Consider the following 144,179-nt stretch of genomic DNA (forward strand, 5'->3'; position numbering starts at 1 on the left):
CTGTTTTCTTTGTATTTTAAGTTGCAAAAGCTTTTTTGAATGATAGGTAGAGGGGTAAGGGAAAAGGAAAATAGTCCTACAAATACCCAGCTGTCAGTCCTACTTACTTCCCAAGGTGATTTTTTTTTTTTCTTCCAAATAATCCTTTGGTTCTACAAGATCAACATCAATCTCCCTTTTCAGTTTATCAAGGAAAAACTTGTATACTGATACTACCTGGAAAGCCTAGACATCTCTTTATGACATGAAAGATTAAATTTAAAATGATTATCCAGATTATTGATTCACTAAGAGGATCAATGGATTTAATAATATTCTTAAAGCAGAACACTAAGATATATAAGGATACACATAAGGATAATTGCTTGAACTTCCTGAAACTAGTGGGAAGAACAGGTACTGCTTTATCACCTTTTGCAAACCCAGGATATTTAAATTGATACCCAAGTTGTTTTTCTTTACTGGCCCTTCAGCAGAGACAGTCTAAATCTAATTAACTGCAGATAGCAGCTTCCTATTTGATTAAGAAATCTCACATGGAAAATCAAGGATTTCAAGATACAGGTTCTAAATCTTTAAGCTTCTTAACATGTTTATGATTTTTTTAATGTAGCATGTCAAACTCAGCAATACACTGACTGATTTTTGCTGTGAAATTCTACAGAGTTCTGTTGTGCAAGAATAGGAAGTGGGTGACCTTGTCAGACATAACCTTCCTTTTGCACTTATTATTAATGATAAAAGATAAATTTAAAAGCATCCCTTGAGTACCAAATTGGGTAGAGTAACTGCCTCTTCAAAGAAATCTCAAAATGTTTATAAAAAGGATTATAAATATATACAATAATTTTTTAATATTTTCTACTTAATCTAATAATCCTTTGGGTTTTCTTAATTAATGGTTAATGCTATTGACTCAAAAACTTTATAAGGCACTCATAGAAGGCATCTTACCATATAATTATATGAGAAACTACCAGGATAAATTAAAATTAAAAGTGAAAATGTTTATTAAATTCTTTTTATAAAAATTTTCTACTTTTTACTTGACACAAATGTATTTCATAGGAAAATTTGTTCAAATACCTTCACAGAACAATACACTGGTGCAAAAAAACTTGATTCCACTTCCTATAATTTGTGTTACACACAGAACACTTTGAAATCACTCCATATTGGGGTGAATAGCTCATTTTGTTAAAGAAACTCACTGTTGGCTGCCTTCCCAAAGGAAGCAGAGTTTTCTGACAAGGAGCATACCTTTGTGCTCACCAACAGGAAGAGATGAAACCAAGATCCCTCCTCTTTCATCAGTCATTTCCCTCCGTTGCAATGGCAGAATTTGAGCAGCTTGATTCCCTCTTGCATACCTAGAACCACAGCAGGCTGTGCAGAAGGGCATTTAGAACTGCAACCTACCCCAAGCAGCAAAATACAAAGAAAAAATAGTGATTTGCACTTCTAAGTACCTAGACTGTATATCACTCTACTAAATCTGAATTCACTGGTATTTTTCATCTTTGACAAAAGAGGAGGTTGTTGCATAGAGCACTCATTCTGAAGGAAATTAATCTTCATTAATCACAAAGGTAGCATTTTTGACACAATGCCCATATTAATTCAATTAGACACCTTATTTCTCTATTCCACATTAGCAATGTACTTGCTTCAAATTGAGAAATTATTTGTGCTTTTGGATGAAACCTGTTGTCTGAGTATACATTGAAAAATTGTTAGGAGACACAAGATCCTATTTAGGGGCAGAAAAAGAAAAAAAGACATTTGAAAATACCATTAGATGTATCAGAACTATTGTGGTCTTGTTTTTAAAGTCCTCCTTCTAAACATGTGATCAGTTACAGAGTTTCACACTTATGCACCTTTTAAAAATAGAAGCAACTACTTTTTCAGTTTGTGAGAGAAGTTGCCACTACAGAGAAATAGGGAAAAAAACCCCAAGAAACAGAGCCCTATGGTTCCCTCCCCTTCTCACACAGTGAACACAACCAGAATTTTCCAGAGGCTGCTCAGCTCATCTGAAAGTCACTCCTGTAATAAATGCATGAACACAGACAGACACAACACATCAGAGCTGCACTGACACTGATCTGGGCTCCATCTTTTGACTTATTCAAGAGTAAACCAGAATGAATTAGGTAGAATGAAACACAAGTTCCTAGGTATTAAACTACTCCAGTAATCTTTTAAATGCAATTATTGATGCAATTATACCCACTGATAAGACAGACATTCAACAATTTCATTGATAATTTCTTTGAACTAAGATTTTGGATATAAGGCACAGGACACTTGTTTTAAATAAAGGTATATTTAGACTGTCAATCTGAACAAGCTGGACATACTAAAAGGAAAACAAGATAACAAGATTAAATAATGAAGATAATGTAGCACAAAAATAATGGGAGGTGATAAATTTGCAGATAAGAGACCAAAGAACATAGTATCTATTTTTTTATACCCAGGCCACTCTAAGTGTTCAAGCATACCCCAGAGGTCTTATAAGAAAACAAAAAAAAAAAAGAGCATCAGAAGAGGGAAAGGAGAGACTGGCTTCAGACTGATTGCTGCTGAACTGCAGAATGTGAGAGGAAAAAGAAATTTAATCTGCTCAGGACACTTACTCCTTATCATAGTAGTGTCTTCAAAAAAAGATTTAATTACTTAAGCTTGGATATATTTGTCAGTATATGGCAAGTTACTATATTGGGATTAATGCTCTGAAGCATCTTCCTTTGTCACCTGAGATTTTCCCTGAGTGTGTCTCATGTATAACTAAACACCATGTTTAGCAATGAGGCTTATGTAAGAGTCCTTCTGCTTCTGTTTCCACAGAGCTTATGCTAAAAACAAGTGACTGATTTAAGTGACATTGGGAGGCCCTTTGAGTGTAATTCGCCTTATTATCTTATCAGTGGTGAAGTCAGGAAGTGTGAATCTTATCTAAGGATTACAACTGGCAAGGATCATGATTAGAAAGATAGTATCTCATAATCTATCTCAAATTGTTTACTGTATTCATACTATTTATACCCAGCATATCATTAAAAGCCACACCCCTGGCATGCAGGTATGAAGTTTTGACTGCATGCTTATATAAACAGTGTTATGGAACTCAGATCATGTTCCCCTCAAGAATATAACAAAGAGCAAATAAGTGAGCTCAGGAGGGAAAACAACAAAAAAGCCCCACAACTTGTCTGAGCACACACAAAAAAAAAAAAAAATTAAAAGAAAAAATCAAAATAATCCAGAATGGCATGAAGCCCAGTATCAGTACACAGGGAGAGAAAGAGGCAGGAATGAATTCCTTCTGTTACCTAAGAATTTCATCAAGGAAGTAAAGTTAAGGGTTAGTCATATGCAGCACTCCTGTTCTCTTGAAAAACTTGAAGTTCAGGGTAGCATTGAAGAGTAGTCTTAGAAATGAAAATATAAATGTCTGTATTTCTCTAGCACTTGAAAATCTGCATTATCTATGAACTATTTCAGCTGTATCAGGCACGTGTTTTGTTCAGTCTGTTTGGAATCTACTGTTTAACAGAGATCCCTGCAGGTGGTACACCACATCCCTGCACAGCCCCAGCAACTTATTTAGGGACTCTGCCTGGGCCCAGGGCACCAACAGTGTAAATCATGTGCACAGACACTATCTGAGGAATTAAATTAATATATAAACTACATCTCTTACTTAGAGTATATTCTGAATTGCAGACCAATACAAGCTACCTGCAAAGTGCACTGAGGTAAACTCCATTTCTCTAACACTTACAAAATTACAACTACAGCTGCAATCTCAGGGCTCTGTGGACTGCCTTGGTGGCACACATACCCACCAATTTTCCGGCAATCCTGTAATGAAAACAGACATTATTAACAAAGAGCAAAAACCATTGAGCTGATAGCCAAGCAAGAGCTGAAGTCCTTATGAAATACTCTACATATTTGCTATATTTAACCATATAATCAACCCTTGTACTAATCAGAACTGACCTTTAGATTATGTGCTCCTGTCTTTAATCCAGACAAGGAACAACCTCTACCCGAGCTATTGGCTCCTTTTTAGGACAATTACTTCCTCTTCATTTCAATGGCATATGATTATTGTCTTATCACAGAACCATCTACATGCAGAGACAGTAGAGCACACACTTCACACACTTCTCAAAACTGCTGCTGCCATTCTTTGGACACAGACACAGGTAAAAACCCCAACCAACCAACCCACCAACCAACACACTGATAGTGCAGACATGACAGTGCAGCACATGCTCCAGGACTAAGGAAGAGGCAAAGCATAGTTCTGAGGGAATTCCTATCTGATAGCTTCAGTCATCTTCCCATTCTTCACTGAACTCCCAGGTGAAAAGCTCATTCTTTAGCTTTGGAAGGGGAAGCAGACTTGGATTTTGTTTACAGCAAGAGCAAATGGCACATTAATTCTCAAGTGTCCTTTGGCCACCCAACTGCCACTTCATCTAGTTGTGTGGTAATTAAACTTTTCCTAGTATGCAAACCTCATTTATGCTTTCTTTACCACAGAAATAAAGTATTCATAAACTACAACCAAAGCACCTTCCAACACCATCCAGCTTGTAAAATAACTCCCTGTAAAGAAGAAATCTAACATAGTAAACTGTCCAATGGCTGTCCAGCTTTAAAGGGCTAATAGACAGCCAGCTGTTTGCCATGCCATTAACACACTCTGATAAACTCCTTATGGCAGGTGAGAGTTAGAACATGATTTAATAACTACCAGATGAATCATTTATGAGCAAATCTTATTTTAACTGGAATATTTTACTTCATAATGCAAATCTTCCAACTGCACTGAAGACTAGAACTACAAATTATAACTACACTTTTCAGAGCAAATTAAGAAATAAATTGTGCTCTTCAAACAGTGATGGTCATTTTTATTGAAGCAGTTGAGCACCATTTCCTGAATGGCAACAAGTTTCTACATCATACAATTGACAGCTCATCTTCAGCTGGCATAGTACAACCACAGCTTACAGAGAGCAGTTTTCCAATGCACAACACAAACTGTGCAGGGTGGGCTGAAGAAGTATTTTAAAAGCAAAATTAACTGCTCCACACATGGTCTCAATACTTTGTCTCCAGCAAGCTTTAATCAGGATTACATTTTTGCATTCAATATATACTTATGTTTTATCTCCTGTAAGGTTGTTAGCTGGCCAGACCCTGAAGCTGTTTTACTACAAAAATATCTCACCAATGAGCACCCACAGCTTCCTATAATCAGTTCTCTTTAACCTAAGCATATTAAAGAATCAATATTAAGAGGGGTAAAGAAGTGTCATCCTGCAACATTGTCTCTGGTTACAAGAGTGAGGTGAGCTCACTGTTTAACTCATGCTAGCTTATAATAAGAAAACCACAATTTACTAGCAGAAAGCAATGAGAAAGAACTATTAAAGAGTAAGACATCTATCTATAAATTAAGGTCTTAGAGATGGGAGTGTTCAATTACAACACTACTCTAGTAAATCTGCATAATTTTAAATATAAACCTGATTCACAGAATCCCCCTACATAATTGCTTCTTTCATAAATTCTGCACAAATCATACATATGTTGTCATGACTCACCTGCTAAAGGTAAAGCCTCCCACTGCTTGCAACTAGAGCCATTTCCATCATTTATTTTGCAGGCAGATTAAATTTGTGAGAGCACAAGCAAAACATGAATGCATGAAAGGTTATGCAGTGCTTCTTTCTAATCCTCTGTTGGACAAAACCTTGCTGAACATTAGAAATGGGGCACAGAGTTTCTTAGTGTGTCTTTAGAATCGGAAGACCTATTTCCCTTGATATAGTTTCTGTAGGAAATTGCATGTCCAAAAGTTAACCAGTGTATGAAGACTATTTCTTATTCTTGCAGTGTGAAACTTGTGAAACCCAAGCACAGGAGAAAAGAAAAAATAATTGAGAAACAGAGGTGTCATGGGGAGCAATGACAAAGGTGTCCTGAAGGACAGGTACTAAAGAAACACTAGACTTGCTGCTGTGACATAGACCAGAGAGATCACTGTGACAGAATCTACTAAAGCTACAGTTGGTTATTAAACTACAGTTTTGAGGTCAGGCCTCAGAGCTGAGAAATATTTACCCATCTGCAGTTCAAACAGAGGGAATTCTTATGCTAAGAAAGACTTTCCTGCTTTTCTCTACATACCTGCTTGTCTTTCAGTGAAGCAAAAGTAACTCAAAAGCCCTGATCATAAGCTAAAGGATGCAGGTTTTATTTGTGTTTCCATTCAAACAAATCAACTACCACATAGAAACTGACCTGCTCCCCCCCAAAACAATGATCAATCCTTCCTGCAACAGTAACCAGAAGAAAATAGGATTGTCCCTTGGAAAGCATAAAATGATACATTTTTCAATCTCCAATAACCTTCAAAATCAGCTTTATTTCATCAGCATTCCTTGATAAGGGAGTGTGGTTTTTTTCTCCAGATTTATCTATCTGCCTTTTGACTTTTTTAAGCACCCACATCAACACCACAGTAAGGAAGTCCTCAATTATATTTCAGCTTCTCTAAAAGTTTTAGACTGTCACTTATTTTTAATAGTGCAGAGAAATAACAAAGCTTCATTTGGCTAAGGCATCAAGTAGTTGATAATTCATAAGAACCAGTTCATTTCTGCACCATGCCCTTCAGATCACTTCAGCTGGGGTGTTAAGCTCTAGCTTGCTGTTTGAAAATCAAATTTATCATACATCTACAGCACTTAGAGCTGTAATGAACCCCACTTTAAAGTAATGTTAATGACACAGAATGAAAAGGAAAATATTTTAGACAGTTTAGAACATTAACAAAACCTTACTGTTGCCTGCCAATTCCAGAAGCAAACCTGATATCTTCTCCTGGTTAGAGTATGGAGCATGTGTTTTGACATGAATGGCATTAAAGGTTAAGGCTCTCAGTGAGGATGGTCTGTGTATCCTAAATAAATGGAATATTGGTTTGAAATGCTCTAAGGGTTTCTAGTGCTACAGAGATGTAATAGATTTCTTCAATGATAGAGTAAAGCTAAAAGTATGACTTTTCCATAACTAACAAACATAAATTTCTTTGCTAGTTCACATGCATATTTTATAAAAAACCAAAAGCAGTTGTAATAGTTTCCTAAAACTATTATACTATCCAATTAATTTTACTTAAAAATATATGAACTAGTCATGATAACTAATATTATTTAAGCACCTGAGTTTAAAGTTGACATTTAGACAGCTCTATTTCACATGTATAATTCATATACGTAGGCTAAGAAAAAGTGTTGCTATTCAGCAGAAGCATGACTTCATTTAGCCTTAAAGAAGTGCTCCATTTAAACCCAATGTTTATATGTGACAGAACTGAAAAGCATATCTTTGAAGAAAAACAGGAACTGAATTTGCAGACATGGCACTACCCAATCCTGGTTTTGCAGAGCTGCTGACCTAAACCTCCACCTGAATTAATGAGGACTGTGCCTGTGTAAATCCAACCTGTGTTGTCCTCTCTGGTAAAATTCAGCAATTTCAGTTTCAAGAACAAAACCAACAAGTGAGCATTCCTAACAGGCAGACCTTGAGCACACTCCTGGTTTACTGTGATCCTTGAATAGGAATTAAGTTGCCAAGAGATATCTGTTATACATTGCTTTCACCCTTTAGTTTATTCGAATAAAACCACATTTTATGTCCACTCTTTCTAGTCAGTTTTATTTCTTGCCAGTACACCTCTTAACTGAAATTATGCTTCCAATTACAATCTTTAAAATCAACAGTGTTCAGGATAATATAGCTGTATAAAGCTCCCTTACTAAATGTGATGAAAAATTGATATGGATGAAGAGGGGGAAGAGACAAAAGAAAATTTCTGGGAAATATCTTCAAAGGGTGAATTTTACTATAAGCTATCTAAAAGCATGAAATTTAGAATAACTCTAGTTCATTTCAAGATTAAATCAGAGGAAGATTTTCTCTCAATCTACATTTCACAGCAACATCAGAAAATATCTATAAAGCATTTGTCACCTTTCAATTGTTTGTAGGCAACTGTAATCAAGATCATTTAATATGTTCTCTGTTACAAAAAATAATCATACAATTCAAATCAGTTGCTTTGCATGGAATTCTGGAAAATATTTTAAGGTATTCAGAAATACAACCCTTCCAGCTCTCCATCATCGTACACTTTCATTTGCAATGTTCCTTCCCCTACGTTGCCTTACAGGGTTGCAGCATCCAGCAGCCATGCTCAGTGCACACATCTCTAATTCTCTATGTAGGCAAACAATAAAGGTGTTAAAGGTGGTTTCTAGAATGGACAGACTTTTTTTTTTTTTTAAGTCTTTTTCTTATACAGGATACTGACTAGGATAGGATCAACCTGATCAACTTCTAATTCTCAGTATTTTTTTCATCACTTACAGCGATAACCTTTAGCTTCTTTTTAAGCAATTCCACAGTGCAGAATTTTATTCTCAATGACTGCAAGAATCCACAGAACATAAGAACATATACAGAAATATCAATTTTTCACTAAGGGAATACTTGGTGTTTTAAAAAGCTTTCTGAAAAATAAGCCATATGATATTTAATAGCAAGAAGATCTTAAACACACTCTGCAGGACTGCACAGATTTGGGGCAGGATGGGGGGAGAGTTAATGCTCAAATGCTGTAGTGCACTCTACACACAAACAGTAATAAAAATCTATCACTTAATCATTTACATGTTGTGTAAAACAGCAGTCTCCTTTTAGTTAAGAGCTGCTTTATGTCGTTTTCATCGATACAAATGTTGCCCAAGTGATTGTGTGGGAGAATACAAGAACAGACTGTAATAAAATTAAAAATAACTTTCCAAGGAAATAGTATTTGGAAGGATTAATTACAGAAGTTCAAACAGGAGGCCATATGCTTTCCCCTCTCTTTACTATTGAGCATACAGTATGCCTGTAATAAAACAGGAAGGGGAAAAAGCTGGTCAAAGCAAACTGTTTCAAGTACCAGGTAATGATTCAAGATATCTTTACAATTTTGTGTGCCTGAATATAGTTTATCTATTCATTTGACTTCTATGCTAAAATTTTTATCAGCTGCATTCATTTGTGAAATAAAATAGTTAACCCTTTGCCACTACTCCCATATAGCAGGTATTTCTTGAGTGCTAAATACATGAGAGAAGTTGGTAGTGTGGGTATATTTCCTGCTAACATCAAATTCTCTACTCCAAATGTAAGATTTACTTGTGAGAACACAGAAGCTGTCAAAGATCACCCCTGCAACTGGTGCAAGGGAAAGAATTTTTGGGTGCTTTTATATGCTTTCCATTGAAGTAGTACATAGTAAAGAAAGTCACTGTGACTTGACAAAACTTCAGTCAAAGCTCACACTAACATGTTAAAAGAAAAAAGTGGATGTTCAAGTGTTTTTCTGATTTGGGGTCCAAAGGCTTAGCTCAGAATATGGGTTATTTTTTCATTTACATGTGAAAACCTTCCATTAATTTAATCAGTTTAATATTTTCAAAACTATAACTTTGATTTTGTAAGCAACTTAATGGAAGTTAAATAAAGCTTTCTAATAGAAAAAGCAGAGAAGAGGTACAAAAACAATCACAGAGATTTTTATCACAACTAAGGCATACACAATGTGACTGAGAAGTTAAAATTATACAGACAACCAGTATTATGGGTGCTGCCTTTTTATTCAACTCAATCTATAGGGTTTTTAAAGTGCTAACTTACCTGAATGTTTCCAATTAATTCCTTAAAAGTAGGTAAACACATGAAAATTCTGTTTAAGGGTATGATGAAAACCCCAATGATATAAGTTAACATTATTAGATATCACAGAGGTGTATGGCCCCAGAATACAATATTAGAAGATAAACTAGGTTCTAATTCTCATTCCATGACCTCCAAGAGAGAAAAAAAAAAAAAATCTAAACAAAAAACCCAAAGCAAAAAAACCTCACCAACACCAAAAGCCAAAGTCTCCTCTTTTCACTTCCATAAATTAGTGGAGAAAAGTTGGGGGAAAAGTGTCTGAAATGCCCTGTGCTCTGCAAGAAATCATTGTTTCCTTGGAAAATAGTTTATTAAGAAATGTTAAACTGTTCTAGACAAAAAAAAAACAAAACCAAAAACAAAAAACAAAAACAAACAAAAAAAAAAAACAAAACAAAACAAAAAAAAAAAAAAAAAAAAAAAAACAAAAAACCCCAAACCAAACCAAAAAACCAACCAACCAAACAAAAACTGACTGAACAACAACATATTATTCAAGTATATAGTGCCATGGAAACAACCTATAGAATTATTAACAGTTATTAGATGATTAGATGACAGGAAAATCTGGAATTACTTTCCTTGTATTCTCCATTTCAGTCTGTTTGAAACTCTATTTTATGTAATAACATAATGATACACTGAGAGTTTTTTACAAATGTAAATCCATCACATCTCAAGTGAAAAATCCACTAAGAGTAAAGCTGGTTTCTGTACTGTTTAAACGTAATGCAGTGCTCTGTCTAAATCATAAGGGAATAAGGCACTTAAAATAGGGTGTCACATTTCGAGGTAATAAATAGCAGATTGATTCAACCTCCCAGTTGATCCTGCAGTTTACTTACATACAAGATGGAAAATAAAGTACTAAAGCCACTGTGATTTACTTCTCAGAAATGAGACACTCTATATTAGTGTAAATGAATGCAAAAGTCCTGCATTGACAATTTATTACATTCTCAGGCCAAGCCCTGATTAGATCAGATTGCATCTTTCTGAGCACAGCGAGTGCACCTCGCTGCAGATCCCAGTCAACACCACCAGCCATATATAAAATAATCAACCCAAACAAAACCAAAACAACCCCACCCCAAAACTCTAAGCCAAGTTTTTCCAGTCCATTCTTTTTCAAAGCATACTTGTCTCTCCATTTGTAAATATTTAGGGAAAGGAGTTCTGTCCCAAGAGAAAATCCATTACTTAGTGAGCTTGCATATACAATAAATAGTATTTTATTGGTTTTTAGTAGTTATCTAAAGTAGATATCCAGTAGCTATCTATGATTTTGTGGTTTTTCTTATCTCATAATAATATATTTTCCTGTGATTTTGCCAAAAAATATTCATAGCAATACTTTCAACAAAATAATGTATTTATCCCCAAAAGATAACCCAGTATTAAGAGGAAACAGTGAGCAATTCCACTGTAGTTTCTAGTTTGTGTAAACGAATGCTATTCAAATGTTTCAAAGAATCCTGCTCTGCTTATTCCAGCAGGCACATTGATATTACTCATTGTTTCCACAATAGCTCAAACACTGCCATGGATGTCCATTTTTAACAGAAAGCACAGGAGATTCTGAAACAGCAACATTCCTTAAAGTCCTATAGTGTCAAAACCAGGGAAAACTCAAGGACAGAGGACAGCAGGTGTCTGTGCACTTGGGCTACACGAGCTCAGCATCAAGGGCTTCAAGGCCACACAAATTCATAGCCTTTGGTTCAGACTCTGTTCAGGAAGACCAAAACTGCATCTCAATTTATGGGCATTTTCACTAACAAACTCAAGAGAGCATTTCAGAATTCCTGTAGCTAGGGCAAATCTCTCATTCATGTAACCTGAAAAGGTTTCTCATTTCACACCACAGGAACCACTTCCCTCAGCTTCTTTTCCTTTTAGGATATTTTGGATAAAAATATGATTATTTCCCTTTTTACCACCCAGTGGCTAAAAAATATGCAGATTTTGTACTAGTAAGATCTTTGCTTATATAAATATATATGAATATATGACTTTTAATAGTAGGAAAAATCAGTTTTTTTCAAGTGATCTATATGATATTTTCTCAGTCCCTAGGCATGCCAACAGCTGCTTAGACAGCATCTACTTTACACAGACATTTTATATTCAAAATTACACAAAATCCACCTTCCAAGGGTGTTTGTTAAATACAGTGCTTCTGCAAACAAAAAAAACCCCGAGTGTCTGGATGAAAAATGGTCATGTACATTTTCAAGAAAATTCAATGCTACTGTAGAGTACTAGAATCAGCAATATTTCAATACTGTTCTAGTTAAAAGTGGATTTCTATAACTATATACTACATTTTGCAAATTGTCTGATATCTGCCAGTGTACAACCACACATGAAAGGCCCTTGTCTTCAAAACCCAAACTGGCAGAATTTTTTGTAAAATTAAGGACCTTGAACCAGAAGAAGGGAGTAATTCAGTACTTTAATCTACTAAATATTTTAAAGGTTTGTCATCTGCGCTTTAATGTCTATCTTTCTACCAGGTGCATAATTGCTTTAACACTATAAAAGAAGGAACTATACATATCTCTAATGCCATAAAACACTACATATCTCTTATGCCATAAAACACTAATCAGTGTAAACTTCAAAGGTTTCACTTGAGAGTGTAAACTTCTAAGAAAGATTAGATAACTACTGAGCAGGTGCAATCCAGGAACAAAAATAGATGGAAACATAATAAAGGAAGCCAGACAAAGCTGTTGCTAAATAAAAATTCCCTTCTTATTAAAGAGGAATTACCATAGCAAAAAAGAAATTTAGATGTAATTACCATCTATTTTAAGGCTAGCCAAGCATTTTGCAGATATTTCCTGAAAATATGACTCCACCATCTGCACAGATGCTGATATTCTCTTCTCTTGCAGTCATAGTCTATAAAAAAATTTAAAAAGTGATATTCACATTAAAGAGCAAAACACACAGTCCTAAGTTGCATAATACTTAACAATAGTTTAAAAAAATACTATTTTGTTTAAAGCAGTCAATCCTTGAACTCCAATCTTGCAATGCTTACTGAATCCAAAAGTTTCATAACCTCCTCCCACACATTCAAGCAATAGTCACATACTGAAGCACACACAGACACCCTGGTGAATTACAGAACTAACTTAATGGGATTAAGTTCACACTTAAGTATTTCAAAATAAGTACTGCTCACTTCTTACTTTCCACTGTGGGCCAGACTAACCACAAAGAGACAAACCTAAGATATATATAGATTATTTTTGCCTTATGACTATGCATTTTATTGTCACACATCCAAAGTTCTAGGAATTTGGTGGAATAGAAAAGCTTTGTATTTCATTTTATAGTTTTCAAACAAAATTTTTGATTGTTCTATGTGTGGAGAAGATGGTCAAATAGTAATAAAGTGAGCGCTTAGTGTGAAGAAACAAAAGCATGAGCCCACTGCCAGAGCTCTCACCAAGATCTATAGAGCTAACCAGCATTAGAAGAGGGTTCTTTACAAAAGCTATCTGTACTCATGACTTTTGCTTTTTCAAGTGGACATGCTAATTTTTCTCTTTTCCTGAAATACCACATCCCTTTCCATTACATGTAAGCCCATTTTTGCATGTTTGGTTTGAGGTTTCTTCTTGCAATTCCTTTCCTTTCTCCTCCAGAACCTCAGAAAGTTTGGCTCCATCAATCAGTCAGACCAATTAGATGTTTTTTGTCACCATATTCAATATCACAAAAACATTAGGTATTTATAATGGAATAGCTCTCTTTCTTTCAGAGTAAATGGCCTGTTTTCCTGAGAAATGGAGTTGTTCTACCCTCATTACTCCCATTAACCTGTGAATTTAAATCAGCTAACACAAAAATAAAAGTTGCAGAAGCAGCTTGATCAGAAGAATGCTTTCATTATTTCTCTAAAACAAAAGTACAGGGACTTTAGATGAAAACTGAGGAAGCTAACATCTATAAAATCATTAAACTGTCCTGTTAATCCTGTTCAAAAATTGGTTTTTGGCAGAAGACACAGCAGAAACATATTCTTCACTGAAATTCCCACAGAACATTCAATACAATGTCCTACCTCTCAGAAATTATATTTACTGTATAGGAGACAGATTTTTGCTAAATTTGATCTGTGCAAAGAAAACAACCAGCATCCATAATACCATCACATTCAAATAGAGATTTCTTTAGGTACTGTTTGAAATGTCCCCCATGTCATGAACTGCTCAGTGCAGCATCCTCAAAGTGCGTTTACAGGATAAGGCTCTGAACAGAGCTGCTAATAAGCCAGCCAGTGATGGGGATCCAACAACAAAAAATCACATGTAAAATCCTAGGCATGCTCCCATTCACTGGAGAATTTATAGTGGTTAGTAGGCAGTAACCTTGCTCAAGTAGCTCTTCTCCTGGTGCATATAAACTAATTTAATACATTCACATCAACATCCTGCATACCACATCCTTATCACACTGCTGCCACTTCATCTTTTCTATTGGAATACTGTCACATTTCACTCCCAGAGAGTTCTGAGCATTAAACCAGAGAGAACCTGAACCATTATATAATAAAAAGTGCCTGATCTTTCAGTTAAAAAATGCTGAAGTATATGTGCAACAACTTAGTGGGACTAATAGATATTTTCTGTATTTTGCTCAAATAAAGCTACTATTCCTATCTTTGCTTATGAAATATACTAACACAGCATCTGTAAACAGAGAATCTGGGTCTGTCTACTCATAGTATACCTAACATTTTAGATAAAACAAATACATACCTAACTGGAAAACTGTCCAGTCAAACCTTTTCAAAAGATGTCATCTCAGTTTAGCACAAAAATCTTTGAATGTTCTTTTCATTTTTATTCTCAAGATGACATGAAGTATAGCATAGCAAAGAAAATGACATCATTATGTCATTTTCCAACATACCTGCTATGCAACAAACACCTGTAATTACATCTGAACTTCCAAGTAAACTGAAAATCAAGGAAACTTTTATTCCCTTTAAAATATCAAAGTAGTGGTTTTCTTCTATTTCACTCAGTTTAAAATGATATATAGAAAAGTTTAGACTGTTTTTTAGCTACCATTGTAACATTTACACATAAACCCGGTTCATTTGGAAGTGAGCTGCCAGTAAAGCATTCAATTATACCCAAGGTATACCTACAACCTGGTGCAGGAATGTCACATACACAAGAGGAAATAAGGGAAAGAGCCTCCAGCATGGGATTTTCCAGAGAGAGCCTTTTTTGGGCCACTGTGAGTGGCTCCAGCAGGGCCTTCTCTGCCAAGGGAAGGTGGGGGAGCTGCCCAGATTCTCAACTGGCAAGTGGCGAGAATGCCAAAAAAGGGTATTATTCCAAAATCTGAGCAAGCACCATTTCAGACTGGTGCCAGGCACTAATGGGCACAAAGGCCTGGGATGTATCAGAGAAACTGGCAAAGAGGTCAGGGCGAGAGGATTGTTTCAGTGGAAGAAATCCCTCTAGCTCAAAGGGATCAAGCATAGGCACACATGTACTGTTTATATCTCTACCATTCATTTTCCTGATTGTGGACAAAGAAACCTGCAGGATTACAATCAAGTCACTTTAATTCAGAAATGGTTTTAATTCCAAATTATATCATGGTGTACTTGTTCCAGCTTTATATTTCTTGTAGCTATAAATCAAAAAGGGAATTGTATTCCACACAGTACTTGATACTCTTCTTCCCTGGAGCCACCAGACAGATGAAACAACAGTTCTCACTTTCAAAATGCCAACAAATCCAACCACAGATACTGTGTAAAGCAACAGGCACAATGCAAATTGAGCAAGTAAGGACACAATACAAAAGACAACTTTGCATTAAGGTGGCAACCTATCTAAATTACAAATGTAGGAAACCCTCATTTCTGCATTAAAATAATAAGTGATATAATAATCACTTTGTCTCCTTCTTTCTAAAGGAATAAGCCATTAAAATGCTGTCTATAAAACTGTCACTTGGTGATGCTGCGTAGCTGCTGCTACTGAATAGCAAAACTCATCCAACTTTCATTTATTTTGAGTTGTGAAAAAAGGAAACTAATGAACTCTGAATAATTAAGACATTTATAATACAAAACTAATGTGTCTATATATGGCCTAAGATTCTTATCTGATATGGCTAAAATGACATACAAATAAACTATGATTTTTAAGCATGCGGTCCTTAATTTATTTTCATAGGTAGCTAAAATTTCATTTTTATATCAAATATTTAATATTCTATGAATTAATTTTACTGGCCAACTTCTCTAATTTAGCAGTGTAAAACAAAATGAAAAAACTGAAATACCTAAAACCAAAAAACTTTATTTAATGTACTACTTACAAAATAAACCCAATGATTGCTTTTTCTGTGGAATAGGTATACAAAAGAAAATCAAATAGAATTCATCGAGACAGAAAGTGATGCATGAGGCTATTAACTTCTGAGACATGTCAATAAAAACAGTAAAGCAAGATACTTGGAGTCTAGCTCTCCTCCATTTCAGCAACTAGTTTAACTAGGTTAGAAAAACTGCTTATTTGCTAGGCAGAAGCTTGGGAATATAAGAATACGTGCATTAGCTAGATATTTTTATTAAAGTAGAATGTGTAGAGATATAAATCAGAAAATAATCTCAAATAGAAAATATGATTTAAAAATATTTTTATATGAAAGCTTGTAGTTTCAAGCAAGCATCTGCAAATAAAAAATTTGGTTTTATTAAGCAACATCTAAACAGATTCTAACAAAGGACATTTGAACAATGAATCACAAACCCCCCTTGTAAATTGTGGGCTATTCCCACATACCTACCAACTCTAAATGTTTGTTCAGCAGATAATCAGAGACTAGCTTGGATCAAGAGTTCCCCTACAGTAGAAGGGCCTGCAGGTATAAAAGAAAGTGTTTAAACAAAACTATAACTAAAACACAGCATTTCACACAGTGAGGATCCACAAGTAGTTGTTACAGACTATTGTTAACAGAGCTACTCTTTCCTGAGTAAGTTTGCAATATTCTGTAGGTTTTCATCCTTGTTTCACCTTATTAATTAACACAGTAGAAACTGAATTTTCCCCTAATAACAGTTATTAGCTGATAGCCAAAAGGCTCGCCCTTCCTATGCGCTGACCAGGTCACACAAAGAAGGGGAAGGTGAGTAGCCATATTAAAATGCTTTCTCTTTCCCCAAATCCCTCAGGGAAGGTCCTTACCACTGTGCCAATAAATTTCTTATGGCTGCCTCCATCATAAATACTCTGATTAAAATGTAAATTCAACCAACCTATCAGCTTCCCATTAAGAGGACTCTTTAAAAACACCATTCATCAGCTGAGAGATATGTAGTGAAATACCACTTATCAATTCTAACTGCTTATGACAGTTAACAAAGCTTTATATTTGCCCCAAACATGTGCTGATCTATCAATTATGCCAGGGTTCACTCTCACGCTAATTGTACATTTTCTTCTCTAATGCATTTTTGCTGTTATCTCATAGGCTAATGAAAGCTGGGAAATCAATACATATAAATTATACATGCAAAGAAGGACTGCTGTGAACATAAAGTTTCTAATTAATTGCACTTGATTAATTTATATCCTTTAATTATCTTGCTAAGCCACAAACAACATAAATATTCTTGCAATCTGGTTATTGCTATGTCAGTCATAAAAAAAGCAGACACAGTAAATCTATGAAATCTAGCAAACTCCATTGCCAAAAAACATGGTATGGCATAACACATAAATATAACTGGACTTACTCAAGACACCTATGAATAATTTTACTGTGACAAATTACCACTAAATATGTTGTATAGTTATTTGATTAAGGTTATAATGATGTTATAACTTTACATGTAGCATACAGGGTAAGCAAAATGCAGGCTTATCATGCAGTCTCCTTCTTATTTGTATTTATAAAACCAATCTGCAATAGACATGTAAGTGATATTGATATCTGATTGGTTAGGGCAAGGGATCAAATTTTCCATATTCTAAATTAAGGCATTACTGCTTTTCTGCACTTAATTTGTTTGCAGAGTTATCTGAAAGCCAGAAATGCACACAATCAGAACCTAATAATGGTATACCCAAGTCTAAGCAGAGTTAAATAAGAGTTACCATACTGCCTTTTGTAAGAGGCAATTGGCCAAATATAAGTTCTTCCATTATGTGAGTAGCTGGAGCTGTAGATGCTTCTTTTTCCTTTCAAATTTTGTCCACTTTGGTAAACCAACCATATGTCACTGTTCTGAAATCTAATCCCATCAATCCACCAGACTTGCTCTTTGTCCTACACAACAGCATATTACTGAATATCTGTATCTACAACTTTCATAAACGTGTAAAAAGAAACTGTATCTGTCTACAGGGAGACTCAGACAGAGACCATCTGTCAGTGACTAAAGCTATTCTTTAAAAAAGAAAACATTCATCTGGGATTTGCCCTTTACAGAGTAAACCCACTTAACCTCCCAATAAGATTAACTGTTATTTGTTTCCATTAAACAAAAATGACCACGCTAATATGCATTTAATAGCATGAACAATGAGAGAAACATGAACTTTAACAATTTTTGAATTCATTAAAATCATGAAATATGTTATTTAACAACAGCTATTTTATTATTCATAAATAATTTTTCTTTTGCTTTACAAGCCTTCTTCCCTGAAGTTGAGACTAAAAATATATTAAAAAAAATTAGGGTAAATATTGAAACTAAGACAGCAGGCTATTGAGTCTGCCACATATTACAGATAACAACGACTGTATATAAATTAAGTCTGAATAATACATATAAAAACCCAATACCTTTGGAGCACTGATGATTTTCACCTGTGCCCTCAACATCCAGGCATTTACAAAGAAAGGTATTTAACTAGATTGATTATACGAGGCTGTCTGAGTGGAGTTAGTGCAATGTAATGGAGACTGCACTCTGTGCTTTTCCTTGCAGCAGCACAAATCACTGAACCAGCCTGAAGCTATACAGAAAAATACCTTAATGTCTCTTCTTGGGCTGACAAAACACAGCAGTACTGTCATGTGAGAGTCCCTCTTCTACTGGGGAAAAACACAGTAGGAGAAACCTTTAAATGTAGGCGACCCCTTCACTCCCAATATTGTCTTGTGCTTCTTTTGTCAGACCAAAGTGAGATGTACTATAGTATTAAATCGTATCCTGAAACATGAAATGGTGACATGCAAAATCTCTCATAAAATTAATTCCTGAGTTCTTGCTTTCCTGTTTTGCTCAAAACTCTACCTCTAAAGTAACCTAGATAAGAAGCACAAAAGGTGTCCTCGTCCCCTTAGGACAAGCTTGAGGAGAGTTCAATAAAGTCTGTTTCCACTGTAGGCATAATTCAAATCTTACTGGAGCCAGTGGGAATATATTCACCAGGTTCAGTTAGCTTTGCATTCAGCTTCCTTCATTAATGGTAGTGGCACTATGCAATCAATAAATGTTAAGACAAAGCAATCATACAATCATTTTCTCAGTGAGAAATTTGCATATGCTATAAATAAGAATAAATAAATTGATGAGGGGAATCATTATTACAATTCAGCACAGCTAAATAAATTGTTCCTAAAACAGAGAATCCAGGAAATACAGGCTTCCTCCCTGTCAAATACAAAGTATACTAAGAAACAGAAGTCGAATGCTTTAGGCATGTAAATCTCTTCTTATTCTGAGAATCAACTGATGCCTTACTTGAATATTTTCTATCTAATGACCCAACATCAGAGGAAAGAAACAGTATATAAGAGTTATACAGAAGCAGATATTTTAAACTCAGATTTAGTAGATACCAAATCTTGATGAGGATGCATCAGCAGTCATTTCAAATCTGCTAAAATCTCCTTGTATTGGACAGGTGGTGAGACCACAACTTTTCAAATAATGGAATCAATCCTTTGATACCATTTGTGTTGGCTTCTGCTCGTCCCCTGTAAGCGGGCAGCTTCAGACTGGCAGTGCCCAGTGTTTGTGTGCTGTCTGTAAGGCTGCAGCTGGACAATGAACTTGGTGTTTTCGTTACTTTACAGAAAAAACGGTGAAGAGTGAAATGGAGAAAGGCGTGAATTAACAAGGATCATGTTTAGCTACCGATAAAGTTGTGACATAAGACTTGCCACGTGCCAGACACTTCCAGCACAGAACGCTCAGCAGTCACTGAGAAGGAACTGAAGGCAGCAGGAAAAGCCTTTATCCACCCAAACCCCAGTAATTCATCGAAGGAAAAGCTTCGAAGGATGTAACTTCCACTAGAGTTCACTGGATTTGACACTTGAGATATAAAGCACCTAGATAGAAGCAGAGTACTGAGGTTTGACTGCAATTACCTTATCTTTCCTATTTTTAGTGACAGAACCAGATTATTTTAAGTGCATTTTATAGAAAACCCTTCTTTACTGAAATATAAAGACTGTAATAAAGACAATACAATGTTTTGAAACTGTTTTAAATCCTTCACTCAGCTTTGCCTCTACAGATTTAACATGTAGGGGTTCTAATCTTACTGCTACTAATTAGAGCTTTAGTGTAATTGTGCCAACAGGGTGCTTGGCATAATAATTACTATTGAGAGATTCTGGTGGAGCAGTAACATGCCCACATAATACAGATATGTCTAATATTATACAGCAGTCACCTTTGTATGTTGACTCTTAAGCTGGATTTTAACCAAGTAAGGGGTTATTTTGCCTTTATTATAAAGCTTGAAAGGCATATACATATGTATGATTTAGATATTCATTTTTTCTTCTTGATTGTTTTGAATATTAATTAGGGAGAAGAAAACTAGAAGGCACATTTTATTTCACATCATTCATAATTTAGTCTAATTTGGCATGGGAAAATTAACAAAAATGCTTATGTTGGCAGGTCATACTTCTAATGTAATATTACACTTTCTTAGGATCATGTCCTCAGCTGCAAAGTTTACCATAATATACAATAAACGGAACTAAAAACAGGGAATGAGTAAGACTCAAAAATGTGTATTTAGAAAGTGCCTGTGCTGCATTCCATTACAGTCCTACTGGTTTTGGAACAAAAATTTATGCAGCTACTTGAATAAATCTATTCAGTGAAATACACAAGACAAATTTAAGGGACAATGCAGGAACAGTAAGATAGATAAAGGAGAGCATTTTTGATCACTTAGTAACATTTACTATCTTACTGTCTAACAAGTTTCAGACAATCAAACTATGTTAAAAACGTAAATCTACAGTGAAAGAACACTTACCAGCATTGAGATGTTTTGTTTGGTTTGTGTTTTTTAACCTCACGAAATATCAGCTTAGACTATACAATCATTAATAAAATAAAATCTTAGTTATTGATATGACTACAGATATGAGAAGGACTTCAAGAGCAATTCAAATACATGAACCCTGCACAATATCATAAGTTAAAAAGTCATAAGCCTTTTCTGATTAATTGAAGTACCTTCTTTAAAAAAAAAAAGTGAACTCTTTAAAATAAGAAAATGTCCAGCATGGAGCCTGAACCAGAGCTTTGTCCAGAACAGACAGGCTTGTTTTTACTGCCCCTTAGTGCTTCCCTTTTAAAGTGACAGGAAACCAATTTCTGATTACAAATCAATAGGTTAGCACACTATCAGCAGAGAGTAAATTCAGTCGTTGATATTAGATCATAGAAGAGGGTATCAGGAAAGAGCAGCTGTTGCCATTTTGATGCATACAAAACCCAGTAAACAGCACTGCTTTTCTGCTACTCCATTTTTTCAAGGAACAAGTCTTGCAGAATAAGTCACATGTGGGTTATTTATCATTTGTGGGTCACCATCATGAAAAACAACTGTGACAAATGTACCACGTACATAAAGTGCCTAAGTTTAAGTCTCAAAAGTAAGAACCACTGAAATGTGCTGTATTAATTAATATAATGGAAACAAAAAGTATGTATGTGCCTGTCACACAAAATACCTTTTGATGAAGTCTCTTTTTTCTTTAAGCTTTTAAGATAATCTTAGAGAAATCATCAAACTATAAAAAGAAATCAATAAAACAGAAAAGGTTCCCATCACCCCTAAAAAAATCCATAACTTTTGCATTTTAATAGAGACACTACAAGACTATACCAGTCATTTTCTTTCTGATGTGTTCCTTTGATTTCACTCTTATCTCACAGGACTCTTGACTTTCCTGAGAAAGGGATTATTGAATTGTATGTCTCCCTCAGATGCTCTTGATCATTCAAGTAGTCTGTACTTAAGAACGTTACAGAGTCTGCTCAGCTGCTGGCTCCTTGGGAACTCATCAGGGACTGTCATCTTAATATTAATTGGGTTTTGTGCAGGAATCCAAGTCCCACAATGAGAGGGTTTCAAGAGAGAAGATTATGCCCAAAGCCAGATATAAAGACAAACATATTTAGCACAACAATTATGATAATTGCAGAAACACTCTGAGAAATAAGTAAATCTGATTAAGGGCACTTCTACATGATCAAATATTAATCTGATGTCTTCACTCTAACCTGGTTTGAACATAAGAGGCTTCTTATGGTTTTATGTATTAACAGATTTGCAGAAGCTGAACTCATAGTACCTAATAATATGGTACATCCAAGTCAATACAGTAAAAGGATCTTTACGGAATGTAATCCACTTAAATTAAAAATAGACACAGATTGAATCATAAAGCTTAAATTAAAATTGACATAGAGTCAATCAATAAAACATTTTATATAAAGTCTTGTATAAACTACTGTAACGCATTTCAGTCTCATAGCACAATAACTTGTGCATATTTATTTTTATTGAATAAAGACTGCATCACTTCAGAACAAAATTATCATAAATAGCACTCGGACAAAGACTTAAAAGTTTCCACACTGACATAACACCCAGCAAATTAAATACACTAATACTTGCAAATGTGAAATTCATGCATCTTTAAAATATATGGATTACTTGTAGAGATTTGAAGTATAGTTAGGTCATTTCATCTTTAAAATCACTCTGATTTATACAAACTGTGGGCAGAATTATATTTTCATGATGAGTAATAACACAGTGGCAGCAAAATAAGTTTTTTTGGCACTGATTTCTCTACATATACATGCATGCAAATACTTGCATACAAATATATACAAATACAGACCACTGAATTAAAATTCCATACAAAATCATGTTTAATATTCTGTACTCATTATATTTAATACTACCATGACAAGTGTTTTCAGTTTGCTATGCACAGACCACTTTGAATAAATCTGAAATTAATACATACAATATGCACTTGTTAATATAAATTTGCAGAGGTAGAAGCAATGCCTGAGAGCATCTACACTATATTTGCATAATCATTTAACTCAGATGAAAGCTTCCATGTCTAGCTAAGTTTTCAAAATTGAACATAAAGCATCTGAGAGCGATTACAGTAATATATTCAGGGATATAAAGGAGAAGGAAAAAAAAGGAGAATGTATCAAAAATTGTAATACAAGAATGAATTATGTTAACATAGGACAGAAACATGTAGAGAAATATGCCTATTTATCCATCTTTATTTGTAAATATTAACCACATATAGGCATTATGTGAAAGGTAAATCTTGCCAGCATGGCTTACCTCCCATAGTAATTAGGCTTGTGTTTCTGCTTTATTAACTCTGATACAACAGTGTCCTGCCCTCTGTCACCAGGGGTACTAATAGATGATAATCACGTAGATTTGGAAACCATACAAATTAAATGATGAAGTGAGATGAAGTGTAGTAATGCAATGAGTTCAAGGACAAGCAATTTAGTCATTTCAATATCCATTTCCGGGATATTAAATAGAAATACCTGAAGAAACTAGACTGCACTCTATCACAAAATTAATAATTTGCATTCACAAGCAAATGATACATATTCCTGAAATTTTAATGTTTCAAAGATCATACTAAAAAGTTTGCCTTATGTAAGGAAAAAAATAGCTTACTTCCCTAAAAGAAACATTAGAAATATATCTCTTATTTACAAATGTAAGAGAATCTTTACAAGATCTAACAGTCCCTATGGACAATTTTAATTTTTTGTGAGGAGTAAGTACATTTTCAAAACCCAGTGATAGCAGGTTCATATTAGTATACCGGAAGTTTATTTTGATCTGTATTACTACATTTTGATCTATATTACTACAATCTTGAAGATATAATACTGATTCTGAGCTCCTAACTACAATTTTTCACTCATTAATTTCAGAGCAATAATACTGCAAACCTACCATTAATTTTTAAAAATCATTAATTATACAGAAATTAGGCAAAAATATAGCTCACAAAAGTAATTTAGCTACAAATGGTTGTCAGCATTTTCTAAGTTTTGAAACTGATAAACTTGTGAAAAATATCATCATTTTAGAGTAATTTCAAAGAGGCTTCAAATTCTGAAATGTCTGTTTAAATATAAGATTTTCTTTAAAAAAAGTTAATTAGCTCGTGAGAGACAATTAAAGCCCTGAAATGAAGGTACTGAGTCTGAACAGTGTCACAGTGGTTAACTGTGTTTTCAAATCCATCCTCATCTTTTGTAATTTATCAATATTACATTTTTCTTATCGCATTTATCTTTTTTAATGCACAAGGTATTTAGTTTCAATATGTTGAAACTAAATACCTTGTGCAGTCTTATATGTTCAATGTAAATCTGACACGAACAGATTGTTAGAAGGTAGAGATATATTTAATTATGTTTCTTAAAAGCCAAATATACTTAAGCATAAACAAACATTCAGAAAAACAGGGAAAAAATTCTGTTAAAGAGGGAAAGAGGATGGTTTTGTTTTTTTGGGCTTTTTTTTAGTAAGTAAACAGGTGAATGCAGCTCCTTAAGTATATTGTCCCGTTGTCAAAAATAACAAACCCTGGCTCTTGGGAAAGCAATATGTGTAATTCAAATCAGTCACATTTTCCCAGTACTTTTCTAAGCCAAGATATTCACCTCAAACTTCTCATCCCAGCATTGATAGTTTTGAATTCTGTCAGAGGCAAGTTTAAATAACCAGGATGCTTGTTAGAAACAAAATTCTGCTGGGTCTATACTGTGCATTCTGAAAGCAAATGCTCTGCATTCTGTGTCAAACTAAACAACTACAGTACATTTTAAAACATCGCTTATAACCAAAAAAACATAGAATACTATTTGTATCTTGTTCATGCATACTGACAAAAATATCACTTCATTCTTTTAAGTGTTGAGATAAAAAGAAATATAATAGCTGAGCTTACATTGAGTTCTGTGTAAAAAAGCTATTTTAAATTATATCAAAACTTTTAGCAGTCTAACAATCTTTCAACCTACAAAGGATGCATTTTACTGCAGTGCCAGAAAATGTATATAAACCACATAATATAATTTCATCTCATATTTAAAAGGTTCAAATGCTAGGACTTTTAAAAGGTGTTTCAAAAAATATAGTTTCCATCTTTAAAGAGGAAAGGCTTAACAGACAAAAGAAATACTGCTATTTTGCTAATAATCATCCAACTAGCCAGTTTCTGTTCTGAGGAATTGTCTTCTGTGGCTAGCATGTTTACATCCATTCAATTCTAGATGCAGATTATGGCAATTAGATATTTATCCTCCTTAATGTACACTGTTTTTATTTATGTTGAACTTGAATCCATTATTAGAAACAAAGCTGCATACATCTAACCCGAACCAATTGCTGGAGATGCACACAGACTACTGCTTGTTTACTTTGGGTAGACTGATCTTATGGCATGCATTAAAAATGTTGTACTTGTCACTGACTAATACAACAAATTGAAACCTTGGAACAATCTTATTTACTATTCAAGTGCTCCATATTTGAGTCTTGCATCAGAATTTTCACTTAACCCTTTTGTTAAATAACTGAATCTTGCAGCAAGGCACAGCTACGCTGCAATTTGAAGCTAAATACAAGAAAATTTTGTTTGTTACAAGTAGTTTTCAATCTAAAAGATACATCAAGGTTGAATTACCTTACTATATGCTTTTAGCCCCTCAGTATGCAGTATATAAACCAGTTGAATATTTCAACTGGTTTATTCTATTCACACAGCAAGGGTTATTGTTGAAAGAAAAAAACCCCAAACTTTCCCTCATCTGTATTCCATAAATAAAATGCTAGCTGCTGTTTTTACTTACAGTTTCCAGAATTTTTCTCTTCTAAAATATTTTAGCTCTTAATATTAAAGTTTTATTAGTTATTCTGTCAGAAAATTCAAACCTTTACTAAGTGACATGAGCAGTTACAGTTGGTTTAAGTGTGCTTGGGTACCCCTGATTCCATCAGGAAAAAAACAAAAGAATATATGGCATATGTTAACATCTAATGACTGAAAACATACCCACTAAAATAGTGCCCCAGACTTAAAGGAAATCACTACTTAATTCCACAAACATTTGTTTCAGCTCAGGAATTGCACTAGAAACTTTTAAGTAGTTTTGTGCTTCAGCAGTGACTGCAGCGGGTGCGAGGAGCCATAAGATGCTGCACAGCACCATCTGCTGGCTCGCACACCGGGATTCGGGACAGAGAACATTCCTGAGGGATGGATGAGAGCTCCAAAAGATGCCCTGCCACTCACCTCAGCTCCACGGGACCCGAGAATTCTGCACGGATTCACGGCACAAACTGAAAGAGAGCGAGAGAGATACGGACAAGGAGTCAGATGGGTATGCAAGGACATCTGAAAATCATACACAGATGAAATCTGAGCAGATTTCTTGAAGAAAAAAAAAAAAAAAAAAAGATTGCTGAATTTCCTTTGTCCCAGTCCAGGAAAGTGCTCACTTTATACTACTCAATGGACATTATTTTCTTCTTCAATCTAGATACCTTCTCTTTAGGGAGGAAATTTAGATGATTGTTGGATGCATGAAGAATTTTTTTCTTAAGCGAGTATGTCATAACAGCTTCTATCCTAGATTAATCCTTACTTAATAAATGTTAAATAAAGAAACAGTTATTTTATTTTGGGTTATAATGAATAAAGACATTAAAAATTTATAACAGTACCTGATGTAGAGTGTATTTTTATTTTGTTCAGGCTATAGATATATACTTTAATTTGGAATGTTATCATTACAACTGTGAAATATAAAATGGCCTTAGGAATACTTTCTGAGAAATGACTGGTGAGCAAGTTTATTGTTTTAAATTTCTGTTGGTACTTAAAAGGAAACTACCACCAATCTCACTTTAACTGCAATTGTTTGTTATCACAATACAAAAAAATAACTTTTCCCCCCAAAATGGGATCATCCAGGCCTCTGAAATGGTAGCTTTTTAAATGCAGTTTACCTCTGAGCAGTGGCCATAGATTTAAAACTTAAAGACAAAGTGTGCAGCCTTAGCAGAGCTGTTTGTGCAAGCAGCACCCTCACACTGGGAGGGCACAGGCAATAAGGCTGTGTCTGACGGTCCTTCCCTGGTGACACCATTTAAACCATGGGGGCAGAGTTCTGTAGATGGGAAACCCAGATTCTGCTCACACCTCTGGCTGCTCCCTGTAAATTCATTTGTTTACTCGATGCCTGTTTCATGAGGTGCAGGGGCCTCAGCTGGTCCATGTGCATTCCAAACATGTCACACGTCCAGTACCCACCGTGGGGTCCTGGCCACAGCGGGCTCTGTGACAGCTGATGATGAACAGCTGCCCTGCTCGGGGAACAGGCACTGCACTCTGGGCAACACCAGCAAGCAACAGGTAAGCAGTGTTAGCAGAACTCATGTTTCAGGACAATAGGACAGGCTACTTTGGAAATCCTATTTCTGAGCTGTCTGAGCCCAGTGTGGTCAGAACTCAGTTTAATGCCTGGTGAAAGAAGCAGACTCTTACCAATTTCAGCAAAAGCCAGCTCACATCTTCAGGACAAAAATCCTGAAGAAGAATCCTTCTATTTCTTCCCCCCAAAAACTCACAGTCAGATGCCTTTGTTACATCTACAAGTGACTCCAATTATTATACACCTTACTCTATATTTAAGCTAGTGCAACATTTGAGGTTGAAAAAATAAGTTCAGAGCAATCTGCTTTCCCAACAGTAAAGCAGGAATCAAACCAGCTTGCCTTCCTCCTGCAGCCAGCAAAAAGCCTCCTGAGATCTGCAAATCCAAAGCACAGCACCTCATGTGTGTCTATACCACACGAAAAAAGGTATGGAGACAAAAGATTGGCTCTGGTGTACATAGGAAAAGATCAAAGTAAGAGATAAGAAAAAGTTTTGAACAGTCTTATCAGACTTTTTTGGCAGCAGTACCATTTGCCAGAACCTCAAAAATAAAAAATGCCCTTAGTTTAGAATACTCTCTATTCTACAAGTATTTTTATACAGTTGTATTTGGTATTGGCAATCCCACAATATGCTTCTATTTCAAATTACATCAGAGAACTGTTGCTCTATTTCCGTGATTCAGTAGATGGTTTGCACTAAGCATAATTTTATTTGTCACTGTAGTGATATGTAACCTCTTCAGTGTGATGACACATGAAAGTTTCTTGAGCTAGTTTTTAGCAAATAGTCATTAAACACAATCAACAACAATGAAACAAATAGATATCCCAACAACAATAATGAAAAAATATTTTTTTTTTTAAAAGTCATCCAAAGTGATATCTCGAGCTGCACTGCACTACCTGCCTGGCACAGCCAAAGATGAGCTCCTGTCAGCATCTTTATCATATTGACATCTAGCACAACCTTTAATTCCTTCATGCCTTTGTAAAGGAATAAGTTATTGTATCACAGAACTACAGAATAATTAATCATTGGTACCAAGAAATTTACAGCTGTTTCAAGCCTTACTTACAAACATTTGAATTTTATTCCACCAAAATGACAAAATTCTTGCTAATTCCTAGTATTACAGATGTTATAAGCTATGCAAAATACACTGGATTAAAGCTGTAAGTAGACACTCCTGCACACATACCATCTTGCAAATATATTAAATATCCATTTGCCAAGAATCCAGTAACCCAGATGAAACCTCTATGATCACAGATAACAGTACAGAGCTGGGCATTTTCTCCTGAGTTTAATAAAGGCATTATGTTGTAGAGACACAGACTTCATTTTCAATCAATTTAAAATAGAACATAAAATGAAAAAAAAAAAAAATTACCTCAACACCTGAAAACAACATGACAGCTGTCTTATAAATAATTAACCAGAAAAGACATTCATTTTCACAAATTTCAAGGGAATTAAGATTAGCCACTTGTTTTATAGTCTCTGTGGGACAGAAAACATTTCTTCCACATTTGTGTCAAGTGCCCCCAACAAACAGCACTTAAAAAAAAAAAATCTGTTGCAGCCAAAACAAATCCTGTAACAAACTGCATTTTAATTAAATACTATGCAGACTAAATCAGTAAGAAATCCCAGTTATTTAACAGCTTCACTGAGAACTGATATAGTGTTATGAAAGGGAATAAAACCTCAGCAAGGTATCACTTTTAAGGAACTGAATATTATTTAATTGCATGGAAATGAGATACATATGCTTTGAACTAACGTGGAAGTACTTATCCATAACATGGTATTTATCAAAGATTAACATCCTCCAATAGAAACATTTTCAAGCTACTGCCCATGGCCACAAGAAACTAAAGTTAAAACTGGAGATGGCAAAAGCAATTCAAAACTCTGTTTCAAGCATATTACTGTGCAAGAATGATTCAGGGACTACTGAATATTTGAATCCAGTACATCCTGATTTAGAATGATTGTGAATCATCACTTGCTTACGGACAACTACAAATGTAAATGTCTGACAAATAAATACAAACAGATCTTTGCTGTTTCAAAGTAGTGACATGCAATTTTTCCACTAACACAGTACTATAAATACTAACTTCTGCAACCAATTAAAGAATTTGCAAGAACAACCTCAAGTAATAACATATATTGTGCCTGTAGCTTTGCAAGTTTTGAGAATGTACAAATTTAGCATATGAAAATTAAGACAATCATTATAAATGCAAAGTTAGAGCCAGTACACAGTGCTGTTATTTGATAAAATGGTGTAGAAAAAGAAAATCTAGAATAAAAAGCCCAGAAGTAGTTCCACCACAGTGGGTTTTACAGCACTGAGCTCAGTTTCCAAAGCACTCAGTGCTGGTGACAGAAGTCAGAGGTAGGATGGATTTGTTTACCTTGAGCACAGAATCACAGAATGCTTTGGGTCAGTTACCCAGTCCCAAAGGCTGGGGACAGGGACACCTTCCACTAGACAGGTCTCACTCAACAGAACCCTAACCTTGGTTTGCACGGTATCTGTACTGTATTTTACTTTATTATTAATACTGTGACCTCTGTTGCTAGCCTGGCTATTCCTATTCTGTGCCCTTGAGTTTACAGACAGCTTGTCTGTCTGCAGAAGGAGCTGCCATTACAGGCTGCAGACCCAGCAAATTTGCTACAAAAGGATCCTGAAAGGATCAAGCCACGGGATTCAGTACATGCCTAGCTCCTTAAAAAACCTAAACAGAGAAAAAATCCATGCCCACTCCCAACCCCACACACTCACAAAACCGAACACCCTCAAACTGAAAAATAAAATGACACCCTCCAAAACAGAAAATAAATTTACACAGGGAGCTAGAGAAATTGTCCCAAATTTCTATCAGCATATATTACAGATTGAAAAAACTGGCAAGCAAAGTAACAAGGGTGGTACTGGGAGCCTTACTTAATGGTGTGCATCTAACTGTTAGAAAATCCTATTTTTCAATATCCTAGCCTAGTATATTGATTTTTTGTATAACCACTGCCACAGTTCTGTAAAGGTTATATATGAGCACTTGTTTAAGAATGTTAGCAGCCTGACAAAATCTATGCAAACAATCATAAACAGGCATAAACAACAATATCTTATTAGGCATTCTAATGACATTTTTAGGATAAATGCATTATTATGTTTAGCCATTTGATGGAATGGTATCCTAAAGCAGTCATTCCTTGCCCGTTTTAAGCTTTCACCAAATTTAAGATCATTACTACCAGAGCTCTGAGAACACTATTTCATAAAAATGAGAGACTTAACAGTTCCATTTGAGTTAGTGCTTCCAATGACATCCAGCAGGTGCCTTTTCAAAATATTTTCTTAAAAGAAAATTCTGACAGTGTATCAGAAAAAGGCATTGATACAAACACAGGAAGAATAGTATGGTTTAAAATCTTTATCTATTTTTAGATTTGCACACAAAATTAATTTTAGTACTAATAGTCCTCATATATTGAGTATATTCACCTATGAAGGCATAAGTGTGCTACTGTGTGAATTAACACAAAAAATCCCCTATTGTGATTGGGTATTTAAATCTGACCTGCATGAGAACATAAGAAAGAAGAAGGTAGTTCCTTGCAAGTAGTAGCAATGGACACTAGCAAATAATACACATCTCAAGGAATTTGTAAAAATGTTTAAAAAAAAACACAAAAAAGAAAGAAAGGAAAAAACTGAATTTTTTGGAAAATGTTTTGGGTTTTTTGATGTTAACATCTATGCTGTTGCATTTTCCTGAACAGATTTAAGTTACAGTACCCAAACAGTACACGAGAGTTAACAACAGAAAGCGAATTTATAACTTTTTTCTCTGAACATGTTTCACCTCTTCTTTGAGGGCTGGCCTGTTTAAACCCAAATCCTCTCCCTGGCTTTAATTAATGATGGAGAATATCATCAAATACACCCTTACAACATGTTGAAGTCTGTTGGTGCTACCTTCACCTCAAAAGCACACTTGTAGAGAATATTCTTGGATGCCCACAAAAGACTACTTTCCCTCCTGTTAAGGATGTGCATAGCAAGGGACAAGAAAAGAAGCCTTCAGGGGAAAAAATGGAGCCAGAAGATGTGTCTTTTGGACTACAAAAGGCCATATGGTTTAGAGGTAGCAAATGAGTCTGATTCAGATTCAAAGCTTTCTAGACTGTGTGTCAGCAGATGCAGAAACCTCAAAGACACAAAATACCCTCTTTGTCAAACTGCACATCCAAGTCCTAAATTGCAGTCAGTGATGGCCACAAGGAGATGATTCAGAGACAGACTTATGCCATCTCCCCAAAATTATTTTACAGGTTACATGAATAGAGATATTAACAGAAATCTATGGACAAACCATAATTCCAATTTAAGCCTTTACCAGGCTCCTTTACTAGAGATGCTTTTCCCACCATAGACAATTAGTAGATCCTAGTGACTGATGCAATATTTACTTAAATCAGACTAATTTTCTATATGTCTAAATGATAAATCTAAGTGGTATTTCACATGACCAAGTAGAAATACAACTTGGGTATTCTCCAGTTTGCAGATGATGCCAAATTGCTTGTGGATGGAAGAACTTTATATTCAAAGGGATCTCATCAAGCCAGAAAAATGGAACAACAGAATGCTCACAGAAAATAACCCCTTTTGGAATATCAGTTTCATGCAGCAATTCAGGTTAAGGCCAATTTAGTAGGTAGCAGTTCTGCAGAAAATCTTGCAGGCCTTAGAAGACACAGGTTTTTAATAATTAGAACAGACACTTAGAGAAATTATGTTATCTCCAGCTTCTGAGATTTACTGAATTTAGACAGATAAATCATTAGGAACTCTGTCCAACTGGGAAGTCACTCTTGCTCAGAGCAGGAGGATGGGCTAGGTGAACTTTCTCAGAAATAACCTGATGGTACCAGCACAGGATTTGAGACAGTAAACTACTTTCTGACAATATCAATGAGCAATTTACTCTCCAAAACTGCAGCTTGTTTGTGAACAAACAGTTGTGAACATACAAGAGGAGAAGGAAAGAATGAAAATATGTTGTCCAGCCTTTTTTCACGAGAGCATTCACATCTGACAGCATTGTTTATACCAGATTTTCTAATCTAGCCAGCCAGTTTCTGTGCTGCGTGTGTGATTTTCCCACAGTAACCGGTGTTTCTACTTCAGGTAAATGAAATGTGTTTCCAAACCAAACCAAGCAGATTCTGAAGGAACAAAACTAATAAATCCTCCTTTCCTGTAGAGTTTTGCCCCAAGGTGGATAGCTCATGTGGCTTCCCTGGCTTCTAATAAAGGCCAGGGTTACATTATACTTGTCCCTCTCAGGAGAGTAAGAACTTTCTTTCTAACCGCGGCTTATTTTCCTAGGGCTCACAGAACTAAATATCTTTCAGATTTCCAGCTCTCCACCACATTTATTCTGGAATGACAAAATCAAAAAGTTTTTAGCAATAGATACACAGACACCCCCACACTGTCAACACAACCACTCTAAGAAGTCACTTCTGTGTGACCACCCTGGAAAACACTGCGGAGCCATGAACTTGGAAGTTCTGGATGCATTCTCAGAGTTCTGTACCCATTCTGAGCAATTTTAAATCCAAAGTAGCAGCTGCTATTGGTCAATATATGTGCATCTGGATGTCTACAAAACTAAATTGACCTCCAAGGATGGCTTGCCATAATATTCTCATCATGAAGCAGAAAGAAGTCTTATTTTACAGAGAAAAAATAGGTCATTCCTATGCAACTGTTAGGTTTTAGGAAACCTCAGGAAAACAATCTTTTAATTTACTAAGCTGGTCCAGAAACTGATCTTCCCAGTGTTTTCACAAATACTCCCAAATCTGTAAAAAACCCTAAATTAAAAATAACTCAAAAAGAATATAGATAGAAATTCTTAGTTCTCAGATCTCATTTTTATCTCAACTTTTTGTACATATCTATCCAATCAAGCAAAATATCATGCTTCATATCAGGCTAGTCTCAGATTAAGAAAATTGCTAAAGGCTTATGAAATTAACCAGGTAAGAAAAAAATATTTTAAAAACCCCACACAGATAGTTCAAGTTACTGTAGAGGTACAGGATTTGACTAGTCCCTCTGGGAGGGTGGAAAATTTGACTGTTCATGGTGTTTAACTGCACCATCCACTTCCAGAGATCTTGAGTAAGAGGAGGGTGGGGTCCAAGAACCATAAGTCTGAATTCTCCTGGTGAAAACCCATCTTTCTCAATCCAGAGCAGAAAACACCATGTAGCCAGTCCAGGCCATTATTATAAGAAAATCAATATTCTTCACCAGCAGAAAACTCAAGACACATTTATAAGGAAACCATATTCCTGAGGTCAACCTTCTCCCCCACCACCAGCATAGGTATCAAGGCAAGAACTGGGCAGCTTCAAGAACTTTCAGAATTTATATGCACCTTTCCATGTCTAAGAGTAATATAGCAGAAGCTCCACATGAAAGGAATCCCTTATCAAAAAGGGAACATCAAGCAATGGACAAAGGCCAGTTCTACCCAAAGAGTGAATAAAGTGTCCTGACTAAACAGAACTGAAAGAGAAGGAACCTGGAAGGAACATGCTTTTTAAGATGTTATATTTTTTTCAATAAAGTTGTCATAAGCCAATGAATTCTTTAATTTCTACATCTTCAACACTTTCTTCCATCAGTTAGTACTCAGTATGTTGGATTGCACACACCAGTAGTAGTGAACACAGTGATGCCAAGGGTTGTGCTCACTGGTTTGTAGCTCCAGTGAACAGGTAGTGCTGCAGTTCTAATTTTATGTGCTCTTCAAAGGCAGTCACAAAATGAATATCAAAGCACGTAAGTAATCCACATTGGGAAATCTGTCAGAAATTGTTGGGAAAATAAAGTGAATCAATAGTATGTCAAGGGATTCAAATAAAAAAAAAAACTGAATATTCATTTTCTAGGTTTCAGAGGAGCAGGGATTTAGTAGAAGTGGAGCAGTTGTAGGATTTTTGACTTTCTTGAAAACATTCAAATAATTTTTGAAATGTGCTTTGAATTCAAAATGTAATTAGAGCCTCTAAAATTACACTTTGCATCTTCATGTTGTATCCTGATATGTATTCAGCATCATTAGGAGAAGGAATCTGAATGACATAGCAACTTTTAAGCATATCGTTGCAAGAAAAAAACTATAATAACAAGTATTCAAACTTTCTCCTTACCATGCAGAAATAGACTGAAAGAAGCCATACATTTGAAAGTACTGCTACAAATGTTGCTAAGTAGAAGAAAATATAAAAAAATACCTGGGTTCATTTCAGTGCTTTAATGAGATTTACAGCATATCAAATATTTTTTTTTAATGTGGTTTACATTCCATGAAATCTGATATGCTCACACAAGCAACTCTTAATGGAGGGCTGTGTCTGTGCAGTTTGCTACTTAGGCTGCAAACTTCCTTCATCCATTTGCCAAACAGCTGTAAATACAGTTTTACACTGACTGATTATGCAATTTCAATACTGAAATAAATAGAAGCCCACTTCTAATTTTTTATCACTGTTTTTTGTAAGAAAAAGATCAGGTCCCTTCAACCTATCCATAGTATAAAAGAAATTTTGAAATAGGTCCCACAGAGTGAACTGGGGCAGGAAGAGGGGGCAGTGCAATGCCAGAGCAATTTCCCTAGTGCTTATTTATTTTTGCATTTATGGAAATACTCTTATGGAAAGATTATTCCACTATGATCTAATTGCCAGCCAGCACACTTTTCAAGATCATTCTACTTAGAAAATTGAAAGTCTGAGGCCATTCAGGATAAGATTAATCATCTATCACCTGGGAAACCTTTGCAACTTTAGCAGCAAACACTGATCTGCCAATTTAATTTGCCCTCTTATTGTAAGAAACTCAGCTTTCATGATCTTATGTTTCCTGAAGTTAATACAAGGAGGAAAACCCACGAAGTTGTAAGACTTGTGAAGAAACCAGTAGAATTGGTAAAACAATGATGCTCAAACTAGCTGAATGCAGCAACCTTTATATGAGCTTTACAAGAGATCATATGAAAACCAGAATGTACTGAAGCAAATGAAATTCTAAAACAAAATAATTACTTAATTACAGATCCGTTTGATACAGACAAGCAAAAAAGAATACTCCTGTAAAAATGTCAAATTAACATCTATGGAAACCGCAGTCTAATGTTTCACAATTCTTCCAACACTCACATACCTCATTAAACAGAAACAGTCTTTGTGACCAGCTTCTAAGCAAACTTAACTCTGTATTAGCAGTGTAAAGCTCATAATAAATAAAAAGTGGAAAGCTGTTTTTTGGGTTTTTTTTGTTTTTTTTTTTCCTTGGGGGTGACGATTTTTGTGCAGCTTCATCTTAGTAGAAAAGATATAACTTCAAGACCTATAGAGTCATAGATGGATCATGTAATAAATAAAACTGTACTAATCTAATCTTGCCTTTTATTTCACTACACTTACTATGAAGACACGCAATGCATGTAAACAAAACATTTCTCTTTGACAAAAAAATAATTCCAGGAGAACACATATCACTAAAAATCAAAGGAACTTTAAAAAGTATATCAAGAATAACATTTAGAGTGATTTATTGGATGTGAACCTAAAGTAGGAACTACTCAATTCTTAATAACACCAACAAGGTATACTCATTGCCAAAACAAAGCATTCAAGATTCACAATGTAGTACTAAGTGAGATAGGTGGCCATGTTAAATACCTTATGCATTAAATGTTACCTGACAATATCATTAAAACTATATCTAGACTATATTAAGCATTACAGCTGTTTCAAAATTCTGCCTAAAACAAGGAAGTTACAGCAGTTGTAACATTGCCTCTTTTCACTTGAATCATTCAAACACAGGGCTGACTTGGTGCCAGTAATCCTGGTGCATAATATCTATTTGTTAATACTGCAAATAATAACAGCTCTGTCTTGTAGAAGTTTCCTATGCATGAAAATAGAAGTTTCTACTCCTGAAAATAATTTTTAAGAACAACAAGCAAACAAAAGTACAGTTCATGTTCATTCTGCTTCCCAATATCCAGTACTAAAAATGAAGTTTGATCTCTTAGATCCACATTCCCAGAAATTTTGGCCACGGCTTTGTGCACAAGCCCAGTGTGACAGTAAGTGCCCCAGCAGCTGGCAAGAGTGAAGCAGTTCCTGTGGTTCAGCCAGAGGAGCAGCAGTGCCACAGTAACACACAACAGGTCTGCCAACTGCAGAAACCTGGCAGACCTCCCAGATGGCATCTCACTGCATGAGTTATAACTGATGGAAACGTTTACCAAAAAATACTTGCAAACAAAATCATCATGTTTCATGCAGTTCCACCTTAATTCCAAATCCAGAAAGTAAATTGGCGTGTACATGTGATTAATTCCAGCAAAGACCACTGAATTTGAAGTACTTACCATGCAAACATAAACATAAATACAATTCTAACAAGTCACAATGACTACTTCAGTGAAATGGATCACAGTGTGAAAATTGTTATTGACTTAAACATGAAATCTATCTCCTCCAAAACACAATGCCCAGGCAACTTCATGTGAAATCCTGAACCAAAACAAGATCCTTATTTAACAGTCACATAATTGTTACCATTCAAGCAAAAGCAACACATCCATAACGAAACCCTGGTACCTCTAAATAGCTGTCATTTGAACTTTGTCCCTGAAGATGATCTCTCCTGTCAAGAAAGGCTGAGAGAGTTGTGGTTGTAGAGACTGCAGGATAGAAGGCTCCAGGGAAGCCTTAGAGCACCTTCCAGTACCTGAAGGGGACTTACAAGACAGGGACATTTTAGAAGGGTGTATAGGGATGAGATACAAGGGCTATATGGCTTCAAATTGAATAAAAGTTCAATCTAGATTACCTATAAGGAAAAAAAATTTCCTACTGAGGGTGGTGAGGCACTGGCAAAAGTTGCCCAGACAAGTTGTGGATGCTTTATCCCTATAAGTGTTCAAGGCAAGGCTGGATAAGGGTTTTGGGCTTGGAACTAAGGGCTCTTAAAGAACCACTCCAACCCAAACCATACTATGATTCTATAAGTGTAATTTTAAAGAAAGAATGTTTCTAAAAGAACCAAAAAGAGTTCTCTCAAAAAGAAAAAAAAATGAACCCACTTGAGAAACTACAGGAACGCTAGAAAAGAGGAATATTTAGTATTGTCTTCCCAAATCTTCTATAAACAAATAAATCTAATTTTTTGAGGCTCAGTAAGAAATGGTGAACTAAATGCTAGACTAAAGAAAGAATGAGGCAGGAAGCAGCAGTAATCTTTCTCTCCCCAAAACAGATTTGCTCTGGTTTTGTAATATGGCTTTAGAGTTGTCAGCCACCAACCTCCACAGCTCCTGCTAAAGGCAATAGAAGCTATAAATACTGAGACTTCCAAGAAACCAGATCCTTATGCACATCATGCTGGTTGACCTTGGAGGGCATTTTGCCTCAAGAGACACAACTGAGACTAAATTCATCAGCATTTCCATTTTGTGTTCAGTTGTAGATAGTAAATCTGGCTGCAGCTCTGTGTAACAATTCACCCTTGCCATCCTGTTCAACCAACGAATGTTACCCTTTCCCTGAGGTCACACCCAGCCTTCACCACAGCCTACAACAAAAATAGTGCTTGCATCAGTCTCTCACTTCTTCTTTTTATTTTTTTTTCAATGTCATATTTCACACAGGTCTAACGAGGTTGAGGAGATAATGAGCAAAAAAGAAACAAAAAAAGGCAAAAAAAAATAATCTTTATACAACTTTCTGCTGTAACTAATCTGTAAGAAACACAACCAATTATTTTTACAGTTCTTTCCATAATGATAGTTTGAACTGTCATCCAAGTAACTTAGTCTTCAGCAAGACATATCCAAAAGAAAAAAAGGCCTGTAGACAGTCAATAAATTGTGTATAAAGCTGGGCTGCACACTTTATACACTTTATGTCAAAACTCTTCTAAAAACAGAAAATCATCTGGAGGAGTTTGAGGTTGTCTAAAAAGATCAAGTTTTAATATAGGGTTATCTCCCTTAACGTGTGTTTGGCCTGAGGGAGAAGCACCAAGAGCAAGTTCTCAATTTTTATAGTTTCTAAAAACAATGTAATTTGTAAATGCATCTTAAGTAGTAGCTACTTTATACTACTACCACTTCATTAGGAACACTTAAAAAGGTATTTAAAAATTCATATTCATGTGCAATGTAATTGCCATTTAAGTCAGGAATTTACTTTTAATAAACACATTCTTGAGCTGGTAACAGTAAAAGCATCATTCAAACATCATTTCCTGTACTAAATTTTTACCCATATTAACAGACTTAGAAAAGCATCAACCACAAACATGTTGGTGATGGAAATTTCCTAACGCAAGCAGTCTTTATAGATTTCTGCTATTTCAGTGCAGGTCTCCAAGGACCATTTGAATCCATATTAATTTCCTTTCTGGCAGTTATGCGGCCATGTATGAACTGCACTATTTCACTTTTAATCTGTCAGTAATTTAGTAATGTGTAAACTAATTATGCACAGATATTAATGTAATCAGTTTGGGGAGCTATAAAATCAATGCATTTTTACAGACTGTGTTAAAGAGAATTGCATTATTATAGTCATAGGCCTGCTCCTGATAGTGTCATGGAATTAAAATAATTGAGATCCCTGCATCAATACACATTCCCAGAACCCATCCAACAATACAAGAGTATAATTTTCTGTAAAGGACAGATCAAAATTTTTTGGTAACATTAAAATTTAATTTGCCTGAAAATAATATGTGGCTTCCTATTAAGAAATACACATTTGATGACATCTCAGGTTTCCTCTAGTGAACTAGAAATGAACTGGCTAGCAACATTTCATCCATAATTCAACCCAAATACTCGGCTTTGCTCCAATGGAAAATGTACAGGAAAGACTGTAACTACAACTCAGCACTGGGGCACGTAAGTTAATCAAGAATCACATTTGCAGCATCATGTAACAAGTCATTAAAATTATCAAGCACCACTGTGTATTCAGGCATACAAGAAGAACACTATCACCATACAGAAGCCAAGGTGTGCTGCCACAGACCTCACTCTGCTCTCACATACCCAGCTGCACCTCATAACACAGAGCATTATGCCCCTTCCTCATCTCCACCTCCCTCATGATCAAAGACCTCTTCACTTTTCCATGCTTTCCTACACGTTATTTCCTCTGGTTTCTGTTATTCAGGTCATCCAAGACACACATTTCACTTGTGAAATTTAATAATGCCTTTCACCAACTGTACTTACCATCACACACACATGCATCGGGCCAAGTAGGACAACAAGAAGGCAGTTCTGAAGTTACCTCAAGAGTTATGACTCCATCTATTCTCTCACATAATGATTTCCAAGGTAAAAGGAACTTAATTATCTCAGAGAAGTACATTATTCCACTCAGATTTATTTGAAAATATCAATGAATTCAAAGCAAACACTGAGAGCACTACTCACAACATAACTACAGCAGTTGCCTGTGCACTTATAAACATACAATTAAATTATGTGTCAAAGTGTCATGATACAATTAATCCACCCAGATTTGATTAGCTGCCAAAAGGCCTAACCTTTTCCCCTCTCCCTGCCTGCCCCTACCTGGCTTCTGCCTGCACAGCCCTGCAGCCCCTCCTGCCTCTCGCAGCTCATAGGCAGCTCTGGGCTAGGGCAGCAGGGTACACACACTGCAGGCTATGGGACAAATAACATCACTATGCAGAGATAAACACAGCTTGCTTACAAGTAAATCAGTACTTGCTGCTGGTAAAATTAGCATTTTACACATGTGAAATATATTAAGACCTCAAAATTTTCATGATATCAGAATATTAATTTATAGTTATAAATTCTTTTATTCATGTGCATTAAGAGTACCTTTTAAAGATACAGCAATTTAGAACTGCAATGCACATCTATCTGTTCTTGTACCCTATTTTGGAAAGGGAAGTTCATTGAACTAACTTCAACTTCTAACTGGGCAGGCAGTACAAAAGCACCCGAAAAAAACCTTGTGAAAACCTGTCAGCACAGACCCCAAAAGCCCATTTACACAGTCACCCTGCTTTTTCTTTTCTCTTTTAAAAACAAAGACACTTTTTGGCATGGGCATAAACAGCAGGGCACACCTCACACAAAGTTTATGTACCCAACAAAATGCATACAAGAAAACCAGCAGTAAGCCAGCTATATTCACCTGGTGCTTGTCAAACTTCAACATGTGCTGCATCCCAGGGAGCCCCTGCACTGAATCACACCTGCTGCAGGGGATGGGCTCCAGGGGATGGTGGGCTCCAGGGGATGGTGGGCTGCAGGGGATGGTGTCTCCAGGGGATGGTGGGCTCCAGGGGATGGTGGGCTGCAGGGGATGGTGGGCTGCAGGGGATGGTGGGCTCCAGGGGATGGTGGGCTGCAGGGGATGGGCTCCAGGGGATGGTGGGCTGCAGGGGATGGTGTCTCCAGGGGATGGTGTCTCCAGGGGATGGTGGGCTCCAGGGGATGGTGGGCTGCAGGGGATGGTGGGCTCCAGGGGATGGTGGGCTCCAGGGGATGGTGGGCTCCAGGGGATGGTGGGCTGCAGGGGATGGTGGGCTGCAGGGGATGGTGGGCTCCAGGGGATGGTGTCTCCAGGGGATGGTGTCTCCAGGGGATGGTGGGCTCCAGGGGATGGGCTGCAGGGGATGGTGGGCTCCAGGGGATGGTGGGCTCCAGGGGATGGTGGGCTCCAGGGCATCCCCAGCGCTCCCCACGAACCCTGCTGAGGCCTGGTCCCCAGTGCCCACACGGACGGGCTGCCCAGAGGAACAAAGCACAAAAAGCACAAAGCATCACTTTCCCAAGGCTTTCCCCAGCCTCCAGCTGTGCCCTTGGCCCACAGCTGTGCCCCAGCCCGCTGGCTCCATGCCCTGCTGTGAGCACAGAGCCCAGCCCAGGGCCTCATGGCCACCCCGGAACACAGAGGGGTCAGCTCACCACCACAGCAGTGCCTCAGCCTCGGCAGGGCCAGCAGAGAGCCCCACATCAGTGCCAGGACATTCAGGCTGCCTCTGTTTGTCTGTAATTTACTGTGGGCCCTGGGGAAAGACAAAAGTGTTTGGGGCCTGTGAGGGAAGTCCATGAAAAGGAGGATTGGGTTGTTTGGGGTCGGTGCCACCAGTGTGTGGGGACACAGGTGCCAGGGCAGTGCCAGCCCCAAAGGACATCCCACAGCAGGACTGTCAGCCAGGGAAGGCCTCCCAGGCCTGCAGGGGATGGAGGGACAAGGATGAGGGGTCTGTGGATCACAGGGGGTCCCCACTGGGATCTTTACACCCCCCAGGGGCACCAATGCTGCTGGGTGGGAAAGCAGCAGGGAGAGATTCTACAAAGCCCTGGTGGGCAGAGGGGAGATTTGCTTTCAACCTCTTTAATCTTTTTGTATCATTAAAGAATTACATGCTCAAGTTTATTTTTCTTGGATGCTAATACAAGCTGGCTTTGTATCTGGAGCACTTGTGTGCTCATCTTCAAGGAAATGGAGAGCAGTGCAGGCTGCAGCCTCCCAGCACTTGGTTATACCAACTACTGACACACATGGGAACAGTTGTAATGCTACAATTTGTGGAGATATAATGAATAAATACTCATTTAAGGATCAGTCTAGATGAGACCTAAACCATAAGGCATGTCATATTCATAGTACCTATTGCATATACATTCAATTAATATCCAATTATGTTTCAATGTTAAAAAAAAGAAGCCTTATAAAGCAGCTATTCCTCACTGAAACAATTCTTTCAGCTCTCACCTAAATTTCAGTTTTGTAGCAGACAATTTTGTTGTAATTGAAAAAACTGAAATTAAATGAAAACAGAAAGCTTTGGCTAAGTCTCGTACTGGAAAACTTCATTTGCAAGAGGTTCAGTGGAATGTAACAAAGATAGAAACTATCATGGCATGCAGAAACATGCAAACTGAGAAAAAAAAAGGTTTATAGTTCAGACTAACATTTGTACCTGCCTTCATGCCAGGTTAGGCTGTCTTACACATACACATGAGCAAATGGATGAAAGCAAATATTTTAAGTCAGTATTAAAAGGATCAACTTCAACTCCCTGCCTCCCCTTTGAATTTAGAGCACTGTGTCAAAATTCCTATACTGTCAAAACGTGTTACCAACTACCTTTTATTTACATGGATGGGAAAATCTTTAACAAACTAGCACACATACTTTAAAATTATTTCTCAAAATTATTCTGACAAGTAAATTCTCCCTCCTGCACCAGGTACTAGCTCTTAAAATATGCTGAGTGGTCGGAACTAGTGTAGTTTAAACATACTTTTGTTTATAGTGCTTGCAGAGCAATGCTTGTACAGACAAGCTAATTAGGCTGGGATTTTGTCCCTTTATTTTTATAATTCCAGTTTTAGGAGCAGAGCATTTGATTTATTACATGAAGGTATTTTTATAGCCTCAAGTACTACTGCTCTTTAGGACATAGGGAACATCACAGCCCATTTAATTTACACAGGAGATGTTAGTACTATTTAATGGCATGTAAACATTTTATAAGGTAAGCTCAAATAACAGGAGATTTTTTTTTTTTAATATACTTCAGCAAAAAGGTTCACAAATAGATTTTCATTCTACTTTATTGGACCAATCTCTGTTATTGCATCAGAAGTGAATCGAGTTTTAAAAGGTGTTAAGAGTTTTCAATATATTTTGTGACACTGAACAGAATCACAAAGTATACATAAAACAACCAATGCATGAATTAATTCCAGAACTGGTGTAAATGCACACCCTCAAATCATATGTAATTGTCTGTGACTTCAAGCAATAATTGCAATGGACTTTAGATAATATTATAATTCTATTTCTTTTCAAACATCACAATTTTACACAATTCTAGATAAAAACATTTCAAAGATACTTTATCATCATTATTATATTATCAGTTCTTCATAATAGGATCTTTAAGAAGTGACAATATCTTTTTTTAGGCAATTCATAAAATTAAAAACTACAGTAGTCTAAAACAAAAGTGCCAAAAAAAATTTCTTCTTACTAGAAATATTCCCACACATATTTTTACACCATGATTACTTCAATAACACTCTTAGTCATTCTTTTAATCTAAACTAAATCATATGCTAGCATTTAATAAATATTAAGATATTCTCTTTTTTTCATTTTTTGCATCATAAAAAGACAATATAAAGATCAGAACTATTGTCTGTTTTTAAAAGGAAGTTTGGGGGGCGGGGGGGTTAAGTTTTACAGGGAAAATGATGAAGTGGATTGTGGCAGTACTCACTAAAACAAAATCTAGGAAACCTAGATATCACTTCATTGTCAAAATATTTTCATTTTGAGGAAGAAAGGTAAGACAGTAGCATATAACTTAGACTTTACTGGTGTGATGGTATTTTCTTGTCTTCTATGTACTGTATGGATAAATAAGAGAAGAACTGCAGCCTATTATCTGGTGTCTATTATGAAAATCATGGAAAATCTGTAAATCCCTTACATAGCTAAACATAAATTGAATAACTATTAAAAAAGGATTTTTTCCTCAGTCACATATTGCATTTTTTTGTAAAGCAGAAGAGAGAAATTATTTCTTGGAAGACTAAGGAAAAGGCCTGAAAGTTCTGGTTCTTTCATAAATGCCATGTGCTCCCCCATGGGAATGGTGTGTTTTCAGTTGTTGCTCTGTTGTGCTGTAACACGACTAAACACTCTGACTATGGGAAAACATTCAATAAAGAAAAATATTACTATCTCACACTGACACAAGGAAAAATGAAATAATTGTGTCATCACCAGTTTGGATTAAACAACATGCCTAAAACTGACTGAAGTGAAAGTGCTGAAAATGCAAGTGCTGAATATTAACTTTATGAGGCGCTTAACTGCACTGGATCCTAATGAATTATCTCATTCTAGTGATGCTTTGACACATTCCAAATGAGAACCATAAGGAGTTAACTTATAGTCCTTAGTGACTTTCAATATGTTCAGTGACAATATAAGATCCCATTCATTTCCCAAGGCATAGCCATTTTCAATACCATTTCATCATAAAATATATGAGCATGTCTCCACCTAAAAAGATTTCTATTAGGAAAAAATACTGGTACAACTTCTGTACGCAACAGTCATCTCATTTGTCAAGTGATTCATTATAAAAATCACACAGAAATGTACCTGTTCTGCTCTTGGATTCTTCTCAGCAATTAATATGTAATCTCATTTTAAGTTTCTTCCACCTGTAAGATTTGTCTGTCAAGGATACAAGGACTGTCAAAGCAGAACTTTTCTAGCTGTTCCGTTTTCACTGAATAATCAATGCCTATATATGACAATTTAAAGAGAAAGTACTGCATAGTTTTAATCTCTACACATACTGTGTGCACTTCTCTTGATAAGTAAGGAATAACTTGGTTTTTCCTTGGAATTCTTTAAAAAAAAAAAGATTTGAAATTTACAATAATATCCAACTCTTAGATTTTACAGTATGGAGTATTTTTATGTTGGTATAAGCTGTGCTTTCCTGTTCACCATTACAAATTCATAACCAAACAATATCCTCCCATCTGCCATCATGTGTGATCTTGCTGAAATACAACTTGTTCTATCATACAAAAATTCCGAATCATGCACTCAGAAAATTGTTACAAATATGGTCTGAAGGTCTACATTTGGCAGAAGTCACACATTTAAATTTCTTGGGTGCTCTTTGGCATGGAATCAGCACCCAAGACATTCATAACATGTCTGAATGGCCCAACAGGTTCAGCAGCAGAACCAACATGGTGGTGGGAGGCCGGGAACAGCCCCACCCTGTGCAGGATGTAGCACAGGGATCAGTCCCTCCTGGGAAGGCACTGGGGACGTGTGACACTCACCCCATCCCCTGGCTGGGCAGCTCCTCCTCAGCTCTGCTTCAGCCACTCAAAGATGAGGAGCAGACTCTGCATTCCTCGACACAAAGGTCTGCTCCAGGTGTATGGCACCAGAGGCCTTGTTCTGTTATCCCTGATCATAGAGTCGTTGCTCATCCTGCAAATAATCCTGCTGAAATCAAAACTAAGAGGTTTTCAATGACATTTAAGTGAGACTATTCTCATGTTTAAGTGCCTCATTGGATAAATGCCTTCATTTTCCTTTAGGACCCTATCCAATATCCATTGCATTCAGTGGAAGAGACTTCTATTGTATTCAGTGAGATCAGCTTTTATTATTGTATGGTCTTTATCCAGATTATGTCCTCAGTGTGCAAAACTAGCTGCCTTTTTATATATATACATATACAATGAGAGGATTTTTACAGTTGGACATAAAGATGAATGTCTCTTCTGCCAAAATTTTATTGCAAGTCTGGAACTCTATCTTACTTACTCCTTTATAAGGTTTTGAAACTATATGAATCTGGATAAAGACCAAAAAAACCACAAAGATTGCTCAGACACGATAAACAAAATTTTGGATCTCAGGCATGATTTTAGCTAATTATACCTTCTGGAGAGATTTGAAATTAAGACATTTATTAATTGTAATTTTTCTGGTTTGACATTATTATTCAAATTCATAATTGTTCTAGAATCATTAAAAGTTGGAACCTGTCCCAAATTGTTGCTGAAGTAGTTAAGTAACTTTGCTTTGGTAACTTAGGTGTCCCAAACAGAACAATCAGTTACTCTACAATGAGGTAACTATACATGTTCTGCTCCAAAATAGTTATTTAAAAGCCTGGAAACCTACAAATATAAATGTTGTTCACTAAGTATTTACATCATACATGCCACTTTTCATTCATTAATCTCAAAGCAGAGAAAATAATCAGGTATATTCTATTTTTCAAGTGGCAACTTCAGATAAAGTTCCCAAAAGTCTAACCATAAATCAGTGGGAAAAAAATAGGAATAAAACCTGAATCTCAAGACTCTGTTTCTAAGGCAGCAACACTGCTTCCTCTAGTTTTGTGTACATATATATGTGCACGTGGGATGCGTGTTTGGGAAGGAAAACACCTCAAAATAGCCAGTGGCTGTGCCACAGCAGTGGCTGGAGCTTGCTGGTGCTCTTGTTTTGATAAAGTCTGTGCTGCACAGACACATTGCCAAAGGCTTGTAGTGTAAAACACATTTCATTACCAGTAGTTATGAGAGCATATCAGTTTATGGGGATGATTGTGCAGGTGGTGGTGAGTGTTATAAATATTTATGCTACTGCAAAGGAAAACTCCCTCCTGAAGGTGTTGGAAAGAGGGTCTCTGTTTTAAAGAGATGTTGAAATCCTTCCCCACCTTTTTTACCTGACTTTAAATCATTAAACAGACTTTCAGTGTCTATACACCTTCTGGGATTTTTAACAGCAGCAAAAATTGAGCTTTTGGTGTTTCCAAAGCATTCCTTGAAAGAAGTCTATGTTAACCCAATGGAAATGACTGATCATCTTATTTCTATCATCCTGTGACAAATCATTACTGGCATGAGATGTAAAAAATACAAGTAATAGTTGAAAAATAATTGTAAAGAAAATTGTTACCATGGAATGATGCTACTCCCTGATGCTTATTCACATAACTACTGGTGTTCACACAAGAGACTTTAACTTGCATCTTAAATCTTCCTGAATTGAGCCCAGGTTCCTTTGATGGAACTTCATACTTTAAACCCTTTTGAGCTTTTAGAATTGCACAGTCAAACTGAGTCCAATGTTTTCAGAGTAAGCTGTAACATGTAAATTTTCATAAAGATGCAGATAATATTTGGGCATATTTTAAAATGATCGGGTTTTTTAACCAATGCAGAATCACACTCCTGAGTGAAGTTTACATTGTGCTTCAGTGGATTTTAAATGGCAGCATGAGGTCCACTTAGACACTTTTATTATTTTCTAGTTTATTCTCAAACCCTGCAACAGCAGTGTAGGGAAATGTTGTAACTGAACTCGACATGACAAAAAAAATCAGGAAATGTTTGCAATTTTGGTTCACTATAACTCATTTTAAGAACACAAATTCCCTTTCTTTGTACACATAAATGTCATGTGAAGGGCACATAAAAGTTTAGTCAAAAGGGGCCTATTAAAAGCAACAGTGACATTAAGCATGAGCAATGAATAAAATGTATAATTTCAGAATCATAAAAACACATGGTTTCATTAGAGTGGCGTGTGGTGGTTCTCTCCCATGTCTCAGAAGAGTTGGTATTGATCTGACTATGAAGCTGTGACAATAAAACTATACTCTATTGACTGCAGCTGCAGGGTCTCCAAATATTATTTATTGAGGCAAGCAGAACAGCAAAGCAAAAGCACTGCCCCAGTAATAAGTGGTAATTGCTGGGAAGTGAAGCATTGCACTCCCTATTGACCCTTGCATCCTGAAATTTCGATGGATTATATTTAACTCCATTAGGATTGGCATTATCAAATTACATAAACCACATTACAGAACAACCAGCCTCAGTTTAGGTCATTGATTTTCGATTATACTGATCTTCCATATGATTCAGAAGTATCTTCTATTACCAGTGATATGATATCAGTGTTGATCTGTAGGGGTGGAAGTGCTTTTTATTACAATGAGATGAATAGCACTGAGGGAAAAAAGTAACTATTCTTCTAGCACATTGGCAGATGGAATTATTCCTGTAAATAAAAGTATTTGTAGATTGAAAATTGGGTAATTCAAAATTTACATACATTTCTAAAAGCTCTGACACTTCCTCATTTTTGTGTTAAAGACATTAAACCATTTCTGGTAATTTCTCACCCTGAATAGATCAACGCATTATCAGTGATGATGCCAAGTGTCTGCTATCAGATACACATTGCCTTTCTAAGATAAAATAAAACTGAATGGAATATCTGCCTGCCTAAACAGCTACCACTGAGCTGCTCATCATTCTGAATGTCAGAAATTATCTAAATTTGTTATGGTCTATCATACCCTCTCCATCCTCTATCCAAGTGTCTTACCACGGAGCTGAACAATATAAAGAGCTCCAAGGCTCAGGCAATACTGATGTATCCCTTACAAGCCTAATTCAAAAATCCAACTTTGCAAAGTGTTACAGCACTTTGCTAAAATTTTTAAAAAGCCATGAATTTTGCTTCAGGGATTGCTGGTTCATTCACTGGCACTGGGCTGGGGTGATGTCCATTGCACACACTAATTTTGTTCTCAACCTTAGAGTGAGTATCACACATTTTGTTAAAGTAATTGTTTCACATTCAGGGTTTTTTTCAAAGACATTAGATTTTATTTGTGTGTTTAAAATGTCCATTTCTAGGACTAGAAGAACCAGTTCAAAGTCTGAAAGGAAAGGAAATGTCCTGAAAAGAAAAAAAAAAAGTTTTTAAGCAGAAGAGATGAAGAGACTTACTATTTATAAAAGGAGTGATTAAAACTCTCTCTAAAAAACTCACCCATTCATTTCCTCCAGAATTCAGAATGAAGATTAGTTTCCAGTACTAATTATTCCAAGTCTTAATCCTCTTCCTTTTTCTTGACATCAAATATACGTGGCTGCTAAAGTTACTGGTATTTTGCAACACTAAAAGGTTCTGCTTAATTGGAAAATTCATTCTCAATTTACAGCAGTAACTCACGACATGTAAAATTTTCACATAAAATAATGTCTCAAAAGTTAAGGTGCATAAGAACACCTTACAGAATAAGAGAACAGAATAAGCTGATTCAGAAAGATGCTGATTATTTTACAGAGCCTTAAAATTCATATGTTTTAATAAACAAGTTTAAGGAAGCATAAAAATAGATGGTTTGAGTGACATGACACTGGAAAAAAAGCTCTTTTCACATCAATAGGAGATCACTATAGAGGTGTCATTGGCTGAAATGAACTAGATGATAAATGGCCCAAAAAGATAGGAAGATGAAATTCTAATAAAGTTTCAAAACACTTTCATTGCAAAGATGTTAAGATTTCATCTATCTTTATTTCTGATTTGAGCCATAAAAGTAAAACCTGGGTAAGGAAAAGTATAGATTTTTTTCTTTTGTTTCTAGTGACTCCATTTCATAGTAGGAAGTTCTCTACTCCTAAATTCTCTTTCCTCCTTTGCACCAATTCTATTGTAAGGACATAGGCTCATCCCTGTTAAATATAATTCTTGGCAAAGTATATTTCTCTAATGCATTAAACTTTATAATGAATTTAGCAAACAATTTAGTAATCGTGGTTTCCAAAATGTAGTGAACAGCTGAGCAAAATCTCAGGAAAACCAGCATAGAGAATTTCTGTTTGGTCATAAATGTCTCCACCTGAGTAGAAAATGGGAGTAGTTGACTCTTTAATGCTACACTGCAGTTAAAGAATAGGTTATAAACAGTCAGGCTATTGACTTCACTATTATAACTCCAGGCCTCCTTGACATAGCTAATAATTAGCATTGAATATCATACAGAAATAGGCCATGTTCTGGCTTCTTGATTTTTGTTTCAGCATTTCAGAACCTTGATGCACTAAAATAAGGTTGTTGAATCAAGATGCAAGAACATGCAATATTAGCAGGTACATTTGTAGTTTAAAACTGGAAAGATAGTTGATACTGAATCTATTTCTAAAAACTGTGGGGTTTTCAATTGTGAGAATCAAATCAATAAAAATAGAAATCAATTATGTAATAGAAATAAAGTTATGTAAGATATGCCTGATGTATTGACTAACATGGGACAAGAAGGCATATTTTATCAGCAAGATGTACAAAAATTTGGAGCTTGTTTTTGTCTTGCCTTGACAGAAAATGTCTTTAACAATAAAATCAGAAGTGAGATAACTCTTCTGAAATCGAATATATGTGTGTGTGTGTGTATACAGTCACATAAATTACATAAGTTTATGCATCTGACTGTGATTTAGATTGATTTCTTCAGAATTCTATGGCATTGAAATATTTCACTCACTCTGCTTGATCTGCCTATTTTTTGTTCTTTGAAAGTACATCAGTTTTGAAATTTGAAATATAAACATTATCTCAGATGCAAAATAATAGAAAAAAATCTCCTATTTATTTCTTGTATATTGATTTCAATAACCATTCAGTAGTTCCAGGACCATTTATTCTTTTCAAAGAGAAGGCTGACACACTGGCTGAGCTATAAGGCTGGTATTCAATTTCCTGCTCCCCCATTGGCCTCTTTTGTGATTTTGCCAATTCACGTAGGCTCTTTGTACTTTAATTTCCCCTCACCAGAACAGAGACAGTAGTACCTTCTTGTTTCACAGCTATATCCTGGGAAGCATTAGGACAGTGAGATATGAAAACAGAGGCCATATAAATGTTTCATAGAGTGTGACAGATGCATTTTAGAAGAGGACCTTGCATAACAAGACTTTTTGGAGAACATAGGGAACAATTGTATTTTTCCAATGTGTTCTCCTTTTATATGATGAGCTACCTCCTCAGAGACAGAAAAGATTAAACACTGAGTAGGACAGCATAAAGCAAGAATTTTACAGAGTGTTATGACAGCAAAAAAATAAGATGGGATAAGAATTCACCCTTTTTTTTCATTATTCAGAAAAAATAAAAGTAATTTCTGGACACATTTGCTTCAAGCGCATTGCTCCTTCATTATTAATTTTACTAATGGATTTTTTTTCTTTTAATATTAAGAAAAAGATTAAGAGTAGAAACTTTGCTAGTGGAAAAAACTGCTGAAGAAATCCAAGCTTGTACTTGCAAAGTGACTTGATGAGCAAGATTGCTACCTCTAAGTGACAGAGCCAGGTCTGAGGACTAAATCTAGTCTTCTATGTAACAGAATTTTACTTACATGTCCCTTGAGCTCTGCTTGAACTCTTCTCCAGTTTACAGAGTGAAGTGGAACCCTAGAAGAACAAATTGTCCATCATTTAAGCATATTGATCCAAATCAGTCTTGTACAATTAGCAGCTCAGTCAAGAGCAGCGTGGTTTCCAAAGATGTCTATTCCATCTTCTAGAACACAGGAAGCACTACATGCACAAACACACTGAATTTCACAGCAATCTTGTCTCTGATGTCACCTACAACCACACAATAATTTGCAATTGTGGCAGTCAGTCAAGAAGTTATTTGACAGTAAAGTCATGTCTCAAATCATATTTCCCAAGTATGCTGTTCTCCTAATCAAATTTTAAGTAGAAAATAAAAGCAGTTACAATTTATTTTCATGAACTTTGTCACTGGTAAAACCCCATCATATCAGGTTTATTTTTTGAAGCATGATTGCTCAGATGCAGGAGCAAAATTACGTATTTGTAATGAGAGCTGAAAAAAATTCAGAGAACTCCTAAACATTTAGAAAACACTACTGCCTTGTTTCCATGGTACTTAAATAGCTACCTATTAAAAGGGAGAAATTTGATTTTGAAAGAAGTTACTACTACTTGGTAACACACTACAAAATGGGAAACTGTTTTCATTTCATGGCTACATTAAAATCTAACAAAATTTAACTATCTCATAAAGAGCTGTTTATTATTTTATAACTTAAAAAATTTTCAAAGTGATGTCACACTTGCATATATTTCACTAGTATACAGATTTTTCTTCATTTAAAAGCTTTCCCTAAAACAAAATGTTAGCTGATATCTTATTTTTTCAGGTATCATTTAGTGTCATTGAGAAAAAAGATAAACATGTACATTGCAACCACACTTTGATAGAGTAACTGTTTGACTACCCAAGCAAGAACCATTTGAAATAAATTTTCCACACCACTGTAAGATATAGCAAGAAAGACAGGGAGACACCATGTGCTTTGGGCAAATAGGATCAAATACAGCAGTAGAAAGATGTCAAGGAAAATAATTTTTAAGCAGATATTTTCTTTTCTTGGTGGGGTAGCTGGTAAACTGTGTGAATAGATGTCACTACCTAATATTTGAGATATTTGAGAATTATCAGCTGGGAGGACAGGAAATGAGGAGAGGAGGTTGATCATGACTCAAGATTGATTTGGGATTTCATCAAGGATCAGGAAAAGGGATTGGTCCAAGATCCTATGTTTTCACTGCCTAGAGGAATAATATATAGCTCTCATGCTGCGATGCACTAAGACAAGGGAATGGACAAAAGAGTATTCTGATGGAGGAAAGGAGGAATTAATTATTTGATAGTCTAATGCTTCTTGCCTAAGCAGGCTCACATTACCCTGATGTGCACCCTGGGTGTGTAACTACCTTCACACTACAGGACCTAGGGGCACACACTTTCTCTACTGAGTAAGCAACATTTTTAGAGTTCCTGTATTTCTCTGCTGGAGCTTAAATCTGTTGTGTGCTGCTTTTTTTATAAAAGAACTCTTTCCCAGAGCTGCTTCCAGATGACATGGCATGACAAAGCATGTCTAACATGGGCTTGTGTACTCATAGGAATTATCCAGAGAGATGGGATGCAACATCCCAGTCTGAAGGAATGAGCCTGGTTCTAATTTTCTGTCTGGGGGTGGAAGGTTGTTTAAATAGCAGACATGAGTGTAGCGGGGCTTGTTTGGTTTCTCGTATCCTTCCTATGTGATGCTCTTCAGAATTATCTACTGTCATCAAAGTGCCTGACAGACCTTTACAAGCAAATATAATGGCATTGTTTGTGCCGTGGTAGCTTAGAAAAGGAGAATGTGGTTACAGTGCTTGGCTATGGTCACAGGGCATGACATCTCCAGTTCAGCTGCAGCCTGACATGCAAAGAGACTGACTACCAGGAAACGCATCTCAAGGGAGAACGCAGGGAAGCAGGCAAAGAGAAGTTTTCCCTTTGGAGATATGAGACATGAACTGGAAAAATGTACTATTGTGCTGTCATCCTACACTGCTTCTCAAATACTTGATCCTGCTGTTCTCTGTGCTGATACTCTATTAAGCATAAAAGAAATGCTATTTAATTCAGACTTGGTTAGGTAACGTGGGAATCTACACTATCATCCTATGTCATGAAATTGTTGGACTCAACGTGGATATGTAAAAAGCTGCTGGCATTAGAGATAACATCAGCTGGCTCTAGATAAAGCAGCCTGCCCCAAGGGGAGGGGGCTGGGATGGTGGGAAGGGGAGTGGAATAACTGCTTTAAGTGTCTTCACTGGAGTGACTGCCTTGCCAAATCACATCATTTTGTTTATTCCAGAACAAAGATTTCTGTGGTAGAATCAGTCCTGCATGATAGTTCAGAGATCTTTTGTAATCTTTTAAAACTCAGTGCTTTCTGTTCTGCTATGCAAACCCTGCTCCCCAGATCACTAACACTGCACATAAAGCATGCATCTTGATGTACGTGTCCTGAGCCACAGTGAGAACCTCTTAATTTAAACTTATTTGCCCTATTCAAGTGATTCAGCATGTAATTAAAGTCTATCACATTATAAAAATTAGCTACAGATCATCATTTGTTACAAGTGTGACTCACAAGGGCTAAGCCTGCTTAATATTCTGGTTGGCAGCAAAATGTTCGAGGGCAGAATCCAGATCAATACACGCAATTTTTTTCAATCTTCCCTGTGGCAGTAGTGTTGTACATTTTGGCATTGCTGTCTTGCCAACTGTAATGAAAGAAATTGTCATTCAAAATAAGACCAATTAAAAACTGATGTCCTTAAAAAATAGCACTGCAGCCTTTTTTTTTTTTCCTTTTTCTTTTGGATCCACCATGTTCAGCAGACCACCATGGCATGAATTGCCATTAATATGTCATTTCCCTTTCCTGTTATCACAATATAAAAGACCTTAGCTCTGACCTTTCTATCAAAACATCCTTTGTTTAGAATGAAAGCTATTCACTGTTAGACCCTTATCTATAGAGCTTAGCCAGCGGATCAAATCCAAAGAGCAGAATTCGTTTACTTTGTATTAAATGAGCTCAGTTAAGAAGTTTCAATTTTGGCAGAAAGGTGCATTAATCACAAGGAAAAGAACAGATCTCACTTTTCACAGCTTCTGGTTTACTTTCAATACAGTTACACAGTAAGGCTTTTGTTCCTTAAAAGTAGCACTGTATTTAAATACAGTAAATATAACAAAATTACCTTCTTAAAATTACACTAGAGTTCCTACAGTACAGGATGTCCATAATGACCTCAGTGTTGCATGACTAACTTTACAGCTTCAAAAAGGTTCTAAATTAGTTTGGACAGATGGGTTTTATCCAGAGGAAATCAATGAGGTTTTGTGAGTCTGACTTAATTTTTATGCAGCCAGTACTTTGAGATGAAATTAAAATATGTATAAAAAACATATTAAAGTTTCCCTTGGGTACATAGTTGTTTGTACATTTACAAGGTGTTAAAGAGATGATTTAAAAACTAACTATATGAGGGATCAATGCAAGTATACTATGATTTATGGTCTTTCATGACATTTTTGACACTTCTGGCCTAATGTCTTCTATGTTTTGAACCACTAATTATCTTTTAATTCATAAGGGTTTGGTGAGATTTTATAAGTGTAATATAATATAAAGAGCTGTATCACATGGAAAGTTTTAGAAGAAAACACACTTTACAAGTTGTAAATAAAGATGTGCTGCACCAGTTAAAAATCCACTTGATTGCAGTACCTCCAAATGGGGAGGGGTTCCCCATCTGCCAACAAAATTGGCAGATTTTTAATTTGCTGCTCAGTACTGAGGGCCAAAATCTGGAGACCAAAAGGCAGATTTTTCACAGATTTAGTGCTTTCATTGTGTAATATATCAAACCCAAAGATTTATCTGCCTGATCAGCTGTGATTTGCCCATCCCCAGGACCATAAAACTCTTATAGACCCAATTTTTTATATACTCAAAAAACAAACAGAAGCTGGACTATTCTTCTGGAAACTCATACAAATTGAATTTTTCATACTTTTCTACTGAACTGACACAACTTAATCCTGCAATCGACAGAGAGCAAGTAGAAAGGTTCCCATAACAGGATTTTTAAATAGTCCCTAAATTATCCAAGGCCAAAACTCTCATCCATTTTCCATTCTGGTTTGGATACTTCATAACATCACCTGTGGGCCTAATGCAGTCTAGGGACTTACAATAACAAATTCTGTTAAGAAATACTCCTGTGTCCTTTCATTGGCTCATAATAATCTAGCACAACATATCTAAGAAACACACTAATTTACAAATCTGCATAAAGTAAAATAAAACAAACTTGAAATGTTTATTCCCTAATTCAGTGCAGTCATTAGCAGTGAACACCTGGAACCATATAATGATTCCCCAATGTCTTTTTAAAGATGCAAAGATGGTTCAGTGTGTTTGTTTACTTTTCTGGGGAAAGGAGTGTAAAATAATGTGAAATACATTGCCCAGTTCTGTATTCCAACACATCTACTAATACTGTGTGTATATCAAATGTAGGCTTCAATACTGGATTGTAACAAGATGAAACCTGGAGTTCTTCTCTTTTCCTAATTTCCAAATATATGCAAAAATGTTACCGTTAGCTTGTAAATACCTAATAATGCACAGATAAACTTCCAATTCCTTGAAAACTGTGGATTTCAACCTGTGAGCCAAATTTTAGTGCTACATAATAACAGAGAAAAAAATCCAGAAGAAAGAAAGGAAGACAGGAGTACAGAGCATTTAGATTCTAGGGAGAGTAAATTTCAAGAGGCTCAGTAATGATACTTTAGTTGTCAATACTCTAAGCAAAAGAATTCTTACTCTTCTACCTCTTGCCTTGTTTTGTGGTAATTACTGGTGATGACAATTGGTGTGGTCACTCTGCTGTATCTTATTGAGGCATCCTATTTTCACATCATACAATAGATGCTATCCAAAAATACCACTAATGATTTATCTTCAGTGAAGGAAAATCTTTAAGCCTGTTCTAGATCCTCTGTAGCATCTCTGTAGAGAATAAAATAGAGAAAAACAATCTTCTGATGACGTTTTCAAAAAGCAAAAAGTTGTTGGCTTTCAACAGATTGTAAATGAAGAAGCTAATTTTGATACTTCACCCCATCAAGCTGTCCTTTTCAAGGGACATTATTTGCCATTGATCAATTCTTAACATTCAGAACTTCCTCTTCAGCTATTGTGGCAAGCCTAACACATACATGACACATAGCACAGCACAAGCATGCAAACCAGGACAGATATTGCACACTGACAGATCCCCCCAAAAATCCAGGAAACTGAAGTTTCTGGAAACAGGTGTGGAATTTGCAGCAGGCAAAAAAAATCCCCTGTCAGCCCCAAGTAAGAATGAGAAAAGAGAAACTCATGACTCTGAGAGACTCTTTTAAATGTTCTGACTTTAACCTTCTTCAAGTTGAAATAGTGGACATACAGTCAAGAAAGCAAACAGTTCTGGTCTCTACAAAAAGCAGGTTTACTCCGACTACCTTGGTCTCAGTTCTACATCATCTAGGACATTAAGTGCAGAAAAGTTCGCTCTAAGTGTTTAGGTTTCAGAAAATTCCCCTTAAAATATATCTTTTTTTCCTATTATAGGGCAGTAATCCAAGGCAAAGTGAAAGCACAGAACATGAAAAATGTCCTGTAGCAGGAAAAAGTAATATATAAAATACCAGTCAGATGTAGACACAGAGAAACAAGAGATAAAACAATGCTCTAAAAGATGAGGGCTCATTACCTTTTCTCTTGTGGGTGTCTACACCTTACTCACTGATAAGATCTTCCTTCTGTCTATTTTAGGGTCTGTGGTTATAATTTCAGTCTGCCAGCTCCTGGTCAGAGAAATAAAGGAAAAAATTCCAACCTCTTTTATCACATATGAAGAAGGCAGCAGTGGTGTTAAAGCATGGGCAAGCAACAGAGAGCTTCAGAGAGCTGAGATGTTCCAGCAGTTCTTGAGCACTTTCTCCGACTCAGCATTTTGCTATCAGGACAAAGATCAGATTACTGTTAGAGCAGCTGAGTCATGCAGCTCTGAGCTGGTTTAAATTCTTTCTGCTTCTTTTTGTTATGAAAGAGTCCCTTCATGGAATTCATCATGAAGTTATCAAGTCTTGAACTCTGTGCACTTTCGATTCTACATCACAGCTTCCTTTCAGCTTGATCTCTTTGCTGTCACAGCTTCCGATGATTTCTGTGTTTGTTGGGTTTTTGTATGGCTTCTGATAAATGCTTCCCTTAATTCTCCTTCCCACCTACTGACTCTGCATATAGCAGTGCCTTTTCAACACTCAGTTACAAATTCAGCTTCTATCAGAATAAATACTAGCAGAGGAAATGAAAAGGAAAAATTACCATTATTTTTATATACAAATTCTAGTATTCTATATGCAATTACAGTGGAAAAGTCTTTCTCTGCCTTTATTAAATAGCAGAACTGTACAGTGGACTTTGAGAAATCTGTATATTAACATACTGATACTGGGTATTTTTATCAACGTATACAGAAGAAAGTTTAATATCTTCAAATGAATAACATACTTGCATGTGTAATCTAGCTACCTTCTAGTAAAATGAATTATGCTACTGTATATCAAAGAACTATGTAGAGGATGGATTGGAATTTCTGTATTCTGTAAGGATAATGTAAGCAACATAAAATTCTGGAAAACATTGCAATTAGATTCTAAATTACTTTACAGTCCTTAAGCACATGAATCAAGCTGAGAAATAATCTCCCTAAAACTCATTAATCAAATCAAGTATATAACATTCCTTAACTAATGCTGTTCATTCCATGAAATGTGTATACAGAAGGCTTTCTTTTTTACTTCTCTCATAACTGTTTATATGCACACTGAAGAAATATGACCAGCACTGCTTGCAATACTTCCAGTAAAAAGGCACCATGAAACAAACCTCTAATAAAGAGTTTCATTATTAGTAGGATGTATGAAGAAGATCACAGAAGCAAAGGTGTACAAACTTTCAGGGTGGGGTGCAGGTTCTTAAGAAGGAAAAAAAAAAAAAAAAAAAAAGTTGCAATCCACACAGTGCATTTCACTCAACCTGAGTTTCTCTCAGTTTTGGATTTTAAAAGAAAATAAAAACTGAAAGGGAAACTCAGCTTGAGAGCACTAGGTTTTATCTTGTTTTACATCAAAACCTAACAAAACTGTGAAGTTTTCTTGCTTTCAGCATGAAACTATAAATCACCTCAGGTTTTCTCAAACATTTAATTAACCTTAAGGTCAGTTCCTCAGGGTTAAATGCTGTTGTCACTGGAGAAAATGGGATTTTTGCCATTGACTTCAGTGCAATCAAGCTTTGGCCCATAGTGAATTGTTTAAGTCAAGCCAGTTAGTATGAGCTGGGGAATACTGTAAGATAAAACTGAATTACTTAGTAGGATTAAAGTAACAAACCAGGATATATTATTTAGAATTAATTATTCATCTATCTATATTGATTAGATTTGCTAGTGAAAAAACTTTAAAACTAGCAATTTTTTCCTGAATTCCTTAGCATCTTTAAATTAGTCTATTGGAAAAGTTCACAGGCCAATTATCCAAACATCTTGGACTGATACCAGACAGAGAGGTCAGAAAAATTATTGCAATAACTCTTCAAATTCTTGGTTGTATTTAAGACAGAAATTCCAAAGAAATGGTTTTGAAGTGGAGAGAAAGTATAATATAGAATTTTGGCATTTCAATCACTAGTGCCATCTTTTGCTGTAGATATGTACTTGGAAATGCAGGTAGGCAGGGGAAGGATTTTGGAATATATTTTACATCTTACTCAAAGTTAGGTGTCTAAGTGTACCTTAGATGCCTTGAAAGTATCACTTTTAGTCCCTTTTAAAACACATAATATAAATGTTTTAAATGAACCAGGTAGGTCCACAGACAGATATGGAAATGATTAACACAAGCCTGAGCTTTAACAGAATTTTTTATAGTGATCACTGTGGGAATCTCAATTGAGCCTGGAGGCCTTGATTCAAGAAAGCATTTAGGCTTCTAACTTCCCATTGATTTCCCATTTAAGTTAATGGCAAGTTTGGGCCTAAAGACTTCATTAAACTTGGGACTAAGTGATTAGACTTTGGTGATATTTTCAGGACACTGAGTTCTTGATCCCTTGCAGAATTCCTGGAAAGGGTTACTTTGTGTTAGGGATTTCAGGTTATCTGCTGGAAAATGCGAACTTGTCACACTTGTCCAGCCTTTACAGGTGTGGGTGTGCTCTGGGACAAAGAACAGCAGCTCTCTGTGCCTCTCCCTGCAATTGTGCACACACCTCTGTGGGTGCCAAACCTGCCTGACAGGCAGCTGTATTGTAAATTACCACACTAGCACGAGGGTATGAGGTTCTACAGCACAACAAATTGTGAAAGTGCAAACACAGGTCCTGTGTGTTGGAGCTGAATCCTGAACAAAAGTTTCCCCTGCAAGCTCTACATGCAGAGGACACTGAAGAGAACTCCAAGGCTGGTACAACATTCTGCCTGCTTCTCTGCAGGAGCAGAAAGGTCCCTGAGAGTAGCTTGCTATGGGGATGTGTCCATTCTAAACAGAATATGGGGAACTGAGCATCCTCCCCTGCAAGTTTCATACAACCTGTCAGAAAAAGAACATGCATTGCCTAGAAATGTCATGCATAACTTCAAATACGTATTTCATTTGATGATGGTGTCTTTAGAGATTGCTGTTTCACATACATATTGTTAAAATTATTAATGATTATATTGACTGACTCCTAAATCAGCTTTCATATTCATCTCTACTTCTTTCATGTGCATGTTTTTGTCCAAACACAAATAGACCTTGAAAAGCCAGAGGTTCTGGAATAAAGCATGAGATGTTAAAAACATCACATATAATGGTAATAGCTTTAAGCTATGCTTTGCTAAATGAAAGCTCTGCAGTTAACTTCTGTAAGTATGTAATGCATTCATATATTACTTTGTCCTGAAGAGCCATTAGGGTTTTTTTGAATGAGCAAATTAGAGTAAATTCAGGCACATGTTTCTTTTTGCTACCACATTTTTATGTAGAAACAACACTTTTCTTCTTCCATCACAGGTAACCATAGTTGGTGTGCGATTTAGAAGCATGATACAGTTTTAAATGATCTGCTCATCTAAATTTTGTCAGCAAACAAATATGCACAGAATGATAGAAGCCATCTACTTACATTTGATTCATAAAAATACAAATAAAGGATGACTAATTTTTTTTGGTTTTTTGAAGACTGTAGGGAAAAGCCAACTAAAGTAGTTTAAAATTATTATTACATGCTCCATTTAATTTTAAAAGCACTTGGAGATGGGTTCTGGATTTTTTAATGCAATAAGCAGAATCTCTTTCACTGTAAATATCCTAACCAAGCTCACTCTTGAGACAAAAATATCTGATTTTCCAATCCTGTATTCTTAATGTGTTATAATTCAATGTGATAGGTATGATTTTTGACATTATGGGATCCAGTTAGATCATAAAGGGTATACAAATCAAATAATATAGATTAGATGCTATGCTGGTCCATAACTGTCAAATGGGGTCATGGTTTCTAACTAGCTAATAGACTCTTATGTACTAAATTATTTCATGGAATTCAGTACCATCTATTCATCATAAAATTGACATGCATAATCTTAGGCAATTAATTTAAATTCCCTCTTGCTTCTGGTTTGGATGAATTGTTACTAAGGCAAATTACTTAGGTAGTTGTCAGTGCTAACAGTACTAATATGTTTAGTTAGCAGTGGACTCTGTATGACAAGTTACTATTCTAAGTGGGAACAAAAAGAAAGTACTGTGATTTTAGTTTCCTTAACTGGTTAGAAATAACAAATGTTCACATTGTATCACAAAAACTTGTTTCTGCTCAACAATTATTTCCCACATGACTGGTGTGTTCTTTTGAGGCAGTCACATGAGAGGAATTTGACAACCTGGTACACACAGTGAATTAGGGTTCTGAGTAACAAAGAGTATCTTCAATGTCCGTGGACTTTTCATAGGAAGCTTCAACAACAGTTTTGTGATGACACATTCAAAATCAGCAATAGACTTATTTTCAAGAAATGAAGCCATTATAAAATGCTGTCTTATTATCAAAAGTCTAATTTCATATATCTATTTGAAAAAAAAAAAGTATAATATCTTCAGATGTGTTGGTAGGCCAAGTCATGGATCATTTCAGGTCCCAGTTCCCTCTGCCTTACACCCAGTAGTCAGAGCAGTTTTACAGCTATAAAGTGCTCTGCACTGGTTTGGAAGAGAGGCCCCTTAAAAAAACCTGACACAAAGAGCCAGATAAAGAGCCACAGAGACTCGAATTGAAAAGTCTGAATGCTTTTCTATATGAAAATCTAAGTAATACTGACAGATTTGTTGCATAGTCAGATAATCTTTTGTATCACATAAATAACCTGATTTCTCATGCTAAAGCTGAGATTTGGTTGGTCAGTCTTGAAGCCTAGGAACACCACCAGGGAAGGACAAACTTTACATGTGTATTAACGTGGTCATTTAATAAAAGAAATGCTAATATTTTCAAGTGTGTGCCAGGATAGAAATATGGCTCTCCTTCAACACTCAGTTGAGAAGATCAAAGGATTCTTCTTTAGAAAACAGTCCATGATCCCTAGTCAAGGTAGTAGAACACTTACATTACTTTGGTAATTCCTTACTTCTTAAGAAATCAGAATAAAAGGTGGTTCTATTTTTTTTTTTTTAATCAACATTATGACAATGATGGGCAGGCCAGTAAATAAATAGATTGAATGACATCCCAATAAGCATCATGTAAGTAATTATTGTCAGATGAGTTTATAGATGCTTTAAAAGAACTTTGCAAATGCTTTACTCTACTGGCTACTTGACTTTCATAAATAACACACAACAATTCAGAATAACTGTTAGTATCAAGAAGACCCATACAGAAAATTAATGTCATAATGAAAGGAAAATAATAATAAAAGAGCTGACCAGAAAATAAATGAGGAAAATCTGTGGAGTGATTAAACAAGCTGAAGAGACAGGGCAAGCAGAGAAAAGAGACTAATTATTGTTATCCACAGTGATAAACACTCATTGCCCACTCTGCAATTCCATCACCTGGTTTGGAAAATATGCATGAAACACTCAGGTTTAATTTTGAAAATTTAAAGGGTTCATCAGGATCTCTTAATCAAATCAAACATTTACAGTACATTGTTATCTGTCACAATCAATTAAAACAGGAGAGACTTAAGTGGCCATAGAACACTTGGGAGGTCTATAATGTCCCTGATAAGACTGTACAACACCTCTTAATAGTGATGGAAATTAGAAATGTGCCTGGACAAGAAAAACAGACTTCTCTCTGCTTATATATTTGAAAAGTCTGTGGAAATGCCAGAAAGTCCTGCTGACAGCTAAAAGCTCAGTGCTATCACATCTCATCTCCTCTGAATGACCTCAGTACCAGGATAAATATTGCCTGCCAGTACTACTGAGAAAAATATTTACAGACTTTTGTTGGAGAAATGTTTTCCTGTTTAGAAAAAAACACTCTCCAAATGAATGTTGCCATGACCTGGTAAGCAGGGGGGAAGCACAGAGACTGGTGGTTATAATTAGCTGCTGCAGTTGCTTGCTTGTTGAAGCAGTAACTGAGATCTGCAGCGAGAGGAAGAAAAAGAGCAGCTTGGGAGAAACAATAGGAAAAGTTCACTTTTTAGCTGCCATTTTTGTAAATACAGAATCATGCTAGGTGAAGATTCTATGGGTTTTGTTGTGGTTAAACTTGTTTTGGATTTTGTTGTAGCTGTTTTTTTTGTTATTGTTGTGAGTCACTGTTGGGTTTAGGGACCCAGAAGGACAAAAATCTCTTCAAAGTGTTGCACACCCATCACCTAAACACAAGATGAATAGGAGGGCAAACATGGTACCCATGACATTTGGGTTAAACCAGTAACAATGTTATAGCTTTGTAATTCACATACACTTTATGGAAAGCAGGCACTTATTTTTGTATTAGTTTTAGTTATGGAAAAACATGACTTACTGGATAGATTTTCCCAGTCCCATACATCTCTTGTTAAAATACTGATATAAATGCTCTGCCTCTCTCTCTCTCCTCATACCTGCAGCACAAAGGTCCCCATGCAGAAGACATGCAGCGTTATTTCAGCTGCTCTGCGCTACCTAACACGCTCTGCTGAGCACATCAGCAATTTGGCCATTGCAGTAGAATTTGCAAGAATGGGGAGGATGCTGCCCCCCCCAGCTCTGCCCTGCCTCCCATGGATTGCTGAAGTTATTCTTTCTTAAGCTGTAAAACTCCAATTCCCAAGATAAATAAACTTCTTTTGAGTTCATCATCCTGGCACTTAGAGAAGTTTAAAAATGTTCCAAGACACAGAGGCACTTCAAGCTCAGCTCCAGTGCTCACCTCACTGACATAGACATCACAGAAAACTGAGGCTTTAATTTGCAAACAGGGCAGTGCTCTACATTTGTATGTTTGCTTTGGTGGATGAGGGGAGAAGACTGACAGCAAATATTATTTGCTGAGTTTTGAAGCCTCTTTTAGACTTTGATTGGATTGATTCACTTGAAGTTCACAAGGTTGCAAAAAAACCCCAACTTTAGCTATCCTGCATACGATTCCCTACTATTTTTTAATATAAATTTAGTATTTTAATCCATCTCTTGTGTCCTAAACCAGATTTTTTCCCAAGCAGCTGTGCTTGAATTGTAAAATCTCACCCTTGTGTCTGGTTTCACATCTGGCAACACCCAGCTAACAGTTACAACTTAGAGTAATTAAAGGAGGTTTTTAAAAAGCCAAAATTATATATAAAGAATAAATTATTAAACCATTATTTTGTTTTCCAACCAAATTTGCAGCAACTTTAAAAGTAACTGGGCTATCCAGTTATTTCTAAAGGTGTTGATCAAAATAAGAACATGCTGAGGAAAGTAAAGGCAAGCTTGTAAATGGGTGGGGACTGGGCAAAGTTAAGCTACCATAATTACTAGCCAGCAGTATGTCTCCACTTTGATGTCAAATATATGCTTTCCTTTGTCTCAGAGAGGAAGAAACTTCAAAAGATTTAATTTCAAGACAATAAAGGGCCTTGCTAATACATGTACAGACTTTAACTACAAATGAAAATTTTAGTGTTAAAGATATGAATGTAAGTGTGTCAGAACTAAATATTAATTTTGTGTGTTATTTGTGTGACACATCCAAATATATTCTTTATATGAGTCCTATATAGGGTATAGCTTATGGAAAATAAAATCATGGTTATTTTAATGAGAAATATACATTTTTGTCTCTATAATTTTGTATAATTTTAATACGTCTGATAACTTAAATATGACATAACCTTAAAAGAATTATAAGTGTGAACAATTCTACTCAATTGTACAAGCTAATATAAAGCTACAAATATAAAGAATATGGCCATGACACATTATCATTCCTTCTCAGAAACCATACAAACAAATACATTTGAACAAGTATGGATATAAAAAATAATTTAAAATTAATTATTAATTATTTTAAATTAAAGAATAAAGAGTTGACAGTGAAAATGCATGAAGAATATAGGACTCATATTAATGCAATTCTTTTCAATAACTCTATTAGGTTTTGGGCCTATCCTCAAACCATAGATAAAACCTATTAATGACACATGTCAGTGCTTTTTTTAGATCTTGAAATATAGGAGGGAGAATTAGAAAAGAGTATGAATGACACTTTTTGTTCACACAGCAGTACAAAGAGCCTGTTTTGGTTGAACTGAAAATTTACTGCATAAACTGAGATAACTGAAGAGAAAAAGGTGTGCTTCATTCATTATGGATGGAAGAAAGGTTTCATTTTCAGAAAGCTATTATAAAAACTAGAGGAGCTTCCAGGGTAACATCTAGCAGAAGGTGAGTTCAGTCCCACCCTCTGCCTGACAGCATTTGAATGCAAATTTCCTTCTTCCCAGAACAGAAAGCTAAAAAACAGATTATCTGTCATTCCTAGGTAGGAATAAAATAATTAAATCTATATTGAAACTTTCTAGTGTGGCTTTTTTTCAGCCTGATTCAAACAGATTACACATAAATGATCTGGATTACAATCCCTTTCCCAGTTAGAATTCAGTCTACTTTATCTACTGGTTTTACTGTGGAGTTTTTTTGTCTACATTCATTCATGCAGCAAAAAGCAACGTCAGCTGATGTACTTCATGTAACACTGCAGAGTGCCCTTGGTTCTCAGCTGTGCACAGTCACCAAAGCAGTGAAATGGGTCCTACCCAGGCACCCTATTACTGAGATGACTGTTGTTCTTTAAGGAATAGCTAACAAAGTGCTGATGAATCCTAATCCTGGCCACTTCATAAGAGGTTTGTGTAGTATGTAACACAAAATTAAAACATACTTTTCAGAACAACTTCTGTTTAGACATCATGTCTTCTCAGCTGTTGTGGTCAGTTATCCTGTATTCTAAGAAAATGTGGCTGTTTTAAATTCCTGCTCAAGACACCTCCTGAAGAACCATTTCTGAGATATGAAGGCTATTATCTCCAGTGAAGAAGAGCTGCTTTTACTTTCAGAGGTTCTTTCCTTGTGTAACAGCTCATGTCACTCCAAGGCAAACAGCAGAAACAGCACAATTGTTTCTCAATAGAAAACTGTCCCCTGACAAGACCCAAATTTCTCACCCATTTCTACCAAGTACTTTTGTGCTCTCAGAATTATCTTAGGCTCTGTAATCACATTTTATGAGTGGGATTCAGGATCAGCTGTTTCTGCAATAACAGAATTCAGTATGCATTGGGAAGAAATCAAACTTTAAGTCAAGGTGACAATGATTATGATTGGTTTAGATGCATCCAGGTCTACCCTTATTTGAAAAAGCTGCACAGCAGCTACATGGCAAAGATACTTCGCTTTTGTCAAAATGAAAATAGCGAAAATGAAGGCTCTAGGCTCCCCAGTTTTGCTTTTTATGTTGTGATGGGGAATCTGAACTGCCTCCTCAGTTAGTTACTTGTGAAAGCTGAGAGCTTTGGTTGAGAATTCTTGGGTCTGACAAAGCACTTCACATCCTCCAAGACAAAATACTTATTGATCCCAACCACTGCAGAACAAACAGGAGTTTAGCCTGAAGGACTGAGCAGGGACTACAAGGCTGGAACAAAACTATCAGAAGTCTAACACAGAGATTTAGGTTGCGACTATTTACCCGGATTTCTGCTTTCAGATTTAATGAGAAATTTTAAATAGATGCCAACAGGAAAGCTCTCCCATTGCAGGAACTAAACTGATTGCAACTTTTCAGATGCCCTTTAATTGTGGCTTTCTTTTGAGGCAGCTGTTGTGTCCATACTATAAACTGGGAGCAAACAACTGTGGGGCGGACATTTAATTCTGCCTCCCTCGATAGCAAACATTAACCACTGGCCTGCTATCGGACCACCTGCAATGTGTTAGCCATTACAGAGGTCACTGTTACTGAACATTTTAAACTGTGAATAGCTTCAGTTTAAATTAGGTGTAAAAAAAGTCATTTCCTTTCAGTGATAAACTAAAACACCTGCAGCACAGCTCAAGTTTACCATGAGAGATATAAACTCTCACTCTGAAGTTGGGCTGAGTGTTCAAGGACATACAAAACCACAGTTTTATAAGATAAAATCTTTCTAACCTAAATTATTACTGTGTTGCCAGATTAGATGCTTACATGCACAACTATTTCCCTAGACTGCAAGTTACTCTTGAACAAATGACATCTTCTGTTGTGGATATATTATGACTTCTGTCCTCAAGTCACTCAGAATCTAATTTTTCCTTTTACCTCAAAAAAAGCCAAAAGAAAAAAACCAACTAAACAAACCACCCCCCTCAATCCAAAACACAAAAAAATACCCAAAATGAAACAACAAAGAAACCTCAAACCAAACAAAAAACAACCAAACAAACAAAACACAAAAAACAAAAAACATTTGTTCTGTTTCCTTGTTTGTGTTCTTTCTTCTCTATTATAGAATTAGAACATTGCATTTTAAATCCAGAGTTCCTAATATTGGAACTGTTTCTGACTGCATCAAATTTTAGCTTATATTATTAGATACTATTTGCAATAGGTTCTGTGAGCCATGGTCAGAAGTCATGTACAACTAGAGCAATGAGAAACAACTAGGAGATTGGGTAAATTTTAAATTTATACAGTACATTGATGCAGGTGACACCAAAGTATTCTCCATGTACTCTTGGACAGATTCTATTAACTTCAAAATTTGACCATGGGAGATTTTTAAAAATAAAAATAGAGATATGTGATCAAGATATTATAATTAAAATGTCCCAAAGACTAAGAACTGTGAAATATCCAGACTGAAAATCTGGCTCCTTAGACTCTGTATTGCACACTTAATCCACAAGATGTTTAAGCCTCAGTTTTACTTTTAAAAACTTATCTGTTTTTTAATTTAAACCAATTAATTCCAAATGGTTTGATTATGTGGTGCCTGAAAACAAGAGAGAGAGAGAGAAAGGCTGGTGAGGTACTTATTTATCTGCTCTTACAGCTCTTTTCACACATTCAAACACTGGATTAAGTTTAATTCTCATCCTCACATACTAATTTTCTACTTTAGCTGACTCACTTGTGCGTCTATTCTCTCAAAACTTGTTGAGATTGCAACTTACAACATTTGTTTTTAGCAGTCTGTAAAGTATAATAAAGTAACTTTGAAATGCAAGGTTTATTTTAGCTGAGCTGCCAGTGTGCCTTACAGAAGTACATATCCCTTTCCCCAAGATGCTGAAAAAAAATCTTGCAAAAATTGTGAAATACTTATAAGTAGATGAAAAATAAAAAAGAACCAGGCTTGGGAATTTTTCAGGAACCAATACTCTTGTGTTAGTATTGTCCCACTGCTGCCTTAATAAGAGTCACTTCTGAAGAAAAGCAAGGAGATGAGCACAACAGAGGTTAGTTTTAAGTATTGGAGACACATCACTAAGGGATGAATTTTCCTTAAGGTTCCAGTACCTTTTTGCATCCTCAGTAGTTAACTGGGGTTTGGCAAATCCTAACGGCTGAGTGTTTAACCACTACATTTTCCTGTGTCTTTCTGTCTGTATCCAATGTAATTAAGAGTTTTTGCCTTCCATATTCCAACCTGTTATTATCAGTCACTGCTGTAAAGACAAAATCTGCCTCCCAAGTGGCTTTTTTCAATACACCATAAAACTGAGCCCTGGTGTGCTAGCAGAAACGAGGGCTGCAATGTGGGAACCAGCAACCTGTCCCAGTGTCACATCAAACACAACATTGGGTGGCCAGTGACAGCTTTCTCAGGCTGAAAGGAGCCTGCCACACAGATAATAATAAAATGCTGAAAACCATTAATAATATTCCCACTATTTTCTCCAGGTAATGACTGTCAAATGGATGACCACACATTTGGTTGATAAAGATCCAGGGAACATTCCACAATGCAGCTGCTTTTTGGAAGTCCTGTTTGCAGAACACAGGATGAACACAGCTTAGTTGAATATTCCCAGGCAACTCCTGATTCTCTAGATAGATACTTAAAATTTCATAATATATTAATGTCTAAGAAATATAATTCCTAAGTAACTCTACTCTTTTTGTAAATGTAACAAATTTTCCAATGCAAGGAATAATGTCCTTTGATCTGTTTTAAGATTACAGTAGCCAATAACATTAAAAGTAATTGAAAATTAGTTTTGAAAACAATAAATATCAATAAAAACTGAAAAAATATTTAAATATATGTGAATTCCATAAATACAAATCCAACAAGTAAAATATTAGAATTTGAAATAAGTTCAAACTAAACTCATGTGCAAATACTCATAATGGTTAAAAAGAAATTAAATACACAAACTTTTATTCAAATCCTTCTGGAGAAAATTTGCAAAAAATCCCACAGAAACCATATAATGTAACAAGGAAAACATGGTGCTCAGCATACTCAAAGAAACAGGGCTCTATATCTGACTCACAATCAGTTTTTGGCTTGCCTCTCAAGAACATGAAAGGCTTTTTGGAGAGCCATAGAGTGATCATCAAATATTTAGTACCTGCAAATGCATAAATTAAAGGAGCAATCCCAGAAGATAGTCTGGCTTTCAGCCCTCTCCTGAAAGCTGAGAGAATAGTCTCATCTTTGAAATTCCACTTATTTCTTTTCCATTTACCTTCAGAATAAAATCTCCAAATCCATTGCAGGAAAGCAAACATCTCTTCCATTACTGAAGTTGCTTCCACAGTTATAATCCTTGTACACAATATTTCCACAGTAATTTTTAATTTCACATACAAATCAAGCTAACTTCTGTCAATACTGCCCAGAATCTCATTGCTTACTTTTACACTTTGAGCTTCTTACATGAAAAGGGCACAACACAGAAAGCTGTGACACTGCAAGGACAATCATGAGCCACCCTGCCCCAAGACCTTCCTGCTAGGCCTGCAGCAGAAATGTGCTCCCAGTTTGTGTTGTTTTTCTCCATCTTTGCTGCCCAATTCATCCTGGAGGGAGCTGTGGGGTGAGAACATCCCTGTGCTGCTCTGTAGGCACAGAGGATACAGAGCCTCAGCCAGGGCAGATTTTTGTTCCAGAGCCTGGGAAACTGGGCCAGGGTCAGTTTGTCCAACTGGCCTTTACACCCCCATTCAGTGCTAGCCCAGCCTCCTCCACCTAACTCAGCATCATCCCTGGAGTAAAGAAATGCTCCTTGTGGGTGAGCTTGGCCAACAGCAAGCTGAGAGCTGGCAGGGATCAATAGCAAATGTTTTTGCCTGTTATGGACTGGATTCTATAAACACCAATACCCTTTGCTCACCAAGACTGGGGACTCTTCAAACTGCAGCTTGAAACACCAACAGAAATAAATATGCACATTGTTAAACTTGACCTCATAAACATGTGCAAGAGCTCAAGATTTATCTCAATACATCAGGAACACTGTAAAAATATTGTCCAGATTAATCTGTTGCTAATTCCAGAGAAAATCAAAAGCAGGACACTGAAGCCAGGGGAGATATTACTCCTAATTATGTCTCTGAATCAGACAATAATTTGCTTACAGCTTCATTCGGTGGCTTTTGCACATTGATAATGCTGCAATGAAGATTTCAAGACACTAAAACAGAAAAAGGAATGATAGCAGCTATGAGACTCACATCCCTTAAAAAAGCAGACCTCTGTATTATCTCTGACACAGAATAATCTCAATTCAAAATAAAATGGACATATATACAATATATCTTAATGACATTTGAGAAATGCTAACCTATAGTAAGCCATCAAGGACTGAGATATTGCTATTGGGAAAAAAATTGTTCTAAATTATAAAAATGTATTGGATTTTTTTTTGTTGTATTTTTTTTAAATACATCAGCATCATGCTGTATGTTCTATTGAGAACAGACTGTTTCCCTAACCATGGAAATGGTTACTATAATTGTACTCTTGAGTAAGAATGAGCCTCTGCAGGAGCTGACCCATGAAGGTCTGCAGAATACTTGAGGGCAGCAACAGTGTAAACTTGTGTTGTTGTAAACATGGCCCTTAATCCATCAAAAGGAAAACATATGGATTCCATCTTTATTTATTTCTACAACAAGTCAGAGTCATCATGACATCTTTAAATACTTTGAATATTAGCGTGCTGACTTATGAACTAAAAAAGGAAAAACTTGACTCCATTAAAAGAAAAAGCCTCTTTTTTTGGCTTATTGCTCAACAAAAAGCAGAGCTTTCTAAACACTGCATTAAAATTAATAAAGCTGTTTTGAAAAGTCCTGTACTTCAATATTATTACAGCTGCAATAATTAAGAATTTGGCTACAACTCTGAGTCATGGAAATCCATCAATCTACATAGATTTCATTTACTAAAGCTTCTATATATATGCAAATTCTTTTAAAGTTTGTCTCATGGAAAAAAGACACTTGGTTAAACCATATGCATGAAGCACTAATAAACATACACAACAAAGAGAGAAACCCTCAGTGTACGACAGTGACCATATTTTATCCAATAAATATACAATATGACCACTGAAGGTAAGGATAAAAACACAGACACTTAAATATAAAGGAAAATATATGACTGAAGTGGTCATTTACCAAGAGTATAATTCTATTTGAAATGTAATAGTGCATATCTGACATGACCAGTTGCTGTTAATGTTAGGAGTTTGCTTACTGTTTTAGACCAATTGAATCAGAGATGTCACAGGTCTACCTTGCCCTTGCCTTGGCCAAGCTTCTTCTCCCTCTTTCTTACACCAGCACTCATAGTCCTGGGGCTGCACAGCAAGTCTGTTCTAGCAACTGAAATGGATAACATATAAGCATATTAACAAAAAAAAAAAGAACGATAAATTTTTGTCTGTCTCAGTTTCCCAAACCATATTACTGTCTTTAAGGGCAGAAAATATGTAAGGATAGGAGGAGGACAGGACAATGAAGTAAATACCCTAAAGAGTCAATCATAAATTAACCTATGTATTTGTGTACTCAGAAAAGAGGCAGGATATCCTGGGTAGGAGTAACATCCATATCTTTCTGATGGCCCTAGAACTTAGGTCTGTGCCCATTAGCAAATGTGAGGGAAAAGAGAGAGAATTTTAACCTGTAAGACAATGGAGATGGACACACAATGGAGTGTGTGTGTTTGGCGCTCATTTGCTGATATATCCAAGGCAAATATGTATCCAACTTGAAGAGAGAAACCAAAGAAATGATAACAAAGATTCTTGAAGCTGTTTCTTAATAAGATATTTGACATCACTTTGTTAGAAGAACGTAAATACAAAAAAACTCAACAAACAAAACAAAACAACCAAAAAAACCCCAAAAAATCCCACCACCAAACCCCCCATCACAATTTTACACTGTCTGTGCAGAACATCCCAGGGTGGGCAGTGAGGTAATGTCAGTGTCAACATGGCTGGGAGACAACCCCATCTGAACTCTGTGTCCAGCACAGGCCACCTCACTGTGAGAGAGACTGGGAGAAAGGAAGGGAATTCAGGGAAAGGCAAGGAATGTTGTATAGTCAAGGGAAAGAGATTTATGAGGAAAGATTTAAAAGAGGTAACAGACTGGCCAAAGAATGACTAGGTAGGGGATAGGAGGCATGGTAGCAGTCTATAAATATTTCAAGATATAAACACACAAATAAGACAAAAGAATTATCTAATGACGTTCATGGAATATAACTAGGAGTTAGAAGATTAATGTACAAAAAATGAAAAATGTAGGTTAAATATCAGGAAAACCTCTTGAAAGTAAGATTCCTTAAACTGGCTGAAGAAAGGAAATGATGTGTAGATCGTCTCTAGTATTCAGCAAATTTTGCATCAAAATGAAATCGTGCACTAGCAAGTGTACCATGGACAAAATGCTTGCAATTACATGGAAAAAAGAAACTAAAATACCTTTAGCCTCAACAAAATAATCTTAAATTTATTCAGTGTTAATTCACTTTAAAAGCAAATACTCTTATTAATTCCAATATTCAGGTGGCATTAAACTTACATAACTAAAATATTTCTATAGGTTAATAATTTTTGTACAGTAGAACTTTTTGGAGGTTTAATTGTCATTCCTGTAAATTTGATGACTAAATAGATTTTGTGCATAAACAGTAAACAGGCACTTTTTTTCAATGTAATATGGAAAATTTTTGAAATTGTAATTCATAAAAAATTTTAGACAATTGCTTAGAGTTTTTTTTCCTTATTTATTCCAGCATATCATGGCATTATCTAGCCTACTGTCCAAAATTCAGCACACGTTCCATTCCAGCTCTTATATTCCTCATTATGACTATTTAATTCAAACAAACCTTATACTTATATTGATATAAAATTACCTTTATAAAATTTCTGGTGTGTTTTGTGTACATAGAAAATTTATAATTAAAAAAAAACCCTTTGAAACTTCTGTTTCCCAGGAGTTATATGTATTATTATAACAAGTAAAATCCATTCTCCCTTATATTAGTCTTTTTACAGTTTTAATAGAAAGTGCTGTTTAAATCCTGCTTTAAACCATAAAAAGTCCCAGTTTAACTCCTCTAATCTTAAACTAGCTTATCAGCCCTAAAATAATGGTATTTAAGATCTAAATATTTCTCTTTCTTGACTAAGACCACCAGAAAAATAAAATTCACCATTCCCTTCAATTCAGTTTTAAGTTTTCTTGTCTAATTTCATATACTTCTATTAAGGTTTTTATTCATTATCACAAGAAAGGTTTGTTAGTTATAACCCATGATAACCATTATCAGTGAGATATGATAGGAGATTTGAAAATTTGCAAACGTGAGCAGTAGCACTACAGAAAGAGCTACTACATTCTGCAATTTCATCCTCGAGACTAAAATATTATTTACCTTTCTCTGCATGTCTGGCTACTCAGAATCAAGTTGATAAAAGTGCTTAAGTTGTCTTAGCTAATTAATGAGGGATGGGTGCATGTGTGGATATGAGCATGCACGTGAGGCTACTAGGAAAAAAACTAGAAAGACTTGAGAAGAGAAATTTCTGAAAATATTTGCCTGTGTGCTTTCTTAGGGCCCAGTCCAACCCAAACGAGGCTCTGTGGCTGCTGGCCACGGGGAGCTCAGTGAAATTCCTGTGCGAGGAATTCCCAGCAAAGCCAGCTCTGCTCTCAGCTGAAACCTGCCCTGCTGCTGAGCTGCCTTCATGGGGTGTCCCAGGGGAATCCCTTCAGCCAGCTGCATAATGAGAGCCAGAGTTCTGACAGAGACAGCTCTAACACGAGCTGAAAAAAGTCACCAGGCTCTTTAGGAAGGTCACATTTTGTTTTATGTGTTGCTCAGGTTCTGACGGTTTTGCTGGGAATTCTTTTATTTAGCTTGAAATGTATTTTTAACATATCTGTGTGAAATACGTGGAGGAATTGTGGTTTTCCAACTTGGTAACAACAAGAGAAAAGCTGATGTCAGAAGGGAGTTCAAAAAAGCTGCTCTCAGGAGAAAGTCTGAGAAGCTACAGAATTCCTAGACACATCATTTCTTAGAAGAAATGCAGTGCAGTCTCAGGTATGCACAGTGGATGTGCACAAATGTACACAAATGTTTGACAAAGGGATCACAGATTATATTTAAAATATTATTAAGTGCTGTCATATGCATGAATAGGATTTTATATTTTATGAGAGGTAACCAGCCATTTGGACAATGAAAATGATTTAACAATAAATTAATGAGTATAATATCATATTATAATATACATGAATGTCTCTTTTGTTCATACAGCAAATACATTTTTTTCTGAAATTGTAATAGAACAACTTAGGTTATAATGTAAATGTGGTATAACACTGCATACATCACCAGAGTCAAATTCACATGTATTACATATTTTTGTTCAAATAAGTGCACTTAACACAAACTCTAATATTCTGTTACTAACCTTTAGAATTAATTGTCCTCCCCAAGTGATTTGAAGTTGAAGTATAGCATGATACACATCTAAAATAAATATTTTAGCAGTTCTCTGATAATGACTTCAGTTAAAATGCAGTTAATAATTTGCCATACCCTCTGGCTTACAGTTTGATCTCCCATATGTTTCAGGTTGTCTCTCCTACAGGACAAAGCACATAACCCTTCCTCAGCCCCCTGACTGGAGGCCACGGCCTCAGTGAATCACTGTTTTCTACCACAGCAGATGTGTGAAATTCAATTTCTCAATCTCTCATCAGCAGTCTTATATTTATATGTGGTGGGTGTTATCTGCATTGTAGCGATAAAAAGCACAAATATCTGAAATCCAAGAAGGATCAAAACAGCAGAGTCTGAGAGAACTTTACCTAACACCAAGAACATGTTATGGATACTGAAGACAAGAATTACAGACATGAATAGCTTCTCCTTATAAAAACAATGTACTTGTTTGCATCACCATTTCAATAATGTTTCTCCTTTACTCTGCTTTTACCTTGCTGAACTGAAATATTAGTACTTTATAGTCTCTTTCATTCCATAATTATTGCAGTTCAATTATGCTCTTGCATATGTCAGGTACACTGCAGTCTAATTTAATCTTCATTACACATTGCCATATTGCAATTATACATGCTATCAGAGTGTTAACACATATTTAAACCTGTTATTCCTTTGTCATTGATTTACAAAGAGGTACCTGAAAAGAAGCAGATGTCATAATTACGTGCTTATGCAGCTCATTTTATACAAAGTCTCAACGTAAATTGCAGATGAGCAAGGCATGTCCTGAAATGAATGTAGTGATAGTACACTAATGCTGTGATTCATTATGGTTTGTCAATGTGCTGCACTTCTGGAACGTGTGATAAAATTATATTAATACTGCACAGTAATGAGATTAATGAATTTGTACATGGGGAAGAATAATGGTTCCCTTTGTTAGACTATTGAAAAAATAACACATAGGTAATTAAAAAGAATTAGTCAAACTCCGTACAACCCCATTTATATTAAATTAATTTGTCTGGCTTCATTTCTAATAATTGATCACTCTCTGTAAATTATAAAGCAATCTTCAACCATATGAACTACTACTGTAGGAGGAGAGTTTCCAGAGTATTATGAACCATCAAGGTGGTCCCTGTGGGTTCATATTAATTAAGTTTAACAGTTTGGAAAATTGTAGCAATATTTTATGATTCATGTAATTAAACTCTGTAACAAAACGTCACAACCGCTAGTTATATCTGTACCTATGATTTATATCTTACCCTTATTTCAAAGGAAGCAGAAGTAATGAAATATTCTTAAACACACAGACAATCAAAGGAAAAATGTACTGGTTGTTTTTAGTGTTGCTAACCAATCACATTAGCATTTCATTGCCTCTACTTCAGGCACTAATGGCCACCATCAGACAGTGCAAATTAGATTAATTTAATATTCAACATCATAAGCTTTTTCAATAAAGTCTTGATTCTGATCTCTGACTCGTTTTTCTCCTCTGTAATTCCACTTATTTCAATTGAATTTTCTCCTCTTTTCTGTAGCAACAGTGCAGAATCTAACCCCTTCCTTCTTTGCTTCTCTGATACAGTCAATACTAGCTAGCAAAAGCTACTTCTGTAAATTTGAAGTCACAGATCTTCTAAACAAAACAGAACTGCAGTCTAATGTGACTGATGCTGAATTTCAGACACTCACTGTATAAAACTGAAAGACTCTGTTTGAAAATGTGTTCCCTAGTGGAAAATATTCTCGCATAATCTGTCATATTCAGTCATTTAGGCAATTAATGTTCTTGAAGTATTTCTCTTCTTTGCTTGTTGCTGAAGTTTCTCACTTTTAAATTTTTTTTTACTAAATATAATCACTGAAGAGGAACTTTTAAGTGAAATTTTGTTGCGAAAAAAAGGTGAAGAATTTGCAAGAAAGCTTTAATTTTGACTGATTTCTTGAATCTAAAAAGCATATTTTAAAAGCCATGCCAAACTGTTGGTACTCTCAGCACAAAAATCAACTCCTTTTTCATTTAATGATATCCTATTCCACTCTGTTTCTTGGATGCCCAAAAACTACAACATCTGTCCTGCTGTGTGTCACTAGTAATTGATGGCACATCCTGCTCAGTGTGGCTCTGAGATTGAAAGTAGATGGTGGATCAATCAAGCAGGGAAATGTCTAAATTCTAGAAATTGTCCATAATAAAGACAGTTCTAACAAATCAGATACCAGGTTTGAGACTAATACGAATGCAGGGATCATGAATTAAAAAAAACTCCAACAGCTTTTGAGGTAATACTTTTTTCTATACTCGAATTTAAGCTAGAAAGCAAAACTTTGTCTTTAAATAACTGTTTGATTGTTGGGGTTTTTTTCCCCAAATTCCAAAAATTTCTCCCCAAAAAACTTTGACCTTTTGTTTTTCAGGCTGAGGGATAAGTCACATCTATCTTAGCTTGTGAGCTGGGGCTCGTGTAGGGAGTGCACATGGCTTGCATTGTGTGCAATGTACTCCGATGTGCTTTGTGGATTAATAGGATTCTTCTGCTTCTACAACAACACAAAACTTGGTTTTCTGGTAGAAATAGTATCTGTTCTCAATGATCTTTGTTCTCAGATATCACAGTAATGGGCATCAAATAAGTACCAGAGAAGAACTCTGGTTAGTGCAAATGAGCAACAAATGTAAGGCTTGAAGTGAGACCACAGAAATTTGTCTGATTGACCTGCAGGCTTCAAGCTCAATTCTGATTGTAAAAGGGCACAATGCACCAAGCAGTCTTTGAGAGTCTCTGGATGAAAGAGGGCAGCCCATGTGTTAGGGACATTGGGTCCATTCTGTAAGGTGACACAAATCCCACAATTCCTCTATGTGCATTTTGAACCAAAATGGGGAGGGAATCCACAGAAGTGGTGTCTCATTCTCTGCCATCTTTCCAAAAAGCCTATTTCCTGTCAGGAAAATCAAAGTGACTGCCTCTCCAACTCATAAATGACTATGTTTAAAAGGTACAGCATTCTTATTCTGTCTTTGAGTTCTTCACCTTGCTATTTTTTCCTTCCTACTCTGTCACTGAAAAATAAGTTTCCAGTTCAGGTGTAAGCACCCCTGAAAAATGAGTTTCCAGTTCAGGTGTAAGCACCCCTGAAATCTGTTTTAGCCAAGTAAATAGAAATATACACCATAATTACAGGGGGGAAAAAATTACTCTTATCTGTTGGTATTCACATTTCAGCTTTAATTTTTGTGAGTTGGTTGGTTTTCCCCTCTGTATTATTATGCTGTCTTTTTCCTGGAAGTAAAATTTAGCCTGGGGTTTATAGGTGCAATAGATAACAATTCTATCCTAATTTAGTTATGACAGATTTAATATTAATGGGACTAAGAGGAAAATCAGTTTCCTGACAAATGATGATAAAGTGGAATCGTTAAGCAATAATAAAAATCAACATGCCATATCACGTCACCAGTCATTCAAAAGTGACAAGCAGAAACAATCTGCTGAGACAACATCCAACCACAAGCATAATCACATTTATGATTTAATTCCCATTTAACATCAATCACATCAAATTAATAACCACTCTCAAAGAAAATTAAATCCTAAGTGCATTTTTCCTTTAAAGTGTTATGATCAGAGAAGAAAGTCCTAATTAAATCTTAAACCAACGACATGTTTTATACATGTGACACCTGTAACTTGGCCAGCATTGTGAATTGGCCCCGTGTGGATTTTCATCATAAAATAAACTGACAATCCCTTCTAGCAGCTGCCATAAGTTTGATTAACGTGTAGCATATCCTTTTGTGAAAGTTCTTGTAAAGATTTTCCATTACTTTAATGACTGTGAAGCCATTTTGATTTAGGAAAATACCAGGCTATGATGATTAGTGCTCGACATGCAACTCTGAGACAAAGCTACAAGCCAATGTTTATTCTGCTCTTCCTATGAGTAGAGTGTTTGTCAACACCAGACATCCTGCTCATACCTTATTTCATCTTCCCCAGTGACTTATTCAACTGCTAAGGGCAGTATAAAAATAATTTTTCTGAGTTACTGTCGTAGTTTAACCCCAGCCAGCCACTAAGTCCCACACAGGTGCTTGCTGCCTTAGAGCATTCGTGATTAAGATACACAGGAATTCTGCATATACTAAACCAGAATTTAAACTTTTCAACTTTATGCAACTCCCAAGCAGTTTGAAGTCTGAGAGGGGCGTATGAATGCAGCTGCTCGTTTTCATCTGTAAAAGTGAGTCTGGACACCTCAGGACATGACTTGATACCCGAACTGTCCTTCAGTGCTGCTGCAGACTCTGCTGGCTACAGCCATGTACAAACCAGTGCAGGATTCTGTCTTTCCCTAGCTATTTGCTATGTCTCCTCTCCAGCTAGCAGAGGATTTGGTTATGTTATAGAAAAACTCACCATCCCTGTTTCAGATGACTGTGACTTATAGAGACAGGAGACACTAATTTAAATATACAGCAGTTGAAAGTATAGAAGTTTAGGAAAAAATAAAAAAATGCATATTAAGTACTGAAGATGCTCTTGCTGATCATGCCAGATCTTTTTATTTCTTTAATTTCAAACAATGTTCCTCCCATTTAAAGTTTCCTAGTGTAAAACACAGGCTGGTACTCTTGTACTTCCTACACGCCACAGGAAAATAGTTCTTTAAATAAAGAGGAAATCGCAGATGGAGGAGAACTCTCCCCTATGAAAACTTTTTTCTTCCCATTCATGAAAGCACTGGAAGAAGAATGTATCTTGCAGAGAATGAATCAAGTGCAATAGTTAGCATGCACTTTTCTACATTCCTCTAATAAGGTTTAGGAAAGGAATATAGTTTGTTTCAGGGCCACAGATTCTGACCTAAGTCAAGCACAAGTCAGTCATGATAAACCTAAACACATAGAACATATCCTCAAAACTAGTCTTTGCAAACCACAGTCCTACCATGACAACCAATTCCTTCTTGCCTTTTAAATTATAGCATTATAGAATCTTATAATATGCAAGTCTGTTATTAGAGATTCTGCTGAAATATTCAGGGCTTAGTCAAGATGTGAAGACACCTTTTTGATACAGAATATTGGCAAACAGTCTCTCCTATGCCTTACAGCAAGAAAAACAATCTTGCTGCAGCTGTTGTGTTTATTATAAAATTCATGCTATAAAAATGTTACCAGAACACAAATTGAAAAATTTTTATTTAAACCTCCCAAACTGAGAGGCACATTTCCTCACATGATTAGGAGATCTCCAAGGCCTACTGTGGATATCTGGCATAAATTGGTTAATTCATTCTCATGTAAAAGTTTCCTGAAGTGTCAAGCCCAGATTAAAATGCACTTTGTCACTGGAGGTGAGCTTGTGAGTCCCTTGAGTACAGCAGGGAGCTCACATGTGCAGTTTCAGTGTCTTCCCAGGTACTGGCTGCACCAAGTCAGCATCTGTCCCTCTCAGACTTCTCAACAGCTAGCCACAGCATGAAAACTACTCAGCACAAAAAAAAAAAGTTACACATTCTGGCCATAACTACAGTTGTATAACATATTTTTTTTTTATTTGAACTAATGGCTAATAATTTGAAATAATAAGACATTTCTATGCATAGCTGGGATTCAAAAATACTGCATCTCTGCATTGTGCATTTGTGCACACATATATGAGTCAGCCTTCCCACACATCTGCACAGATTGAAACAGAATTAGGAAGAACTGGTAGAGATCCTGATCTATGAGTTTTAAATCATCAGCCATACAGAAACAGAATGGTTCCTGGAATATGAGTACACAGAATTGCTGTCTCACAGGAAAAGCTCAGGTCTCTCAAGTGAAATGTATTTATTCTGCATTCACAGCTTGGGGAGCAGCCCTCTTCTGGGTCCAGTGCAGCTGGCTAATTTGCTCTGCCAGTGGCTTTATTATGTAAGACACCTTGGTACAAGCTTTGCACCTTGCAAATTATTTTATCAGTTTAATCTATATTTGATCAATGCATACATTTTGATCTATACATGCAATTTGTCTAAACTAGATTTGAATAAAAGGCATATGAGTAACCATGCAAACAAGGAAGATCCTTCTGCATCCTACAGGTTGTGCAACTACCAATAAAACCCAGATTAATGAATCTTCTCCTTGTATCTTTCCACTTCAAAATTTTTCTCTTTATTAACTAAAGTTCATTTTTTTTTAAAGCTCAGCTTGCCCAGCCCTAGTATGAGCTGGCAGCAAGAAGCGTTAACCAAAGGTTCAGAAGGGGTGGATCAGCACTTCCTCCCAGAGTTAAATGCAGGAAACCAGTCACATAAGCAGGAGGTTTGAGAGTATTAGCAGTGGTTTTAGGGGAAATTAATCTTGTTCCAAGGAGTAAATTTACATGGTGAAAGCTGGATCAAAATAAAGTACTGTACTCACAGTGCAAGCTGGACAACTTGTACTACCAGGGCAATTCTCAGGGCTGCCTTGAGTTTCACACAGATAAAAGGTTTAAGCCACCCATACCTAAATAATCCATCAGCTTTCTTGTCAGCTCCTTTCTCCTTCTCTTCCTAAATACCAATGTTCTAATCTAAGATGTACACAGATATGGCACATTTTGTTTTATCAAAAACATGCTTAACTTGACAATATGTACTAAACACACACAAAGTTTGGGACCTCTTTGAGCTTGCTGATCCTCTTGACTAACCAAGAACACACTTTATAGAGATTATTTCAATTTATTTTCTGAAGCAGTTTTGTTTATATCTTACTTTAGAGATTAAAACTTATTACAAGATTACTTTCATCAAAGATTGGAACTGTACAGATCACCTCATCAGATTTACATTAATGTTGCATAGGCAGGCATTTACAAATTTGCAAAAAGTGGCCAAAGAAGGGAAACTCAACAGGTTAAGTTAATAACTTGTCTGCTGAACAACTTTCACTAGATGTCCGTTTGCTCACTGTACACAAAAAGCTTTGGGGGTCACCTGCATTCGGAGAACAGCAGTTAAAGATTTATATTTAATTCCTGCAGGATGTCTGCCTCTGGCCATTTTTTTTCATCAAGTAAAACCTGACTTGGAGGCTGTTATCTGTACCCTGGCCCATTGCATCTTGCTCCTACTTTTTCCCCTTTTAGAAGGGTGTTTCTGACACTTGCCATATGCTCTGCTCTTACAGGGTAGCTGTGTCTGCAGCGAGCATCTGACAATAGAGCTGGGCAGACTTTGGAATGAGTACTTGGAACTTAGGTGCTCAGCCTACACTGACTGTTAGCAATTTCTCTGCCAAAATTATGCCTAAAACAGACAATGAAACTGAATGACCTTGCTTTAAAGACATGTGGAGACAAGACAAGCCGTAGTCAAATTTTAATCCTGACTTTCATAAATAAATATAAATTATTGCAGAAAAATTTAGAAAATTATTCTTCTTTAAACACAAGCCTAATTACAAATGAACATCAGCTATAGGCTATCAACTGATGCCTGTTTATTACATTGATTATAACAGTGAATCCCTAGGGTTAGTTGATGAAATAAAGATTTAATCTGAGGGTAAAACTCAACAACAAAAATGTAGCTAATTGTAAACAATAGTATTCCAAGTCCAGCTGAGTCCATCAATATGAAAACAGAAGTTAACCTCATCCTTCCACTACTGTAAACATATTAGATGCTATTTATTGTGATTACATGTGTGTGGCCTGTTACAGCCTAAATAGGAACATTTTCGTGACTGAAAGACATAAATATCAGATAACTAACATCATTATTCCCATTTGAAGGATATAAAACCTAAATATTAATTTTAATAGTAAGATTAGCAAATTGGGAAATCACCCACACCAAAATCATAGCAATAATATCCATTGCTAATAAAATATTTGAGTTCCAAGAAGATTAAAAGTACAGGTGGGAATCAGCAGGAGTTTATATGCTGTCCTGACACATGTCATAAACAGATTTTATACAAAAAAGAAGACAGATTTTCCACCAAAGCAGAATGAGTCACAGTAATGTCTTTTAAGTTAAAAGACATTAAAAAAGCAATATTTCCCTGTGGAAAACATTGCTTGTAACAAGAGAGAGGAGCAGGAAGGACCCCCAGCAGGTTGTGGACAATGTGCAGTCAGCACAGGTAGGGAGGCCATGTCACTGTCAGTGTCCAGCTGTGCCGTGGGGGTTTGGACACTGGCAGCAGCTCCCTGTGGGGCCGGGCTGAGCCCAGCAGACCAAATTCACCCAAAACCACCCCAAGTAAACGCAGCCATGTCACCAGCACAGCCAGGCTGTCCTTGAAGGCACAGCAGCTGCTTTGTAGAACCAAAGTTATGAGCTTCCCAGCTTTCCTGGCCCCCTTTGTGCCATGCCTAGAGCTCCTGGGCAGAGCTGGCTCCTGGGCTGAGCTGGCTCCCCTCTTGGCTCAGGATCACACCGTCCCAGTAACTTCTGCCCCCAGTGCCAACCCCAGCAGCACTCCAGTTTCAGCCCCACGGGTGCACAACTGAAATATTCTGCTGTTGGGCTGTCACAGACACCTTTTACCAAATCTAAGAGAAAAGTGACTTTGGGGTTCCCTGTTCAAGACCTTTGCTTTGTCAACATTTGACACCCAAAAAGTTGATGTGTTACTTTTGGAGTAGTGGTGGTATCATGGCACTATCATGACATTGCAAAGGACTGTCGTTAGAGAAGCCTTGGAAAAGGCAAAACTCAGCAAACTGCCAAGGTACCCTTTACCCAAGCCCTTCAGAGTGTTCCCAGAGACAAGCCTGACATGGAGCAATGAGAACTCTGGAAGCCTGTTCAAGAGGGGAAATCACGAAGGGACATTGTCTGATTTGCAATCTGAAACCAGGGCAGATTTGCACTGCAGGAGGAGAGGCTGAGTCTTGGCTACAGCCTCCCCATCTGAATCTACATTTTTACAAAGGCAGCCCTTTCATGTTTTGAAATTCATCTGGAAAAAGGTTGGAATCCTTAGACATTTTGTTCCACACTGCTTTTTCCCATGCTGTTCCTCATTTCCAAGTAGTTCCTACTATTATTATTTTAAACTTTTCTCAGTATTGCTTTTGCTCTAATATTTTAATAATGCATGCATTTAATATCAGCCATCCTTAAGGGACTTTTCTTTTCCTGCACTGTTTTTCTTGACATTGTTATCATTACTGTAAGCATTGCTTTGAATAATCAAATGGTGGCTTGTAGACACTGAAAGAAGAAAGGTCAGATACTGTGTATGACATATGATTTGCACATCCTTGAAAGGGAAATGAGTCATCTGCATAATACAAACAATAACTCAGTTTCATATGACTGAGATGCTAAAGATAAGATATGTTTATAAATGAATAAACTTCCTGGTTATAGTGACATATTATAGTGATTTTTAAAAAAAAAATATTTTGTGTAGCAACCTTTCACTTAAAAATAATTCTGAATTCTGAAACTCAATGTCCATGTGTTTCACAGCACAATGCATTTTTATTTTGTAGACCCTTCTTAAGCAGTAAAGCATCAGTGGCTTGTTGCTTATAGCTAAACCTCTCAGAAACACAAAGTTACTCCTCAGTGTGGAGCAGAGCACTCTGCTTCCAAGTATTGCTACATGGATATCACAAGAGCTCAGCACTCCTGTTTTGGCACAGGACCCATGAAAAATGACACTGTGTTTTAAAAGAGTTAGTAAAAGAAGAGGAATAGAAATGAGCCTTATTAAACCAAGAACAGGAATATATTTTCTTTCATTTCCATTTCCACATTATCCAGTAGTGTGAACAGCTCCTCCAAATAAGATCCTTCCAACCCACCAGGTAAGGAATAAAGTGCAGGAGCCAATCTTCTCAGCTCTAAAGCAGTGACCAAATATTGTCATTGTCCCTCTCCCCCACCTGTCAGCCCTGCTGGAAGACAACACAATGCAGGGGCAGAACCTGAGAAAGCCAAGCTGGCAGGGTCCGTTCCCTCTCCTGTGCTGGCTCTGCAGAGCCCTGTCCCTGCACCATGGCTTGCTCACAAAGGCCAAGTCTTCCAGCAGATAGCCCCAACTCAGCTGCTACAGAGGAGCTTCCAGATAGAGAAAAAGTATGAAGAACATCACAGCTTCCCTTCCTGCTTTGCAATGTGTTTGGTGATCACTTTGGCTCACTTCCACATTGCACAGCAGTTGTGAGTATTTGATCTTTGGCTGGGGTACCTCACAGCCTTCCCCAGATGAAAAGTTCAACTCAGCTAGGTGATTAGGAGTCCATTTTGAAAGCACAGCAGGATAAAGAGCTCAGATTAAAATCAGAAATATTCCAAACACCACAGCTCTGAGAGGGCTGAAGTTGAAATTAAACATTGGAGTCAGCACAATACAAGAAATTCACAACCAACTGGTGTATATCTTGCATAATAAAAGTTTAACCACATATGTTCTTAATATACAGGGTAGAGACCCAAAAATGACCTGGATAAATCCACTGTAATATGAACCAAAACCTTTGTTGTGTACCTTCAGCTTCATAACCTACACAGCTGAATCTTTGGAGTGCAGTGAGCTGAGCCTCAAGAACAAATATCTCAATTTGTCTGGCTAGTTGTTTACAAACAACTGATAATTATTTATGCTATCACTGCTGCTGTAATGTATTTTATCAGTTGCTGCATTTTTTTTCATTTTGTATGGTTTTCAACTGTCATAAACCAGTACAACAATCTGTCAACATGAAATAATTAATAATTATTATGTGAGTGACTGATTTAGTCTGAAGAACATGAAAGGCCATGAAACCTGGAGTTTCCTGGTCTACATAGTGTGCACAAAGGAAATGAGCATAAGCAATCATTGTCAGCTGTTCTTGTAAGTAAGAATTGAATCATTTATCTGTCCTCATGTGTACATTATCATCATCTCCCACTCTGAGGTAAGCCCTAATAGCACTTTATGGTTCTTACAAATATTTCATAAAAAATAATACTCATTCCTTTTGAGAAGAATAGGTGACCATGAACATATTTAGCATAAAGTGGGAAGTTAAAAAAATTTATACTTTGGCTCTACAACACATTTAGGTTGTACATAGCTGAACTCCAGATCTAATTCAAATTGATAATGCACAGTACAGTAATAATAATTTAAATGCTTATTTCTTTTGTTCTTTACCTTTCTTTAGTGTTTTGCTTCCACTTGTTATTTTTTGTCCTGTATTAAACACCTGCAAATATGTTCCAATGTTTTAGTACTTCAACTAGTTTAGGGTTTTATTTTACATCAGAATGCTGAATTTATACCATAAACTTAATTTGTATCTATGAAATAATTTAAATCAGTCATATGAGAGTGTATTGCTCTCAGTTTACAGAAAAATTGCTTTTGATGTAAATGGAGACAGAGCGTACACTTAAGGCAGTCACAATTGAATGTTTCATTATACCTCAGAAGAAATCCAAAATCAAGGTAAAAACTGAAATCTTTTTTGAGCAATCACATAACTCAAAATTTCTGGTTTACTTTCTGTGTGAGCAAGATAACATGCTAGTAGGCAGCAAAGCAGTTTAGAGAAATATTTTCAGACTGTAATTATTGTAACAAGTGTATGAATAATCAATTGTTTTGAAAAGAAGCTAAGCCAGTTTCTGAAAAATTAAAAGACAATTTTCCTTTTCTCATTGGGGAAATAAATTACATTTAAGTATACCTAATTATAAATAATGATTGTATATTAAATACGATATAATGAAGCATAAAGATAGCTAAATTGGTAGAGAAATAGATAAATATGTGCTTTTACATAGAACCAAGTTACACTTGAAGTTAATTTTGATTAGGATGTTTTTATCTTGTGAAACTCAGGTCTTTTGTTCAAATGAAGTATCTTTGACTGTGACCCGCCTATGACAAGGTTTGTATGATGTGGGAACCTGTAAAATTCCTGTAGGCTGGAAGACACAGGAGATCCTTTCCACAACTGCATCCAGTGTTCCCAGTGACAGCATGGATGTGTCCTGGATCCCTCCACAGGGCAGTGCCTGCAGGCTCTGACTGCAGCCCTACACTGGGACCAGCACCTGGGGACAGGGACAGCCTGAGAGCACAGCTGGGAGTGTCTGCAGGTAAAGCCCTCCAGAACACCAGATTCAAATGGATTCTGGAGAAATTTCTCTTTCAGATTTAAATCAGAATGTGGACAAACCGCTCTATTCTTTCCCCAACTGATTCTTTCACAGCCTGGTGGTTTGTTATACAGGTGCAGCTTGAAAGGGTAAAAACACATGAAAAAGCCACACACAGCGCAAAAGGCAGGTGGAGGACACTTGACACCGAGCATTGCTTTCCTCAGCCTCCCCTCCCGGCTGGCAGGAGGCTCCCAGCACGTCTGCCCTGCCTTCCTGCCTCTGCCCTCCCGGCTGTGCCTGCAGGGCTCCGGGCACACCCTGTCCTGGGAGCCCGGCCCTGCCCTGCTCCAGCTCTGCACACCAGAGCTGAGACAACCCTGCAACTGCTTGAGGAACCCTGAACCTTTTATCATGTTTCTCCCTTTCTCCATTACTTGTACTATATTTGACTTTAAGAACTTTCTCTATCATTTAAAATTGAATTTATGGGTGTTTAATTGAGAAAAGTAACTTTAGACCCTTGGCATCGCAGGGGAAGAAACAGAGCATACACCCAAGCAGGTTTACTCCCAGACTGTTTTCTGGTACTTATTCCAATAGAATGCTAATAATTATGTTAAAAAGCTAATTTAAGAAATCCAATTTTTGGAAAATGGGTTTTCAAAGGGCACATTTAACAACTAGCGAAAGTTCGATCTGATTTCCCCATTAGAAGAGGAAGGAAAATCCAATTTTAATCTATTTTTGTTCTCTTAAAAAGATGATATATAGAAGTTACTTTGAAAATCATCATTTCAAAGCAGAACCCAGTACAAGCATGTGCTAACTTGCAAAGTGCAATTAAACTCTTCCGATAATTCTGCCTGAAAAAATTAGCAGCAGTATTGAGAAGCCAAGTTGTTTTCAAAATGTCCATGGCAGAAATGCTTCTGTGTTAAGCTGGTATTGATTCTGAAACAATCTTACACATGATAAATGAGAGCACATTTAGGAGAGGATTCAGTCATAAGAGCTCACAAATCAATCAGCTTGTCAACAGGCAGACCAAATTCAATTTTTATTCTTAGTAAACTCTTATTTGGTGGTAGGCCATTGTTTACTTTGAAATTGCTTTACAAAGGAATGGGGGAGGAGGGGAAACATGGGAAAGACAAGCTTTCATCCACATATTAGAACTTGGTACTTCATTTAGAGCTGGGACAGGGAAAATATGATTGTCCCTAGGATAACACAAATCATTTATCTCCTTCTGGATGGCCATAAACATTTGCTCATGTAATGCCCTTTATCTACAGCAGCATCTCATAATAGTTTTTGTACAGTGAGACACAGCATCACTAATTTGTGACACAGCACACTGCGATTGGCATGTCATATTCTAAAGAAATAACCTGATGCAGACAAGAGCTGCTGCATCTCTTCCAAGTCATGCTATATTTCTGACAAGCAGTTTGCATTGTGTTCTGATAGCTCAAAATGTCAAAATTAGATTTGGAGTGAAATGGCATGACAAGGAAAAACACTAAAAAAATCCCCAAGAACCTGTTCTCCAGAATTCCCAAACTTCTGGTCCTGAGAATCTTATCAACAGTATGCTGGTTAGAACGTGAAAGGTTAGTGGAACACCTCCCATTTAACATAATTCAGTTATGCAACCTTGATTTTGCACTGATATAACTACTTGATTTCTGAATGTCAGTATTTCAGTCTAGAGAGCCCAACCTGAGAGCTACCACGTGGTTGAGGAGGGATATTCTCTGTATGAGGCTGCTCAGGCACTTCCCTCCTGCCAGCCTAAAGATGACAGATTTTGCAGAAGAATGTAGCCTAAACAAAAAGCCAGAGTAAGGCAGTTGCTGGGCCTTACATGGAAAACTCCCTGAGCAGGAGTCCAAGCCAAGTGTTATTGTACCAAGGCATCACAGAGAGCTGCACTGCTGGAACAAGTACAGATATTCTGAGTCATGAGTGATGCAAACATCTTCTGAGATTTCTCTTTCAGGATTAACTTTTGGAGAGCAGAAATCAGGATCTGAACTATTCCTATTACTTTCTCCCTCTTCATTACAGTTAAAATGAGAAATTGGAGACAAAGGCTTTATGAACAGAGAACAGAACTCGCTGGTGTTTTCTTCTCTACACACAAGCTTTTCTGTCACAATTCCTCTCCTCATTACCTCCTTTACCTTTAGATAATGATAAGAAAGTGATATCCTTCTAGTGCCATAGCTGATTTTCCTCACCCTTTTGGTTGATAAAACTAGAAATCCACCAGGCCCATATATTTCTGGAAAGTACATGCCTATTTGATTTTTCATTTAGTCAATATTAATTATGTTCCTGCAAATAGTATTTCTGAAGCTTCTTATGGAAGAGAACTTTGTGTGGATTTAGCACATATTGCCAAACAGATGTCATACAGAATTGACATTTTTCTGTAGTAAATTAATTGGTTTTGTCATAGACACTCACCAGGACCACAAACCTTGTGGGATGGGTTTTAGTTTTTTATTCAACAGGCAGCCAAACTTGGACAAATTCAGCTGAATTGTTTTGGTTCCTTAATCTTATTTGCTTCTGTTATTGTATTATAACCAAATAAAAGACTAAAATAAAACCCCAAATATGAACATCTCTTAATACTGCAGTCAGAATTTGTAACAGCACATGAATTTCATGGCTGAGCTTTTAAACTTGCATCCAGCTGACCCAGAAGTCCAACTCCAAACATTCAAAACCTAATAGCCTCCAAAATCCTAGTCACAACTGGAAACCAAAGGATAGCAATATATAGGCTTAAACATGTGTTTTGTGTGAAAGACATCAAGATTGCAGAATATAGAGGATAACTCAACCTGACCTCACTGCAGAAAGAAGAGATGCACAAGGAAAAGCAATTTAGCAGATTTTGTATTTTAAGCTTGTGAGGGTCCCATATTTCAATCATTACCATGATGTCTAACATCTGAAGGTGAGGGAATCTTAAAAGACTCTTCTCATCAGCCTGGGAAAACATGACTTACAGACACTTCCAAGATAACAACTATGATTAAACATCTTCCAACAAGTTCAACTCCTCCTCCTTTCTCCTGTCTCTTAAAACAATCAAACTTACAGGAAACCCCTAACAAACAAAAGCATTTGGAGGAAATATTGTGTTCTGCTTCTTGTGGTGTAAAGGAAGAAGACAAGAGTATCTTGTTTCACTGTTGTGTTTTAATGAGAAAAACTACCCCCTTGCTTTTTATCCTTCAATTCAGAGCACATGAGAGACATACTGGAACCCAATAATACTTCCTTGAATGACCAGTAAAAACCTGTTAGTTCCATTCATTTTGAAATAATAAAAATTACCCGACTCTCACGTCAACCTGAGCAACCTGTTAAATGCAGGAACTGGTAAATGACACTACTTGAATAATAATTAATTCCTACATGACTTGGAAGTATATATTCAACTAATATCAGACATGAGGGTATTTGTTGAGTTTTATTGGATTTTAAGCACAGGTAATTTGTTTTCATTTCCTTCTCTATCATAGATACTTTTCTCATTTTCACTATATAAAATCAGAGTATCATATTCTCTGTTGAAAGCAATATTAAATTACTTTTAGGAAACAAAGAATATTATATATTTTTTTTCTGATCTGCTTTTAACCAGAATAAAGCTGCACATCTGGTATATTTTAGTTTTGGGATATGGAATATCTCTGTCTTTCCCAAACATTGTCTACTGTAAACCAAACTGAACAACTTTCGGAAGTGTTCCTTTTTCACTGAAATTTGAACTCTATGGAGAATGCTTGGCATATGGATTAAAAATGGATGCGAAAAACCAGTCGTGATTGGAACAAAGGGATTTTTTTTTAGACCACAGGAATGGATATAAACTTGAAGGTGCAATCCATCCTAGCTTTAGTTATTAGGATATATAATTTAGAAATCAGGACTGGATCTAAGCCAAAGGTGATAAATGAAGACAGCATACTTATAAATGATGGTGTTCAGGAAGGAGAAGTACATAGAGGTTTTTTTATGGATTCTAAGTGCATTTTTATACAGGAATCAAATTTACAGTGCCAAGATACATATTTCAAATGAAACTGAAGTTGTACTATTTATTTCTGCACTGAGTCAGAATCACAGAAAAGCCTAAGAAAAGGGTGGTCCTTTCCATTGTGTTTCTGCATAAAAACCAACTGTCTGTGTTTAAAAACAAGTAACACAGGCTTAAGGTTATGTTAATTCCTGGCCTGGTGCAAACTGAACACCCTGTGCTGTACAATTACAGTATAACTCCCAGGGTTTTATTACAGAGTAACAGAGCACTTCCTGAATAAAATTAATCAGTAAGAGTAGAATCCTTTCCCAAAGGACTAAATTCAAACCATCACTGTTCACTTTTATCTAAGTTCTGTGCTTGAAGAAAAGAAAGAAGCCTAGACAGCTGTTCAGCTGCATTTTTTTATCTGTAGCTCTCACTGACTGAAGGAAAATCTGACTACAAAATAAAGAGATCAAAATATCAGATCTCTTTTTTTATGTATTTGAAATAAGAAAAAACAGAAAAAAAGCCATCTTCAGCCTGCCCTGTGGAACTAGAAAGCCAAGGTAAAGCAGCACAGACATGGAAACAGCTTTGGTATTGAGAATCCAAAGTCCCATACAAACACTAACTGAACCTCAAAACTCCAAGGCTAAACTGAATTGCTCATCTGCTCCCCCTGAACCATTACTGAGAGGAATATAAACTGAGAAAAGCATTTTTCTTTCCTTCATGGATCCTTTTAAACTGTGGCAGAAGCGATGGAGGTCAAGCATGGCCTCATTTTATGGATTACTGTTCAATGATAGGCTCAACAAAGGGGAAAATATGCCCTGATTAGAGTTGGAGAAAACAAGCCTTGAACTTGTATTGGACAGCATCTTCCCTTCCTCCTCGTTTGTTTTATGATGCATGCCTTCAATTGCAAACTACTATAAAAAGCTTCCTGAAATTCTTGGCACTGCCACAGATCTGATTCCACAGTGGCTTCCAGTGATTAACAGAACGCTAGAAAGTGCAAGGCAAACAAAGATCAGGTGAATGGGGAAAAGAAACGAGGGTGCCATAAAAAGTGCACGTAAAGTACATTCCGCCAGCAGAGCCAATACTTATAAAAGGAGTGGAGGTTTTGAAAGTCAATCCCTCCCATTCTGAGCAGAAACCAGATGAATTTGTAAAGGTTGCATTTTCTGTGTCTAGGAATATTTTTTAAAAAAAATCACAACTGTAGCTTAACAGGCAGAGAGAGAGCAACAAACACAAAATTCATTTGTTTCACTGAAATTTCAGTCTGGATCTGAACTCTTTCATTGACCAATAGTAAATTTGATCTTCTGCAAATAAATTATTAAAATGCTAACTATAAGGTTGTACATTATAAATCCTGACTATATTATAAGTTTTGTTCCTCCAAGCAGCTCCTTAAAATGCATATTTAACTAATTTATCCTACACTTTGCACCCCTGTGGCCCTGGAAGGTGAAGCAACATCACTCATAAGAAATATTAACATTGCCTGTTTATCAAGGCATCCATGAAATACAAAAGCAATAAAAGTGCTAGTGTGCACACTCATTTACTATTGAAATATCACAAAAATTATTCAGTGTCAGAAATCTAATTTTGTATGATATTTCAATATATTTTAGCAGTTAATTTTTTCAGTATTACTGAATTAATATGCTTTGAAGACCCCTGTAGCTACAGTGGAAAAATGGACCAATGCACTTATTTAGTACTGCTACCCAAATCCATTAGACAAATTTTCTTTACAGCAAAGCATTGATGAATGAAATGTCCCATGTTAATGTAAGAATAATCAATTTAGAATGCTTATGACAATTAACAAAGCTAGAGATAAGCCTTGAAAGCAGCATGCTTTGTCAGCCCTGATTTGGATTAAACTTGTACTAATAGGATCATTTTTCTTCCAAAAGGTACTCTTTTTAGGCAGACCTATCAATTAATATGAATTATACATGTATAAAAGAACTTATGTCATTAATTAGACAAATTAATTTTTATGATGCAGTGAATAGACTAACACCAGATTATATGAGATATCATTCTCCCAATTTATAAGTATTTGGAATAAATGAATAGTTTACATTTGCATGGTTATTACAGAATCAATCATTATTAATCAGTGATACCATATTGGACAGTTTAATATAATCTGTTGTAAATTTCTCATGGTAACCAGGTATATTCAAGTTCATACTTTCAAAGACGAAGTTTTACTCAGACTTGCATGTTTGCAGTGGGAATAACACTGCAGACATCCCAAGGAAACACAAGCACAGTGTGTTATGTGCTGTGTATTTCAGTATATTTGTGATGATAAAAAGAAGCAAATTAAATAAATATAATCTAACTCTTCTGGCATCAATTTTAGCTGTAGAATTGAAAACATTCAAAAATTTAGAAAGGCTTGTGTTAATGCTGGCCCACACTTTGATCCTGAAACACTGTTTTATTTCAGCCACTAGTAATTTACCACTCATTGCTTCCTTTTGCCTTTAAGCTTAACGCATATATGTTTCAAAGTGGACTGAAAATCTTTACAAAACAAAAAAGTACATTTGAAAAATCAGGCACATGGAATCCCACATTCCAAACGTGTCTGAATTTTAAAAGTTTGAGTATTTACATGGCAGGTATAATTCTGCAAATATTAAGTTTTAAATCACTGCCTAATAGTATCTCCTACATGGAAAAGATAATACAGTGATTTCCATTCAGATGTGTTAGGAACTATTAAACACTTATTAAAGTTATTTTAAAACTTTGCTTGCTTTGCATTTAATGAAGTGAATGAAGGATGGAAAAACCTACACACTTTATGCACATTCAATTCTTAAAAATTACTTCTTGCCACATACCACCTTTCATCCACTATTTATACACTGGCTGTAGCCAAATGTAGGGGAAAAATTATTCCCCACTACCTTAGTTGGCTTTCAGAGAAATAGGATAGCAAACCCTCAGAGAGGAAAGTATTTAAATGACCAGCCTGCCTCTGATAAAGCTCCAGTCTTGGGGAACATGTCCTCTTGCTGAACTGCAGGAAGACAGGAAAACCAGCAACTGCAGGGCCAGCCCCCAAGGACCAATAAACCCCCCCAGCCCTACAGGGATAACTTTGCCCAAAAAAACTGAGGGGTCACAGTCCAAGGAAAGAGCTGCTCCATGTCATGTGACAAACCTCTTGTATTTCCAGCCTAAATTTATTCCTGGTCAGTTTACAGGAGCTCCCGGCTCCACATCCACAATGCTGGCTCTGTGTCTCTGCTGAGTCCCTGGTTTGTCAGGCTCAACAAGCCAAATTCAGTTTGCCCAGTCCCACAAGAAAACTCCCTGCCTGCCTACAAATACCTGCAGCCCTCCCTGGACCTGTCTGAGTCTCTCTTTGGTGGTGGCTGAGCAGATCTGGATGCAGGATATTCTCAGGTGCCACCAGTCCCCCCAAAATGCCATGAAAACCCATCCTCCCTGGGATGGAAGGAAAGGAAAGGAACCTTGCCTGGATAGATCTGAGCACCCTTTTGGGTATTTCCATAAGGTCTGTGACATTTCCAGTGCCTTAGGAACATGCCACTCTGGTTTGGCTCTGTTTGGGGTTCTTGGTTTTGATTTATCCTTGGATTTTCTAATTTGAAATGAGAGGCTACACAGGATCTACAAAGGAAAATGCAAACTCACCTGGAACACTGAGATCTAAATTTCAAGTTTTTTATTGCTAATTTATTGTGTCACCTTAGCACACAGAAAGTTACAACTAGCTTTGGAGACAACGCAAAAGCCATATTAAAATCCTCATTAAATGATGTGCCAGGAGGAGGGTGAGTAACTTCTGATAAAAATTAGAATAGTAGGGTAGAAGAATCTCAACTGCTGATAAGAAGGGCCAAACATCAAAGAATCACATATGCTTCCATGCATTTTCAAATGGAAGAAAATAATCATCTGGAACTGGGGGAAAAAAGTATATTTATATGGAGCTTATTCTCCACAATGCTTTTTGAATCAGTTAACCTATAATTAAGGGTTTTTTCCAAAGCTAGGAAATACACAGGAAAGTAAAGGAATTTCCATTAAGCAGCAAAATCCTAAGAAAACACAATTTTATCTTCAGCAAACGCTCAGTCAGTATATTGAATAGCTTTCTTTTTGGATCAAACTTCAAGCATAAAGATACATTCTAGTATATGATTAATTGTAATTAATAGACAGGAAGGATGGACAGGTCCAAGCAGATGTTGAAAACAAATAGGGATTCACAGAACACCACAATGTGGTATAAAAATCTGAGTTTATTTGGTACAGCTGGCTGTATATAATGCAATTTGAATTTATAAGACTATAGCATCTGGTCTTCCAATGTCTTGCTACAAAATTTCAGAAAGTGATGGGAATATTTTTTGTCCTGTTTTCTTTTCTCTTTGAAGGAAAGGAATTTATATAAATAAAAAAAGAAGTGCATTGGAAAGAGAGAACTGCTAACAGAATGCATCAACAGAAATAAGCCCTTAAATGTTAATTTGAAACACTGAAAATTGAAATGTTAAGACTTTTCTTCTGCCCTAGTTTTAGCTGCACAAATATGTTTGTAAGAGTGTAAAAAGTAAAGAGTTATTTGATTTAATTTTTAATGGCAACAGATTATTAAAAAAATTAGGTTTGCATTGAAAAAGCATGTCATAATAAAAAACAATTTTTAATAGGGAAATGTAATGTCTTGTGATTTGAGTAGAATTTTTAGTTCTAATCTTCCCTTTACATACAAAGTCTGGAATAATCAGAAACCTACAATTCTATTTCCTCTTCTGCCCATATTATTTAATTAGAAGTTAGAGGCAAATATTCATACAGGTCGTACACTTTTAGAAATAAGTTGCTGCAGTATTGAAATTATTGCAGTATTGAAATTATACACTGCTTTTCAGAAAGTGCTGGTCTCTGCAGGTGTTAGTAGCCAAACAAGATCTGGGGAACACATGTAATGACCATTTTGCTCAAATATTCATTCCCACACCTGAGTTCTGTCAGCATATACAGAAAACAGATGTGAACGTGCACATCACAAACTGAATTCTTGAAGAAGCAACAGAAGGTGCACATCAGTCCCTGATTGCAGGAAAAGAGAAAGCAAAATTAGGCACTAGATTATTTTCAGGGCTTGATGAGACTGGCTTATCCTTTGTTTAGAATAAATGAATTAGAATTAAAGAAATAAATCTGGGCAACGTGCATATCCCCATTGTGCACTGCAGAAGACAACACAGGTATTCAGTACCCATGGTCTTGGTGTCACATGATGAAGTCACCACAGGAAACAAACACCCATGTCAGGGCTGCATTACTGCACCTCCAACAACTCACCCAAAAACCTAAAGCTGCCCAGTGTTTCAGTTGGGTTCTGGGTGAGTCTACACACAGACTACAGCTCACACAATTGACATTTTATTCCTGCAATACCTGAACATGTGGAGGTAGCCAATGGGAGCTTCATTACTCAATGGTCCCTACTGAGCAGCAAGATAGCCTTTATTAATTTTCTTTCTGACCCTTACAGATATTTTGTCTAGTTTTCACTCAGACAGGAAACTAAACACTTATAATACGCTTAAAAAATAGTAATTCTTGCTTTGACACTGTGAAAAAACCCTGACTCTTATGTCTTCTGTTGTGTCCCCTCTAAATAATAATGCACCAATTTAGTAAGGTTTTCATTAACTTCTTATTTGTTCAGTAGCTTCATAAAGTTGTTACTGTAATTCTCCAAAACTTGGCCATGGTTTCCTATTAAATCTCTGCTACTGATAAGCAGTATTTGCAGCTAGAATTCTGTAATCCAGCTAGACCTGGGTTGATGTGAGTGTTTTCTTAATAGGAACAGCTGGAAGGAAAACAGCTGGAAGCTTTCATTGCCATGTACATGCACTTTACATGCATTTGCCTAGGATCTCTCCAAGTCACCCTATATGAATCTTTCTCTTCATAGGAGAACTTCATGTCTTCAATCATTTGATATATTAATGCTCCAATCTTCCTAGCACTTGCCACTGGCACTATGATAGAAAGTGATTCTGTTTCCCACAGCACAGAACTTTGCCCATGGCTGAACACTTTTATTTTTGTCCTTCATATCATTTCTACAGCATGTGCTGATGTGATGGATGCCTTCTTGGTCCCATTGCCTCCTGAGTGCCTTTTAGCTTCCATCTGTGCTCAAAACTAATTGTTATTATTATTTTGTTCTTTTCTCCTGGACAGTTCTGCTGCCCTTGCTCTTTAGGAGAGGATCTCAAGGATTGCTTTTTTGAGTTCTTAGGAGCTGAGTCGCGTCTGCCTACCAGAATCCATTAGGCATCCTCTAGAGCTTTTCAAGTTATAGCCAGACATCACATCTTAGCTACAATGAATAAGTATTTTGGAAATAAATCCTCTCTTCATGTGCTTTGCAGGAAAAAACCCAACAAAACCCAAACCAAGCCAACAAACCTGTCTCTGGCATTTTTGCAAGTGTATTTGCATGAAATTATTCTATTTCTCATAACTTTCTCTATCATCTGTTCTGGCCAGTATTGCAATAGAGGTCACTGAGGCCCTGCCACTTTTCACCAATGAGAAAATGAAAGACAATGGAGGAAGGGAGACAAGGTTGTGTGCTGTCATTTTGTTGTTTCTTTTTTAAACTAGGTATCACTTTACATAGAATTCTGCAGCTTTTACACACACAAAAAAAGGTTTTCTAGAAAGGCAGCATTCAGTCCAGCTCTATCTGGGCTGTTATTTCTTCTTGGGAAACTCATTAGACTGGCTATTTCTAATTTTTTTTTTCTTCCTGCTGCAACAACAGAAGAATAAATGCTTCTAAAACTAACTTCCACTTGTTTTAGGAAAGTGTTCACAAGGGTGTTGAGTGTACTGTGCAAAGTTTTTGCCACTTGCAGAAAGGAAATGCTGGGAATTTCTTCCAAACACACCTATTTTGTGAATTCTGCACCTCCCTGCAAATTCAGCCACGGCTGTGCTAATGAAAGTGGAAAAGTAGAGGAGAGGGGAAAAGTGCCATGTAACTATTCTCCACCAACACTTCAGATAAACATACAAACACACAGGTCATGTTTGATTTTTGTAAAAAATCTACAGATTTGGTCATGTTTCAGATATAAAGACAACTGAAAGATGCAAATCCAGAGTAGCTACATTACAGATCTGTTTTTTATGCATCAAATCTTTATATTAATTTGAAATGAAGTATCCCAGATCTTTAGGTATTTGTATGATATTTCATGTATTTATAGGACTTGTGAGACTTTCAAGCTGAGACTATTTTTGAACAAGTACATTCTCTTTCAAAATCTAGGGACATTTTCCAAAACTGTAATCTTTTTCCAAATGTATTAGATTAAATCAACAGCACCTTTTCTGCAACTGCACATCCAAATCCCAAACCACGTGCCAAGTTCAGGATCACAAACCTCTTTAAACTTCCTCTACACATGCCCACAAACCATCAGCTTTAAAGATTTAAAGAAAGCTTCCAAGAATTGGGAATGAACTCCTTAGAGTATTTACATGAATAAGAGTTTTGTCATTGCCTCTAGTAGAGATAGATATCAAAATTTTGGCTCATTCATCTGGGACCAGAACTTTTCCCATCAGCAAATTTCTAACACTTACACGTCTCATCTGTTCTTAGGGGTGAGGCAAACCTGAAAGGGAGAAGACTAATCACATTAAATTAATCTAATTTAACATGCTCAGCACCCACTAGAGAACTAAAATGAATCTTCTGACATTTTTATTCTATAAATGCTTTAAGGATAATTGGGAGACTGAGTCACTAAAAGGTTTATTTTCAGTAAACTTAAGCATAGCATCTTACAAGAATTTACAGGAAAAATCCAGCTTTAAATGATGCCAAATTCTTTCTTACAAAGTTTCATGCAATATTTGCTGATAAAATATATTCCTGCTAAATAATGGATGAGTCACATAGGTTCTAACATGAAAGACAGATATAAATATAAGTCAGTGTAAGATACTGCTAAGCAATTTTCCTGTATCTTTGCTCATGATACCTAAAGCCTGAAGTTATTATAAATGTGGAATCTTATTATGCGACTTTATATCTTTTTATGTTGACTCATACCTTTAAAGCATTTAAATTAATTTATATGAATCCATATAAATCTCATGTTACTTTAGCTATTATGAATATTTTTAGTGCACATTTTTTCAGTGTATTTAATTGCTACAGTATAAAAAACTATCAGAAAATACAGTATAATAAAACATGTTAAAATGCTTTTTCATGACCTAGTCAAATTATTGCTAATTGAAAGAAAACTAGCAAAACATGGTGTGCTGAAAATTTTACCCCATTTTATACTTTAGTATAATCTGGTACAAGTAAAACTTTTAATGGTCCCCATCCTTTGACAGTTTCAAGTGAATTTTACAAAGCAATCCATAAGCTTCATAAATAACGTCCATGTGGCTTTTAAGTAATTTATATAGTCTTTTCAATGGAAATAAGCAAGCCACTTAATCAGTGAGCATGCATTTAGTTTATTTTAAGGGTTAGCCTTTTCATTATACAACAATTTCTAGGGCTAATAAAATAAAATACTAATCCCTTTATAATACAAACAGTAACCTTTTAAATAAAACCATATTTGAAGTACTTTTGATGAAGAATAATGACAAAACTAATTGTTTGCTATAAACATACAATATAATAAAATCCAAATCTCAAAAATAAGAGTAAGGGCACTTGAAAGAGGCACCTTTGCCACTGCACCATTCATACATTTTGGTTTGCATTCAGGAGTAAGTATTTAGGATACTTCATTCTTCTATCTTATGCAGAGCCCCAGACAAAAAGACCAGTTCCCTGAGGAATCACAGGTGGAGAGAGCAACCCAAACCTGTTGCCTAAAGAAACTTCAGGTTTCTTCCACAGCAGCTTTTGGAAATTCTGGGCTTCGCTTATCATTCACAAACTGGGAACAGACTTTCAGGTCATTGCACTGGGTACCAGTATTGTTCTCCACCAGATTTTTTTCCTCACACTGGATTTCTTTAGACTCCTCAAAACTAAGATTCAACTCTCTTTGGTGCACAAGCTCATCATCAAATATTAAAGATACCACCTTTTACCAAGTAAATTAAGTTACTTTCATATAAAATTTATACCAATTCATAAGTTGAACTTTGCATTTCACTGTCCTAACTACCAATAACTGTTTATCTAGAGAGATGAAAAATTGCTCTACAAAATGCTATACTTTCTCCGATGTTTAGATGGACAGATGTCCAAAGCAAGCTTCTGGTTTTTAAGTAATTTCATTTAGCATTAAAATCTTGTCTTGTCACCTCTCTTGGTGAGACAAAGGTACTGAGCACTACATAAGCTCCTGTGCATAGCATGGAAAAAATTACTAAAAGGCATAAAAAAATCCAAACAACCAGGAAGCCCAAACACACATTACTTAGATTGATTTAATGACTTACTGGTAAGCAGACAGCAGAATATTTAACAAAGATGCCTTTGAGAAATTCAAACTAGAAGTGCACACATGAAAACCTAATAAATATCGGAGCTGGATAAAAAGTTAGATGTGGTCTTGTCCTTTAGAAATGTGTGTTTCAAAGCACAGAGCACTGTAACACTCACTAATTCCACCAAAAGTGCAGTACCATATACAGGTTGATCAGCATGTGAAGAGATGAATTAGAACTCATACCTGCATCACTACAACAAATGGAAATTTGGTGGTGCAATGGCTCCACAGGTTTCTGGAACAGATGCTTCTCTTTATCTGTGCCTCCTCCACTTGGCATGAATAGAATAGCAAAGGCACATGGAGCTGATATCCAAAGGCACAGGTCTGGGGAGAAATAGGATAAAGGAAGGCAGAAATCAATAACTTAGGGAAATAAATACTAAGGCCTCTGCTTCTGTGATATCTAATCGCCCAAAGGAAGGGCACCAGCCTCACAGATAGATTATCCTGAACAAGACCAGCTGGTCCTGCTCTGTCCCACTCAAAGCCTTGTACTGTGCTGAGCACAAACATTGAATGGTCAGATCATCCCTTTTTCAAGGCAACACCAGAAAGAGGTAATTTGCTGGAAATCCCCTTTCATTAAAGCATTCTACAACATTTCTGCATTGAGTAAGAAAAGTAATTTGTAGTCATGTTGGAAACATGATCTATTGCCCTTTCCTTCCATGAGCACACCCCAATGAGGGATGTTGGTACTCTCTGCTCTACTCCCTTCTCCATGTGCTGCTGAAGGTGTGTCTTTATCCATTGTGAGGATGCATTTTTTTCTCTTTCACGATTAAAGTGGGATTTTCACACTTGAACTTTACAGCATTGGGTTTAGTCAAGTTTTTTATTTTAGTAAAGATGTCTTTCTGCTTGCTTTATTCCCTGAATGCTGAGAATGGCATTTTACAGCTTCTCTGTGTACCGTCTTAGGAAATTAGAGATTTGTTACACCATGAATCTGAGACCAGTAAAAAGGCACAAAAAGTTCACTGTTTCTCAATTAAAATGAGTTTGTTTCAAGTCAATATTTCTCCAGTTGCAGATTTACTGTATGCTACCTGCTAGTATTTACATAATATACAGTAATTGCTAAGAGACATGTTGAGAATATACCATTAGTATTATTTACTCCAGGAATCCAAGTGTAGAAACCAAAACATATCATGAATTTTTAATATTTTTCATAAAACAATGACCTTCTTTTTGCTTCAGTTTCAAATATGGCAGAGAGAAGGCCATCGACCTGAAATATTTCTTGTATACAGTAAGAGCCTGATCCAGCAGTCTTTGCAAAAGTAAAAGTCCCATTGACTTATGTTAAATGTAGCACTTTTCTTACAAGAGAACTGCAAATTCAAGCACTAATTAGGTCCCTGGACAGAGTCTCAAAAGCACTGGTAAGTGAACCTAGGAAGCACTGATACTGTGCAATCCAAACACTATAAATATGGCAGTAACAAAGCTGAATACAGCAAACTTCACAGCCCCATCCTCTGAATCCATATTAATATAAATAATTAAAAATGGCCTTAAATGGGAAAAAAAATGGCCTTACTCATACTCTGTACAATCTTTATTCTGAAGAAATTTAGTCTTTTAAATTTCCCTAAATATAACATATGGATGTATTCTTCTCAATTTAATTTTAAAAGGATTGAAAATAGCTCTTTCTCAAAATATATTTCATTTGTGTGTAGCAGTCTGCCATTTTCCACAGAAGAATATACCTACATACAGTCATATATTTTATTTTCTCCCTACAGGCTGGGATTTCGCTAGCTTCTTGTACTTTTTCATATTTAGTGTTTGATAATGCAATAATTACTATAACTCTATTTTAGTCCTATCAAATTAGATATGACACATTTTTAAATATTGTTTCTTATACCATTTCTGCTCACTTGCAGAACCAAAACCACAACAAATAAACCAAACCACACAAGCAAAATGTTACTTTCACATAAGAATTCTAGGTGGCATTTTACATTCATTTCTTAACCTCAAACATTACAAAAAGAATCAGAAATCTAAACTGCATTAAGATATCAGCTGCTCTTCTTATGAGGAGGACCAAAAGGTACTATCATACATCAGGCCCTCAAAAAATATTGAGGGATTGAATATTTTATATTGTTCACTTGCATAGTGGCTGGCTTGTAAGTTTTCAGGTTATAGATAGATAAGCTTTTTCTTTTCATTTTTTTCCTACATATAGATATATAATACTTTTTCAGATACAGAAAAAGTGTTCTGTCTTACATACAAATGAAAGTACTCTTCAGCACACTATTCATGCTTATTTGCCTAATCAACATCACATTAAAAAGATTTAATGACATTATTGGTTTAAATTTGAAAAATGGAAGATGCTGCTTTCCAGAGTGTTGATACAAGATGTCATAAAATGAGTTTCCAATAATTACAGTTGTCCCCAGTTCTTCAAAGGTAAAGAGAATGCAAGAAAAAATATTTAGAGAATAATTCTCATCTTGTTAACTTATGCAATTAGGCATGTATAGGCCTAGCTAAAAATATTTAGACTATGGTTAGCACCTTTTTGCCTGTGTTAACTGTGCAGTATTTTAATATGCTGGAAGACTAATGATGTGTTAATAAAATCCTGTTTGGCTTTTTTGTCAGCATTTCATAACTACTCCACATGACATGAATTTCTGAGAACCTGAGAAAAGGTGCAGGTTCTGCACCCAACAGAGGCTCTGCTTCCCCACCAGTTACAAGGATTTAGCACTAACAAAGCACTTACTGTACTAACCACAATAAAAGTGTTCACAATGTTTGGGTAAATTAAGTTGCTGCTTTTATCATATAGTTAACTTGCATATTTATGGTAATTGTACTGGAATGCTTTTAAATGGTGCAAACAAAAAAGGAAAAAAATCACACAGCCAGTTTCAAACACTGGGGTGGTGACACTTTGAGATGTGCTATGTCAAATTATTTTATAAGATGACACAGTATGCAGGACAGTATATTTTTTTTCTTCTCTTTTTTTCTTTTTTTAATGTGTAATTATTGTAGAAATTTACACATGTTGCTTTGAGGGAAAATACATTTTATCTTTTTTTCCTCAGTCTGAATAAGAAACTGAAGATGTCATGAAAGCAGTCCAATCAATACCCATGGTACAAAGGCATTATTGTGTTTTAGTGGTAGAAATACATAAAGGCATATGGAGAAATTATTATTTTTCTTTTACCCAGACAGATGACTTCTGTCATTCAGTTTCAGTGTACAAATGGAACACCACCCATTTCCAGCCTTCCTGTAAAACATCAGCTTCCAGATGATACAGTAGCTGGTCCTATTATCATTGTCAATAGTTCCATTTGGCAGTAGACAGATAATTCTTTTCATGTGCTAATGCTTAATCAGACAAGTCTATTTACTAATGTATCAGAATGCATTAGAAATATAGGTAATGAGGGACAGAATATCAATTTATTTATAAATGAACTGCACTTACATTGGATAGTATTGACTCAAGTCAATGAATAAGGTAGAAAATGTAATATACATGTAAACCCTTACAATGAATTAAAAGAGAATTTTAAAATGTCTTGAAACATTATTCTATTGACTCCTCTGCAAGTCAAAAGGGATGTCACATTTGGTTTCCCAACAGACACCACAAAACGCCTCTCACACCCCCAGTACCAGAGCTGTACTTCTCAGCAAATGTTCTAATTCAACAGTACAAATAGAGCATTTGCATTTCAGAACTCTAAGCCTCCACCAGGTTTTTGGAGGTAGATACAAATAAATATATGTATATAAATAAATATATGTATATAATGTACATGTAAATATGTATATATGTAAATATATATATATCATCAAAATTAAAGATACTAAAATGAGACACATGCTCCAGCACAATGTCCTGTCGCAAACTGACAATGCTTTGAGAGAACCATCTTCAGAATAACAAAATCTGATTTTTCTAAATATTTTTAGCAGATGTAGGATTATCTACAAAATAGACAAATCGTTCCAATACTTGGGCAAAAATACCAGCTTGGAGCAGCTGAGCAGAAGTTTTGTGCAACTGAAGCCTGAAGCCTTTTTCTGGACAGGTTTCAATGCAGAGCACACTCACGTTCCCTTGTCTGTATTCTAGCAGAATTGCACTGGTATTGGAAACTCCTATCTGCTAATTACCAGTTAAAGAAAACAAATTTTATTTACTCTGATTATTCTGTAGTCACTCACTATTTACACCAACTTATCATATTTCCCAGAGGACAAGTTAAAAGGTATATTTTGAGGTCTGGCACAGTTAGTACACAATACTGCTCATTCTTAGCTCAACACAAATTATTTCTGGTTAATTTACTGCATCTATTACTACTACTTTCCTTTTGCTCATAAATGTTGTGTCTCTCAACACTGATATTTCTCAGTGAGAACAGAGAGGTACTGGAAAGTGTGGAGGAATCCAACATGAGACCAATTTAAAATGTACCAATTTAGTATGTAGACTTTAGGCAAAGAAACATATATTTAGAAAACAAAAGAAAAAAAAAAGCAAAAAACTCTTATGAATTCCAGCATTAAAAAAAAGAAAATCAAACTCATTTCATAACCACTCCAAAGTAGAATAAAGCCAGAAATCTTCACTGAATCATCACATTAAAATATTTCAAAATTTTCAGTATACAGACAAATTAACAAAACTTAGTTTGAGTTTCTGTGCAAGCAGGTACACAGGGGTAGTGGTTTAAAAGCCTGGCTGAGCTACAGTGCCCTGGTGACTGACAGCGTGAGAATTTTTCCAGTTGGGAGCAAAGTAAACCATGCCCCTGAAGCGTGCTCCCAGGAGGTATTCTGGAATAACTCCACACCATGGCTGCTATATTGGGTTAAACAGCCCAAATTAAACTTGTAGAACCAATGCCTTTTTAGTTCTGTTTTTGTTGCAGAGCAGGTATAAAGATCTTTAATGCTTAGATCCACTTATAACACAACAAAATATGCACTGTGGAATATCAGCATGGCAGACTGAATGTGAGTGGCCTGAGTGTGTATGAAAATACAGAGACAAGGATAATAATGAGAACACTGGTACATTACTAATCCCACATAATGGCTTTTTCAGGCAGTTTCACACTTAAAACTCTCTTTTTATCAATGTATGTGGACCAAAAGCACAACTGAAACCAGAAGCCAAGTCTACTTGAAAGGATTTTTGACATGATAGCACAGCAATTAGAGAGAAGAGAATTAATGCCAGCTCTGCTCATGCACACAGATAAACATGAAAGCTGTTCAACTTTATTCCCAATAAATAATTTGCTGGATACTCTCAAGAGAGCTCTATAGAGGATAAGCTGACCTTTGTTAAAAATGTAACAATTTTCATAGTACTGCTTTAATCATGGGTAAAATTTTCAGAATTTGACAACCCTTCCTAGTCCCCTGATAAAAGCTCTACTTCAAGAATGTCTAATGCTGCTTCTTACTTGGTGTTCAATAGAAACCAGTCTATAACACAATGCACTCCCTTATGTGATGTTTAGATATGAGATTGATCTCAGAGGACACCCTGGAGTTCTGAAAGTAGGATTATTGGATTTTGTGGCTTTCTCAGATGTCAGAGATCTTTAAACACTGTCTTGCAAAGTTGCTACATCCCAACTGTCTGTGAACAGCTTATGAACTCATCAGAGAAGATAGTCTCCATGTTAATTAGACTTAAGGGGGGAGAAGCAGCTTCCCATCTCATCAAATTAAATACAAGGAATTTCACACACTACAAAATTATTTACTTGATCAGTAGACTTTTAAAAAGATAGGCTACTGACATGAGAGAGAATTCAGAGTTCAGAGCAACTGAAATACAAAAGGCACAATTAACGTAGTTAGCAGAGGCTTCAAAACTGCCTTTTAGTTCTCCTCTTAGCTTGAAAATGCACTGTGCACTTGCTGAAGTAAAATAAAATTATTTTACTTTAAATAACTTCATACAGCCCTTTTTAGATATGCAAGTCTGGATGGCCAGTAAATGACAATATCTACGCCACTTCTGTAATTTGCTGTATCAAACAGTTAAAAACCTGAATTCTTTGAATTTCTGTTTGTGTTTAAAAAAAATGGCAGGACAGGGGATGGTAAACTTAACTGAAAATAAACTTTTTAATCCTCAAGCCAAGATAGGTAGACAAAGTTATTTCCATTGCACAGATAATGCAAAAATTTGACTTTTTTTTACATTTCAGCAAAACATTTCAGTGCTGGCTGGGAAAAGGATTTACAGCTCTCTGCTCAGTTTCTGATGAGCTAGGACCCTAAAAGCACTCAATGACTGCAGGAAGACCAGGATTCCAGGAGCTCCTGGAGCTGCTGAGTCACACATCTGGTACAACCCATCAGACCCAGAAGTGAGGGCCCCATTCAGGGGCCATGGGGTCTGATGTCCCTGGGGGAGCCTGGCTCTCTCTGCCTGCTGGACAGGTCTCCAAGTTGTCAGAAATTGAACTTTGAAATCAAAGTTTCATCTTTGTGGACTTAAACCCACTCCTCCGCTTCAAGGCTGGTTCATCAGGAGCCAGTTCTGGCAAAAATCAAGGACCTGATTTCTGAGGTAACAGCTTGCAAACTTGGGCACTGGGAGCATTTGGGTCTAGGCACCTTCCTGCCAGTGAGGGTTGGCAGTGTGGGAAGCTCTGCAATAGCTTTTGTGTTAAAAGCCTTTTTTTTTTTCACTGAGCTTTAATAAGGCAGTTTTGAAGTCTTTCTTAGGTACCTCCTTACTATTTATAGCACAGATAGAGAGATGTTGTATAACATTCACATCACCTGAAACTGCATTCTGGGCTTAGAGAGACAGAGACAGAATTTGCCTTCAGAATCTACAAAATATGTTACAATTTATTACTTAGGCAGAACACCCATTTAAGGATTATCTGATCAATAAACTGAATGAAGCATCTCACCAGAAGTTCTTAAAAAATGTGCTTAAAAAAATCCATTCCTTTGTTTGCAATGAGCCTTTAGCTAAGTTACACACTCATAACTTGCATTGTTCTTTAAAAAGCAAGTGTAGCAATATGCACATTCATTTATTGCCCCTCCCTGTCCAAAAGATATACAATTTCTGAGGGGCAATCTTTCAAAACACCAACATTGCTGCTGAAAAATGAAATAGAATATACAAAACTGTTAGTTATTTTACTATGGTAATGTAAATCCTTGTTCAAAGCTATTATAATAATTTCATAGAAGTAATTACCCACTGAGCTAGTAACTCTAGTTTTATGGACCACATATGTAAACTAGAAAACTAATGTTTTTCACATAGTTATCTGCTGTTCATAAAGATGCAAATTGAAAGCCTACTTCACATACTGGTAGAAATAAAGATTTTTTTTCAAACTGATGACTAAGTAAAATTTTTCTCAGTGATTTCACTATATTTGTATTGATGGCTTAGTATGAGCTACATACAGAATGTGAAATGTGTTTAATTTACTTTAGACTTTTTGGCTGCTCATTTCTATTTTACAGTTTACTTTTATCATTGCTTCACTGGAACAATCAAACATTTTAAAGCCAGTTTGCTACAAAGGTGTTGCAAGATGCTGGTTAGTTACAGAATTTGGACAGTTCATGGCAATACAAAGCTGTTCTGATCCCATCCCCACTCCCAGAGGGAAGAACATAAATAGTGAGCTTTCACAGCAACAAAGCAGCAGAAAAGGATTGTTCAGTAATAACAGTGTAAATCTGGAACCCGAGATACTTTCAAGTAGTTATGAGACATTTTCGTTTAAAATCAAAACTTCTCCATTACAGACATTTTATATGCTTTGGAAAATCTTGTAGGTTGTTGTTTTTATAACACATTTTTTTTAACTTCACATCCAAGTGTCCAGTCGCCTGTGAATAACACACATTATTCTTCTATGCAGGTCTGCATGGACAAGTGGCCAGATGCAGACAAGCAGAAAGTTACCAGAAACAAATGGAATAAAATCTTGAGGACTATGAGTCTCATTTCACAAGGATTTTAAACCCCTTACAACAAGTATACTCATGGATGCAGTTTGCTGCTTTAGCCTGGGCTTGCTGACCAGCAGCAGAGGGAAGGTCTGGCCTCTCCCAGGACATACCCAGTAGCGTAATAGTGAGCTGATAAAGAGGGAATTTCCTACATGTCCATGCCAAGGATAACAACAGTGCCAGAGCAAGCAGGCTCAAGACAGATGCCAACATATCCTGTTACAAGCATAAACTCACTTTGATGAGGAAACAAGTAACTTCACTTGTATCTTGGGATCCTGCTGAGGGCTCTGTCTTTTCTTATCCAAAGACAATCCTCGTGTCCTTTGCACGATAAATCTCTTTGCAGTAAAGAGCAACACTAACATTTTAACACGTGTAGAGAGGAACAAATCTGTTGCCAATAAGAACTATGGTTTCACCTCTGGAAAAGTCAGCTTGTCAACATAATCCTCAAAAGGCAAATCCGGGGAGAGGAAGCCGTAACATAATGAGGGAGGCACAAAATCAGCTGCAAGAAACAATGAAAAAGGAAAGGACAGTCCTTGGAGGGAGGTCCTTCGAAGGTGAATACAGGGAGCAAAGTCCTTTTTTAGCTAGGCTGAAGGTAGCAAAACTCCATCATTGCAGACAGGGTGGAATGGCCTCCAGTCTGTCCTGTAGAGTAAGGCACAGGAGGGAGAGTCTGCAGTAAAGTCTCCTCATTTAGCACTGCTGCTAATGCCAAATGCTCCCAAGTAAAGGCAAAATAAATAAAATATCTGCAATGCAAGCACCACAGAACAGAGCCCATATGTGTCAAAACAACCTATGTTTCCTTTCTGGAACTATCAAATCTCAGCCGTGATGGTCCACAAAGAGAAAGCACCTTTAAATTCCTCTATTATAAGAGATAGTCATAATGCAGATTTTTTTTTTTATCAGCTCCTCTTTGTTAGTTTGTGATCAAGCTTTTATTTCTGGTCTTTCTAGAGGCTTTGGGGGAGTTTTTTTCCTGTTAACTTCTGTCTTGTGAAGTATTCTACTAGCCTTTACTGATCAGACAGCATTGGCAAGAGGCTATTAAAACATACGTAATCAATTTTACAATTTTTTAGCACTTGCTAAAGGCTTTATTTAATCAGAGGACTAATGATATTGAAAATGCAAGGAGCAGTGATAGAAAGTATCAGAAAGAAAGGCAGAATGTTCAAAGTTTGGAGTGCATTTGCCTCGGAGCGTCGCTGGGTTAACTGGCCAGCGCGATTGATGAATGCGCCAGGCTTCCAATTGCAGTCAGGGCAAAAGGAAAGTTGTTAAGTAGTGTTCATATGTCAGCTCCCATGGCCAGAATACCATACCACAAAACCAAAATGCAATTCAGCACGACTGGCAACCATCCATCAAACAGGTTGAAAATTGAATGAACTTACAACAAAATTATCCCTGGTCGAAAGGGAGCAGCATTCCTATGGGTTGTGGTAAGACACGTCAACAGAGCACTTCTCGCAGCACATGGCAACTGGAGCCCTCAATTCCAGCTTCTACCACTCCCAGAGCTTTCATAAACACTTAACATTTCATAAAAGTTACAGTTTTACACGTGATTCCTAAACTACAAAAAAATGTGCAGGGTGTGTTGCCCCTCCTGCTCTAAAATGCTTTGTAAACACTGCCTAGAGCAGCTGACCCAGATGTACTCCCAACTTATTTCTTCAAAATTTAAAATCTGCTCTACCTGATGTTTGTGCTCCATTAAGGATTCAATCATAAACCAGGGAACTGGAATACTTTGTGCCTGGTGCTACACTGCTGCACCTCATTTCTTCTCTATTTCATACTAAGCAGAGATGCCTCAGAAGCTTTAGAAAAGGAATCAAAGAAAGTGAAGAAAAAATGTCAAGAACTTGTAAATAAACAGCTGGCTTGCAACATATGTATTTTCTTCTATATTTTTCAGGTGCCACAATCTACAATCCATATCTGCCAGCCGTGTAGCATGCAGCATAATTTAACTGTAATTGATAACGTGAGGGCAGATGGAGAGAAGTGTCAGCTCCTGCTCACATCCTCTGGGGATGCTGCAGAAATCAAAGCAGATGGTCCAATTGCTTCTTATTTATGTGTTGCTGCTAGCTCCTCTGCTTGCAGGATAATGGATCATTATTGCCTGCTGTGCACAAACACCAATATGCTTTTAAATCTGGTTCTCAAACCTTATGAAAAAGCACTATATTTCATATTAATTTGTGAAGCTGCACTTAACAGGGTCCACTGATTTTAATTTATAACTTTCAAAAGAAAAAGGGTTAGCCATGGGTGATTTTTTCATAAAATAAGTGATCAATTGAGATTTCTAGCAGAACATACTGGTTAACTGATCATGCATGCTCAGAGAGTACACAGCAGTTAATTATGATTTGAATGGTACAATACCATGTGGTTTTATTTATTGACCAGTCTTTGGCAATAAAGGCAAATATCCTTAAAAAGATAACTTTGAATACGTATTGGATAAGATATAGCGCTGTCACTTGAATCCTTTGTTTACCCAAAACACTCATGAATTCTCTCACAGACACCAGTTGGGAGACCTGTTTCTCCAAGGAGCTCAGCCAGGCTAGAGGACTGCACAGCCAGAACATTACAGCACTCTCCAGTGAGTAAACCCATGGCTTTACCCTTGTCAGTACACATATCCCAGGGAAATTGCTAGTGTGCCTTCTGGAACTCACTGTAGTGAGTTTCAGTGACATTAAGCCCTGATGTTTCACAGCATGGCCAATATTGGTTTGCTTTGGCTTCTACAACAAATGAAAAGGTAAAATCAGTGGTTTGTAAAGAGAGAACCCAGGCTCAGATCATTCTGCTCAGCAGGTCCATGGGAACCACCTTCAAAGATACTGATGTTGTGCTTTCTCTTTTAGCTGAGAAAATACACCACCAAAAAGATTTCACAAATACCCCAAAACTTCAGCTAGTAATATGTGGTTTGTTTAGTTTTTAGAAGTCTGTCATGAAAGAGCAAACTGTGAATTTCCTGTCACAAAATAGACATGTTAACATCTCCACTGTCTAAAGGTCTACAGAACACAGCAGTTATTTTAATAGATACTGGAAAGCTGACAGTCCTTGGAAAGGACCAGGTGTCAGTCACTGCACCCAGTGAGTAAATCACTGAATGGATACAGTAAGGCTCCTTCCAAGTATGGGGCCTAAGAAGAAACAAATTAAGTTTAGGTTAATCCACCTCTTATCCTACCCTCAAGGTGAATCAGTAAATGATTAACAGAAGAAAATGTTCAGTGTTTTATGCAGTGTTCAATTAATCCATTCATCTGCTAAGGTGCTTAGATACTCAGAGGGCTCGAGTTGATATTGAACCCTTGTTTTATTTACTACTCTACCAGTTTAACCAGATGTTATTGTGATTTGACTTCAAATATGAAGTTTTAAGTAAAAAGTATAATTTTTCTCTGTCTAGAACCTAAACATGCTAGGCAGTAGTATTATCCAACATCAGGGAGGAAATTGCTCCTATATAGCAGATGCGCTGCCAGTGACTGATGGGAGCTTTGGATAAATTTAGCAATCACCTTTGCGATCAAGACAAGTTCAGGATGCTAATTAGTGAAACCAAATTAGGCCTTGCATGCTAAAAGGCAACTTCAGACCAGTGGTGTCTGGCAAACATTGTGGGGCATTTCAGGGATCTTCTGAAACCACCAGAAACCAGTTTACAATTGTTTGCATATACAACATGTGTTTATTGTAAAGAGTCTCAGAACAATATGGCTCTGTCCCCTTGAAGACAGGAGAATTTTCACTGACTACAATGTGTGAGTTTTTCAATATTATTCAGAAGTCTCTGTGACTGTGGAGTTGAATGAAATTTCCCCCTGAGAAGCTTCACCATATCTGAGAATGCAATATGACTCCAAGTTAATACAAAATTAATTTTTGTTAATTATGAAAGACAAACTTCAATTATGCTTAGTGAAGCTGGAGGAAAACCAACAACATAGCTCACTTCAGACAGGAGCACCAAATAGCCCCGAAGGAGATGGGAGGCCCCAAAACCAGGGGCAAGGCAACCAAGCAAGCCCCAAAACCAGGTCCTACAGGAGCCCCCAGGCTGGGGCCAGCCCAGCTGTGCTGCACAGACACAGCCAAGCCCAGGCTGTCCAGGGCAAAGCCCTCTGGGGTCCCGGGTGACAGAGACGAAGGTTGAACTGGAATTTAAGGTGAACCTACAGCAAAACGTGGCTAAGTGGGCTTGGGAAAAGCCTTCCCATGCTGCAGGACAGACCTCCTGCTGTCTCAAATGGTTCTTTGCATTAATGAGGAGAGTCTGACAGGCTCCAGCTGCATGATATACAAGAGCTTTTCATAATAGAAGAAAATTATAACTGTGCACATGCAAGTAATTCTTCAAAATTAATAGAACTAACAGTGTGTGTATAGTTGCTCATATGATTAAATTTTCAAGATATTTGGAACAATCATTTCATGGTGGCTAAATATAAAAACCTATTAGATTCTCTAAAACTGTTATTTTGAATACTTTAGAAATCAACAAAATGTTCCTCTTTATAACAAAGAAACATTTGTTTAATATGTTGAAGCAAATGGATTTTCTCCATCAGTGATTAGACTCTTTCTTCAGTTTTTTCTGGTTAACACACATTTTGATTGTCAATCAAATCTTAAAACTCTGTACTTACTATCCAAACAGCCACCTCGAATTTCTTCCTCTAGTCACGTTCTTGCCATAAAATAAATTAATGACACACTCAATCATTCATTTAGCACATGAAGGAATGTTCCTTAATAATAGTTTTTGTATTAAACAGCTAAATTTGAAATATAATTGAACTCCATCTAATTATACTAGTCACATACACTTATACAGTAGGTGTTATAATAATTTTTCATAGCTGAGACTTTCTGTACCCTCACACTCATGCCAATAATTTGAGGTACATGCAGTATTACAGCCAGATGCCTAGTGAGAAAAACAAGAAAAAACTTTTGAAGCTGTTCCTAATTTTGAAAAGGAATCTCTTTTTTTCCCCTCAAATATCTGCTGATATCCAGATCTGTCTGTCTACACACCTGCAGTCCTGAGGTTTCACAGCCAAGAAGGAAAGTTTCTGTGTGGTGTCCTAGAGGCAGTGGAGCAAATTCTTTGATGGGGAGACTTGGCTGTGATTTTTATTTAATGGTCTATAAAATCTGTCTAACATAGCATAGCATGGCCACCAAACACCACAAAACACTTTGAAGGGCATTTCTGCTCAACAATTGCAGCAACTCAAAAGATTTGATTGAATAGTTCCCTGGGGTGCAAGACCAGACTCACAGGCAGGGAGCTGTGAGCTGAGCACCCATGGGCCTGATGCTGACCCAGTGGACATGAAACCCGGCAGGGTGAACCCTTCTGTTGCTGGGTAGCTGCATAATGGATATTTTTCTTACTTTTCTGGAGAATCTTTTTCCAATCTTATTTCTCAACAGTTGATGCTGTGTTATTGGTATGCTTTGCTATGTCTTGGATGTCCTCCTACCATTTGGCTTCATAATGAGTTCCAACAGGGGAAGATAATCTCCAAGTTCAACACATTCTTTAAATCATCTGTGTATGAGGGAGGCAGAAAATACCTCCATATTTACACTGCAGCTTGCACCAACTTCATTTTCTTTCTGTGTGGAATGAGTGGCTTGTGAGGTTCAATTGCATGAGAATTAATGCTCAATAGACAAATAACTTTAACAACTTTAAAAACTGGCTGAAATAACCATGGTTCTGCTGGTTTGGCAGCTAATGCATGGTCTGAGGTATGTTTTGTTTTGTTTTTCCTTCATTTACAGGGCTAGTGCTAAAGCTGTTAAACTTTAGGTCACCTAAACATCATTGGCAATTCATATACACTCTGGGAGTTTTTGTCCTCTGACACAAAATGCTACAGTTTAGCATTACTAAGCAGCTAACACCTACCAAAACAATATCTGACAAAGATTTTCTCCTTAATAAAAAGAGGGAAATAGAGTAGTATTTCAAAATTACTGCACCATGATTATTCAAAAACACTTTTTTCATCCTGCAGAGCAGACATTAGTAGTTCTAGACTGATCAGACTATTTTTGTAAATCCCATACTTTTCAAGTTTCTTTCTTAGTTACTGTATAAAATGTTTTGAGAAGCTCAAGTTTAGCTTGTGCTAGAATTAACGCTGTGGTTTGACTAACCAGTACATTCTTGAATACAAGGCAGTTTGTGGCAGGCTGTAATTCTGGCAGCAATCAGCAGAGATTTTCTCATGACTTTTAAACAGGTAGGTGTGACATCAATTGATCTTTGCCTGTAGGAGAACTACAGAAAAAGTAACGACAGAGGCTCACAGTCAATCAAACCTATTCTAACAAGAGCTGCTTTGAAGGCACAAAGGCCTCTTCTAACACAAAACAACCTGCCCCTGTTCTTAAAATAGGAGCTACATTTTAGACACCCAACATTCTCCACCACCTACATGCTGTGTCTGCAGTTGTGTCTTGCCAATGACAATGCAATGCTGAAATAGGCTGCACTGCAACAGCTCAAATCTATGGATTCACAATTTGCAGGGACACAGGGAGTCAGGTGTTCTAAAAGGGCTTGAAATGTGATTTGCCACCCACTCCGGCAATACAATGAAACCCAGGAAAATCCAATAGAGTATAAGCTAAAATTTTAGTTAGGTGAAATAAATTATTTTAGCATGCCTTTCTTCTCAACAGCCATTTTGAGATAATTTCCAGAATCCTCATGAACTGCAAGAGTTATGAATGAGTGCCTTTTATCACATGAAAGGCAGAAACTGAATTTAACCTCTGATTCACACCACCATATCTATGGATTCTTTTCCTTCAGTAAGAATGTAAGTTTGTCCTCCTTCTAAAAGGGATTTTTCCACCATCTGAAGGTCATGTGCATATGAGAAATGTACACTAGACCAGGTAAGCAGGAGAACCCGAGCCAACATATATAAATTATAACATGTAAGTCATGTTATAGTGAAACAGTTTTGTTATCTTCATAACCTGAAAATAGTTTCTTCCTCTTTCAATTACAGAAGAACAATCAGTTTCTTAATAGGTAAAAGCCCTTTGAAGTTAAAGCTCAAGATAAACCATATAGCAGATTTAGTGCAGTGAGTTTGATTGAATATATGCTTTAGTCTCTTTGAGAAAGCCAACCCTGAAAATTATAACAAGAAAGGAGACTAAAGTCTGTGCTTAGTCCATGCCTGCAACATTTTTAAAGCTAGTGAATTTGCTTTATTCTTTCACACATTTGTGTAAGTTTCCTGAAATGACTATTGCTAGTTATTACTATTGCTGGTTATGGCAGTTTATTCTGAATGTTGAATATCATTCTCTGCATATGTGAAACACTACATTGTTAAATTATTTAACCATGATGTGTGCTAACATGAACTCAGACTGCAGTCTTATTTGGAGTTTGAAATACAACAAGTTTTAACAACTTAGAAGATACAACACTCCCTTGAAGTCCAAGTCCTACAATAATTTACCAACAACAATGCAATGTTAATTGATGACAATAATGCATCAGGCTGCAGAGAGGATGTTTGGAAGAGCAGCTCCGTAAGAGTTTGTTTCCAGGCCTTCAAGAATAAGATGCTAAATCTACATTCAGCTGTTAAATAAACAGCTTGAGTTTACAAAATCCTCCTCATCTTCATTGATTCAATCTGGTCGTAGGATTGGAGAAGAGTCAGACACAACTTAGGAGCAGCATTTTTGTACCATATCTCCTGAGGCACAGGGAGAGGTGGCCAATGCCAGTAATTGTGTCTGGCTTTATGGGATATAAAGTCTATGAACTAGACAGGTTACTGTGGCTTTGCATTAAATTCTGCCTTAGAGAGATCTGAAAAGTGATGCTGAGACCATGCCTTGGGAGGGTCTCCTGGGGATGTATTTTTCTCGAGAGGAATGTAGTGGCTTAATCTACTCAAAAATTTATGCACAAAGGTGGGAGCCAAGAAGAATGCCAAGTTGCTACCCCCTAAACATTGTCATAAAATAAAACTTCTTTTTTAGGTGATCTGTTTTTAGGTGAAATTGAAACCTTGAAAGGAAAACTATTAAGTCAGCTTTTTGTAGATCACAAATAGCTTCTTACCCCAGTATCTGTCTGAGCTCCAAAATTCACTGCATTTGCTCATGCAATAATGAACATATTTTAACTGAGTTACCCACTTCTGGTCTCCTGCATACTCCCATAAATAGGTCCATTGAATTCACAAAAATCAACAGCAATCAAGCACGTACATGACAAAAGGATTGAGGCTTTATTTTCAGTCTTTTCAAAATAAAATCAAAACTTCAGTGGTCCCATGTTTAGTTACCTTTTAAAAAGAAAGTCCTTGAAAAAGAAATCCTATAATTCTTCTGCAAAATTCTTAGAGTATAATAGTACATGTATATCTGGCTAATGCCTAGACTTTGAACATGTACATTACTTAGACTAATTAGGTGACTTTATGAAAGAATTCTTTGTTTTGCACATTGGATAATACGATTCTGAGCTGTATTTACTCTTGTTACCACTGGGTTGGATGAGTGACGTACTTCTTGCAGCTGTAAAAGGTTTTCTTTATACCAGTTTTGCAATGAATTTACAGTGAATGCTGAAATCTGTTATTACTTCTGTATTTATGATAGGCTGAATAATAAACTTACTTATTTCATTTAATGGAAGCCTTTCCCTACCTATGATTTTATTCAAAATGTTTTATTTGCAACTTGAAAGGACATCCCTGCATGTCAGAGAGGTGTATCTAAAGATACTGTTATCACAGTGTGTCATACAGCTCTCTGGCACAGCTTGCTAAAGATGATGGCTGAGATTAAATACAGCCCACTTGGCAAAGGGCAGATGGCAAACAATTGCATTTGACCTTTGTCAAAGAATGCTCATTCACAACTGCCTTTCATCACGTCCTCCTACATCTTTCCCGGGGGACCAAAAAAAAGGCACTGGCATGTTCTGTGCGAGCGTGGCTGAACGGCTGCCCTGCATGTAACACCGTGTGAGCACCACTGTCAGTGCACATCCTGACAGCTACTGTGCCCTGACAAAATCTCTAATAATAACCACATGCCAGGCTTTCAACTTTTACCCAAACTCTGCTCCAGAGCCTTTTTAACATGATTTGTAGTAGCAGCACACAAGCGCTAATAAAGTACAACTTGGAAAAATGGCACTTCATTTAACTGCATAAGATTTATAACAATATTTTCTATTTGACTCAAAGTTGGACGCAGATCTGAGCAGTCAAAGTGAACTGGGTGGTTAACTCCAAGATTGTGAGATTAGGTATTTCTTACTTATTTCCAGCAACCAGCGAATAACTTTAAACCTCAGCACACAGTTCACGGTTGTCTGCTCTATCAACAAACATATATCAAACTGGAAATTCAAGTAACAGAAACAGCCTCTTAATATTTACCTATATAAATTATTTTTTCTTTATCAATTATTATTTTTATTGCCATAAGTAAATATACTGCAAACACTGCTGGTTCATGAGGATGCAAATATCAGTGTCTCAGGTAACAGCACATGAATAGTACAAGTGTGTTAAAAGCACCCATGGCTATATGGTAATTTACATCACTGCTTTTTCCTTGGCTATGGTAAAGTAGATGTAAATGCAATTATTTCCCCCTCTTAAGCACCTTTTAGAAAGTTGAGTGAGCTTGGTTGGAATGCAAATATTTTGCCTCTGTTTTCAGTGTATCACTAGAGAAATATAATTTTGAAATGTATTAGGACCAAATCTGAAATGCAGAAACCACAATCACACACATTACACAAGAGACAAGGACAATTCTTGTTTCATTTCCCCCAAACCAGTATATGAAACAGTGGTCTGATATCAAGAGAGATTTTGAGAGAAAATGCTTGAGCTAAGAACTTTTTTTACATTTAATGAACTGTCCATGGAAATCATGTGCAATATATAAATAGACAGGACACATGGGACAGCTCTGTGTCCCTAATCAAGAAAATGAAATTGAAAGATCAGATAGCAGCCTTTCTGTGGCTGCTCTGTGGAAAAACCACAGCCAGTCTGACCTGTAGATGTGACACTGACCAGTCAATTCCCCAGATGCCTTCAGCAGCTTCAGGCCATGGGGCACAGTGTGTTCCCAGGGAGGTGCTCTGGCCAGCAGTTCACTTTTCCTCCTCCTGCCAGATGAGGTTGATAGATCACACCCACCCAAAAACTCTGTCCTACACACTTGAGAGTAGGCTCAGGTACTGGGACATTCCTGCTGACTTCATCCATGTAACCAGGTAAGGATCACCTCTCAGGACTAAATCCAAAGCACCATAGGGAGTTTTCTTTCTATTATCATGGATTCCAGCAAACAGAGACTGACAGCTGAATAATTTGTGTGGAATTAGTACCTTTCTCGTCATGTCAAAGCCATTGCAAGTCTCATCTCAGGCTCCCCAGTCTTTGTCTCTTATACTTGGTAGCAGCCTGTTACCTCCTCCTGAACTCACTCCTTATTTAGTCATTTCCAGGATTTGGCCTCATGGCTTTTTACTGACTCCAGGTAAACCACAACTTGCCAATCTGGAATTTCTTCCCTTTCCTGCATGTTTTATAGCCTCACTTGCCCCACGAGCTAAATAAGAACTACTCTCAGATGAATGGACAGTGCCTATCCATGGCTACATGGAGAAAAGAGCAACCTGAACCATATAATGTTGGACTTGCAGAAATTATAAGCTTTTTAAATTTAATGCAAGAATAAATTGTCTCCATAATGTCATACAGAAGCAAAGCAGTCTTCCCAAAAGGTAGTACATGTTTTATAGCCCACTGAATCTCAAATGCTAGGGTTAATTTTAAGAGTTCCTGGGACTTCTCACATGCTAAAGTACTTGGCTGAACTGTGACAAGATGAAAGGAGGTGAAAGTAATGAGCAGCTTGAGGGTGTATATTTGTTTTAGTCAGAAGAGCTTTATCATTGACTTTAATGGTGCCAGGCCTGTGTACCCCAAATTAAAGTGAGTTAGGTATTTGCATACATTATAGGCTAATAAGCCACTTTCCAAGTATAACTGTACATAAGAAGCATCTGCAGTACCACAGCACCACCAGACTAATTGCTACATCCTTAGCAGACTCTGATGGTTTCCTTTATCATTTTACATCTGTATATCTTCCATTAGTCTGATAAACTCAGTTTTAGGTATATTTTTTTCAGCTGTAACAACAACTGAACTGACAACCAGTAAACTAAAGCCATGGGAGTTTTGTTTGGGTTTTTCCTTTTTTCCTTCTGTTTCATTCATTCCTTTAATTTATTTATTTATACCTATTTTACAGCTTTGTTCAAATTTGTATCTGTGGCAAGTTTACAGCACACTGTGCTTAACGCTGTAAAGCCAGACTGTTCTCTCATATGTACTAAAGCTTTCCACAGTATGCAGGTTGTGTTTTATTTCACTGTTTGGAGGACATTTTATGAAATCAGCAGCTAGACGGAAGGAAATCATTTGCATACTTGGCTCCATACACCTGGAATTCCTTAATTTTAGGGATTAACAAAATGAGTCTAATAAAAAGCATAGGGCCTTGTTAATCAGCTCTGTAAACTCCCTTCATTAGCTGTTACTTGCTGCCAACATGAGTGCACATTTCAGGAAATTTACATTGTGCAGGTCAGTTATTACTATTTTATGAACTGATTTCTAATTTTATGTGACACAGTTTGTGTTTTTAGTGTTCCTAAAAGTTAAATAACATTTTTTTTAAAGTCTTGGATAGTGTGTGCCCTTGTGCAGTCTCATTCATGGCACTTTCCATACATTAGGTCCATAATAACATCAGTTTACTGAAACTGACAATACAATATAGTGTCAATAATATGAACAGATGCTTTGTATTGGGAGTTGATGTGGAAAACTTTCCATCAGACTATAAAGTATGGGTTATAAACACCTGTAGTTTTGTCATTGTTTGTTCATTTTTTAAAGCCAAAGCAGGAAAAGATTTCTAAACTTATTATGAAATCCAGCAATCATAATCACTTTCTCTTACTAGATCCTGCTAGAGTAAGTACAGCTCACGTTTTCATTGTAGCTACTACTTGTTCACACACTGAAGGCCTGATCTGAGTCTACTGAAATATCTGGAGACATTTTCCCAACAGAGTTCAATTATCTTCCACCAGGCCCTTGATTTCAAGCAATATTTGGGAACTTGATATTTCCTTTTCTAATAAAACAATGAGAATTTTAAATATATTGGTGCTGTGCTTGTAGTGATGAAATTCCTCCTTCCCTCTCCTCAATTCTTTCTACCTCAAAAATAAGACTTTTGGGGTTTTATCAATTGAATTTGACACCTACCCTTCAAGGCTGGAAATCTCCTGTTCCAGTCATGTAGCAGCCATGAAGCAAAAGTTTTTCAATACATTAACTTCTTCCTGCTGCTGGATTCTCTTTGGACTTTGAATAGGCATTGTCCAGACATGCTGACTTCACAAATGTTATCTGACTTCAACTTAATGTCCTTCATTTTAGAGCAAAGCAAGTTTAACCAGTGAGGGGAAACTGCCCCATCTCTACAGTGCAAGAAAGTATCCAAGACCTGGAGTGCCTTGGCCTGGGGGTCTGACACTTGACAAAGAAATGAATGGTGAGAGCTGAACTAAAGGAAAAGGTGATTTGTGACTGGGATGTGCTCAGTCTCCTGATCAACCTCCTGCCCTTACCAGTATTTTAATATTTCACCACATCAAGCACACAAAAAGTAGCTGAAACAACTTTAAGTGGAACAGACTTATCTGTGATTTCTAAATGTATCTAGAATGCAAAAAAGAAAAAAGCCTAACCTTTAAATATTTCAAGTAGCGACAGTGGTAAGATTCTGATGGATATTCTAAGAGCAAGCCAAGAGACGAACTCCAAATAAATTATTCATTGTTAATTATTCCATTCACTCTCACATTGTTACATAACTCACAAAGGTATCCTAGCAATTAATAGGTGCAAAGAAATGCAAGAGATGGGTCATATGATAAAAATACTAAATATTATTGTTATATTGAAATTTTTTTTTATGCATATACAAACAAACCAGGCAGACAATTTTTCAGAAGTTGAGGTTCAGGGGAATTCCATATTGGTTTTAAAAACTGTCAAGAGTACATTCATAGATCTTTTTCTTCTGGAAAAATAAGCATACTGTGGTGGAGTTAGAGCAATGTGGCAGGTATACTGATAACAAGGTTCTCAGAGGCTGGCTCTGTCCAAGATGGCTCTATTACAGAAGAAGTTTGTTATCTTTTTCTCTTTCCCCCCAAATTTTGTGTAATTTTTAGGGTTATTTGATGTCTTTTAGGTTGTTCTCAAAAAGTGTTAGGGAAAAATCTTGAAGAATTTCTGAAATTTTTGGTAATGAAAAAAGAGGACCATAACTTTTGCAGAAGCAACTTCAGTTATTTGAGCAGTTTTTCCCTTCTGGAATTAAACTTTTCTCAAAAATGTAACTTGCTTTTTCTCCTTTTCAAGGGGATGGATTTTTTTTTCCTAGAAACTAAAGAGTAGCTTTTGCAACTCTTTATTTAGTACTAAGAAATAATACCATGTCATCTTTCTTATGGCTGGAGCTTTGGCAAACTGACTTTGTTGATTTTTTGTATGTACTTACACAATTTTAATTCCCAAATATTAAAAATCGGATAACATTACTTAGCACTGGGGCAATCTAGATCCATGGAAACACATACAGAAATCAGAAAACGTTGCCATCTCAGGTAAAATGCAGTGGACTTTCAGAAACCAACTAAATCCTAACTCTGTGAGTAAAATTCCTTGGTACCTGAACTAGAGTACACACTACAGAGAAGAAACAGTTCTTAGAAATCCCTGGCAACTGAAGGCACACTGTATAGTGGCTGACCCCATGAAACAGCTCCAAAACTAGTATCTAATTTTTTTAAATGTAACTAAATTAATGGGTTTAGTATTTTGAGCTACTCAGTGGGATGAATAAACTGCTTTATGTTGCCACAAAGCAGACTGGAAACTCTACAGCAGGCCTGACTTTAAAAGCATAGTGGTTTTTAAAATTATGATAGTATCCATGCAGGGCTCAAATAAGAAGCCCAAACTCTTCACCACATGGCCTTGTTTTAAGCTGAGGGATACATTAACAACCAGGAGAAATATATTCTCACTGTTCTCCTTTAGAGGACTGTAGAGATCCAAATCCTCTAGAGGTCAACAGAGGACATAAAGAATGGACAGGCTGTTCTCAACTGTTTGTCACCTTAAGTGGGAGTGTATCTAAACCCTCCTTCCCCTTCACAGAGACTCTGCTTACACACTATCTGTTTCCTCAAATATTGTTTTTACAAATGACAAGGTTTATACACAATTTTGGGAAAGGCTGGGACATTTTCAAAAGCATCTTCAGACACTCCCCTGCTCTGCACATCTATTAGCCAGCCTTATAAAAAACACTTCATGCACTTCTGGGTGTGTGTTTTATATCCTCACAAACCCACACTTCACCCTTAGCTTCCCTTGAAGACAAGTCCAACAGTAAAGAACAAGCAAAAAAAGTTGAGCAAGAAAGGAAGGCAGGCAGTTCCCAAGCTGCCAGTCCCAGCACAGGCTTGGCTGAAGCAGAGGGAGCACTCAGCACACTGCTGCTCGTCAGCCTGCTGCTGCTGCAGCTTTGTCTGGTGTCATTGGGGTGCTGTCCAGCTACAAAAAAATGCTGCCTAAAGAAGAGCATATTGCCAATGCTGGCTGCCAACCTTAGAGCTAGTGATAATCCAAACAGCACAAAGTGCCCATTATCAGTTCCTTCTCTGAACAGCCCATTAAAAACAGCTGTGCAGATAAAAGAACTGGAGAACTTTGTAGCAGAAATTAAGCAGAGAGAGAATGTGGTGGTTGGAGCCAACCACAGCCATTTAATTTCTGTGAAAGAAGAGCGGAAAAAAAAGGAAAAAGAAAAAAAAGGATAAGACTCCAAGTTATGAATGGGAAAGTTGTGTGCCTGCCTAAAGCACTGAAAACCATTGTGGAAGAGGATTTCTGAAGACAGGAGGTCTTCATTAAGATTTAGGGGCTAATCCTAGAGAGTCTCATTGCTCTGAACAGGCAACACAGATACCAACACCTGAATGTCAGCAGACAAATGCAGGCACTGCCACCTTCCCACACACACATTCCCACAGAGGCTCCCATGCACGGGATTCCCCAGAGGAAAACTCTCTGCCCTGCTGCAGCAGAGGAACAAACTAAAATACTCCCTGCATCAGCAAAATGATTCACAGAAAGTTGCATGAAACTTTGGGTTCCCTGTTTATCAGGCTGTGCCTCCAGAGCAGTGAGGAAATATTGGCAGCTCCGTGCTCGGAGCCCCTGGATCCTTTCATGTCTCAGCCCGGCCATAAACAGACGCGGTTTGCTCTGCAGACAATAGAGCTCCCCCTCCTCCGCTCCTGAAAGTGCATTCAAATCATTCCCAAATAATTTATGAGCATTGCTCTGCTAGAGCATGTCCTCTAGCACAGCCTGTTGGAGACACACAGAGGCACTGCAGGCCCACCCTGTCTCTTACCCACATCTTCACTTCACCTGGGAGTTTTTCCCCTGGACACGGGAAAGGCAAAGGGCAGCTGCCACTGGGGACTAAGCTCCTCAAACATGTACAGTGTGGAGGGGAGGAGGGGCTGCTGCTGGAGAGAACTTAATTTTGAGGATAAACTGATGGCATAAAGAATCTCTGAACTCATTTTAAGGACAATGGTCATTTTGGATTCTTAACTGAGTACAAGTGCTTGTCGTTGGTATAACTAATAGCAGGAAAGGAATATTTTGTGGTATTATTTCTTCTATGTGCTGACAATTAATTTAACTATTTTTTTTCCCTGAAGTATAGGCAGCCCTTTAAAAGTTAAAAAGATCTTTTTTGTCTTACCAATAAAATTGTAAAAACTTTCTTTCTGACAGTTCTGACTATCCCCATTTCAACTGTGTCTGGATTTGTTCACAATTTCTTAAGGGTATATAACCCATCTCTTTTAATTCATAATTCTATATGCAATTATCTAAAGAAAAGTTTTTTGTAAAGACTGCTGAATCTTGAAAATATTGTTGCAGTATCACTTAATATTAGTGGCTTAAATCTGGTCAGAAAAAATTTTAAAAACTACTTTAGACATCTGCAGGGATTTCTCATGCTAATATTGTACTGGAATTTCCTCAGATTCTTTGAAAGCCTATCCATTTTTTCATGATGTGGCTTAACTGAAGGAGAGCTGACATAAGGTGGCTCACACAAGAACTTATGCTTATTTTTTGCAGAAGAGCAAGTTACTGCGTCCCTCCCTGTGTTTAGAACAGGATGTAAAGCTCCTTTCTGATTTAGCTTTCCAACAAAAACAAAAAGAAAGAAGAGAATTTAAAAGAAAAAGAAGGAAGATGTGAAGAATAATAAATAATCAAATCCATCTGTTTCAGAGGGGAGCCAGGAGAAGGAACCTAGACCACAGTGGTTCCTACTAACAAAACCTGTGTGTACATATAGGAGTGTTAACGTGCCCTGGTGATGTGTGGTAATTGTATACATAGACACTAAAGCATTTTTTTCTTCTCACATCAGGCTTCTCCATTTTAACCAGATCTAAAACATGCACCATCAGGAACTATTGCTTTCTCCATTTTTCAAAGAGCTAATAGATACTAATCATTGACCTCAGACTTGTCATACATCACTAGAAGGATGTTCTCCATAAACAACATGCTGGAGGTCATGTCAATGTCCACTTCCACCTCCTTTGATTTCTGCCCATCTGCAGCTTGCAGGCCAAATAAATCTCGTTAAACAGCATGTGCACAACTCTCTTAAACATTCCAGAGAACAAAGACAAAAGGAACAGTAATGGCCACAGTTATATAAAGCTGCAGCAGTAGCAAAAAAAGTCTACGGGTAGCTTGAGTTTCATAAGCACTGAAAACATAATCTATCATCAGGCAGCGTGCACACTGCATGTGACTGCAGCTGGGGCACAGGCAGGCAATTCCTGATTTGATTTGTGGCTCAGTGCTGCAGGATGGTCTCTGCCATTCACCTCTCCCTTTGTGTGTCCCCTTTCCCACCCTGTGCTGCCCACTCCTGCATCTTGTGCTGCTCTTAGTGCCCTTATGGGCAGATTCTACTGATAAACTTTCTTAACTAAGCCCTCTGGAAACAATATAAAAAAAAAAAAAACCAAACAAAAAACCAAAAAACAAAACCAAAAAAGCAACAAACAAACAAACAAACAAAAACAAACCAAAAAACTCAAAAAAAACCCCAAAAAACCAAAAACAACAAAAAAACAAACAACAAAACAAAACAAAAAAAAAAAAACCAGAAAACCCAAAGACCATAACTTTATGCCTAGGCAAACAAGTCAGCTTGGCAAAGGTAGCAGAGTAATAGAAGCAAAGCAGGAAACTGCACCACCAGGAATAGGGAGCCACTCTCTTCAACAGCAATCACCTGGACTCTCTGCATGTGCCACAATCATTCTATTGCAGCCCTGTGATGTAGTTAATTTTTATGCCTGGAACAGATAGAGCAGGAACAGATACACACTTCTTAAAAACCTGGGACCTTCACCAAAGCCCTGAGGATCCACCAAAATCCACAGCAGTCTCCAAATCTTCTTTTTTAAATAAGTTTAGGATTCAAATGGACAAAGGAAAGAAGCAGTATACTAAGATGCCAGAGAATATGCACTGACTCACTGGTGAGGTGTTTGAACTGAATGGAGGTGAAGAAATAGAGTGAACCAATAGGGTTTAAATTTTAAACCTGATTGATTTTAAAATTGTAGAGCTATTTTGATTAGTTACCTCAATTCTTAGCATTTTGCATTATCCTACTACCAAAATTTGCATCCCTCTAAAACTGTTCTACTTTTTTTTAAATTTTGATTTAATGGCAATGGAAAATTGCCACATACAAGGGCACCCTAATGATTAATTAACATTCATACTGAAAACCTGCATCCAATTTTTCCTAGCTTTAACTTCTGTTTTCTCTTGTTACCCCTTTATTTTACTAAAGAAGCCTTTCTGAATGTGAAGTCTTCTCTCCAGAAGATAATTATACACCTTGATCAAATCACTACTTAACCTTTTCTCCAGTAAGCAGAATGGATTTAGTTTCTCAGGTACCACTGCTGTCCCAGAACTTGAATCATTTTTTTGGTTCAGCTCTTAAGGTTCTCCAATTTTATTATATTTTCTTCAGAAATTTTGAAGTATCTTTTTGTCAGCTTTGAAGCAGTGAAGTTCACCCCTTGTTCAGCTGCTGCAGTCACTCCTTTCTTGCCTTCAGCTTGTATAAAATTACAGCTACTCTGTCCTTAGATAGTGTTTTAAAAATCCTCATTTACATGAATTCTAATAGCTCTTCATTTGCATTAGATTTAAAAATCTTGGAGTTCAGCTACTGCATCACAACATTTAGGAGATTTACACTGAAAGCTATCAGTCTGCTCTAATGCACTTTGATGACTTTCCAGAACCAGGAGTCTGTTCCAAAATTAAACTACCCAGTGCAAGTGGCAGGAGTGCCTGCTGCCTGACAGAACACTTCTCCTCTGGAATTGCAGCTGGACAGACTTTGCTCACAAGTTTCAATTCTGTCAGTGCTACAAATTACTAAGTCTGTTTATTTCCAGATGTAAAATTGATTGAAAACATTTTTTTTCAAAATTTATTTTGCCTCACTTTGACAGCTTATGGAAACACCAGCTTATAAAGTGGAATATAATTAATGGATAACAACTCTCTAAACTACACTTCATTCATGTGAGATGTTGTAGGAAATCTGAGCTGAATGCAAGACTTAGAAAAGATTCCACCTGGCAACACTGCATCTGTCCCTGTTCATTGTAAAGGACTGGGAATAGTAACCCTTGTATACAAAATTATTTCACATCCAGTGCTACGTTAATTTCAAAGCAAAAAAAAAATGGATTAAGAAAACTATGAAACTGAAAGAAAGCAGAAAGTTACTTGTGGATTAAAAAAAACCAACAAACACGAACAACAAAACACAACCAAACGCACAACAAAAAAAACTTGTTTCTTTTCTATGGAAGAATAAAAATTATTTTCCTTGTAAAGCTATGACCATATGCCAGGCCTTTAGGGCACAGTGTGAGTAAAGGCAAACATCTTCTGGTTTTGCTCTACTCCAAATTTATTCTGAAATATGCAGCCAAGACCTCCCTTCCATTGTTCTCATTCTGTTGTATACAACTTGCTCTTCTCAGTTTTGCATGAGCAAAACAATTATTTAAATATATACACCCCCAGCTCTGGACAGTCCTTTCACACAGGACTCTGTTCTGCATGAGAGAGTTGCTCTCTATGAACTACAGGATCCATTGCTTTAATTGATTTATTCCTGTCCTTATGAAGAGCCATCCTGATGGGATTGGTTACGTGGTTTTCACTACTCAGATTTAAACAAACCAATCCACTGCTATGGTACCCTGCAGAGTCCCTGAAGGAGACAAAAACTGAGAGCCTGATGCTCAAGGCTCAGCCCCCAGACACCATTCCTGCTCAGATCAGCAGCAAAAGGTGTCTGGTCAAAACTTCAACTTGCAACCATCCAGGTACACTGAACTTTGATCAAAGCATGATGAAAACTTGGAAGAAGTTTTGACAAAAGCCATTATTTCCATTTTTTCCTAACCACTTGCAAGCAGAGGCAGCTGTCCCTGAGAGGCCAAGGCAGATCTGTCAGATCCCCCAGGGCTGTCCTGGGTGAGGTGGGCACCTGCACCCTGCCAGGGGCACAGCTCTGCACCTACATGGGAATTCCTAAATATGGAAATCTTAAATTCATGGAATTCCTAAAAATGTTCTTCAAAGCAAACCTTGGGAATACTTGCTCTGACATCCTCTTATTGCACTGGTATTAGTGAGGACAGAGAATGGCACCAAATGAACACTCAGGGGAGATTTTGTCACTTTGTTAATGCTCTGCCATTAATCTCGATGGTTGGTTCGACAACCAACCTTCTGTTTGGTGATGGTTTTCTTTGAAGGTTGCTCTCAGTCTTTGAAAATGCTAATTGTCAAGCCAACATTTACAGAGGAAGTCATAAAATGAGATGTTATTATCTACTGCCCTTGCTCTGATGATAGAAAGAGGCCTCACACAATAGTTTTCTATTAAAAGCTTCATGCATCTTTGTGGATGGTGGCAAGTACAAACAGATTAAAGAGCCAGTCTGAAAAAGAGCATGAGATAGACAAGCAAAGGCTCTGCAGCCTGCACTCCATCTAGCTGGGAAGATATCCACTCTTGATTTCAAATGATGGAGAATCAGCATTTGAAAACACCTCTTTAAACTGCCTACTGGTTAATTAATCTTAATGTTAGGTTTGTGCACAATTTTTGATTCAAGTTTCTTTAACACTCAAACTTTTTTAGGCACTGTCACTTGGCTAAAGGATGTTTTTTATCATTTGTTTCCTTTTCCCTCTCCTGATTAAATTGTCCATTTTTAACACTCTTGTAGGGGATTTAAATACACCAAGTTCTTTAAATCCCAGTATGGGCTTGCTGTCAGGATCCTGAAGTACTTTTTAGGACCTTTTCCAAGTGGTTTCTTTTTTTTTTAATAGAAAAAGTAACATTTTAAAAAATTAATACTTCAAATATAAGTAATAGCATTTCTTTTTTATATCCCAAGAGCTGTCTTCTCATGCTCTCCTGGATGTTTATGTCAAATCTTTTCCAAGACCCTTTAAATAATCCAGCAAGTGCCTATTTTTGTAGTGTGATTTCCTCAGTTAGGAAGGTGTAATTGTGACACTGAATCTTGCAGAGCTGCTGTGCACAGAGAACAAGCAGCAGCTGGCACAGCAGCTAAAGCAAGGCAGCTCTGAGTTCTAATTTGTGCTTACTGCAAATAATTTCCTTATTGTTTGTTGTCATTAAGACACACAGTGAATTGATGCATAACCTGGCCTAGCTGTGATAACTGCAGCAATGCACAAACTCCAAACTGAGCACATGAAGGAGAATCAACCCCTACCAGGGCTGAATTCAGGTGAGCAGACCCAAGGTTTAGGGGGGAAAAGCCAATCCTTACTGCAGCAAGGAGAAACTCAGCACTAACAGAATCTGCAAGTGTGTGGTTAAAAGGCTCAGTTTTATCTACACATCTCAGTACACAGCACTGTAGTTGTAGATGTGGTTATAGCAAATCTCCATGAGAAGGCACAGCAGCATAAGTGAATACAGGCTTATGAAAGAAAATGCTCCCATTTTGCAGGGTAGAGCACAAAGTAAAAAGCTCCAAGTGTTGAGGACAGAGACATAATGGCAGAAGGAAAACAAGGAAGATTATAGTGGGAATTCAGCAGAGAAGAAGGTAGTCAATTCTCTCTAAACTTGCACTCCAGTTTGGACAACTGTTACTAAAGTGTGCAGCGAGTTCACTCCTGCAAAGCAGCCACTCTGTGAGAAATTGGAGAGCTTCAAGACTGACAGCATGAATTCTTATTTTGTCTTCTCATATCAAAGCTGGAATTTAAATCCCAGTCATACTGATTTATCGGGTGTACAGAAGAGAGAGTTAGGTCTAGGGTCTAGTGTCGCTCAGTAACTTTCATTTCCATAAGGGGCTAATTCAAAATAGTCACAGGTTTTCAGTACATTTTCTCCATACCACAGCTTTCCCCTCTCTGGAATGTTTTTAGTGCTTCAGTCAAGCTGTAATTGAGGGAGGTGAGGTGTGCTATGTCCATTCCTGGTTTTCCATCATCCCTGCAGCACGGGTCCCATTTGTTTAGCTATGTTTTGATCTCCTAATTCACACTCCAGTGTGCAATGTCCCCGCCACTGAAAAATTCCTACCCTCTTCTCTCTGGCTCCTAAGAGGTGCCAAAGCAAACAGTTCAGGATCACACCACAAACTTCTGTTAATGTTCCAGGAAAAGAGATCCAGCAGTTCCTGCAGGCTGTTAGGAAGGTGATGGTGCAAACATGAGGATGCTAAAAGGATTAGCAGGGTGTGTTTGTACCACCTTTCTGAAAACAAGGGACTAAGAGAAGTTACAAAAAGGACTACAGAGTGAAAACCAGGGAACTTGCTTATTAAAATGGAATTTTACGTCAATGCCAAACACATATGGGAAGCATTATCATAAATATATGTATTTAATTCTTAACAGTAGCTTTAATTTACATTAAAGATATATATTAAGGATTAAGGCTCTATCCACAAAGAAAAAGCTCCTTTTATTGAGTTCAGTGGTCTGAGACTGAACCCCATAACAAGATTTTTAGACAACATAGATGAAACTGCATGAAAACTCCTGAATGCCTGTGTTATACATGCTGTGCTCTCTTTGCATTGCAGGTCCTAATTAGGGGTGTATATTACTAAATATATTCAGAAATCACATTCTCAAAGTGAAGAAATGCTTAATCATTTCAATGCAGGATTTCTTAACATTCTTTAATTTCACCTCTTGAAATTTTACACTGAATTTTGTCAGTTTATAAATTTACACTAGAGCATGCCAAAAGGAGGGAAAGAAAGAAAACAAAAAAAAAAAATCCCAGACCTTAAAGGCATTTTACCACAGAGACACTGAAAAATAAAGACCATTAGCAAAAAAGTATAATTAAATTAAAATGCCAGCTTCCCAAAGAAGCTCAGTAAATGGGAAATATATCAAACTGTGATAATACAAATGGGCTATTTCTCAAAGTGTGAGAAAGTCAATGGAATAAACTCTGATAATTTGCTGACTTTTTATGTACCAGGTAGAGTAATGACTTAAAAGTAAATTGCACAATGACAAATGCAGCAATAGATTATGAACCACAGCTACTCTTCCTATTAACATCAGTATTTTAGGTATTATGGTGTAAAACAATATTAGGTATAAATAAAAGAGAGGGTTGAAACTGAGGTAGTGTGGCCTGCTGCTAGCAAAAAGAGCTGGAATTTCACATAATCACATAATTTTAAATTCTGTTGTCTGCACTTCCCCAGGAGTCACTTTGGCCCAGTTATTCTGAACACATTTTAATTTCCATTCCCACCCTGACGACAGCAGAGGCTTTTTTCTTAAAATCAATCTTTCCACAGCACTACAGACATTTCCGAATATTCAAAATTACTTTTGGCATGTAAGTTCATTTTGCTAATTCCTCTTTTAGTGAGCAAATAACCTTTGGAAAGCCGGCTGCAGGTGTTTATGTGTCAGGACAATATCGGCGCTGCCCCAGCTGCCCAGCGCCGCGCCAACAGCGGAGCAGCGCAGACGCTGCGGCTCTGCTGCCCTCTGCTGCAGCGCGGCCCGGACACGCCTCCCGCAAGGCAGCTCCGGCCTTGCCGATTGAACTCCTGAGTCTGAGCGCCCAGGAGCAGCGTTATAGGCCACAGCAATAAGGAGCTGCTATTCTATTCGTAGAAAAATGCTCAAAGCAAGTCGAATCCTCCCTTCTCTTTTGCTGTGACTGAAATACAGCAGCTGAGGTGCCATCCTGCACTGTGTGAGCTTGGAAAAACAAATCTGACAAGGAACAGAATGCTTTTTCTAACATGTAACACTAGAGAATATAATTTCCCTGAGAAAAGTTGAAACAAGTATTTTTGTGGCCGTTCCCCCTGTCTCCTGGGGATACAAACTGCTCTGCAGGGACACCTGCACAGGGCCAGTGCCAGAGCGAAGCGGTGGCCCTGTAGCCAGAGGCTGTTGGGACACCAAAGCTGCTGCACCCCAGGAGCTCCTGTACCCTTCAGGGCTGCTGGGTCCTGCTGCTTTGATTTTTTTTTTAAGATTTTCTAAGCCTCTGATGTTTACATTTTTGTAATCAACTTTCTCACACACTTTATGTAAATAACTTATTGTTTTGCATTCTGTTATGGAGGAGGAGAAATGTGATATGAGGTTTGTCCAATGTCATTGGAGAGATGGCACTGTCACCCTCCAATCTACTGCCACTTTCGGAAATCTATAAATGTTGCAGTCAGAAATTAAAAAGTCCCCTTTTCACCTTAAAAAGCAGTGTGTGTCTGTGTTGTGTTATTTTGTGTCCTATAGTGACAGGATCCCTCTGTTCTCTTTCTGAACATCACTGGCCAAGGCAGAGAGGATGGCAGATATTAATCATTGCAAACTACTTTACAAAGCAAGTATTGAGAGCTTAAAAAGACATTCTTAATTCTTTTTCATAAAGCGGTTGTGTGCTTTAATGAATTTTATCTTTGTTACATAGCACAAAATTAAGTAACTAGACTTAAATCTTCTCACAAGTAAACTTGCATTCAAAATGTTAAAAGAATCTAATTTTACCTTTAAAGGGCAAGGATTTATGCAGTGAAATGCTTGCTTTCCTCAAGCAAGTACACACTTTATATGTATCATCTACCAGATTTTTATCCTGATAGACCATAACAGCTCCTAAAGAGCCGTTATAGATTATTGTGTAAATCCTTCTTTGTTCATGGACTATTGACCCAACAGTGCATTATGTCCCTAAAGAAGACTTGATAGTCCATCATGTTAATCCAGCTGCAAGGTTAGCGCATGATGTACGGAAAATCTTTACATAATTTTCAGTGAAATTAAATAAGAATTTTCCTGCGCAGATAATTATGCTCCATAGTGAAATAATTCAATATCAGAGATAACACAGGGCATACACACATACAGAATATTAAATTGTGTTATGGATTGCACATCTGTGTGTTTTTTATTAAAATTAAATTCAGGCTGTGCCATGAGGATAGTTCAAAGTGGCTAAAGCTATTAGCTGAGCTACAGAGATAAAATAACTATAAAGATTTTATTTTTAACTAGATCATTTTAATAAAGAATATGTTCATTTCAGAAAGCCATTTGAACAGAGATTGGGGCATAGAAAACATGCCTGGAAAAAAAAAAAGTCATACTTGTTCTTCAACTCTCAGTTACTCCCAGTTTATGGCCAAATGCAACACTATCCTCTGAAGGGAAAAGGGACATTGTGGTGTAACCCAAACCACTAAACGTTTTGAAAGGGCTTAGCTGTCTGAGCTGCATGCAACGGACAGAGAAGTGACACTTGTTATCTTGTCACTCAGGGCAGACGCTGTGTGACGGGTGCCTCTCAGGGGCAGGAGGGCTCGGAGGGGCACAGCCTGCCAGCAGCTGAGGCTCAGGCATGCTCCAGCACCAGTCAAAACCTCTCCTTGGCACACATACCCCAATTAAAGCAGTATTTTGAGTTTTATGACATAGTTATCACAAAAATTAAACCCACTGTCAATTTTTACTTTTCTCATTTATATCTGTGCTTATCCTTCTCACTGAAACTAACCTTTGTTGCTTTAATTCCACTTCATAATTGTCCAGAAATAAAATAAAATCATTATCACAAGTGAGCTGAAGTCAAGCTGCTAATCCCATTTTATTTCATTGCTCCATTACTCATTTCTCAGCCAAAGTATGTTCTACTCAATAATTTTCCAATTCCCAAGAATTACTTTCTTTTGTGCATCACAGAAATCCCGATTTTCTGAATTCAAATAGCACTTTGCTGCAGACATTTACATTTCAGGTATAACAAAATATCCAGATCAAAGCACCCACCAGGTTGAGGGAGAGTTCCTCTGAAAACCAGTGTTTCTAAAAGAGCAACAGCATTGTCAAGCCATGGAGTAAAAGAGCTTCCTGGCAGTATCTAGCTGGATGTTTCATGGCTTGCAGCAACACTGGACAAGAGTTTTATAGAAAGTATCTCCTGGGATATATTTGCAGTATTTAACTATTGCTCCAATGAGTGAGAGAAATTTTCACCTATAAGAATGTGCTGATTATCAGGGCAAAGGAAAATGAGCGAGCTCCTGGCCTCAGGAGATGAGGAGGAAGGGCTGTGATCCCATCCTTCCTCCCTGTTCACAGCATCGCCATCACAGGGCCCAGTTCCTCAGGGACAGCATTCCCACAGATCTCCCCATATAAATATAATATTAAATAAATATCACAAAAAGCCCCTCCAGGATGTGCAATCCAAACTCCACCAGCAAGGAGCAAGCTGAGCATGCAGGGCATAGCAGGGACCCTGATCCCTGGGGCACAGGGAATTCATTCCTCACGAGCCAAGAGCCCCTTCTACAGCTCTTCCCTGGGGTCAGCTCTGGCTCATGGACCCCATGCTACAGCAGTCACAGATGGACCTTCAGGCCCTGTTTCACAGCCCTTGGGGTGCTCTCTCCACCAGCAGCACCAAGGCAATGAGTTCCTCTCCCAAAACACAAACCCTGAGTAGCAAACAGCCCCTCAGCCATACACAGGCAGCGTGGCACCTGACGTGAGGCACAGGTACATCCTCCTTCACTGGCTGCAGAAGCAGACCATTAATATTTTACAGATTTCCCATCCTCTCCGTTTGTGTCATTTATCAATGCCTAACAGGTCCTCTGCCAGCTATACATTAAAACTATTTTCAAAATATTTCATTGTCAGCCCATGGCACCTTCATTATTTATTAAGATAAGGGACATGATGAACAGGAACAGTAGGTAGCTTGTTTGTTCAAATGTACTTTATGAATCCTTTGAATGCACAGATCTGCTAGAAATATAGTGCCTGCAGGTTCCCAAGAGTCATAGGCATGATTCATGCAAATAATAAAAATATTGTATGCTTGATGTAGCATCAGCATCATCTGCCTGGAAAGTTCTGCTCTTCAACATATACAGGCTGGATCTCTGAAACCAGTGACATTATTTCAGGTGTACATTGATATAAATAAGAGATTTAACTATATTTAATATAGAGTCTACATTATGGCTTTTTACAGCACAATGAGTGTATGAACAGGAATCCATAGTTCAGTCTCCAGTCATTACTGCAGTTCTAATGAGGAGTGATAAAGTTTCCCCTCATGCCCCACAAAAGGATTCCTTTAATCTTTCTCTTCTGCACAATTTCTTTTAAATTGCCTTTTTCCAGCAAAGTCAAGACCCAAATAACAAATACACCACCACAAAAAGCAACACTGCAAGCATCATTTTGTTGCCTGATTACATTAGCTCCTGTTAATTCAGAAAATTATAGCACTTTTTTTTGTGTTGACTAAGGAGACTCACAAAGTCCACAAATAAACCAAGAAATTGACACATGAACAAGGCAAATTCCCAGAAGAATTTTGAGGAGCAGTTAGAAAGGATCAGAAATTATGCAGATCACTCTCCCACCCCCTCAGTCCCACAGAACTACTGAACCCCATTCAGCAATTAATTCAGAGAAGAAAAAGCAGCTTTTGGGACACAAAGCTGGACCTGAACACTCAAGTGTGTGGAAATATGCCATATCACTCTCTTTTTCAAGTGTACTGGGAGTTTTGTTAGAATGGGAAGTGCAAACCCAGGCAAAGCAAGACCTGCTGCACGTTCTGCCTCCTCAGCCCCAGCCCTGCACATCTCTCACCCACACCTGGAACAGCAAATCAGCTGCACAGATCCTGCACTGGGGAAAAGTTTTGGTCTTGTCCTAGACAGTAAAATGCTTAAAAAAAAAATCAACCAAAGAAACAAAAACTCAACCAATCAAACGGTTTTGGCAAATGTCACAAGCTGTGTTCCTCCTCCTGGGAGCTGGGGTATGGGTGCAGATGCAGACAGTCAGGCAGCCTGAGTGCTCATCCTCTGCCTGTTAAGGCAAACTGTTAGAGGTTCTGAGCTCAGGCTGCAGCCCCAGACACCCAACACCTGGTCAGCCCCCTCAGTGCAGAAGCCTTTCCATGGGGTCTGTGCAAAGAGAGGTGAATTTAACTTGGAAGGTGCCCAGAGGGAGCCAGGATGGACAGAGCCACCCTACAGCTCCCCTGATTACACAGCAAGCAGTTTGCAACAACACATCTAGATAGTCAGCACTGTGATTTCCTACTCATCATTTTCTCCAACAGCTTTGGTGTATTATTCTCTCAGCAAACTCGTCCCAGTTATGGTGAAAACTATTTTCTATCTTTGGACAGCTTGTAAACTGTCAGCTGGCAAACACTTTTTGCATGTTTGATTCTTAAATTGCATAATCAGTCATGTCCTATAATTTGTTTCCTGGTTGGACTAAGTGATAATACAAACTGTTCTACTTCCCCTCTACAAAAATATTGTTTTACAGAGTAGCAACTTAATTAGAAATTCCTATCTGCTAGAAAGAAGAAAGATGTATTTACAATCAACTCATAAGCAAAACTATATTAAATTTTTAAAATCAAAAACCTGATAAAATGGGCATTAACACAAAAGTGGTTCAAATAATTTCACAATTTATAAATTTCATGTCATTATTCACCAGTTCTAAGCATCTGTTTGCATAGAAAATCACCTCTTTGATAAAGGTAAGGAAAGACTACCACACATACTTATTTTAATCAAGCCAGCTGGTATTTAATTTTGTATACATTTCAGTTAAAAGAAATTTAATTTTCTCTCACAAAGATAATTTTAATAGTAAAATGTAACCATATGACCATTACATATGACATTCAATTTTGTGTTTAATAGTGTGTCAAATTGAAAATTGCAGTTTAAGACATAATCCTTCATAGAGCCTGTCACATACACAAATCTGCCATTTAATTTTTATTAAGTTATCCAATAATTTCTTAACAGACAGTTAAGCTCTAGAAGAGATCCCACAAAGTTACAGGAGAGAAGCTGAGTCTGCATTGGTCAGAGCCTACATTCAGAAGAGCTCACTTCAACAGGAGAAAAAGCAAACCTACCACCCAGAACATAATGATTTTGTGCTCATGAATATTAAATTGATGCAGTATTTACCCTCAAAAGTATAAAACCATTATTGCTCTTAAATCACATGCAGCCTAGTAACTTCAATAATTTCAATTGTTTTTTTCATTCACACAAACAGTATTATGAACACTATAGTATAAGAAAATATAGCTTAGAGATTTCAAAATTATCCATTGTGGAGATCTTAGCAACTGAAGGCAAGATGGAATAAAACAAACATAGAACATTTGAGATTTCCTGAGGAGCTGCCTAGGGAACCACTCTGTTAAAGTTGAGCAACTACCTCCTACTTATGATTTTCGTAGAAAAGTCTGAAGAAATTAGTTAAGATTTCAGCTCCATTTCCCTGCAGTGCTTAGATGGATTTACTTGAGAGTAGGACTCCACATTTAGATCTTGAGAAAAATAGATTCTGTCAAATATTTTCAGAAAATATTCTGCTAAATAGGGATGTGGTAGTGACAGAGAATTTAGCATGTTATCACCGTGTGCTCTTTTACCAGTTTTTGGTGTTGCTTTTGTCTGCTTCCTTTCTTTTGTTTTTAGTCCTTTATGCTTTTTTCCATAAAATTCAGATTAGATGTTTACACATTGTCCCACAAACTTCCAATTGCTTTCATTAATTTCTATCCTGGCCTTTTGGGTTGGCTGAAGGATGCCCAGCTCTGGAGCAGAGGAGGCAGTGGTGCCTTTTCCCCAGTGATGAATGGAAGGCTGACTGCAGCAGTGATGTACACTATCTCACTTGCTGCAGGGGTTAGATCACATTAAAAGAGGAATGTGCAATTGAACTGACAGAAAGCGAATGATTAGCACTGGACATCAGTCATTTGTTTCAGGCTGAGCCCTGGTAGGAAACTCTTGGCACAGCTCCTCATCTGCAGGATTGCAGTCAATAGATCTGTTCCTAGATAACAGAACTGCTTGGGTGGATATAAAATCTGGTGATTTTCTTTTCACCAGCAAGAATTACTTTTAGAAACAAAGAGTCAGAGAATTTGAAAGTGTCAAAGAGCCTTTATCAGTTTTGGCTCAGTGCCTGAGTACACGTGCAGGATTATTCCTAAATCATCTTGTGGATTGTCTGCTCTGGCTAACTGTATCCCAAGGGAGATCACTTCAGACACTTTCCCACAACTGATGTATAACACTGTCAGAAGCTTCTTACTGATAATCAACCAAAACTTTACCTTTTCAAATATCTTCCTGTAACTTCTAGCAGCACCCTCACTTACCCAGCAATTCCTCTCCTGCCTTGGTGTTAACACTTCTCATCCCCTTGTAGATGGTTATCACACCCTCTCTATCACTGCTTAGGCAGGCTCTACACTTCCAGCTTTTCCATCTTTTATCTTTAAGTCAATTCCCCCAGTCTTCAGATTTTATGTCACTACTTAGATGCTAAAGGGAAAATCCAGTGTGCTAATTTTGGGTGTACTTGAAGGAAAGAGTGGAAAGGGTATTTATTTGCTTAATTCTCTGCCTCATTTCAAAGCATGCTCTTACCTTGCCTTTATAAAGTCTCAGTAAAATATCCAAAATGTATTTTGAAGTGATATTTTTTCTTCTCTATATATTTTTCAGCAGTAGATATATATTACATTATATAGATGGGTTTATAATTTTTCTCAATTAACATTAAAACATGGATGAAGTTTATGAGCTGGAATTATGTTCAACTGAAAGTATTAAATATTTAATGCTATATATATTATCCACATACTTGGTTCCTTAGACAGAGAATAGATTACTGTATAGACAATATATATCCTATTATATATCCTTGTATATCCTTAGAATATTGTATAGACATAGAATTGCTCGGGCAACATTTTCAGAAGGAGTGTAAGAGACTTGAAAGAAGTTGCTAGACTAAAGATGCTTAAATGTCTTGATTTCTGTAAGAGGAGAATTTTAAAATTTCATATTTCAGCAGACTGTTTTCTGCAAATCCTTGATTATATATTGTCCTTTTGGAAAATTCTAAAACTTTTCAAAAATAAAAGCAATAATAAAAAGGAATATCTGGGATTAATTTTATTTAAGATTTAATAGCATCTGGAAATGCAGGCAGGAAAACAATGCAGATTATAAAGCACAAAATGGATATGATTTGCTGTGGTTGTAGCTTAGCTTAGGTCTTGAATTCAGCTTGCATAAAACGTGTATTTCTTCCCAGCTGTGAGCAGTGTGTGGATGCACACCCCAAGGTGCAGCACACTGGGCATTGTTCTGCTCAGAGGACAATGTCACACCATTAATAGCACAGTGCCACAGAGAAAGGTCCTGAACTGTGCATCCTGCACAGGGCTCCAGCCAGCCCTGGGGACACACAGAGTGCCTGTGATGCTTCCAAGGTCTCCAAAGTCATTTCTCACCTGTCCACACAGCACCATGCTGGAATTTATCAGCCAGGCCCTCTCAGGCACACCTGGGGGGAAGGTTTGTGCTTGGCCCTGGTCACTGGGGCTGGGGGAGGCTGCTGGGACAGGGCTCCAGGCTGGGCCCCCAGAGATCTCCAACAGCTCTCTCCTGCTCCCAGAACAGAGGCTTTGGGGTCCTGTCCAACAGGACTCTATTGCACAAAAAACATCAGAAGCAGCACATGGCAAAGCCAGACAATTACAGCACCCTTGAAGCAGCTCCCTTATTTCAGTGAACTACTCTGGAGAAGAGGAAAACATTTTTTTGGTTCTTAAAAAAGTTCCAATCTACCCCTAAACTTCTCATAAATGTCTCTGACATAGCTTTGTATGAATAAATGTTCATGGAAGACAAAGCACACAAAAGTAAGCCTGAGAAATTCAAACTGAGATTTCACTATCTTCAGATTGGAAGAGTCATTAGAAAAATCTACTTCTGATCACACATTTTAAAGTTGCCCTATTTAAGTGTTTAATGGCAAGACATCTGGACAGCATGAAGAAATTTTGCTAAAATTACTTGCATCAAGATTATATTTGATACCTGAATATTAGGGTACTTCAAATTACTCCAGATTCTGCATAGAAACTTGACTACAAGAAGTAAACATTCTAGTTATTTTTTAAATGCATCTTACATAACAATACCCACTTTTCTTCACCATTTTCCCATTCTTTTGAAGAGTTTAACTACCAAGCTCGAGTAAATTAAAACTCTGTCTATTAGTCCCTGAAAAGTCAAGGCTTCTTTCAGAGAATCAGGTGGTTTGGATGGACACACCAAGGCAGCTGTATTGCAGAAGTCAATTTCATTAATGAAAATGGTTTACAGTTTAAGATAAAGACAATAAAACCAAGTAAAAAAAGGGCATTTCCTTTAAGGGCATTAAATTATATGAATAAATTGATAAAATTTCAATATGTAGTTAGCCACTTTTTAATAGAATAACATCAAGTTGCTGTTTCTTCTTAGACATTGGTATAAAGCAAGTTACTTTGGTATAAATGTCTCCTGCTGGACTGTTACATATGAGTCTTGTTACAAAGAAAATTGTGATAAACATGCTGCTTAGTAAATCTAGGCAACTTTTACTATAAAAACAACCAGAATGCAATGGACTAAACTTTAAAATCAATGAGGTAAATGCAACTTTTGGAGCACAAGCAGGTCTGAAGAACCTGACTATTGCAATCTATCTTTAAATAGGTATTTTGAGATTTAGAGTAAAATAGCTTGTGCCACAGCAGAGTCAGTTTGGAGAGATCATTATAAAATCCCATTATCACTGCTACAAGTTGGACTATTTGTCATCACAGAAGAGATGACAAGCTCAGAAATACTACATTTGTTATTATCAGATGATAAATGATATTCCATTAAAGCTGCAATACATCATCTGCAAAGCTGCAAAGAAGATATCAAACCTATCAGTACTTGACTTATAATTTAATTTTCAAAAGCTGTCAACTAAAATTCCAAAGGCTAAGCATTTTCATTTTTAAAGTTCATCTTATTTATTTTCCTCATCTGTTAGTCTAATTTTTTTGATATGGCAAAAATAACTGATTATGTGCAAGGTATAATTCTTTTTCTCTTGATTAAGTAATACATCAGATGTCACTTATGTATTAAAAATATATGACAAATAATGAAGCAAAAGAGTAGTGATGAACACACCTTATTTGGATTTCTTATTTTTAAATGCAACAGTAAAGGATGGGTCAGTCTAAAAATATTTTGATTATGCTGTATTCCAACTAACACAAAGCCTAGATTTTAAAATTTACAATTTGAGTTTTACTTTATAGGAATAGAAAATCAAATATAAATCTATTCAAACCGGTACTAGGAAAATATCTGTTTAGCATCCAAACAATTCTGACATTCTAAATTCCAGAAAAAAAGCTATTAAAAAGCAATTTGTGCTGGGGGCTGCCCAGCAGGGGAGCAGCTCTGCTGAAGAGGCCCTGGGCTCCCAGGACAGCAGGGTGGGCACAGGGTGGGCTGGGGCAGCACCCAGAGCCTGGCAGTGCCCACCCTGGGGTTCACAAGCCCAGCTGGACCAAGCCCTGAGGAACCAGGGACCAAGCCCAGAGCTGAGTGCTCTGAGCCAGACCTGCACTCAGAACTTGCCCAGCTGGGCCCTCCCAGCCTCAGCTGCCCCATGGTCTGACCCCTCCAGCACAGACACAAGCAACAACCAAAGCCTGGTGACCCTTATCACTGGTCACTGATCAACAACCAACAGTGATTCTCTGCAACTTGATTAGTCCAATCATTTTCATTTCAGTGTTATCAAATTCATATTTTCAATGCTAGCTCGGCACAGTTTATAACAAAAACATTTCAGCTACTGCTATGCCAATTGTTGCAGTATGTTATTGCAAAGTGAGCGAGGGAGCTTCAGATGCCACTGTATCCTACAATCTGTTTTTAAATTAATTGACTAAAAACACTTCCTGAATTCACAGAACCACAGAATATGCTGAGCTGGAAGGGACCCATGAAGATGACTGAGTCCAGCTCCTGGAGCTGCCCAGCACCATCCCCAGGAGTCCCACCCTGTGCCTGAGAGCCTTGGCCAAACACCTCCTGAGCTCCCTCAGGCTCCTGCTGCGCCACTGCCCTGGGGAGCCTCCTCCAGTGCCTCCCCACTCTCTGGGTGAAAAACCTTCTCCTGATATCATGGTGACCCAAACCTCCCCTGACACAGCTGCAGGCCATTTACTTGAGTCCACCAGAGAGAAGAGACCAATGTCTGCCCTTCCTTTTCCCCCATGAGGAGATTGGAGACTGCAATGAGGTTTCCCCTCAGTCTTCTTTCTCTAGGTTGAGTTGATATATTGTCTAAAAGCTTATGCTTTTTCATTTATTAATTTAACATCAACTAATAATAGCATCAAAGACCTTCAGGTATGGCATTTCCTGGCAGTAAATGAAGGGGCACCAGCTGAATGCTGGGAAGCAATTCAAAGTAACTTGGGAGCTAAAGACATAAATTCACTATTTACTCTTTGATGTTGGTGCTCACCAGCCCGAGACTGCCATGCCCAGAGAAAAACAAGTCCAAAGCCCTGTCAGCAATTGTTGGTCTTAAAAAGCACTGAGTTCCTCAGAGCCTTTCCCACAGCTCAGCAATGAGCAATGAGTGTAACAGCCCTGGCTGGACATGGGGCAGGTTCTTTACTACTAGAGTGGGGCAAAGAATAAAACTAAAAAGTTAATTGTAAATGAGACCCTCTATGCTATGTGCCAAAGAAATATATAGTCAAGGATACTAAATACTAAACCAGCAGAAATTGCAAGGGGTTTTGAAAATACTCATTCAGGTTCACAATTCTCAAATAAAAATTACATTAACAAACCTTACCCACTGTAAAGCAGCCAGTTCCTGCAATGTGCCTGTGAGCACAGGGCCACATTTCAGGTGACATATTAAATTTTTACAGCATTTTTTTCAAATTAAGGAAATCCACCTTCGGCTAAAATTAACAAGTGTTAATCTTTACCCCAGTTGAATTCACCCTGCCTGGATCTGGTAGTTGTTATCCTGTTCTTTAAACTCCAACTTGGGGTGAGTTTCAGGCAGGGTGTTTTGGTTCCCTGCTCTAGCCCCAGTTTAACTTCCTTTTCAATACTGCCACCTACAAGGGAAAACAATACCTACCAAGCTGCTTTGAAAATGTTGCCTTCAGCATTGTGTTACTCTGATCACATTCATCTCTGTCCTTTTTTTCAAATTTGATTTTAAATATTTACAACATCATACATCTTCCCCTCCTGAAATTACTAACGAACTGTTACTGTCTGCAAAGCCTGCTGGATGAGTGATGGACAACTTAAAAGGGAGCATCAATGTTTTATTTGTGAAATATAAGCTGAAAATAGTCTGCAGATTCTTTTTTTATTGATCTTCTACTTTATGCAAAGGTACCTAATGTACTTAACCAAAAAAAGGCTTCATTGTGTACTATCAATAATTAAAACATTGAAGTAGATTAACATGCAATAGTCACCAAGTTGAGGTAAACTATAGAGAAACAAAAAATTCAACAGACAAGAATAAAGCAATTGCAGCTGGAAAT

Source organism: Molothrus ater, chromosome 12 (assembly GCF_012460135.2).
Source record: "Molothrus ater isolate BHLD 08-10-18 breed brown headed cowbird chromosome 12, BPBGC_Mater_1.1, whole genome shotgun sequence".
Classification (NCBI taxonomy): domain Eukaryota; kingdom Metazoa; phylum Chordata; class Aves; order Passeriformes; family Icteridae; genus Molothrus; species Molothrus ater.